The following is a 144179-nucleotide window of genomic DNA, read 5'->3' on the forward strand; positions in this document are numbered from 1 at the left end:
CATGAACTTTGACAGGTTCCTTTCTTTTGCCAAGTGCTAGGCTAGGTATCTTGGTTATTTTACTTTTACCTGTGATCCTAAACCTATGCACTTGGAACTGTCTGTGGGGTATCTGAAATTATCTGTGAGGTGAATCCTGGGCCATATGTAAAGGGTATTACATACCTTTTTTTTTTTTTTTTTTGACTCAAGTATCATTCCTTAAATCTATCCAAACTTGGACTTTGCAGTATTTAAAGAAAGACTTAAATATTGAAGAAAAAAGGAATTTCATTAAAATATGGTCATTTTTAAGGAACAAAAAAAATCATTTAGTGCAGTATTGACCACAAAGTGTCAATCTATCATAGGTTCCTGAACAAAATCATTTTAGACCAGAATTCATGATAAAGGCTGAAATAAAAAGATAAAAATAAAAACACTTAGCAGATTGTGAAGCTGGTAAAAGGATCCTGAGGTACCGGGATCCCCTCGTCCTTATGCATAGTATTGTTTCAGCCATTTCCCGTTTATGAGTTCTGCCAGGACTGTCCCATCTTCTTTGGTAAGGTAATAATACCCGCTCTCATGAGCTGCACTAATGATGTAGGGTCCTTCCCATTTTGGGGTGAACTTGGAAGGCCCTGGTAGGTTCCTCCTCACGTGTTCCGCCATCCTTAGTACTAATTGCCCTTCAGTGAACATTCTTGGGCATACTGCTTGTGCATATGCTCTAGTCATTCTTTGCTGGTATCTCTGGCTTCTTTTCTTGGCCAGCTCTCTTTCTTCTTCTACCCCTTCTAGATCTGCTAGCCTCCTTTCATTGTTTGTGTCCTCACTTTCTCCTTGATTTTCCTCCAGAACTACCCTTGGTGTAGGAATGACTAACTCCACGGGGCTGATGGCTTCTGTTCCATAGATTAGGGAGAATGGGGAGAATCCTGTGGTTGTCTTTACAGAGCTCCTACATGCCCAAAGTACATCTGCCAGATGATCACTCCATTTCCCTCCATACTCATGCTTCATTTTCTTAAGGATCTTCAACATTACCCTATTAGTAGCTTCTGCTTGGCCGTTTCCTTGTGGGTAGTATGGGGTAGATCTCCCATGCTTGACGTGGTATGTTTCAGTTAACCCCTTCATATCTTTGTTTATGAATGGGGTTCCGTTGTCACTGATCAGTCTTCTGGGGATCCCGAACCTTGTAATGATTTGGTTTCGAATGAAATTTGCTACGGCTGCTCCAGTGGCTTTTTTCAAAGGGATGGCCTCTACCCATTTTGTAAAGTACTCGGTGGCTGCCAGGATCCATATATAACCGTTGGATGGAGGGTTTATAGGCCCTATGAGATCAAGCCCCCAAGTGTGAAAAGGCCATGGTGTCGTCATATCCTATAGAACATTTGGGTGAGTGTGAATTGCATCTCCTAGGACTTGGCAAGCATGACATGTTTTGACCAGCTCCTCAGAGTCTCTTTTCATCGTTGGCCAGTAATATCCCAACAATAGTAATTGCTTATACAGCCTTCTCTTTTCCGGGTGACTTCCACAATCTCCAGAATGTACTTCCCTGACTACTTCTCTAGCTTCCTTTGGTCCTAGGCACCTTAGGGGATCTCCACGGTATCCCTTTTTGAATAAGATGTCGTTTTGCAGGAAATATCTGCCTGCTAACTTCTTGAGCTTGTAGGCCTGTTTTCTGTCGGTTGGCAAAGATCCCCTGAGTTAGGTATCCTATGAAAGGAACCCGCCAATCTTCTACAATAAATACCGCGTAGCTTTCTTCTTTATCAATTGCCAAATGACACTCCTCACATTTCTCCTGTATAATTGCTGCTTCCTTGTCCATATTTGGCCAGTAATACCCTATGCGTTGCATCCTTCTATATAGGCTGACCTTTTCTGCAACTCCACATGCCTGGACGTGTAATTCTTCTAGCTTCGACTTTCCTTCCTTCTAGGTGATACATCTGGACAATATTCCTCCTGGCATCCTTCTATACAATTCCCCTTCTATCTGAGTGTAATCCATTAGTTCTTTGATGTTCCCTCTAGGCCCTGCTTCTTTCATCTTTTCTTTGACTTCGTTCCTCCAATCCCACTATTTGGACTCTCCGGGGTACATCCCTTGGAGGATCCTTACAATAGAATGTTCCTACCTTCCTATTTTTATCAGCGTATCTCTCCCATTAAATGGTATTTGGGATCCTAGGGTGGCGAGCGCATCAGCAAACCTGTTTTCACTTCTTTGAGTGTACTCTATGCTAAAGGTCTGAAATTCCAGCTCCAGCCTTTGTGCCCAAGTTCTGTAGGCTGCTAAGTTTTGTTCCCGTAATTCGAAGTCACCTTTCACTTGGGAGACTACAAGATTAGAATCTTCCAACACTCTCATATGTTTCACTCCTATGCTGAGTGCTATAGTCAACCCGGTTAAGTATGCCTCATATTCAGCTGCATTATTAGAGTACGAGAAACCAAGCTTGAAAGACAAGGGTATGACATCCCCATTTTCACAACTTAGTACAATTCCTACCCCATTTGAAGCTGCTGTAGCTAACTCGTCAAACCTCATGGTCCATTTCTTCCCTGGGATCTCCATTACTGCTACCTCACCAGGGATTTCTTTGCTCAGCGAGCCTTCCTCCTTTCCTGGGAATTGAGCTAGCAAATCTGCTATGACCTGGCTTTTGACAGTCTTGGGAGTCCTTATGCCTATATCATATTGAGAGAGCAAAACTAGCCATTGTGCTATTCTTCCCGTGAGAAGGGGTTGGTGCAAGAGTGCTTTTATGGGGTGGGACTTGGTTACCAAAAGGATTTGGTGAGCTAAGAAGTACCTCTTTAGCCTTTGGGACACGTAAATGATCACTAGGCAGGCTTTCTCTATTCTGGGGTACCTGGTCTCGGTATCCTTGAGTGTCCTGCTTACATAATATACAGGCTGCTCATTTCCTTGGTTGTCTTCTTGTGCCAGCAGAGCTCCTATTGCCTGGGAGTTTGATGCTAAGTATAGCAGCAGAGGTCGCCCACGTACTGGTGCCTGGAGGGTGGGCAAATGATTCATGATGCCCTGAATTCTTTGAAAAGTTTCCTGCTGCTCCATCCCCCAGGTAAATTCATTCCCCTTTTTCAACAGCTTGGATAGACCTGCTGTAGCTGAGGCCAAACCAGGCACAAATCTCCTAATATAGGAGACCCTTCCCAAGAAGCTTTTGAGTTCCCTAACAGTAGTTGGTCTTCTCATTGTGGCGATAGCTGTGGCCTTGGCTGGATCCACACTTATGCCTTTGTGATGTACCAGAAACCCAAGGAACTTTCCAGCAGACACTCCAAAGGTGCATTTCATGGGGTTCATACATAACTTATACTTCCTGCATCTTTCAAAGACTTGCTCAAGTACTTGGAAATGTCCTGTTCTGGTCTTTGACTTGACCACAATGTCATCTACATAATCTTCCATTTCTTCGTGCATCATGTCATGGAAAATGGCTGTCATGGTCCGCTGATATGTAGCCCCCACATTTTTGGGGCCAAAGGGCATTACAGTGTAGTAAAAGTTCCCAATTGGAGTTCTGAATGCCATCTTCTCTGCGGATTTGGTTGTACCCACTATACCCATCCATAAATGAGAACATTGAGCTTCCTGCAGCTAAATCTACAAGGAGGTCAATATTGGGCAAGGGGAATTCATCTTTAGGACAAGCCTTATTCAAGTTGCGAAAGTCGACACAGCAACGGATCTGACCATTTTTCTTTTTCATAGGTACAATGTTGGAAAGCCATTTTGGGTGTTGGATGGGTTTGATAAAACCAGCTGTTAACAATTTCTTGACCTCTTGAACTATCTGAGCTTTGTTGAGGACTAAAAAGGATCATAGTGAAGGAAGCCTAAAAGAATGAGTCAAGCCCAAAAGGAAAAATCAAGCTAAGCCCAAAGTAGCAGATGTAGGAGACCCATGAAGGAATAAAAAAGGCCTAGGGGATCTTGAAGCCCAGACAAAGAAGCATTCAAAAAAAGAGAACCACGGCAAGGGATAAGAAGCAAGGATCCTCAAGAACCATCAAGAGGCGCGGATCATTTCAGGCACAAAGACAAAGGAAGACTAGGACAGCTAAAGAGAAAAAGATAGAAGAAGAAAAACAAGAAACAAAAGCAAAAGAACGCAAGCGTCAGTAGAACCCAGCAACCTCTCATGACACAGACAAAAAAAGCCTTGGGGAACTAGAACAGGGAAGCACAAAAAAAAGAATGATAACAAGCGGCTTTCAAGTTGGCAGAACAGGATTCCGCCCAGATGGGAAAGAAAAGGGAAAAGTGGAAAATGCCAGAAACGGGGATGCCGAGAAGGGCATACTTCAGCACATCCCAAAGAAGATGGCTAACCAAGAACTTTCAAAAGAATCAGAGATGAAAGAAGGAAAGAATGAGAAAAAACGGAAATGGGACTTACCGAGATGATGGGTACAGGACGTGCTCTGTTTGCAAAAGGGTAAAACAGGGGAACCAACGATTCCCCGGGAAGACCAAAAACTCCATTATAAAAGGAAGGGATGGGTTGCGAAGAAAGGGCAGTGAAAAAAAGAGAGAAACACAAAAAAGAAGAGATTTGCTAGAAAAACTATCAGTAAAATCTGTGGTGAAGAGAAAATACTAAGGGAAAAACAAACATTGCTTCCCGGTATCCTGTAAAAGCCACTATTACACATACTCGGATTCAAAGAGAATCAAACTTTACAAGTTTTGAAGGCTGAAATAGCCATTCAAGACTGTAATTTTTGAGCTTGACTGAACCTTGTATCACATCCTAGTGAGCTTTTCGTAATTAAACAGAAAATGTATTAATGAAATATGCTTCATATTTCCCAAAATCCTCTCAGCATTAATCTTTTTTTATCGCTTTGCTAATCCTGTTTCTTTCCTTCTGAATTTACCTTGTTGATTTTTTGGCATTCTTCGATACGAATATCCTTGCTTGTCATTTTTCATATTGTCAGGAGCATCCCCTGTATTCTACTTGATTCTTAAACAGCTCGTTAGCTGCGGTGAGTTAAGGCCCGGTTCACCAAACCTTTTATTTAGGCCCAGAATCCTTGGGCCTGAGTGTCACAAAAAGGGCACTCTCACATTTTGGCGACTCCACTAGGGACTGGGCAAAGAAGAAGGAAGAAACAATTCCTTCACAGAGTATGCCTCCAAGACAAAGAAACAGCAAAGGAACTAATGTGCCACCTACGGCCTCTGAGCCCGTAGGAGAAAACGAGGCAGCTTCCAGGCAAGGAGACGGGATACCCCTGGTAGAATAGGAGGTGGTGTCAGAACAAAGACACGCAAGGCAGGAACCAGACCTCATGGCCAGGATGACAGCAATGTTGAAGGATCTGGAGCAAGAAGTTCGTCTTCTCAAAGAGGGCAGGACATAGAAAATCAGAGACAATGTTCCCCCCTACTAGCCACCAAGATGGGACGCAGCCAGAAGGAGGGTCAGCAGTGGGAGGAAGAGCCAACCCTCAGTACTTAACACTGGCAGATGTCAATGCCCTCCTGGAGCAAGAAAGGGAAAAACTCTCAGGGATCCCCAAGAAATTCTCTCGGGATCCCCCGTTCCCTCCCGAACTTCTTGGCAAACCATACCCTAAGGGGTACGAACCCCCAAAGTTCCATCCTTTTGATGGAAGAAATGGAAGTGCCGTGGAACATGTGAGTAGGTTTGTCCACACTATGGGCCCCTATGCAAGAGACAGAGAATTATGTCTAAGGGAGTTCGCCAAGTCCTTAGTGGATAGGGCATACACTTGGTACACCACGCTGAGACCCGGGTCCATCAAAACCTGGGATGAGATGATGGAAAAATTCTGCGCCAAATATTACCCTAGTGAAGACAAGATCACTTTCCATAATCTGCAAATGGTGAGGCAGAGACCTGGAGAGGATCCCGTCCAATTCATTAAAAGATTTGAAGATGTGTCCCTAGACTGCTATGGGGACCATGAAGAAAAGGAGCTCGTGGAAACCTGTGTAGCCAACAAGCTTTTTGATTACAGACTCAACCTTGAAAATCTATGTATCACGCAGTTTGCTGACCTGCTACAGAGAACCAGAAGGACGACGCAAACCATGAGGACAAAAAGGCTGCCTGCGTCCCAAGCTATGACAGCATCAGTAGGAGAGAAAAGGAAGAGACCAGATGGGAAGGTGTTCGAGGAACCACTGGTGATCCCGTGTACAGCTGAGGAGTTAAGCCATGTCTTAGACAAATGGATCGGAGATGGGGTTGTTAGGCCATTCACTGTGTCCAGGCCACCAATTGAAGAAGAAAGGAAGAACCCTTTGTTTTGCAGAATCCATAATTATGTCAAGCACTCCACCAAGGATTGCTGGACCCTTCGCAGACTCTTCCACAAAAAGTTGAGGGAAGGAACCCTGGAACTCACTCAGAAGGAGCCAGAAGTGCAGAGGAACCCCTTGCCTAACCATAAAGGAAAATGGGTGGTAGCAGTAGTAATACATGGGAACCCGGCAGAAGCAGGAGAATCTGAAGGATCCTTCCACCCGAGCACAGTCAGGACCCTCCAGAAGAATCCTAAGTTCAGGTCACTATTCAATCAATTAGGATTCAGACCAAAAGCAAGAAGAGTGGCCACAAAGTCTCTCATGAGCATAGCAGCAGATTCAGGGATGGAATGTTTTACAGTAGAGTCACATGCTAGTCGAGCTTTCCTGGAGACAACCAATGCAATAACCTTCACTGATGAAGACATGGAGATTGAGCACCCAGACCACCGTAGACCCCTTTATCTAATGGCCACCATAAACGGCGTTCAAGTCAGAAGAGCACTGGTGGATACGGGGGCATCCCTTAATCTCATAGCCTTGAGTACCCTAGAAGCTGTGGACTTAGCTGACAAAAGGATCCTGGGGGCTCTCATGGAAATAACAGGATTTGAAGGATCGGTGGAATCAACAGAAAGATACGTGCAGCTAGCCTTAAGGGTAGGGCCAATAGTAGCCCTGACAAGGTTTCATGTGATTAATGCAGAAGTTTCTTATCATGTGTTGCTGGGACACCCGTGGCTTCATAAATATCGCCTTATTCCATCCACGTTCCATCAATGCATTAAAGGGAGACTGAATGGGACGCCCATAAGGATCCCTGCCAACCATAATCCTTTCAGCAAGGGAGAAGTGAACTTTGCAGAAACGATGGTTTATGATGAATTGGAGCCAGATGTTGAGAACCCCGCCCCGGGGACCCTAGGGGTACCTATCCTAGAAGAAGAAGAAGGAGGGAGGGGCACCCGTGACCTGAGGAACCTTCTAGAAAGAAAAAGACAAAAAGGGAGCCCAGCTCTTCAAGATCCCAAGAATGTGTGGTGGTGCGGGAACCCGGGGGAAGGCTAATCTATCGATTGTGAAGGTGCGCGGGACCCGAATGCATTTTGCAGGAAGGTCCCGGACCACCAAGCTGCATGATGGCCCAAGAAGAAGTTCCAGAAGAACCAGTTAAGGAGACCCAGATTCAGCCTGAGGAAGAATTAAAAGAAATAGATTTGGGAACAAAACCGGGATCCCGAAAGCCTGTCTTTATTAGCAGTCAATTGGCGGCGCAAGAAAGGGAACAACTGGTAACCTTGCTTCAAAAATACAGAGATGTGTTCGCATGGACCTATGATGAGATGCCTGGTTTAGACTCAGGGTTGGTAGTCCATTCTCTTAATGTGGACCCAGGGATGAGGCCAGTAGTTCAACCGGCTAGGGTCTTCCACACTGAGGTAGAAGCTCAAATAGTTCAAGAGGTTAAAAAACTGCTAACAGCTGGTTTTATCAAACCCATCCAACACCTGAAATGGCTTTCCAACATTGTACCTGTGAGGAAGAAAAACAGTCAGATCCGTTGCTATGTGGAGTTTCGCAACTTGAACAAGGCATGTCCTAAAGATGAATTCCCTTTGCCCAATATTGACCTCCTTGTAGATTTAGCTGCAGGAAGCTCAATGTTCTCATTTATGGATGGGTATAATGGGTACAACCAAATCTGCATGGCTGCCAAAGATGCAGAGAAGACGGCATTCAGAACTCCAATTGGGAACTTTTACTACATTGTAATGCCCTTTGGCCTAAAAAATGTGGGGGCTACGTATCAGCGGACCATGACAGCCATTTTCCATGACATGATGCACGAGGAGATGGAAGATTATGTAGATGACATTGTGGTCAAGTCAAAGGCCAGAACAGGACATTTCCAAGTACTTGAGCAAGTCTTTGAAAGATGCAGGAAGTACAAGTTACGTATAAACCCCATGAAGTGCGCCTTTGGAGTGTCTGCTGGAAAATTCCTTGGGTTTCTGGTACATCACAAAGGCATAAGTGTGGATCCAGCCAAGGCCACAGCTATCGCCACAATGAGAAGACCAACTACTGTTAGGGAACTCAAAAGCTTCCTGGGAAGGGTCTCCTATATTAGGAGATTTGTGCCTTGTTTGGCCTCAGCTACAGCAGGTCTATCCAAGCTGTTGAAAAAGGGGAATGAATTTACCTGGGGGACGGAGCAACAGGAAGCTTTTCAAAGAATTCAGGGCATCATGAATCATTTGCCCACCCTCCAGGCACCAGTACGTGGGCGACCTCTGCTACTATACTTAGCATCAAAGTCCCAGGCAATAGGAACTTTGCTGGCACAAGAAGATGACCAAGGGAATGAGCAGCCTGTATATTATGTAAGCAGAACACTTAAGGATACCGAGACCAGGTATCCCAGAATAGAGAAAGCCTGCCTAGTGATCATTTATGTGTCCCAAAGGCTAAAGAGATACTTCTCAGCTCACCAAATCCTTTTGGTAACCAAGTCCCATCCCATAAAAGCACTCCTGCACCAGCCCCTTCTTACGGGAAGGATAGCACAATGGCTAGTGTTGCTCTCTCAATATGATATAGGCATAAGAACTCCCAAGGCTATCAAAAGCCAGGCTATAGCAGATTTGCTAGCTCAATTCCCAAGAAAGGAGGAAGGCCCGCTGAGCGAAGAAATCCCAAGTGAGGTAGCAGTAATGGAGATCCCAGGGAAGAAATGGACCATGAGGTTTGACGGGTCGGCTACAGCAACTTCAAATGGGGTAGGAATTATACTAAGTTGTGAAAATGGGGATATCATACCCTTGTCTTTCAAGCTTGGTTTCTCGTGCTCTAATAATGCAGCTAAATATGAGGCATACTTAATTGGGTTGACTATAGCACTCAGCATAGGAGTGAAACATATGAGAGTGTTGGGAGATTCCAATCTTGTAGTCTCCTAAGTGAAAGGTGACTTCGCGTTACGGGAACAAAGCTTAGCAGCCTACAGGACTTGGGCACAAAGGCTGGAGATGGAATTTCAGACCTTTAGCATAGAGTACACTCAAAGAAGTGAAAACAGGTTTGCTGATGTGCTCGCCACCCTGGGATCCCAAATACCATTTAATGGGAGAGATACGCTGATAAAAATAGGAAGGCAGGAACATTCTATTGTAAGGATCCTCCAAGGGATGTACCCCGAAGAGTCCAAACAGTGGGATTGGAGGAACGAAGTCAAAGAAAAGATGAAAAAAGCAGGGCCTAGAGGGAACATCAAAGAACTAATGGATTACACTCAGATAGAAGGGGAATTGTATAGAAGGATGCCAGGAGGAATATTGTCCAGATGTATCACCTAGAAGGAAGGAAAGTCGAAGCTAGAAGAATTACACGCCCAGGCATGTGGAGTTGCAGAAAAGGTCAGCCTATATAGAAGGATGCAACGCATGGGGTATTACTGGCCAAATATGGACAAGGAAGCAGCAATTATACAGGAGAAATGTGAGGAGTGTCATTTGGCAATTGATAAAGAAGAAAGCTACGCGGTATTTATTGTAGAAGATTGGCGGGTTCCTTTCATAGGATACCTGACTCAGGGGATCTTGCCAACCGACAGAAAACTGGCCTACAAGCTCAAGAAGCTAGCAGGCAGATATTTCCTGCAAAATGACATCTTATTCAAAAAGGGATACCATGGAGATCCCCTAAGGTGCCTAGGACCAAAGGAAGCTAGAGAAGTAGTCAGGGAAGTACATTTTGGAGATTGTGGAAGTCACCCGGGGAAGAGAAGGCTGTACAAGCAATTACTGTTGTTGGGATATTACTGGCCAACAATGAAAAGAGACTCTGAGGAGCTGGTCAAAACATGTCATGCTTGCCAAGTCCTGGGAGATGCAATTCACACTCACCCAAATGTTCTACAGGATATGACGACACCATGGCCTTTTCACACTTGGGGGCTTGATCTCATAGGGCCTATAAACCCTCCATCCAACGTTTATTTATGGATCCTGGCAGCCACCGAGTACTTCACAAAATGGGTAGAGGCCATCCCTTTGAAAAAAGCCATTGGAGCAGCCGTAGCAAATTTCATTCGAAACCACATCATTACAAGGTTCGGGATCCCCAGAAAATTGATCAGTGACAACGGAACCCCATTCATAAACAAAGATATGAAGGGGTTAACTGAAGCATACCACATCAAGCATGGGAGATCTACCCCATACTACCCACAAGGAAACGGCCAAGCTGAAGCTACCAATAGGGTAATGTTAAAGATCCTTAAGAAAATGAAGCATGAGTATGGAGGGAAATGGAGTGACCATCTGACAGATGTGCTTTGGGCAAGTAGAAGCTCTGTAAAGACAGCCACAGAATTCTCCCCATTCTCCCTGGTCTATGGAACAGAAGCCATTAGCCCCGTGGAGTTAGTCATTCCTACACCAAGGGTAGTTTTGGAGGAAAATCAAGGAGAAAGTGAGGACACAAACAATGAAAGGAGGCTAGCAGATCTGGAAGGGGTAGAAGAAGAAAGAGAGCTGGCCAAGAAAAGAAGCCAGAGGTACCAGCAAAGAATGACCAGAGCATATGCACAAGCAATACGCCTAAGAATGTTCACTGAAGGGCAATTAGTACTAAGGATGGCGGAACACGTGAGGAGGAACCTGCCAGGGCCTTCCAAGTTCACCCCAAAATGGGAAGGACCCTACATCATTAGTGCAGCTCATGAGAGTGGGTATTATTACCTTACCAAAGAAGATGGGACAGTCCTGACAGAACCCATAAACGGGAAATGGCTGAAACAATACTATGCATAAGGACGAGGGGATCCCGGTATCTCAGGGTCCTTTTACCAGCTTCACCATCTGCTAAGTTTTTTTATTTTTATCTTTTTATTTCAGCCTTTATCATGAATTATGGTCTAAAATGATTTTGTTCAGGAACATATGATAGATTGACACTTTGTGGTCAAAATTGCACTAAATGATTTTTCTTTGTTCCTTAAAAATGACCATATTTTAATGAAGTTCCTTTTCTTCAATGTTTAAGTCTTTCTTTAAATACTGCAAAGACCAAATTTGGATAGATTTAAGGAAGGATACCTGAGTCAAAAAAAAAAAAAAAAGGTATGTAATACCCTTTTACATATGACCCAGGATTCACCCCACAGATAATTTCGGATACCCCACAGACAGTTCCAAGTGCATAGGTCTAGGATCACAGATAAAAGTAAAATATCCAAGATACCTAGCCTAGCACTTGGCAAAAGAGGAGAACCTGTCAAAGTTCATGAACTGGGACCGTATCTCAAAGAAAAAATATAGGAAAAGATACCAGTGTACCCAGTTCAGTACTTGCATAATAGATTACCGGGTACCTGGACCAAAACTTACAGTGAAGCCTGTGGAAACCATGGTCCAGGACTTAGGAAAGAAAAGAGAAAAGTCATAGAAAAGAAAAGGCAATATATCAAAGAGAAAGGCAGATTCACATACTAAGAAATGAGAAGCAGTTTTGAAAAAAAAAAAAAAGAAACAAAGAGGAAAGCAATGTTCAAAAAAAAAAAAAAACTTATACAACCCCAAATTGCTTAAGTAAATCTAAAGTAAGCTAAGGAATGAAGCCGGCCAACAGGGAGGCATCCGGAGAAATAACAGGCACAGTCGAAGTAGAAAGGATCCTCTGCTGCTTGACCTTCAAGTCTTGTAAAACCTTGTGAGCATGAGCCAAAGCTTCCTCAACAGTAGCTATCTCGGTGTCTATACTCTTGGATGATTGCCTCTGAAACAGCATATGAGCCAACAGACACAAGTGATCCAACAAAAACGACAAATTGAACTTGGCCTCCAGAAGGTCTTGGACCACCCCTCTCCACTCCAGAAGTTTTTCTTCAGACAAAGAATCTACAGAAGAATTCCTCAGGGAAACCAGCACAGCACATAGCAACTCCATCAAAATATTACCCAGAAAAACGCCTCCCCTGAAGCCACTGGTGAAATCCCAGTGACTCTTGAGCAGACTCTCTAACAGTGGCAGGCCTTCGACAGGAACAGAGAAGTGCAGGAAGCTGCCATAAGAAGACCCAAAAGCATGGAAATGGCTGGCAGGAAGACTGTTAAATTCCAAGAGATCAAAGCGAGCCAGGAAGGAGGAAAGCCTTGAATCAAGATCTGAGGCAGCCACTCTCGAGGCGTCCCCCATCGCTGTGTCACCATTTGCAGAGACTGGAGGACTTGCAGTCTTTCGCTCTGGCTGAAGATCAGCAATTCGAACGGGTCTCACAATTCCTTCAGGGATAACAGGCTCAGAATCTGTAAAGCCTGTATCAATATTCAGAAAAAAGAAAAGGAAGAACAGATTTAGTCTTAAAAAAAAAAAGGAGAGAGAAGGACAAACCAGTACCGGCTATCTGGGGCAAAGCCTCTTCTTCCTGATCCCCTGATTTCCCCGAAGATTCTGGGACAGAACATAAGGCAAGTTGGAGAAAGGATGAAGAACCAATGGCAAAATGGCTAAAGAAAGGAAGAGATGTAGGGGGCTTCGCCATTTTTTTTTTTAAAAAAAAAGAAAAGGGTGAAGGGAAGGAAAGAAAGGAAAAAGGAAACACAGTGGGAGCAACTCGCACTCACCTTCTGAACTTTCTGATTCTAAGGAAGAGGCAACACTGGGAGCAGACTTCTCACTAGTTTGACCTAAAAGGAGAAAGAAAAGAAGGAACTCAAAAAACTGGAAAAGAAAATAGAGATGTAACGCTATTTCAAAGAAACGTGGCTCACCTGTTTGTTTGGATAAAGGAGTGTCTCCCAAAGCGCCTTTATTTGACAGTGTTTGAGGAAACACAGTCCTAATGGGACTAGGAGTGCGCTCAAGATGGGGACTTTGAGATGTAGGGATCTTAGAGGCTTTGGGATCCTGAGAATCCTGGGAACCCTGCATTGGTTGCCCGGTTTCCTCAGCCAGACCATCAGTAGGGGGCTCCTTCCCCACAGTAGGAAAGGCAACAGAAAGAGCTGTGACAGTTTCCTCTCCCAGAGTCTTGCCGGTCATAGGAGGAGATACCTCCACCTAAAGAAAGAAGAAGAGGAAAAAGCAGTGCCAAGTGAAAAACAACGGGGTAATGCTAACAACACAGTGCCAGAACAAAAGGAAGAGAACATAAAAAAAAGGGGGGGCATACATACCACGTCGTCACTAGAAGACTGGCTTTTGCCCTTCTTGTAATCAGACTTGCGTTTGGACTGCAAAGGGAACCACCACTCGTCAGCAAAACAGAAATAAATGCAACAAGGTGAACAAGTGAAAAAGAGAGAAGAAGGAAAGAAGTCTTGTCCTTCTCTCTCTCTCTACAGATTCTCTGGAAGTCTTTTGCTTACTACGAGTACGCCCAGAGGGTCCTAAAGGAGGCTGGGATACAAAACTAGAGGATCTTAAAGAACCATGGACTGAAGCAGTCACAGGAACCTGGGAAAAAGAAGACTTTACTTTGGTCTTCTTCCAGGTCCTTGAAGCCAAAGGTTCCCTGACATCCTTGCCTTCCTGAGATGCCAAGTATGTTTGAGATTTCCCAGTTTTTCTTCTTTTCGTCTCAGAACCTATCTCCACACCCCCTGTACTTTCATCAACATCAACAGCTTTCATTTTCTTCGACCTGACATCCTTACCTTTACTCGGAGCAGTGGCAGCACCTATTGTCTCCACTGCACCTTTCTTGATGGGCACTCGAGAGGAAGTGCCAATGGCGAGACTATAACCCAGCCAAGTCTCAGGAAAATCCTGTGCATAAGTCACCCAACCTCCCCTAGAGGCATGCCACTCTGCAAACCCAGTCTTGCTGCTTGCAGCAGCAGAAACAATCCCAGCAGTAGGAAGGGATAAACGCCTATTGGATGTCGGAGCAGAAACAATACTAAGATTTGGGGTTTCCCGAACTGTACCGGAGCCAACATAGTCAACGAAATACTTCTGTACTCTTCTCCAATAACTGGTATAGCCACTAGAAGCAAAGACTCCTCTCTGGGAGTTAGGCACTGCAAATTGGGGGCTCCTCCGTGACCAATAAGAAAAGGCCTGCAGCCTCAGGAAAGGATCCAAAGAAGGAAGGGACGGCACCACGTCCTTAAAAACTGGAGGAATGTCCTGGTCAAAACCAAACTGTCGAAGCACCTGATGTGCTGAATAATGGGTATATTTTGGACCACTTGAAGAAGGCACAAGAAGCCAAGAGGGGATAATGCAGGCAAGATAAGCCAGACTGCCCTCATCACCACGGCGCAAGTCAAAGGTATTACCTGTGAAAGATAAAAAAGAAGACAAACAGAATCACACACAAAACCAGGGCCAAATTCACGAGGGGATCTCCAATGTAAGTTCCCTGCTTGGTCAAATAACTCCACAAGATTGAGGCCACCACCTTTCAAGCTAATCCAACGAAAGATGATGGGAAAGGCATCAGTAGAATTGCCATAAAGACCCTTCACTATGTCAGGGGATCCTTGGAATTTGTCCTTCATAAATTTCAAATTCCTGCACTTGGCCAAAGTAGCTGCAGAATGGTCCCACATGAAAATCTGAAGGATAGCACAGTGAAGAGATGAGGTAATCACATAACAAGAATCACCCTCGGTCTCATCTCCATGAAGCTGGTCCAATTGAGAGTAAACATGACCCAAAAACAGAGGGGCCAAAGGATATTGGGTACCTCGAGCCAACTTGATTGCTAACGGAAAAAAGGAAGACTTAACTCCGTACCCATGAAACTCACTAAATAAGAACTTGCTAAGCCAAAAAGCCAGAAAATCGGCCCACCTCACTTCCTTATCTTTCTCACGAGAGAGGGTCATCACCCATCTCCCCATTCTAGCCGGCTACCACCAGAAGAGGCAGCACGACTACCAAAATGACCAAACAATTTATCTTCTACCACGAGATCCTCACCAGAAAGGTTAATATCAAAGGGGCTCTTGTCACCAAATACCGGAAGGAGGAAGTTATTAACCACATCTTCCAAGGTCATTGTCAATTCACCAACAGAAAAGAAAAAAGTATGAAGGGAAGGGCATCAACGACGTACCAGATGCCTGAGCCCTTTGGCATCTCTGAAGCCCTCAAGGTTTCTGGAAATATCCACTGCCTTTAGGATACCGGCGCGCTCCAAGCGACCCACAAACTCAGCATCAGACAGTTCCTTGTCTACCCAGATAGGCCAGCCCTGAATTTTTCTCGGGACAAAATCAAAGAAGATAGGAACCGCCTCTCAAATCCCTTGTCTAATCTGAAGGTCAAAAATCTCTCTAGGGTCAGGAACCTGGGCAGAACCAGCGAAACCCGCTTGGCCAGAAAACATCCAAGCATGAGGAGATGGAGGAGCCTCACCATGAGATACATGAGGGAAAAATGAACTGAGAGAATACCAAGGATCTCGTAAAGGGAAGGCCGGACGTTCGGTAACCTCACGAGAATCACTCGGAGCAGAACCAGAAGAACCTTCACCCTCAGAAGGACTGGGGGTATGCTCTCTCCTCTTTCGGGAAGAAGAAGAAGCCATTGGAACAACACGTACAATGAGAAGAGAAGAGATTGAAAGTGCGAAAAGGGAGAAGACCGGAGTAACAGAGAAGAAGAGAAAAGGAAAGAGAAACCCAAAGAATGAAAGACTCAAAGAAGCAAAGTGATAAGATGAAACGGCTACAATAAAGGCGTAAATAGCAGTTGGGGAAGACAGTGTATGGAAAGACGCGCCAGTTGCCAAAAAAATTTAATTTGAAGAAGGGATTAATCAGCGGTTATTAATGAGAAGTAACGGGAAACGAGAAAAGTGGGTAGAGGAATTTTACCTCAAATACTCAACTGCCACGTCCCGTGCAAAGAGGAAACTGCAAAAAATAATAATTATAAGGGAACGCAACACGCAAAAAGGAGGTGACCAAAAGCAGCAGGCCGAGATCCCAAGTAAAAAGGAAGGGAACCCAGTAGAAGTTAAAAAAAAAAAAAAAAAAAAAAAGGGATCCTACGAAAATCTTAGAAAACCTAAATCACTCACGCGTGGGCTTCAGGCAACCCACGAGCTCGGGGGGCTAAATGTTGAGGTCTAAAAAAGGATCATAGTGAAGGAAGCCCAAAAGAATGAGTCAAGCCCAAAAGGAAAAATCAAGCTAAGCCCAAAGTAGCAGATGCAGGAGACCCATGAAGGAATAAAAAAGGCCCAGGGGATCTTGAAGCCCAGACAAAGAAGTATCCAAAAAAAGAGAACCACGGCAAGGGATAAGAAGCAAGGATCCTCAGGAACCATCAAGAGGCGCGGATCCTTTCAGGCATAAAGACAAAGGAAGACTAGGACAACTCGAAAGAAAAAGACAGAAGAAGAAAAACAAGAAACAAAAGCAAAAGAACGCAAGCACCAGTAGAACCCAGCGACCTCTCATGACACATTCAAAAAAAGCCTCGGGGAACCAGAACAGGAAAGCACAAAAAAAAAAATGATAACAAGCGGCTTTCAAGTTGGCAGAACAGGATTCCGCCCAGATGGGAAAGAAAAGGGAAAAGTGGAATGCCAGAAACGGGGATGCCGAGAAGGGCATACCTCAGCACATCCCAAAGAAGATGGCCAACCAAGAACTTTCAAAAGAATCAGAGCTGAAAGAAGGAAAGAATGAGAAAAAATGGAAATGGGACTTACCGAGATAATGGGTATAGGACGTGCTCTGTTTGCAAAAGGGTAAAACAGGGGAACCAACAGTTCCCCGGGAAGACCAAAAACTCCATTATAAAAGGAAGGGATGGGTTGCGAAGAAAGGGCAGTGAAAAAAAGAGAGAAACACAAAAAAGAAGAGATTTGCTAGAAAAAATATCAGTAAAATCTGTGGTGAAGAGAAAATACTAAGGGAAAAACAAACATTGCTTCCCGGTATCCTGTAAAAGCCATTATTGCACAAACTCAGATTCAAAAAGAATCAAACTTTGCAAGTTTTGAAGGCTGAAATAGCCATTCAAGACTGTAATTTTTGAGCTTGACTGAACCTTGTATCACGTCCTAGTGAGCTTTCTGTAATTAAACAAACAATGTATTAATGAAATATGCTTCATATTTCCCAGGATCCTCTCAGCATTAATCTTTTTTTATCGCTTTGCTAATCTTGTTTCTTTCCTTCTGAATTTACCTTGTTGATTTTTTGGCATTCTTCGATACGAATATCCTTGCTTGTCATTTTTTATATTGTCAGGAGCATCCCCTGTATTCCACTTGATTCTTAAACAGCTCGTTAGCTGCAGTGAGTCAAGGCCCGGTTCACCAAACCTTTTATTTAGGCCCGGGATCCTTGGGCCTGAGTGTCACAAAAAGGGCACTCTCACAAGCTTCTACCTCAGTGTGGAAGACCCTAGCTGGTTGAACTACTGGCCTCATCCCTGGGTCCACATTAAGAGAATGGACTACCAATCCTGGGTCTAAATCAGGCATCTCATCATAGGTCCATACGAACACATCTCTGTATTTTTAGAGCAAGGTTACCAGTTGTTCCCTTTCTTGCGCCACCAATTGACTGCTAATGAAGACAGGCTTTCGGGATCCCAGTTCTGTTCCCAAATCTATTTCCTTTAATTCTTCCTCAGGCTGAATCTGGGCCTCCTTAACTAGTTATTCTGGAATTTCTTCTTGGGCCATCATGCAGCTTGGCGGTCCGGGACCTTCCTGCATAATGTATTCAGGTCCCGCGCGCCTTCACAAACGGTAGATTAGCCTCCCTCCGGGTTCCCGCACCACCACACATTCTCGGGATCTTGAAGAGCTGGGCTCCCTTTTTTTGTCTTTTTCTTTCCAGAAGGTTGCTCAGGTCATAGGTGCCCCTCCCTCCTTCTTCTTCTTCTTCTAGGATGGATGCCCCTGGGGTCCCTGGGGCGGGGCTCTCAGCATCTGGCTCCAATTCATCATAGAACATCGTTTCTGCAAAGTTCACTTCTCCCTGGCTGAAAGGATAATGGTTGGCAGGGATCCTTATGGGCCTCCCATTCAGTCTCCCTTTAATGCATTGATGGAACGTGGATGGAATAAGGCGATGTTTATGAAGCCACGGGCGTCCCAGCAACACATGATAAGAAACTTCTGCATTAATCACATGAAACCTTGTCAGGACTACTATTGGCCCTACCCTTAAGGCTAGCTGTACGTATCCTTCTGTTGATTCCATCGATCCTCCAAATCCTGTTATTTCCATGGGAGCCCCCAGGATCCTTCTGTCAACAAAGCCCATAGCTTCCAGGGTACTCAAGGCTATGAGATTGAGCGATGCCCCCGTGTCCACCAGTGCTCTTCTGACTTGAACGCCGTTTATGGTGGCCATTAGATAAAGGGGTCTACGGTGGTCTGGGTGCTCAATCTCCATGTCTTCATCAGTGAAGGTTATTGCATTGGTTGTCTCCAAGAAAGCTCAACTAGCATGTGACTCTATTGTAAAGCATTCCATCCCTAAATTTGCTGCTATGCTCATGAGAGATTCTGTGGCCGCTCTTCTTGCTTCTGATTCGAATCCTAATTGATTGAATAATGACCTGAACTTGGGATTCTTCTGGAGGGTCCTGACCGTGCTCGGGTGGAAGGATCCTTCAGATTCTCCTGCTTCTACCGGGTTCCCATGTATTACTACTGCTACCACCCCTTTCCCTTTGTGGTTAGGTAAGTGGTTCCTCTGCACTTCTGGCTCCTTCTGAGTGAGTTCCAAGATTCCTTCCCTCAACTTTTTGTGGAAGAGTCTGCGAAGGGTCCAGCAATCCTTGGTGGAGTGCTTGACATAATTATGGATTCTGCAAAATAAAGGGTTCTTCCTTTCTTCTTCAGTTGGTGGCCTGGACACAGTGAATGGCCTAACAACACCATCTCCGATCCATTTATCTAAGACATGGCTTAACTCTTTAGCTGTACATGGGATCACCGGTGGTTCCTCGAACACCTTCCCATCTGGTCTCTTCCTTTTTTCTCCTACTGATGCTGTCATAGCTTGGGACACGGGCAGCCTTTTTGTCCTCATGATTTGTGCCGTCCTTCTGGTTCTCTGTAGCAGGTCAGCAAACTGCGTGATATATAGATTTTCAAGGTTGAGCCTGTAATCAAAAAGCATGTTGGCTACACAGGTTTCCACGAGCTCCTTTTCTTCGTGGTCCCCATAACAGTCTAGGGACACATCTTCAAATCTTTTAATGAACTGGACGGGATCCTCTCCAGGTCTCTGCCTCACCATTTGCAGGTTCTGGAAAGTGATCTTGTCTTCACCACGATAATATTTGGCACAGAATTTTTCCATCATCTCATCCCAGGTTTTGATGGACCCGGGTCTCAGCGTGGTGTACCAAGTGTATGCCCTATCCACTAAGGACTTGGCGAATTCCCTTAGACATAATTCTCTGTCTCCTGCATAGGGACCCATAGTGTGGATAAACCTACTCACATGTTCTACAGCACTTCCATTTCTTCCATCGAAAGGATGGAATTTTGGGGGTTCGTACCCCTTAGGGTATGGTTTGCCAAGAAGTTCTGGAGGGAACAGGAGATCCCGAGAGAATTGCTTGGGGATCCCTGAGAGTTTTTCCCTTTCTTGCTCCAGGAGGGCATTGACATCTGCCAGTGTTAAGTACTGAGGGTTGGCTCTTCCTCCCACTGCTGACCCTCCTTCTGGCTGCGTTCCATCTTGGTGACCAGTAGGGGGAACATTGTCTCTGATTTCCTGTGTCCTGCCTTCTTTGAGAATACGAACTTCTTGCTCCAGATCCTTCAACATTGCTGTCATCCTGGCCATGAGGTCTGGTTCCTGCCTTGTGTGTCTTTGTTCTGACACAACCTCCTGTTCTACCGGGGGTATCCCGCCTCCTTGCCTGGAAACTACCTCATTTTCTCCTACGGGCTCGGAGGCCGTAGGTGGCACATTAGTTCCTTTGCTGTTTCTTTGTCTTGGAGGCATACTCTGTGAAGGGATTGCTTCTTCCCTCTCCTTTGCCCAGTCCCCAGTGGAGTCGCCAAAATGTGAGAGTGCCTTTTTTTGTGACACTCAGGCCCAAGGATCCCGGGCCTAAATAAAAGGTTTGGTGAACCGGGCCTTGACTCACCGCCGCTAACAAGCTGTTTAAGAATCAAGTGATATACAGGGGATGCTCCTGACAAAAAAAAAAAATGACAAGCAAGGATATTCGTATTGAAAAATGCCAAAGAAAAAAAAAACAAGGTAAATTCAAAAGGAAAGAAGCAGGATTAGCAAAGTGATACAAAATTAACGCTAAGGGGATCCTGGGATTAATGAGGCATATTTCATTAATACATTGTCTGTTATGTTACAGAAAGCTCACTAGGACGTGATACAAGGTTCAATCTCAAAAATTACAGTCTTGAGTGGCTATTTCAGCCTTCAAAACTTGCAAAGTTTGATACTCTTTGAATCCGAGTATGTGCAATAGTGGCTTTTATAGGATACCGGGAAGCAATGTTCGTTTTCCCTTAGTATTTTTCTTTCTCTTCACCACAGATTTACTGATAGTTTTTTTATCTAGAAAATCTCTTCTTTTTTTCGCTGCCCTTTCTTCGCAACCCATCCCTTCCTTTTATAATGGAGTTTTGGTCTTCCCGGGGAACCGTTGGTTCCCCTGTTTTACCTTTTTGCAAACAGAGCACGTCCTGTACCTATCACTCGGTAAGTCCCATTTTCGTTTTTCTCATTCTTTCCTTCTTTCAACTCTGATTCTTTTGAAAGTTCCTGGTTGGCCATCTCTTTTGGGATGTGCTGAGGTATGCCCTTCTCGACATCCCTGTTTTTGGCAGTTTCCACTTTTTCCTTTTCTTTCCCATCTGGGCGGAATCCTGTTCTGCCAACTTGAAAGCCGCTTGTTATCATTCTTTTTTTTTTTGTGCTTCCCTGTTCTGGTTCCCCGAGGTTTTTTTCTGTCTGTGCCATGAGAGGTCGCTGGGTTCTACTGGCGCTTGTGTTCTTTTGCTTTTGTTTCTTATTTTCTTCTTCTGTCTTTTTCTTTCGAGCTGTCCTAGTCTTCCTTTGTCTTTGTGCCTGAAAGGATCCGCGCCTCTTGATGGTTCCTGAGGATCCTGACTTCTTATCCCTTGCCGTGGTTCTCTTTTTTTTGGATGCTTCTTCGTCTGGGCTTCAAGATCCCCTGGGCCTTTTTATTCCTTCATGGGTCTCCTACATCTGCTACTTTGGGCTTAGCTTGATTTTTCCTTTTGGGTCTGACTCATTCTTTTGGGCCTCCTTCGCTATGATCCTTTTTAGACCTTAACAGACTTTCAAACCAGCAGAGTGAGATTCTGCCCATTTGAGAAAAAAGATAAAGAAGAAGGACGGCCAAAAGCTGGACCGTGAAGAACGTGACCTCAGCATACTCCGAAATAGGTAGTCAGCCATGGACTTTCAAAAAAACAAAACTAAAAGGAAGGAAAGAATGAAGAACAGGGAAACTGAACCTTTTGGGCAATGGGCACAACACATACTCTGGTACCCAGGGGGCAAAATAGAGGAATCAATAATTCCCCTGAGACTCCAGAATAACACTTAAAAAGGGGGGAAGGATTACGAAGTGGGAGGAGGAATTTTTGGGAGGAGAGAATCATTGAGAAAGTTCTGCCGAGAAGAAAACTTAGAGAAAAAACTAGTAAAATTACTTCCCGGTATCCTAGAAAAAGCCACTATAGCACATACTCGGATTAAAAAAGAATCAAACTTTGCAAGTCTTAGAGGTTTGAATAACCATCTAAGATTGTAATTTTTGAGCTTGCTTGAATCTTGTATCACGTCTTAGTGAGTACACTGTAATCATAATAAAGAAAAATCCAATGAAATATTCTTTACTGATTTGAGGATCCCTAACCATTATTTTGCGTTTCTTATTGTTTTGTTTTCTGCATTACTTTACTATTTTGATTGTTGTTCAATACAAATATCTTTGTTTGTCAGTTTATATGTATTGTAGGAAGTATGCCTTGTGCACCACTTGATTCTTAAACATCCATTTAGCTACAGTGAATCAAAGCCCAGTCCACCAAACTGCAACTATTCGGCCCAGGATCCTTGGGCCTGAGTGCTAGAGAAAAAGCACCCTCACAGTTAGCAAGAAAGTTTGCTGGGGAAAATTTGTTGAGTTTTTTGTATTCTAAAATTTCAATTTCTTATTGGTTATTTCTGATTAGGATGTTTCTCAACTGTATAGAGGTGAGATGATGTGGAATATATTTATGAATTCAAGGATTTAAGATAGAAAAATCAAGAAGGTGATTTTGTGTAGCCATGAAAATGGAAGAAAATCTGGGATTTCTAATTTTATTTTCCAATTTAAAAATTGCGAAATTAAAATTATTTGTATTAAAATTGGAGAAATGCCAACGTGATTTTTTAAAATATTTATTAAGCATTATTTTTATTATTTTATTTGCCACGTCAATATTAAATGTGTTAGCTATTCATACCGTTAGTCATGTAAGTATTTTTCATTAATGAGTTAACGGTAGGGACTAAGTCAACTACAAGTTGAAAATAGTAGGGATTAAATTGATTGCTATTAAAATGTAGGGATTAAATTGACTGTGACTCCAAAATGTAAGGACTAAAATTGTGTTTTCGCCTTGATTTTATATGGTAAAATTCAAGCATCCTTGGCTTGGGATGTTGTGCCAAACTGCCCATACAGCGTTACATCAAATTATACAAGTTAATTTCTTTCTCTTCCTCCGCTGCTATCCTCCTACTCAAAACATAAATTAAAAGAAAAAAAACTTGAACTCCTAATTGTAAAGCTAGTATGTTTTTTTATTGTATCAAGAAATCTGGCACATGAAAATTGTGAGAGATGGGGTAAATGGGGTTTTAACTTATATTAGATAATGCTCAAGACTAAAGCATATTTAAAGCAGTACAAAAAGTCTTGTTCCTCTCTCCGCGCGCAGCAGCCCCCTTATTTATGAGGATGAGGAAGGTGCTAGAGGAAAAGTGAACATTGAGGTTTGAAAACTTGACTCATCATTTTGTTTGTTTGATTATTCTATGGTCTGTATTATTTGACTAATAATGAGAGTAATTTGACACGCAAACCTTATCTTTTGATCCTTTTCAATCTCTCTAATTGGCGTTATTTATAAAGTAGGAGTATCTCTTTAGTCTTTATCCTCGAAGTATTTTTTTTCCCCTTAGATTTACTGTAAATAAATAAATTAAAACATGTACATATATTATTTTAAGTTTTTTTTTTTTAAATATTTTCTTCCTAAAAAAGTTTTTTTTTGGGGAATATATATATATATATATATATAGAGAGAGAGAGAGAGAGAGAGAGAGAGAGAATTTCAATTTATAAAGTTCACTCCTGATAATTGGTCTGTATTATTTGACTAATAATGAGAGTAATTTGACACGCAAACCTTATCTTTTGATTCTTTTCAATCTCTTTAATTGGCGTTATTTATAAAGTAGGAGTATCTCTTTAGTCTTTATCCTCGAAGTATTTTTTTTTCCCCTTAGATTTACTGTAAATAAATATATTAAAACATGTACATATATTATTTTAAGTTTTTTTTTAAATAAATATATTTTCTTCCTAAAAAAGTTTTTTTTGGGGAATATATATATATATATATATAGAGAGAGAGAGAGAGAGAATTTCAATTTATAAAGTTCACTCCTGATAATAGCTAATTTTCATCAAATTAAAACACTAATCAATTTTGAGTATATATATATATATACATACACACACATTTGATGGAAACGTGTAATAATATTATATTACGGGTCCATTTGGATACAACTTATTTTAACTGAAACTGAAAACTGAAAACACTGTAGTAAAATAATTTTTAAATGTGTGAAAAATTTACTATTCACTTATTTTTTACCATAAATAATGCACCAAGTGCTGATTTTAAAAAAAAAAAATGAAAGAAACACAAAACGTGCGTTTGGGAAATGCACACTATGGGTCCTTTTGGATTGAACTTATTGTTGCTGAAATCGAAAACTGAAAACTGAAAACTGAAAATATTGTAGCAAAATAATTTTTAAATGTGTGAATAGTGTTATGGGACCTATGAATAGTGCATAAACAGTATATGAACAGTGCGTAAATAGTACATGGACAGTGTTTTTTCCCTGTACAGTAAAATCATGTGATTTTACTGTTCACACGTAGAGAAAAAAAAAAAAACTGAAAACGCAAAATGCGGACGCCACTTTCAACTGAAACCAAACGGGTACTACATAAATGTGGAAACATTTTTACACGGCCTATCTACCAATATGGAAACATGTACATGCGTCGGTAGACTTTTTTGCAAAATATATCCAAACCTAAAGAAAAAATAAATAAAAAAAGAAAAGAAAAAAGGGGAAGTAGTGAGCTTACATACAACGTGGCACTGATGGCGGCGGTTAATGTACGGTACCTTACAATAAAAGATTAATATTTTTTTATCGAAAAAAAGATTAATATTTAATAATGCCCTCACTGACCTCCCAATCATTTTTTTTCCAGTTTTGGAAACAAAAGCATAAGCTTACGGAAGATATTAATCCAAATAAAATTAAGTTAAATAATGTAAGGTTTTTATTTTGTATTTAAATTTTTTTTTAAAAATGATAGGATTGTGATATTAGGTTTGTGACAAATTAAATATTTTATTAGTATTCTTTTATTAAAAAAACGCTTTATTAGTATTCCATGATGAAAACTAACAGATTAAGAGAGTGGTGTGCACATGATTTAATGCAATATGATAATGTATTGTATTGTAGGATAACTTTAATAATTTGAGAGATGTTATGTCTACAATATTTTTACAATAAATTACAGGTGGTTAGTTGTTATTGGTTCAAATTTGAAACTAACACTAAAATTACTTTTTTGACCTAACAATAACAACCAGTAACAACCTGCAACTTAAGATTTGTTGTAAAAATATTATAGACATATCATTTCTTTAATAATTTTAAAGAGTTTTTCTATGGATATAACAAAATTATACAATATTTACAAAGTGAAGTGTCAAATTACCATAGGTCAAAATAATAATAAAATTATATTGATTGGGACTCATTACAACTCAAAACAAAAGTATCATAAGAATATTGTAAGATTTTTTTTTTTCCTTAGAATTTCTCAAATTTTTTTTTTGAGAACTAGAATTTCTCAATTTTGAAATGTTATTATTACTATGAGCCAATTACATGATTTGTTCGGCTTAAATGAAAAATGCTTACAGCAGTTTAGAACTTTGAGGATAAACCTATAGTCCAAGAGTTTTTATTTTTTATTTTTATTTTTTTTTATACTCTCTCTATAGTCCTAGAGTTAACTGTTCAAATAAAAAGTCCATTGATTAAATTGAAACCCACATAAAAATCTCAAAATTGTTATATATTTTTTTAGAATCCATCTCAAAATTGTTATATTGTTGCTAACAATGTTGCTAAAAATGAATTTATCAATTGAGCCAATTGGAAACTATCATAATATTTTATATTCTAATTTTGGATGATGGTATATAATACTAATATTTTAGCCAAATATTTCTAAATCATTAAATTTGATGATTTATTATTATTATTATTATTTATTTTGTTTGTTTAAAATAAAAAATTAAAAAAACTTGTTACTTGCACTTCAATGTGCTCTACAACAAATGAAAATATGAGTTGAAAACACAAAATCGTGTCTTCAATGCACGTTTTCAATTGTTTGCAGACCTATGTGCATGGACAAACAGGTATGTACAACATACATTGCCCGGACAAAAATATCAAATCAGGATTTATGGACTTAACTGAAGTGGGATGTGACATTTTTCGGAGAAGGAAATACTGCCTTATGTAGGGCCTCGACCCCCAATTGGAATTCACCGCTACATGTTGGCGTAGTTTTTGGACTTTGCAACACAACTCGATTTGGGTTTACCGTGCCACTGTGTGCTTCCAACTCTTAGAAAGAGCCAGCGAGCAATAGACGTTGAAAACTTGCACATGCATATATGTTTGGCGGAGAGTGAAGTGAAGTAACTCATACAGCAATGAAAAGTGTGTCAAACACTTGTCTTTATTAATGTTTTTCTTAATGAATTATGCTTTAGCTCTTTCTCTCTTGGTTTTGTGGTTTTGTTTTAAAGCTAAATTGAATCAAAGTAAAGCTAAATCAGACATACCCAAAAGCCAAAATGAAGAGAATAAAATACTCACACTATTCACAACTCCCCAGGCTGGGAAAATATTACAAAATTTATTGTCTAATGGGTGAGACAGGATTTATATGACAATTTTAATTCCACTTGGACATGAAAACAAAAAACTGAACGGTGAAAAGGGGACAATATTTTGACAATTTGTTGCAGTCACACGCTAATTTAATGCGATAATGTATTGTATAATTTTGTTTTTGTATGCTCAGAGCTTTGGACTGTCTCATACTATTAAGCTTTTACAAAACCAAAAAAGTCGGAGTGTACAAGCAAACTCACTTTTCAAAGCATACTTTTAAGTTGTACTAGTACCCTTCAGGAGCCAATACTTTGACAGTTTCCGACCATCATGCAGGGAAGAAACTTCTTCTTTGTCTTCATGATTATGGCGTTTAGTTGCTTCTGGTTGAAGAGATCCGCAGAGGCACAGGTACCCCAACAAGAAGGTACCAGCTAACTCTTCCATTCTTTATCTCTCTTGTTTTTTGGTGGGGTCTATAATACTTCCATTCTAACTGTGGAGGAAAATGAAAATTTTGTATCTTTGGAAGTTGGTCCAACTGGGTGTCACCATAACTGGCTGGACAAGTTGGGTTGAGCTTGTCATTTTCGTTTGAAGAAACCGAAATAATCTTCTTGGTGACCAAAAGGATAAATGGGTGTTTTTGCATTGAGATATATATGACTATAGAGTAATTCACTAGTGTTGATTTTCTGGTTGTCTGTGTTTAGAGTGTCTAAGTTCTATTCTCTGTGGTTTTGTCACGTCCTTATTGGTCTGAAAATCACATAATTATAAAAAATTGATTTTTCCCCCTTATGGAGTAATCTACTTTGAAAACCCAATTGTAGTGGTTTTTATAAGTCATATTGAGTTATTACTTTTCATATTTTCCTCCACAATGTTCTGTATGGAAGAAGTGATTTGGAGAATTGTAGGAATTAATTCATGAAATTTGGTTGATAAAAGTCTAAATTTGTTATCATTTGGGAGTTCTAATCAATCTCCATGCTCTAGTTTCTATTTGATTATGAGCTGACGTTTCCCTTCAAGCCTTCAAGGAAAAAGAAAAAGAAAAAGAAAAAGAAAAAGAGAAAGTTATAAACAAAATGGGAAATTAAACTTAAGTGTAGAATGGTAGAAATGTCCTTGATGTTCCTCTTATTTCTCTTCAAGTCTTGGGTATTTAGAACTACTGGACAAGGTTAAGCTAACTGTGTTTCCAATCTAAAATTAGGCAGTAAAAATTGTATTACTCAAGTGAGAAGATAAATATCTTCCTTGGTGCTTTTTAATGTAAATTTTAAAGTTCATGTAGCCAAAATAGGGAATTAATTTGAATTGCCATTGTTTTACATTAGTGCAGTTGTACAACACTGATTTGACATGTTATGTTTATTCGATTGTGGATGTTGTTTAGTTGATGCACTCAAAGAAATAACTAGTACGATGGGTGTGAAGGATTGGAGGTTTGATGCTAATTCTTGCCAAATTATTGGGGTAACACCAGAGCCACCTGAGAATGCTGAGAGCAGCATCAATTGTGATTGTCACTTTGAGAACAACAACACTGTCTGTAATGTCGTAAAGATGTATAGTTCCCTCATCTTATTACTAATTACTTATACTGCAATTCTTCTATCTTATGCATCATTCTATGTCTCCACACAATGGATACAAGTCTAAAAGTTACTCATCTATATATTGTTATTGTAAATAATTTTTATCATGAAAGTGAAAAAATTTGTTGTGGACCATACCTTGTAAATTTAGTCCAGTAAACATTATTTTTAAAAGCAATCTGTTTAAATCTCTTAGCATGTTATCATTGATTTACTTTTCATGATAATAGTTGCCAAGACTCAATATTTTATTTCTCATGTGTATAGAGTGCTAAAGGGTTATAGTCTTCCTGGCATGCTTCCACCTCAACTTGTCAAACTTCCTCAGCTCCGAGAAATGTAAGTTCGTTTTGAAATGCTTCAATTACATGTTTGATGGTAATATTTTGCAGCACCAATTTCTAGCACAATTCACAAGGTTTGAATAAAGACATTTTTTTCCAGTGCTTTTCAATTTACACCAATCTTCCTCTAATTGTAGTGATTTTGCGTACAACTATCTCAACGGAACAATACCACTGGAATGGGCTTCAACACAATTAACTTTTATGTGAGCTTTTGTAAAGTTATATTGATAAAATTTATATCTATTTGCTTTTATCTTAAATTAACCAGCAAGTGATGTGCAGCTCTGTTCTTGTGAATCGCTTATCAGGGGAAATTCCAAAGGAGTTGGGAAATATTACTACTCTCACATACCTGTAGGTTTTGAACTTTGGTTTAACTCAGTCATGTATATCTTGGACAATGGACATTTATGGTGATTGAAGTCTTTATGAATGGGTTACAGTTGTGAAATGAAGTAGAAAGGCTTCGGTTTTCTTGTTAAATTTATTGTCATGACCTCAAAACCTATGGAACTTTTCATCCTTTATCTGTTACATAATAGTTCTGATATCCCTGCACTCCATAGTGACCTCTTGGAGGGTTTAATCATGTTTTTTTCCATTAAGCTTTCTTAGTAATCTCAATATTTCGTTTTTTAATTTTGGTTTTTCCCCCTTTTCAAACAGGTGCCTTGAAGCAAACCAATTCTCTGGCATTGTTCGTCCTGAGCTTGGCGATTTGACCAACTTGCAGACTTTGTGAGACGCCTCATTTCTTCATTTTGGTGTTCTATAATTCTTAAATTTTCTCTTCACTTTTAACACTTTTCTGAAGGGTTTCGTTCATTGCTTCAATATTGTAATTGCAGGATGCTTTCCTCCAATAATTTGACAGGGAACTTGCCGATGGCCTTTGCTGGGCTGAGAAACCTAACAGATTTGTGAGAGTTTATTATATCCACCTCTTTTTATATATTTGCCTCTCTTTAAACCATAAATATCCACCTCTATTTATATTTGCCTTTAAAGCATAAATATCAACTTGTGCCTGATCAAAAATCATTTTATTGCTCAATACAGTAGGATAAATGATAACAAATTCAGAGGAATTATACCTGATTTCATACAGAATTGGAAACAACTGACAAGACTGTGAGATCTTTGTTCTTTTGAAAATATCTCAAGTTCTTTGAGTTTTAATGGTAGATAAGTCTAAATTTAGCGTATATTCTCATTCAAATTTAAATTCTTGAAGAGAAATGCACGCAAGTGGACTCGAGGGACCTATTCCACCAAATATATCTCTTCTGAATAATTTACTTCAGTTGTGAGTAAAAAGCCTTCTCATATCCATCTAGTAACTTGATATGATGTGAGTTTGTTTTTGTATAGTAATCAATGGTTTTGGCTTATGGTTTGCATCCTTTATACAGGAGGATTAGTGATATAGATGGGCCAAATCAGGACTTTCCTATGTTGAGAAACATGGCAGGCATAATAAGATTGTATGTTTGGTACTTACGTTGTCAAATGATATAAATGTTTGACTTGATGATGGTCAATTTGATATAATTCGTCAATTTGATATAATTCAATTATGTATTTTAGGGTTTTGAGAAATTGTAAGATTTCTGGGGAGATCCCTGCATACATCTGGACAATGAAACAACTGGAGATGTTGTAAGTAAAGCATCTCAAGTATTAGAGCATGGTGTTTCCTTAGTTAGCAGTGTTTGAGTTATCGTTATTATAAGTATATATGCCTTGATTTGGATGGTGTTCGAAGATACAAAGTAAACATGCTTTTGTTTTAGTGAACAAGAAAAATGGAGGCAATTTAAATGAACAGAAAAACATAACTTTTCTTTCACCTATAAGGTGAATTACTGTTAAGTATTTATTTCACTTATACAATGTAGACATCTAATCAATGTTTTGCATTTAATTGATGAATAAAGCTTGGGCAGATATCATTGTAGATATCCAATATTGGGATTTCAGAGTTCTGAATGTTTATAAGCATTTATAGATTCTAATGGTTGTCATTGTAGATATGCAAACGTTAATTGACACTTCAAGCTTTCAATTGGCACTTAGAAAAAAACATAGGAAAAGATTATACAACAAAGAAATTGACATGTGAACATTACAAAATGGTGTAAAAAACCTCAAATGAAAAGAAAGATTGTAAAGATTTTGAATAATAAGGTAGAAATAAGTTCTAACTCTAATGTTAAGAATGATAAGAAACAATCAGGCCTTTCAAACTATGAATATCACATACTCCTTAAGAAGCCATATCACAGAAACTGTAGATATTATTGGGAACATCATTTTATATGTTGGCAACTCATACACATACTTATCATAATTACCTAACACATGGACGTAAACTTATGTACACACCTGTTGATATTTGATATACATAAAATTTATCAACCAATATAATCTAGAAACATCAGAAACCTATAGGATATAAAAAAGTTATGACAAATTGATGAATTACTCATTTCTTTCCCTTTTAATTTAAATATATTCTCAAATTTCTTGCTGCTATCATTTTCAGTTGTTTTCTTATTACTATTGTCTAGTTTTCTTCTATTTTCAGGATGGCAATAGATTAATAGATGCATAACATATTGATAGAAGCAATGCTTGCTTTCAAGAGAATGATGCCTATTGCCTTGTTAATTAATGTAACCTTTTTTAATTACAAAAATGTACTACATTTTAACATACCCGGTTGGTAAATTTCCCAAGGATTGATAATGATTATTCTGTCACTTTGTGATTATGATAGGGATGTCAGTTTTAACAAACTGGTTGGGGAACTTCCACCTAGTATAAAGTTAGAGCGCCTGAGATTCCTGTAAGTATATTGAAATATGGGCGTATTTGCTTACATATTAAAACGTAAGCATTTCATTTTCAAAGTCTGGAGGACTCAGATTTACATAGCCACAAAAGTGAAAACAAATGCTTACACAGATGCATGCACGTGGTTCACAATTCTTATGATTAAACTTGCTTTCTGGTACAGAACCATTTCTTAGTATGCTAGCAAATGTAGGCTTAGATTTTCTGATTGGATTTGTTCAATTGCTTTCGCATTCTAGTATTGGTATATCATACTAAACTTCTGATGTTGTTTTTGTTAGCTTTTTAACTGGCAACTTGCTAAGTGGAAATGTGGGAGACTCGGTCTTGAAGGAAGGAAGTAATATGTATGTTTCCTATCTAGGATGCTTTTAATTTAGTTTCATCTTTTTGATATATTTGCTTTCTACCTTTCATTTGGTGTGATCCCCTTGTAATGTAATTTTTTTTTCTCCTTGTTAAATATTAACAATGAAATACAGGTAGTTAATAATTTGAGGCCAATGCACTAACCATTCTAAGGATGGAGTTTGTAAATCCCCTAATTTTTTATATTCATTTGAAATATTCTATGTAGACCTTGTGTGTTCTAAATGCTCTGATACCACTTAAAAAAATCTGTTTTAGACCCCAAACACTTAAGCAGCAGCTTGATTGAATAATTTATGATCTATTTCAATGGATAATACAAACAAGTATTTCAACCTTAGTTATAGATACCAAATCAAAAGCAATGAAGATATAAAGCAGTAAAAGGAACACAGATTTTGTAAAGAAGTGGAAATTCAATGAAGAACCTCATCAAAGGAAAAACCACTGTAGGGGTCCAATCCCATAGAAACTCACTATAAGAAATAGTTACAACTGTTTACTTACAAAACCTTTGCACTACTAGATTCTCTATTGTAACCTTGGGATGAAATCCCCTCCCATTGAATCTTCCATTTCCCTCCAATTTTCATTTAGATGTAAGACACAACATTTAAAATTCAAATAAATGCCATGTGTCTCACATCCGACTAAAAGTGGGAGGGAATTGGAGGGTTCAATGGGAGGGGTTCCTTTCCCAAGCTAAGTTACAAATACCTATCTTGCCTTCCCACTGCAATGCCCCCAAAACCTTTAGATTCCTGTAAAAGACATTTGCTCTCAGCATAGTATAATATTGATATGGTAGCCTCTCTCCACTCAATTTGTACAACAGGGGTTGGTTTTATATAGGGAATCATTAGGTTAAGTCATGTGGCCTTCACAGTCAGTGTACAGTTTGAGTCAATTTTTCTTGAGTGAGTGTCAAGTGAAATCTCTTGGAAAGCATATTTGTGTCAACTTCAAAAGGCCATATTTTACTCATTTCAAATCCAAATTAGGTCAAATTTTTGAAGCTTCGGGCGTCTACTTTCCAATGAAACAAGTTTCACTATGAAATTCATCATGATACAAGTTATATAGGCAAAAGAGCATCAACTCATCGTCTATGAGGAGATCAAAGCTTTATCTTCTCTTAGCAGCTTCTAATCCAGACTCAACCCTAGCACAATCTTATTGATACAGTGAAATTTGATATGTTTTGGCACTAGAATTTGGCAACACTCAACAATCTAAAACCTAACAGCATTTGTTTTACGTTATTAAGCTCATAATGTTCTATCTTCTCTTTGTTCTATCATGAGACATTAGGAATTTTAATAAAATGATGTTCCTTTTACAAAAAATCTCAGTTGCAATAAGATTTCCAAATATTCTTTTAGAGTTAATATTAATAATTAAATCATGTTGACTTGAGAATCGCTACATGCACTAGGCTACTTTTCACATCTTAGTCTCAAGGCAAGACACACAAATTTAATATTAAAGCAGTTCAGTAGGGCCTTAATTGTCCATCCTACCTTAAGACAGGACTGTTACAACTTCATAGTCAACAGTTATGGGGCTTTTCAGCATGTACTCAGAACTTAGCTTTCAGGAAAATTTAGGAAAATCTCACTTCCAATTTCTTATACAATGTCAAATTATATAAGGAGACAGAAAGGACAAATTATATAAGGACTTCAGAAACGAGTAATTCAGCTTCACCATACTCATTCAGAAACGGTATCAGATATTCTTTTTGATTGGTGGAATTGATTGGGGAAACACTCATCAAGTATTTGGAATTTAGTTCCGTTGTGCTTAATGTGGTGTATATGGAAGGAGCGTAACTGGCGGACTTTTGAGGACATAGAAAGATTGGGTGACTAGCTGCTTGCTTTTTTTAGTGGGTCTTTGTTTGACTGGTCTTTAGCTTGGGGACCACATCTTGTGATTCCCTACCCTTGTTCATTAGTTCTCTTTCTGTTTGTAATTTATTTCTTTTTCTTGAATTTTTTTGGACTGCTTTGTGCTCTTTGCATAAGGTAGCCTATTATATATACATCTTTCTCACTTATCAAAAAAAAAAAAAAAAAAAAACTCATTCTTGACCCTCAAAACACTGGTCATTCTGTTCTCTCCGAAGACACCGCATTAGGCATAATCGAACAGCTTGCCAACTCCCCCCTTATTCCTTCGACAAACCTCCTGCCCCTTCCAACATGCCAGCATATCTTGAACTAAATTCGGCATTGCCCAATAGACTCCAAATATACAGAAAATCATACACCACAATTCCTTAGCCATTTCACAATGTAAAAATAAGTGATTAGCATTCTCCCCATACTTCTTGCACATGAAGCGCCACTCCATTATAACAATGCCCCTCTTCCTTGTGTTATTGGCTGCTAAAATCTTCCCCAAAGCCACACACCACGAAAAGAAAGCCACCCTTGGTGTGGGATCCTGGCTTTCGGTATACTTCTCCTAGGAAAATTTAAGCCAACCCTCCTCAAAAGTCTATAATAGCTCTTCACCTGGAAACCTTGGTTCTTCGAAGTAAGCCACACCAACTTATCTAACTCCTCATACCTGATATTTGCTTGGGAAAGATCCTCCAATAGCTGTGCCGCAGATTCCATTTCCCAATCCTGAACTGCACAAATGAACGCCAATGTCCAAGTGATCTGTCCAGACCTGATCTCTGCACAATCTGTCACTGTACCCTTACTATCTCTTGCTATTAAACACAAGTTGGAATACCTATCCTTGAGTGGAGTCATGCCAAAACCAAACTTTAGTGCTGCCTCCAATATCATATCTAATGAACTGTGTGAAGTTGTCCCAGCTGCCTCTAATATACTTCCACAATCCCACTCCATATGACCCGCTCACCTCACCCGAACACCAAGGTCTTGAAGGGATGGGAATTGTCAAGTATATGACACCATCTTACACAGATTGAGAAAAATCAAATTTAGATTTTGTATTAGTGAATGCAGAGTCTAGAATTCTGTGTGTGCAATAAGAACGTATAATACACATATAGTGCTCAATAGTTTACAAGTAATATCAACTATCTTTGGCAGCCATTAACAGAAAAATTTTGGTACCAGATACTATCAACCAACCCAAATGCAATTCACGTGTACTCTACTAGTGATTTTGTTGACTTAGTAGCTATTTACTTGGCCTTTGTCTCAACACTTCATTTTTTTTCTTTTCCTTTTAATTCCTGCTCTTCATAAATGCACAATGGTAGATTTGGTTAGTGCTAAGATTAATTTCAAGTTTGACTTTGGATGTGAAGGTTTCTCTGCAACATTATCTCTTTTGAATTATCGAACATTGTTGCTTCAAATACTTCCTTTTGTTATCCAATTTTTTGCTTCTTTTTGTTTTGTTTTGTTTTTTGTTTTTTTTTTTTTTTTGGGTGGGGGTGGGGAGGGATTGATGTCCTGAAAATTTTCTCCTTTTCTGTTTCGAAATCAATAAAATAGTATTAATGTTATATCCTGATAAGACATGCCTCTTGGGTTCAAATATTTATGAGATACTAAATGCTATTACTAAAATTCAAATAATCCTTTTTTTTTTTTTTTTTTTTTTCAGTTTGGTTTGGTTTATTTATTTATTATTTAAAGAATTGACGTTGTCTTTTCCAATGCATTGCTGCAGTGATCTTTCATACAATAACTTCACATGGCAAGGCCCTGAGCAACCAGCTTGTCACGAAAACATGTAAGGCTACTTGTATGATAATCGTTTACTTATATTTTTAGGTTTGATATGGTTTAAGACTGAGATCTTTCACCTCATATTTTTTTTGTTAGGAATTTAAACCTTAACTTGTTTCGAAGCTCTTTAATTGATGATGATGTGTAAGATGCCCTTTCCCACACTTTTTCATTGATTTATCTTCTTGTTTCTTTAGTTCTGTTATAATTTCTCAAGTTTACCAATGAGAAAGAAGGTTAATGTAAAGTGTAGATTTCATTTACTGAATGTTGTCCATTTTCCTACTAATTTATTCTTTTGTACTCATTCAGTAGTAGAAGGCAAGATCCTCATTGCTCGAAGAATTTCAACTGTCCACGATGTAAGGATAGGTTTCTGGAGTTCCATAATCATTGATTACTATGAAAATAATGTTAATTTTTCCAATTCAATTTTTGAATTTGTTCATAAGAGAATATATGTATCAATCATTTCAGCCCAAATGAAAATTGTTTAAGGAATTCTACATATATTAAGTCCTTTCATTCAAACCAAAGAAAAACAAAAGAGATTAATGATTTGAGTAATTGAGCTTGAACTTTTGCTTCTTCAGTTTTGAAATCAACAGGAGAATATAATGAATCTTTAAAGCCTAAAAATTTTTAACTCCACAAGGTCTTCTAGATTACTTTTAACTCTAGATGCCTTTTGTGAGTTTTGAAACATGGGGAGATTAGACCATTTTCTACTTTTCAGAGTTAGCTTGGGTTATGGAACTGTTTTCAGAATGGATTGGATGTCTGTGCATGGCGTCTTTACTTTAAGCTGTAGGATGAAAAGATTTCACAGGATGCATGGTGTGGGAAGATGCCTTTTCAGCTCTTGTTTTCTAATTTATTTCCATCATTCAGTATAACTGAATAAGTGAAAAAATGGCTAATTATAGGGGCTAGATAGGATTGATCTTACATTCAAATCTGAGGTTAGTAAAATTGGAATCAGAATCAGTTGAGGTTTCAGTCCTTATGCTTCTTGATGTTCAAGGCTGCAGTTTTGATGAAGATAGATGTTAGAAGCTGAGCCAAAAGTCATCTGATTGAGTTAAATTTGGCTATAAGTTATTGTTTGTTTTGGGAATGCAGTTCTTATTTGCGTTGTTATGGTGGACAATTTGTTAAAAAAGAGGCAATTTAATATAAGCTGATGTCATTTGTAAAGAAAGGGAGGACAGTATCATTTGTTTTGTATTGTCACTAACAATGGTTCTTTTTCTGTCCTCCTTTCTCTATCTGGGTTTATTGGGTAATGCCTGCATTAGTGATAAAGATTTTGGCAGCTCGGAGATGAGGATTTAGAAGTACGAGTCAAATGGCATGGTTTGTAATTCCTCGTTGTTTGTTGTGGTGAATTTGGAATGAGAGGAAAAATATGGTATTCAAGGCAGTAACTCCAAAAGTACAATCTATCTTCTTTTGCTGATTATGGCACTTTCCTTGGATATAATTGAAACATCGAACTAGTGGTCAATTTGTATAATTTTTTCCTTTCACTCTTTGCTTATCTGGTGTTTCTCTTGTATACCTTTCGTTCGATAGGGCTACACCCTTTCTATCTAGCATTTCTCTTAATCAGATTTGTAATGCCCAAAAAAATGAAATCGTAAAACTTGACAATATGACTAGAATAGCGTGATTCATTTTCTAAAACCTTATTCTTGGAGAGAGGAGAGAAGACCTTGAAATGAAAGTGAATCTATAGTTTTTATGATAGCTTGCTTTGAAGTACTTATGAATTGCTAGAATCACTGAAAAATATAGCAAATGACTGGCAAGTGTGCGCGCGTGTGTGTGCATGCATGTGCACCCTTGGATTGATATCTCAGTTCTCACTATACCAATGTGAAATCAATTTAGCATTCTGAAAAAAAGAAAAAAGAAAAGAAGCTGTATAAAATGATGACCTCCATATTGTTGCATTATAGTTTACATGTAAGCTTGCTTTCTCATTTTTCTCTACATATCATGGCAGATTTGAATTGTATGCATGTCAATTCTGGTGGAAAGGATGCAACCATCAAGGAGAATAAAACAAATTTTGTATATGAAGGAGATGGTGATGTTGAAGGTGGTGCTGCAGAATACTTTATTAATGGCAACAGTTATTGGGGATTTAGTAGCACTGGAGACTTCATGGATGATTTTGATTTCCAAAATACACGTTACACTGTGTCTCCGCCATTATCAAATATCTCTGAATTGTATACAACAGCACGTAGATCTCCTATATCACTTACGTATTTCCATTATTGCTTAGAAAATGGGAACTACACTGTGAGTCTCCATTTTGCAGAAATACAGTTCACAAATGACAAGACATATAACAGTCTTGGGAAGCGTATATTTGATATCTACATTCAGGTAATTGGTCACAATGATGAAAATATGTATCCTTGATGTTGCAGATTAAGGTTTAATCAGACCACTTTGTTGCAGGAAAAATTAGTGTGGAAGGATTTCAATATTGAAGATGATGCTAGTATTGCTCAGAAGCCAGTAATAAAACACGTATCTAACATTAGTGTGGTAAACAATGTCTTAGAGATCCGATTCTATTGGGCTGGTAAAGGAACGACAAGAATCCCTAGTAGTGGAGTTTATGGTCCCCTTATATCAGCTGTTTCTGTGGTTTCCGGTGAGTTATTTAAGTGAATATCTCTCCTTTGTCATTTTAGAGATGCCGTGTTTCTGAGGGCCCTTCTTAGGACACCACTACTTGATGGTCCTCAAATCAATTCCCATGATTTCCAACAAAAATGTAATCATAGGAATCTTTTGGTGAAAAATTAAATTGCAATGCAGTTATTGCTCTGACACACTTGTGGAATCAGGATAATTATCTCCAGTTCAAAAGTATTATAGAATATGTTACTTGTGAGATTAGGATGGTGCAGCACCATAATTCCTTTTTAAAAAAAATTTGTTCTATGTGAGGCCCTTGCTTTCAACTGCAGAAGTAGCTGATAATTAGTTATTAGCCCTTATTGGTCGATTTCAAGTAGATATGTTATGCTTTGCATGGAAATGAATGCCTAGGGGTTAGTGGTTTGATATGCCATGTACTGTAGAATATCTCTTCTCTACCTCAGGTAGAATGAACCTTTTAGTTTCAATTTTTTGATAAATCAAGAATTTTATAGATTGTCTTCGGTGGGAATTTTAGTTTTGATTTTATGACTAATGCTTCAGTTTAAAAAACCACCCCATGCGCATTTTCTGTCTAATTAACAAATAATATATTTTCTTTTTCTTGATGTTTTTGTCTACTTTATTCAATGAACATATGGGTGGCCAAGTTTCTGGGTCTTGTTCACTTTTAATCGGTTGCTTGTGAGGGTGATTTTTTTGTGTGCAGATTCCAAATTTTGTTCAAATGGTGGAACCAAGCGAAATGTTTATATCATTGCTGGTGTTTCAGTTGGAGCATTATTCTTGTTACTCTTTATAGTGGGAATCCTTTGGTGGAAAGGCTGTTTGTGGAGGAAGAAGGGGAGAAAAGAAGGTGCAGGCTTTAGTAGATGTCTGATTCTAAAATTTATTTAATTGCCTCTACTTAGTCAACTTTAACAAGTAATTATGCAAAAAGAGTAGGCTGTCTTGACTCTTGAACTTTTGCAGTTTCAGTTGCTAGAGAATTTTGTGCAAGTGTGCATAATCAATTTTTGATACATAATATTATAAGTTGTTTGCTTAATAACAACATCTGGACTATACTTAGCTTCTAGAATAGTTTCAGTATGCAGTGAAATATCTACAACATTTTTCTCAAGGTATAGTTTTATGTTGTTTAATTACACAGAATTGGTTTAATATAATGGAAGTTGTTAGAATTATGGTCAAGTAATTAAATTTACCATTTCCTAACGGTTTATGCTTTTGGGGCAATCGATAATTTATCATGATATTTGAGTAGAAAATCTTGAGTTCAATCCCTGTTCCCATTCTTCCTCCCATTTAAAATGTTAAAAATTCCATGTATTGGACCACACTTAGTAAGGGGCAGTTTGGGACTACACATGAGAGGGATTGTTAGAATTATGATTAAGTGATTAAATTCACAATTTCCTAATAGATTAAACTTTTGGAAAAATTGGTAATTTATCAGGAGTATATGAGTTAAATAGATTTTTTTTTCTTCAATGAAATTGGTTGTTCAAAATTGTTAGGGTGGATTTCATTTTTACTGAATTCGAATTCACAAGTTCTGGTTCAAGCGGTTGAATTATTGCTCTTTAATGATAAGCTTCTGCGTAGTTACAATGAAAATTTTTAATTTTAATGTATCCGAGCATATCATCGTTCCTTAAGTGTAACTCAAGAAAGTAATTACAAAGAAAACTAACAATTCCTATCATACTGCTTCATATGTGCCTCCTTGAACAGATATTAAAGGACTAGAGTTGCAGACAGGAACTTTTACCTTAAAACAAATAAAAGCTGCCACTAATGACTTTGATTCTGCCAACAAAATTGGAGAAGGTGGTTTTGGTCCTGTATACAAGGTATTACTCTGACATGGTTGATCCCACTTGAGTATGGATTTTCCTGCTTATCTGACAAGGTTGGGTGCAGGGTCAATTACCTGATGGTACTGTCATAGCAGTTAAACAGCTCTCATCTAAATCAAAGCAAGGAAATCGTGAATTTCTAAATGAAATAGGCATGATTTCTTGTGTGCAACACCCAAATCTGGTGAAGCTTCATGGATGCTGTATTGAAGGGGAGCAATTGTTGTTGGTCTATGAGTACATGGAAAATAATAACCTTGCCCGTGCATTATTTGGTGAGTATTATGTAATCTTGGTTAGCACTGAGCTATTATGAAATTTTTTCATGATTAGAATTTAATTATATTGAGCAAGAATTAAGTCAGGTGAGCTTATCTGGCTTTCAGATTATCCTTGGATTTTATTTTTTTTAATGATTTTCTGGTTGGGCAGCTCTATAGGATTTGAATTTGAATTTTCTGGTTATTGGTTTCTTCTTATATTTATGCCTTTTCAATGAATTTCATTACTTACGAAAAAGAAAAAGAAAAAAAAAAGATTTGAGATGACTTTATCAATATTTTGTTCTTACTGTAGGTCCAGAAATCAGTCAGCTTAAACTGGACTGGCCTACAAGGCTTAAGATATGTATTGGGATAGCAAGAGGCTTAGCTTTTCTCCATGAAGAATCAAGAATCAAGATTGTTCACAGAGACATCAAAGCTACTAATGTGTTGCTGGATGGTGACTTAAACCCTAAAATATCTGACTTTGGATTGGCTAAACTTGATGAAGAGGAGAAGACCCACATTAGCACCAGGGTAGCTGGAACCATGTCAGTTCCCATCTTATTAATAACTTCTAGTTATTTATGTTAAGATTTTAATAATTAAATTTGATGTTTAGAAAATTTTTATAAACTTTGGAGTTGAATCACAAGACATTGAGATTTTGATTTGCAGAGGATATATGGCACCAGAATATGCATTATGGGGTTATTTGACCTACAAAGCAGATGTTTATAGTTTTGGAGTTGTGGCCTTAGAAGTTCTCAGTGGAAAGAGCAACAATAATTATATACCAAGTGACAATTGTGTTTGCCTTTTAGATCAGGTACTCTCTAACTTCATATCCCTATTTTATTCATAACATGTTATTAATGCATCAATTATTGCTTACTGATTGTGAAACTACTACCAAGTGGCAACAATTGCATGATAGTAATTGGATAATTTATATTACAGGCCTGCCATTTGCAACAAACTGGAAACTTGATGAAGCTAATTGATGAGAGCTTGGGGTCAGAGGTCAATGCAAAAGAAGCAGAAATTTTGGTTAAAGTAGCTCTTCTGTGCACAAATGCATCCGCATCACTTAGGCCTACCATGTCTGAAGTCGTAAGTATGCTTGAAGGGCGAATGACTGTTCCAGACATGATTCCTGAACCAAGTACCTATAGTGATGATCTAAGGTTTAAGGCTATGAGAGACCTTCATCGACAAAGGGAAAATCATAGTTTGAGCAAAAGCCAAACCCAAAATTCAACAACAATCCATACATTCTCCACTCCCACTGTATCTACCCAAGATTTTTATGAAATCAATCCAGAATCTAGTACTGGTTAGAGTGATGAGCATTCCGATTAGTTCCTCATTGAGCATAGTGTTTATTCTTTAACTCTATACCTGACTTCTTGTGGCTATTACTAAAGCTTCATCTATACACATGGACATGATTTGGCATGATAAATCATCCGGAAAAAGTTTAAAGTAGGGATGCACTAATATAATGTAATTATTTCTGTATAAATGTTTTTTAGGATAGAGAGGGAATATGTAGGGATTTATTTATTTTCATTCTTTCTTGTGTTCTATTTATAATTTATTTGTGGTAAAAATAGTAAAAATTGAATTTGCTGTGTTACATTATTTTCTACACCATGAAAATTTTAAAGTGGGGGTCTTTTTTCAATCATGGTACTACAACTTGAGAAAATTTATGTCTCCATTACCTCTTTAAACATTTTTTTTTTAAATCAAACCAGTTGAATTTGAATATTACTTGGGAAATTCTTATCAGAATCAAGTCATGCTAATCAAATTTGTCTTGAGATCAAATCTTTGAGTTCATGTGGGTATGGACCGTATGGTATTGTCTCAATTAAGAGAACTTATTAAAAATAAATGATTCAAACACAAGTAGCTAAAATAAAAACTAGTTCGAATGTAAATGAGCAAACTACTTGCATTAAATCAAGTGTTAGATACAAACGATTCTGTGCCTGAAGTCTAAAGAAATCAAACTAAATCTAAATGCTAAAAGGAGATTAAAAATGAACCATAAGGGAATCAATATAAATATATATATATAATTTTTTCTAATGTTGATACAAACTTTTTAAACCCCAATTTTTTTATTATTCTTTTTTTTTTTTAATTTGATATTTAGAGTTACCAATACCATAAATTATGTAACTTAAAATTGATGTGAACTAACTCACTTTTTGGATAAATCAACCTAACAATAAACAAAGACTAAATTAGGTCTGATCTTCTATAAACAAGTTCAAATAATGTTTTTTTTTTTTTTTTTTTTAATTTTGGCTCATAAAACAGATTCATGTTGATATTGACAATTCAAATGAATGTATGGAAGCATTACTCTTGCTTAAATGATAAAAATGATTTTTAAAGGTGCTTGAACACAATGTTTGTAACTATAGCATTATAATTAAGTGATTTTATATTTGTAAATTGATAATTCATATGTTATACATGTAATAACATAATATGAATTTATAATCTCAAGAATGACTTTGCTACTAATTATTCCAGCACAACTTAAAATAGAGGAAAATGTTAAAAGAAAAAGTAGTATTAAAATTTAAAATACCAATACAAAATATGAGATATTGAGACAATCATATAAATTGATTTTTTTTTGGCACTAAATGATAATATCTTTGAGAGGAAAACTACAAAAAAAAAAAAAAAAAAAAAACCAACCCTTTTAATTTATTAAAACATAAAAATAGAGGTTCTTTTAAATGGTTCTTTTAGCAATTGGTATTTTGAAAGCACAAAGAAAAAGGGGTGAAAAAAAGAACACTGATTTTTTATTTATCAAAAACTATTTGAAAATCAGTATTTATTTTAAGAAAGAAAAATCAGTAGTTTTTTTTTTTTTTTTTTTTTGAAAATCAGAATTTCATTTAAGACGTCATTTTGGTTATATCAAATAAACTCGCACGTCCATCAAAAAAAAAAAAAAAAACTCGCACGTGCAAAAGTACCAAGACGCAACGGCTAGTAATTAACTAATTATAAAACGGCTAGTCGTTTCAATTTCTCTCTCTCACTTTCCTTTCTTCACTTTTTTTCTCTGAAAAAATTCTCACTTTTTCTCACACTTTCCCAGATAACCCAACCCGTCTTGAAAACCAGAAAATTTTCCCTCAAGAAAGTGGTTTTCCTTTCCACAAAAACAGACAGATTAAATTCAAGAAACGGACGGGTTCAAAGATTTTCCCCAAAAAATTGATCCTTTCTCTCTTCAAACGGGTTTTTAATTTTGAAATGCTTAATTTATTATTATTTTTATTTCTGTTTTTGGAGACTACTGACGGTGATGAAGAAGAAAAGGGTTTGAAGATTTTCTCTGGTGAGGGGGTTTTCCATGCCGCCGCTGGCCGATGATGCCTATGTCAGAGAGGAAGACTAATGGGTTTTTTTTTTTTTTGTGCTTTCATATGGTTTTGACTAATGGTGTTTTTTGTGCTTTCATATGGTTTAGACTAATGGGGGTTTTTTTTTTGTGCTTTCATATGGTTTAGACTAATGGGTTTTTTTATGCTTTCATATGGTCTAATGGGATTTTTTATGCTTTCATATGGTTTAGACTAATGGGGTTTTTTTTTTTTTTGGATTCTGATTTGTTTGCATGTACCTGTTGATTTGGTTCTTGTTTGTAATGAAAAAAAAAATTATTTTTGGATTTTCTTTGGTCTCTTGCTTTTTGCAATTTCCTGGTTCTTGAATTTTATTGATTTTTTAACTAGACTTTTAAATTTAGCATAATTTTGAACGCCTTTCTTGGTTTTTTATTCTAATTGGTGTGGAATATACTTTCAAATGTATGTGGGTCTTGGGTTTTGTTGGGGTTTACACGGAGAGTGGCTTTTGGGGCTTTGTCTTTGTGTTTCCATCTTGATATTAGGCATGTTTCTTCATTGTGGGGTTTTAGAGTCTTACCATTATTGACAACATAAACATGATCTTCAGCTTCAATATTTTACTAGATTTTCTGTGATATATTCTGATGGATTCCTCAGATTTTTCAGTTAAATTTTGTAGGTGATTTTGTTGTTGGTAGTTAATGTTTAGTTGTTCATTACAATAATCAACTTTATTTTTATTTTTAATTTTTTCTCTGATCTCTTACTCTCTTACATATTTATTCCCATTCTGTGCAAAAATAAAGAGAGATGCTTGTTGTTTACCGTTTTGGTGGTTTCTTCAACTGATACCGAGATGCTGTTTTCTGTTGTAGGGTTTTATTTTTTATTATTTATTTATTTATTTATTTTAATTCAACGGTTAAATAATTCATAAACAAAAGTTGATTTGTATATTGTTGTGTTTGGAACTTGAAGCTCACAAAAGGGTCTAGTGGTATGAATCCTTAAAAAAATGGAAAACAAATGTAACAAAGTGATCAGCAAGTGCAGGGAAAAAAATATAAATATATAGAGAAAGAGTGAGGTGGGTACGCCTGGGCTCCTTGGGCTTTGCTGCCGACCAAGGAAACAGCCACTTATTTGGCTATCTTGGCATTGAAGATAACCTTTTGTTTACAAACCCCATCTTGTGTTTGCCTTTATCTCTTTCTCTCTCTTACTCAGACTCACTTCTTTCTTTTGCCTCGGTTGTTGTCAAAGATTCTTCACTCTCATAGTCATACTCATACCTCCACAAGCATATATCCTCACCCCTCTTTGAGATCCATCTTTGGAGACCAGGAAACTTGCTTGGGTTGGGTTGCATTCACAAATCTGGTCCTCACACCCTGGGAGTATTCCTTTCTATTTCTGGGACTTTTTCTCAATTGGGGTTGTTTTTATTTTTGTTCACTTATTAGGACATGTGGTGGTGACTAATGAGGTATCTGATTTAGGCATTTAGTACTACAGTTCAGTGTTGAAGAAGGTTAGTTTTGAAGGTATAAGAGGGGCTGAAGCTAGTTGATCTTCTTTTGCTTTCAAAGATTGAAGTTTATGAAACTTGGATCAAAGCCAGATTCCTTTCAGACTGATGGGAACAATGTTAGGTGAGAGATTTTTTGGTGCTATATTACTTTTCTTTTGAAACATGAATTAGGAATTGCTGATGCTGCTATCTTATGTTTGATGCATTTCAGTCTGTCTTGCATAAGCCTGTTATAGATGATTTTTGGCTCTTTCAATTGTCTCTCTCTTCATTAAAATTTCTCTCTATGATCTCTTTTGTATTAGATTTACCATTATTCTTTGGTAGATTTTCCGCTTAGCGCGTACTGTTGCAGTTTGATGGAAAAGTTTGAATTTTGAGTTCTATTCTCTGATACTATGTAGACAGTAGATATACTCTGCCCAGGTAAATAGTTGTTTGAGGTTTATTTCCTGCTCCCATTGGGGACTGCTAACAACTTCGTCGCCTATTGAAATTAGGGCTTATTTAAATGTTGTTGGGTTTGAAAGATCCTGTTAGTTTATTGTCATTCTTTTTGACCTTTCCCATTTTTATGGCCAACATTTGTACTCATTTCCTTTACTTTTGATATTGACGTTGAATTTTGATGATATATTTCTTCTTGGCATTTAGGTTTGAAGAATGGTGCTCTATTTTCTCAGTTCTAACTACATTAGGACAATAGAAAATTCACTGCTGCTTCTTGCACCATCTCAGTATTGGGTCTGTTTTGGAATGTTTCCTCTGGTGAAATGGATTCCTTGTATTAGTTTAATGCTTCAAAGAATTTACATGGAAATGCGAAAAAGTTTGAATGAATTGTTATGCCTTGCTTATTAGTGAACTTTCCCATGTAGGTAACATATAAAGATAGTGTTGGAAGGCCTGTTGATGAGTTCAGATATTGTTCATCATTTAGGAATGCCTTTGTTCATGCTTAAAGTTTTTTGTATGTGTCTTTATAGTTATCAGTTCATTACGTGGAGCATAACCATGTGCAGGTATGTGGCAAGTGAGCTGGCAACGGACATCATTCTTATTGTAGGGGATGTAAAATTTTATCTTCATAAGGTACGATATTCTTTGGCTGAGTAATTTAGTATGTAATGAAGATAATTCTTTTCAATGTTTTTGTTTTTATTTTTTTAAACCTGTTGATGAGTTCAGATATTGTTCATCATTTAGGAATGCCTTTGTTCATGCTTAAAGTTTTTTGTATGTGTCTTTATAGTTATCAGTTCATTACGTGGAGCATAACCATGTGCAGGTATGTGGCAAGTGAGCTGGCAACGGACATCATTCTTATTGTAGGGGATGTAAAATTTTATCTTCATAAGGTATGATATTCTTTGGCTGAGTAATTTAGTATGTAATGAAGATAATTCTTTTCAATGTTTTTGTTTTTATTTTTTTAAATTTTAAGTTCTTGCTCTAACACCTGTATCACTGTCCTTGAATTGTGGAATTTTTTAATTCATAGAAGGGACAGTAGCTACTTATGCAGCATGAGTAATCTACTTGCATTGGCTGATCCTTATACAAGAATCTGCTACGATTGTTTCTATTTTTAAATTTTTGATCCACTACTTCCTTCTCTGGGAAAAGTACAAGCTTAGTTACTTATATATAAAAGCTTCTAAACTAATTCCAACATACAGAGTGACAATGATCTAAGCTAACTCTGAGTTCTCACATGCTTGTGAAGCAAGGCTTAAATTTTAAGTGTGATAAATGGGTTTGTTTAATGAAAATTCTATATAGCTTATCTATTACTGGATAAAGATTATTAAAATAGTATTAGAATCCACTTAGTTGATAATTGCCTGATAATTTAATTATAGTAATCAAATTGGGCTAAAAAGGAATTATAGGCATGGTTATCAAGGCATGGAATTAAAAGGTTTGTTAAGAGGCATTGGTGGGATTAACTTTAGCTTATAATTTTAGAACTTAGCCACTTTGGTCTCTAATTTACAAATTCAATGATAAAACTGAGCAGACTAGGGCAAACATGGCTCAATCAATTCAATTGTACTCATAATAATCCAAGGCCTGTGTTGATGTTTCCAACGTTGACTGGTCCTATACCTATAACCGAAAGAAGCTTCCAGAGGAAAATGGGAATGATCCAAACTGGAATGGCGTTAGAAACTGTCTGGTGCCTAAGGACTGGTGGGTTGAGGATTTGTGTGAAATTGAAATTATCTTTATAAGCGTGTTCTAATGATTATTAAAGCAAAAAGGATAGTTTCAAATGATGTGATTGGAGCAGCATTAAATTTGTGATAATTTGGGAGTTCTAGTTTCTATTTGATTATGAGCCGATGTGTCCCTTCAAGTCTTAGGTTTTTAGAACTGATGGACAAGGTTAAGCTCATTGCTTTTCCAATCTAAAGTTAGCCAGCAAAAATGACATTACTCAAGTGAGAAGATAAATATTTTCCTTGCTTGGTGCTTTTTGATGTAAATTTCTAAGTTCATGTAGCCAAAATAGGGAGCATTGAATATGAATTGCCATTGTTTTACATTAAGTGCAGTTGTACAACACTGATTTGACATGTTATGTTTATTTGATTGTGGATGTTGTTTAGTTGAGACACTCAAAGAAATAACTAGTATGATAGGTGTGAAGTATTGGAGGTTTAACACTAGTTCTTGCCAAATTGAAATGGTTGGGATAACACCAGAGACACCAGGGAATGCTGAGGGAAGCATCATTTGTGATTATAAGAATAATAACACTTTTTGTCATGTCGTAATGATGTATAGTTCCCTCATCTTATTACTAATTACTATTACTGCAATTCTTCTATCTGATGCGTGAGTCTATGTCTCCACATGATGGATAAAAGTCTTAAACTTACTCATCTATATATTGTTATTGCTAATAATTTTATCATGAAAGTGAAAAAATTTGTTGTGGACATTGTAAATGTAGTCCAGTAAACATTATTTTTAAAAGAAATCTATTTACATCTCTTAGCATTTTATCATTGATTTGCTTTTCATGATAGTAGTTGCCAATACTCAGTATTTTATTTCTCATGTGTATAGAGTGCTAAAGGGTTATAGTCTTCCTGGCATGCTTCCACCTCAACTTGTCAAACTTTCTCATCTCTAAGAAATGTAAGATTGTTTTTTTTTTTTGATAAGTAAGAATATTATATATACGAAAGGCTACTCTATGCAAGAAGAACATAGAGCACACCCAGAAAATACTAGAAGGAAAAACAAAGAAAAAACAAAAAACAAAACCAATCCACAGATTAATTACAAAGAGAAAGAGAGCTAATGAAAGAAAGGAGAGAATCACTAGTCGTGAGTTCCCAAGCCCGAGACTAATAAAAAAGAAGCCCACTAAAAGAAGCAAGTAACTGATCACCGGAACTATCCAAATCCTCAAAAGTCCGCCGATTCCGTTCCTTCCAAATACACCAAAAGATGCACAACGGAACTAAATTACATATCTGAGACGAGTGCTTCCCCAACCAATTCCACCAGCCAAAAAGCAAGTCTGGGATCGATCTAGGTACAACCCAAGACAAGCCAAAAGTTATAAAGACAAATCTCCATAACTGATAAGCCATCTCACAATGCAGAAGTAAGTAGTCTACTGTCTCTCCACAATGTCGACACATAATACACCAGTCCACAAAAACCAATCTCCTCAATCTCAGATTATCACCCGTTAGGATCTTATTCTAGGCTACACACCAAACAAAAAAGGAAACTCACCTAGGGGCCTTTACTTTCCAAGGAAAGACAATTGAAGGAGAATTCCTTAATTTGTTATAATAAGACCGGATATCAAAATCCCCATTAAGCTTCAACTTCCATCTCATTCGATCTCCCACATCCATTGCAGGAGTATTAGCTCCCAATATACGAAGAAAATGCAGCCCTTCATCCATCTCCCAGTCATTAAATTCTCGAATAAAACGAACATCCCAAATTCTTCTATCCTCCGCCCCCTGTCTTGACAAAGAAGCTTCAACAGATACCTCTTTATCAATGGCAATACCATACAACCTTGGGAAAGCCAAGTGAAAAGGTTGATCCCCACACCACCCATCCTACCAAAACCTCACTCTATTCCCCAACCCAACAACAAACTGACAATTTTTGCTAAAATCCTCCCATCCCATACAAATACCTCTTCACAAACCACACCTATGAACTCCCCTACCCAGTATTGAGGTCCAACCCCCCCATTCTTCCCCATATTTTGAAGCTACCACCCTCCTCCATAACCGATCCTCTTCCTTCCCAAACCGCCACAACCATTTCCCCTATAAGGCCTTATTGAAAGTAGTAAGTTTCCTTATCCCCAAACCACCATTGGCTATAGGCGCACAACCGTTATCCCATCTTACCAGATGAGTTTTGCTATCACCCCATAGAAAATCCCTTTGCAATTTTTCAATTCTATTAGCCACATGAGTAGGAATTGTGAATAGTGATAGAAAATAGGTAGGAAGACTAGATAGTGTACTCTTGAGCAACATCAAACGACCCCCCTTAGACAAATACAGCTTCTTCCACCCGGCTAATCTCCGCTCAAATTTTTCCAAAATAGGATTCCAAATTGAAGGGGAATTATGAGAAGCCCCCAACAGCATGCCAAGATAAGACATAGGCAACTTTCCAACTTTGTAGCCCAAAATTTCAGCTAGGGCATGCACATCATCAACCTCTCCTATTGGAACCATTTCACTCTTATGCACATTAACCTTCAAACTTGTTGCCGCCTGAAAACTAAGTAACAACAACCAAATATGAAGGATTTGCTCCACATCCGCATCACAAAATAGAATAGTATCGTCTGCAAACAGTAGATGAGTAACACATTCCCCACCACCCCTCCTACCCTCAACTTTAAAACCACTGATCAAGCCAACTCCCTCCACTCTTCTCAACATTCTACTAAACACCTCCATCATAATCAAAAACAACATAGGAGATAGCGGATCCCCTTGTCTTAAACCTCTTGAACTACCAAAGAAATCGGCTGGGGACCCATTAATCAAAACAGAAAACTGAACTGTGGTTATGCAAGTACGGATCCACTTACACCACTTCACTCCAAAGCCCATTCTATGCAACAAATTCAACAAAGCCTCCCAACTCACATGATCGTAAGCTTTCTCAATATCAAGTTTACCAATGACTCTAGGAACCCTAATCTTCCCTCAGCTATCCACACACTCATTTGCAATAAGAATCGAGTTAAGAATTTGTCTCCCACCCACAAAGCTATTTTGAGTCTCAGAAATCAACTGATCTAAAACCACTCTCAAACAATTTGCCAAAACCTTAGACAAGATTTTATACACACTCCCCACCAAGCTAATAGGTCAGAAATCTCTAATATTAGAGGCGTTATTCTTTTTAGGAATTAATGCAATGAAGGTAGCATTAAGAGATTTTTCAAACTTACAATGTTGAAAAAACTCTTCAAAGACCGCTAAGACGTCTTTCTCCACTACTCTCCAACAATGATGATAAAATGCCATAGTAAACCCATCTGGACCTGGAGCTTTGTCCCCTTCCAAGTCATGAACAACTTGAAGTATCTCCTCCCTCTCAAACTTCCTTTCAAGCCAAACCCTCTCCACATCTCCAATACGATCAAATTCCAAACCCTCCACAGAAGGTCTCCACCCCTCAGTCTCCTTGTACAAAGTTTTATAAAATTGTACTACCTGATTAGTCATCTCGGATTCCTCCTCAAAAACCACCCCATCCACCTCCAAAGTCCTTAGGTGATTAAACCTTCTATGAGAATTAGCCATTTTGTGAAAAAACTTGGTGTTATTATCCCCTTCCTTGATACATAACATCCTAGATTTTTGTCTCCAGGAAATTTCTTCCAAGGAAAGAAGATGCTCCACCTGGGCCCTCAAATCTACCATATGAACTTTCTCACCATTAGTGAGACCAAAGTCCCCTTCCTTGGCGTCTAAATTTTTCAACTCCTCCAATAATTGTTTCTTTTGACGCTCTACTTTACCAAACTCTCTGCGATTCCATTGCACAATATCCTCTTTCAGAACCTTCAATTTTTTTGCAAGCATGAAACTAGGTGTACCTACAAAAGAATGCCGATTCCACTAGAACTGAACTCTATCCACAAATCCCTCCGTCTTCAACCACATATTTTCAAATCTGATCGGACTTTTCCCCTTTGCCATCCCCCCTGCCTCCAAAAGAATTGGACTGTGATTTGAAATAGGACGTGGTAAAATCCTTTGAAGAACATTTAGGAAATGGTCCTCCTAATCTGGAGTGACCAAAGCTCTATCAATCTTGGACATTGCTGGTTGATCAATACCACTTGACCATGTATATCTACCTCCGTCCAAAGGAAAGTCAACCAAGTTAAGATCCTCAATAAATTTAGAGAATTTTTCCATAGCCAAGGTCAAACGAACCTCACCCCTACACTCACTAGGATAGCGAACAATATTAAAATCCCCAAAGCAGCACCATGGTAACCTCCAATACTGCTGAATACCCACAAACTCATCCCACATGTGACCCCTCTCAATATTCTCATTTGGGCCATAAACCCCTGAGCATGCCCATGTAAAACTATCCCCCACCCCTTGCCACTTTACCGAATCTAAGAAAGTGCCAATCATAACCTCCACCTTCTCCAAGACCCTTTTATCCCACATAAGCAAGATACCACCAGCAGTCCGATCAGCCTCCAAAACAGCCCAATCCACATATGGACAGCTCCACAAACTACAAACCAACTGTCTATTCATGCTAACAATTTTCGTCTCTTGTAAACAAACAACATCGCACTTCCACTCCCGCAACAAATTCTTCACCACAAGTCGTTTTTGAGGATCATTTAAACCTCTTACATTCCACGAAATCATTTTTATCTTCATAAATACTACACTATCCCCAACTACTGACACCAACACAAGACCACCCTTTATCTCTTGTCATAATTCACCGAACATATCAAGTTTTGTAACTCTCTATGTCCCTTGTTTTTGGACTTAGCTACTTTTTTACTACCCGTTTCTCTCCTGTGTAACATTGGTTGTTGCCATCGCAGTTTCTAGCTTCTGTAAGAGAGCAATGCACAACTTCTCATGTCGAGTCGTTGACAACCCAACCAATTTACTAAACCTAGGAATTCTGTGCTTCACCCAACTAGAAATATCTAACGTATTCTCAATACTCAATACCTCAGTGGCCTTCTCCAACTCTGCTAAATTTGTTGACACACCCAGATCAATTATATGCAGAGGTAAAAAATCAGACACTTCTATTTCTCCACCCACAGAAAAATCCACTGCATCCTCCACAAGCATGACCTCCCTAAGAAGACTTAAAAGTTCCTTACTAGAAAAAGAATTAACCTCCTGACCCGATACTCCAAAACCATTGACCCAGCTCGCAAAAAGTCCAGAAAAAGATCGGGAAGAGAAGGTACAACCAATCTCGGCACCTGATGGGGGGCATCTATCCCCTGCATTTCACTAGTACAATCAATCTTGCCACCTTCATCTCCACCCTGAACACCCACCTCCTTAGTCCCAACTCTCGAAGGACTCGAAGTGTAATCAGAAACCACATGACCTATTAAAGCCCTGTCACCCCCTGTTTCTGCCTTACCCAATGTGACTGAAGGTTCATCGGCGCAAAACCCATCAAAAATAATACACTCAGCCTCCACTGAGGTCATCGCAAGGAAACCCAAATTCTCGGATAGAGGAAGAGACCTCGTAGCCTTCCTCGTGGTGTGAATTAGAGCTGTAACGGCCCTATCCAGTGTCGTCGGTGAGTCCGTTGTGCGAAACCCACTGGAAAAAGTACACTGGGTCTTCACTGGTGACTCCGCGGGATGACCCATCGCCTCGCTTTGGCCAGTTGAACTCCTTGCCATCTCCGAGGCTTGGAATCGCATTGAGCCGACCATCTCCAGCAGCGCCGGTGGCTCCTTGGTGTGAAGACCACCAGCACAAGTGGTGTCGATCTCCCTCGTAGGCTCATCACGGTGATCCAACAGCCCAACTCGATCAACCGAATCTTCGTAAGGTGTTGCCGAAGCTTGTGCTTCGTGTTTTGAAATGCTTGGGTTAGTTGGGTCACTTAATAAAGAGCTTACATTGATTTCCATCCTGAATGGGCCAATGGGCTTTGGATTAGAGAGAACTTGAAGGCCCCCTTGAGTGTTGCAGTTTTGTTTTGAGCCCACCACAACCTTATTGTGGACCTGTGACCCACTAGAGGGATCCTTCACTATCTCCATCTGACTCCTTATGGCCCAAGTGGATTTCCTCAATCCCCTTTTCTCAGACTTCCATGCACCACACCTCAATAGGTCAGATCCCAACACAGGATATTTTTGACCCCATGACCCACGAGAGGGACCCGCCACCTGCTCCCTCTGATTTCTTGTGACCCAATTAGAACTCCTCAGTCTACCTTTATTAGGATACCAGACAACACTCCTTTTTCCTTCCCCATTCACTTCAACGGTCAAGCCTCCTTCTTTCCAATAAGGATTCCTCAATTCACGCTCATTGCCATAAACAGCTTCATTCAACTTTGATTTGAATTTCAAAGGAAAGGTCCTTCTATATCCTACCGAATTTGTCTCTCCCAATTCAAATTCCACATCAGTGCTCCAAGAGCCCATATCTCTTCCCCCTAAGTTCATCGGACCTGGTATGTTCACCGAGACCTGATGTCCACGCACTGCATCGGCGAAAGATTTAAGAGGAAGAACCCTTGAGTTATCCTTGTGAAGCTGAGCTACAAATTTCAAATGACCAGAACCTCCATTCACATAATTAACAGGTTCCAACATCTTCCTTAATTCCAACCCAAACACCCTCCATCCATTCTTTGTCCGACCTTCTAGAAGAATAACGGACCTCCTAGACCCGCCAACTTTAAATTCAGACAATAGAAGGAACAAGCCAAAAGAGTTGGAGCACCGTTGGAGGGTATTGGCTACATCACCTTCCCTGAACGTATAAAAATACTTCGGACTAACTCCTACGACAATCTGTTCTAAACTTCTCATTAGCCATTGTGCCGCGTTCTTTCCCATGAAGATCGACTTCATAAAGTACCTACTTCGCTCAAAAATCCTTAACGAAAAATACTGTCCCCCTTCCTCTACCACCAGTTGGAAAAGTTTGGATTCAATAAAAAAATTGCAAGAACCACCCATAATGGCTCTTAATCTCCCTCTCCCTTCACTCTCACTCTCACTCTCACCAAAGAAGAAATCTAACTAGAACTCAAACCTCTAACATCACTTTGAAGGATTTTCATGGAATCTAATTCATGTAATGCTGAAAAGACTAAGGTACTATACAGCTCAAGATTTCATATCCTTAATGCTAGAGAACACATGAAAATAAATAAAATCACAAACTTGTACTTGTAAGATTGTTTTCAAATGCTTCAATTACATGTTTGATTGTAATATTTTGCTGCACTAATTTGTAGCAAAATTCACAAGGTTTGAATAGACGTTTTTTTCCAGTGTTTTTCAATTTATGCCTGTCTTCCTCTAATTGTAGTGATTTTGCATACAACTATCTCAATGGAACAATACCACTGGAATAGTCAAGCATTGGTCAAAGCATTTAATCTTAAGTCTCCAACAAGGTATATGCGTCAAGCATTGACTTAAGTCTCGAAAGTTGGATATATCAATTCACTATTACTTTAGGCGGAGATTTCATTGGTCAATAGTCATTACTCCCAACTTGTATGGACAATTAAACTAAATCATTTGTTTTCCTAAAAAGAAAAAAAAGAAAAGAAACAGTATTATTCAAATAATTGGAAGATCATAAGTGACAAAATGAAGAATGTATGGTAGCACATACTCCATCAAAACTAGGAAAAATGATGGATGCCTAGTTCAATAACAAACTGAGTAGCCTTTCACGCTGCCAAAGTCTCTAGCACCTCCACTGATGAAGGTAAATCAATTTTCTCAAATAAGGCTGCTATCACTTTGCCACTCCCATTTCGAACTCTCACTCCAATTTCTACTTCATTAGTATCCTCAAACACAGCCACACAACATTCTCAAGGACTATACGCTTTTGAAAATTTTCTTTAATTGGTAGAGCCTCAGAACATGCTCACCATAAGAAGGTTTTAACCTTGTTTGGCACTCTAAGCTTCCAAATACGAGAACTAAAGGCTTTTCACTCCGAATTTCTGAACTTGAGACTCTTGTCCCTATGATCCTCCTCGCAGAGAAGCTAATACCCAGTCTTGACTGAATAAGTGTCATTTTTGCTTCATGGCCAAATCACACAATCTGTCTGACTAGTAGCACAAATCAGGATAGCTTTTATCCATTGAGCTTCAAAGGGAAGGAAGTGTAGATCAATCAAAGAGTCGTTCCACCATCCTGATTTAGGATCAATCAAATAGGATATAGTAGAATCAACAAGAATATTAGTTCGACATGACAAAATTTTTTATGGGGTATCACCAGGCAACCAATTATCGCCATAAATCCAAATACTCCTACCATCCTCGATTCTCCAAAGCATCCTAATTAGCAGCACCAAATTAGTATATGTATAAATATAAATTAGCGGCAACCATGAAATGGTACATCACTATGAATTGGTACCTAAACATTCGTTTCCCATACAAAACCAAAAAAATTTCCGTTGAAATATTAACTCTCTTGATTGTCACTCCACATGATCTACACAATTTTTCCCTTAGAATTAGAGGTAGATTAGTATGAATAAATGTGTCCCTTAAAATTTTGAGAAAAGACAATTGTACTGCTTTGTTAACTATAATATAATGGTACAAAACAAAATAACTAGCATTATAGACGTTCATACATCTCACCACCAAAGCAAATCAAAAAGTGTTCTAAGCCACATTTTCAAAAAAAGAAAAAAAAAAAGGCAGAAACACCATTTTGGTTCCTACATTTTGAGGTCACAGTCAATTTAATCCCTACATTTTGGTAACAGTCAATTTAGTCCCTGCTATTTTCAACTTGTAATCAATTTGGTCACTACTGTTAACTCACTAACGGGAAATGTTTACGTGGCTGACGGTGTGAACAGTTAGCACATTTGATACTGACGTGGCAGATAAAATAATAAAAATAAGAGAAATGATATGTCTACAATATTTTTACAACAAATCCTAAGTGGCAGGTTGTTACTGGTTGTTATTGTTAGGTTAAAAAAGTAATCTTAGTGTTAGTTTCAAATTTGAACCAATAACAACTAACCATCTGTGATTTGTTGTAAAAATATTGTAGACGTAGCATCTTTCTAAAAATAATGTTTAATACATCTTTTAAAATGCCAACCAATTTTAATAAAATAAAAATAATTTCAATTTAAAAAATGAAAAATAAAATCTTAGATTTTCTTTGTATCTTCGTGCACGTTCTTGACAACCAAACACAAAAATACAAATATCATATTACTAAATCAACCCAAAGACTCAGTTCATTCGAGACAGCACATCATTCATAAACCTTTTAACGTAGTTTATCCCTCACAATTCAATTACAAATGTAAACAACCAAAACTACAGCCAATAGACCCACTTTGTTGTCATTAAACCAATTTTGAAACTCAAAAAAACCCCTACACTCTAATATCACCAAACAAACTTTGAGACTAAAAAGGCCCACACGCCAGTTAGAGCCATTTTCTGTAATGACTATGATAGGAATAGTTTTCTAGGTTACCAGATAATCAATGAGAAAGCATGGATGGTGATATTTTTCATTGTAAGCAGTTTTCCTCAAGAAAATGTATCTTTCGGTAAGAAAAACCAAGTGTGCAACGGCACCATTTGCGGAATTACCGAACTGAAAAAACATAGTGGCTAAGATAAATCCCATGATTATCACCATGCCCAATCGATGAGAAAGGCTTCGTCATTGGATACGAATTCGTTATCTAGGTTTGCATCGGACCACCACCAACCACACCGTGTGTTAGGAGCTTTACAAGTTGCTGATGATGGCATGAGAAATTGGAGTGCTTGGACAATATCAGGCCAGTCACATGGCTTAATGTTTTCTCAAGACACCAATGGCTCCTCATGCCTATCTAGTGAAGCTCCTAATTGCTCTTTGAGGGGGACAAGCTCGGTCTCCCTACTGGATTTAGATTGATGAGCATGATGAAGGGTAGCATGTGAAGGCACCTTACTCCACATAATGCCTCAAGGCCATGGCAGAGGAGGGCCATGGTGGGCAGAGATGGATTTTTTATGATAGGCAGCACCAAGTGGTGCTGACCCTACGTGTTAGTGCATGGCATGATGGCTTGGTTAGTGGTTGCTTTGTATGTGGGCTTGGTGGCTTGTGTACAAGGCTGTGCTGGGCTGCTATGATGATGATATGCTATGCAAGACATTGGGCTGGTTGGTGCTAGCTAAATGCATGGACTTGTATGAGTGGGCTGATGGCAGTTACTTGGTGTGTTGCAGATGGACATGTTATGTGGGCTGTGATGCTGATGAGAAGGGCTTGGGCAGAGGGCTAAGGCTTCTAAAACGTGGTGGAACTATTATGTGTGGGCTGCTGGAACATGGGCAGAAGCCCCATGATAATGTGCTGAGTAATGGGCTGACATGTGCAGAGTGTGCAGTAGCAGTTATCGGCAATTACCAAACAGTTTCTGGCTTTGTGGATGTTCAAACCTGCTGTGTAAGGGCTGGAAATGTGGAAAGTAGGCCAAGGCAGCATTAATTGAAGGTGTTCTAAGTCAGACCACATGTGGCAGCAAGTCCTGGACAAGGGGTAGTTACTTAGCAATAACTGCTATGACAGTTAATTCTGTATATTTATCCTAGGTTGTTGGGGCTGTCAACAGCAGAGTGTATTATTGTGCTTAGAGAATTCCGTGTGTATTCTCCAGGCTTTCTTTATACTTGATATTGAGTAATAAAGGTTGAGATTGGTAACCTGTAAATACTGTGTGTGCTAGGTGTGTGTGCATTCCCTTGAAAAATCTGTTCTAAGTGTTCCTGCAGTGTATGAGTGTGGAGTGTTGGCTGAGACTAAGTCAGTGGGCTTAGTGCCATCACAGACAGAAAATTTAAGAGAAAAAATTAATCCTGTGACACCGTGACACCAACCGAAGCTCCACGCGTGCTCCAACCCAGGACGATTTGATTGCTCCTGCCTTGTGTCGCTGTCACCATTCCTGCCTTGAGCCGTCACCAGCCATCAAATCCCAGCGTCGAATGGAGATCTCATTGCTTTCCTTTGTAATGAATTTTCTTCTATGTGTTAAGGTTTGGAAAATGGGGTTTTGAGGTTGATTTTAGATTCGTGGGTTTGGTGTTTTGATTTGGTTTTTTGAGGTTTCAAGGGGAAATTTGGCCACCAAATTATCTGGGTTTTGTGTAAACAAATTTAGTAGGATTTGTCCCTATCAAAGCCACTGGATTTGTCTCCATCTGGGTTTGTTCTTGTTCTTTTTCTTTTTTGGTTTTTGTTTGGTTACCAAGAAAGTTTGCTAGGGAAAATTTGTTGAGTTTTTTTGTATTCTAAAATTTCAATTTCTTCTTGGTTATTTCTGATTAGGATGTTTCTCAATTGTATAGAGGTGAGATGATGTGGAATATATTTATGAATTCAAGGATTTAAGATAGAAAAATCAAGAAGGTGATTTTGTGTAGCTATGAAAATGGAAGAAAATCTGGGATTCCTAATTTTGTTTTCCAATTTTAAAATTGCGAAATTAAAATTAAAATTAAAATTATTTGTATTAAAATTGAAGAAATGCCAACGTGGTATTTTAAAATATTTATTAAACATTATTTTTATTATTTTATTTGTCACGTCAATATTAAATGTGTTAACCGTTCACACCGTTAGTCATGTAAGTATTTTCCATTAATGAGTTAACGGTAGGAACTAAGTTGACTACAAGTTGAAAATAGTAGGGACTAAATTGATTGCTGCTAAAATGTAGGGACTAAATTGATTGTGACTCCAAAATGTAAGGACTAAAATGGTGTTTTCGCCTTGATTTTATATGGTAAAATTCAAGCTTCCTTGGCTTGGGATGTCGTGCCGAACTTCCCATAAAGATTTACATCAAATTATACAAGTTAATTTCTTTCTCTTCCTCCGCTCCTATCCTCCTACTCCAAACATAAATTAAAAGAAAAAAAACTTGAACTCCTAATTGTAAAGCTAGTATGTTTTTTTATTGTATCAAGAAATCTGGCACATGAAAATTGTGAGAGATGGGGTAAATGGGGTTTTAACTTATATTAGATAATGCTCAAGACTAAAGCATTTTTAAAGCAGTACAAAAAGTCTTGTTCCTCTCTCCGCGCGCAGCAGCCCCCTTATTTATGAGGATGAGGAAAAGTGAACATTGAGGTTTGAAAACTTGACTAATCATTTTGTTTGTTTGATTATTCTGTGGTCTGTATTATTTGACTAATAATGAGAGTAATTTGACACGCAAACCTTTTATCTTTTCAATCTCTCTAATTGGCGTTATTTATAAAGTAGGTGTATCTCTTTAGTCTTTACCCTCGAAGGTTTTTTTTTTTTTTACTGTAAATAAATAAATTAAAACATGTACATATATTATTTTAAGTTTTTTTTAAATAAATATATTTTCTTCCTAAAAAAAAGTTTTTTTTTGGGAATATATATATATATATATAGAGAGAGAATTTCAACTTATAAAGTTTACTCTTGATAATAGCTATTTTTCATCAGATTAAAACACTAATCAATTTTGAGTTTATATATATATATATATATATATATATATATATACATACACATTTGATGGAAACGTGTAATAATATTATATTACGTGTCCGTTTGGATACAACTTATTTAAGCTGAAATTGAAAATTGAAAACTAAAAACAATGTAGTAAAATAATTTTTAAATGTGTAAAAAATTTACTATTCACTTATTTTTTACCATAAATAATGCACCAAGCGTTGATTTAAAAAAAAAAAAATTGAAAGAAACACAAAACATGCATTTGGGAAACGCACACTACGGGTCCGTTTGAATTAAACTTATTGTTACTGAAAACTGAAAACATTGTAGTAAAATAATTTTTAAATGTGTAAATAGTGTTGTGGGACCCGTGAATAATGTATGAACAGTATATAAACAGTGCGTGAATAATACATAAACAGTATTTTTTTTGTCCTCTACCCAATAAAATCATGTGATTTTACTGTTTACACGAAAGAAAAAAAAAAAAATTGAAAACGCAAAATGCGGCCGCCACTTTCAGTTGAAACCAAACGGTACTACATAAATGTGGAAACATTTTTACACGGCCTATCTACCAATATGGAAACATGTACATGCGTCGGTAGACTTTTTTGCAAAATATATCCAAACCCAAAGAAAAAATAAATAAATAAAGAAAAGAAAAATGGGGAAGTAGTGAGTTTACATACAACGTGGCACTGATGGCGGCGGTTAATGTACGCTACCTTACAAAAAAAAGATTAATATTTTTTTATTGAAAAAAAGATTAATATTTAATAATGCCCTCACTGACCTCCCAATCATTTTTTTCCAGTTTTGGAAACAAAAGCATAAGCTTGCGGAAGATATTAATCCAAATAAAATTAAGTTAAATAATGTAAGGTTTTTATTTTGTCTTTAAATTTTTTTTTTTTTAAATGATAGGATTGTGATATTAGGTTTGTGACAAATTAAATATTTTATTAGTATTCTTTTATTAAAAAAACGCTTTATTACTTATTAGTATTCCATGATGAAAACTAACAGATTAAGAGCGCGTTTGGATTCGGCTGAAAGTTCCCTGCGTTTGCGTTTTGTCTGTTTTTTTTTTTTTTTTTTTTTTCACGCGTTTTGGAGCGTTTTGGGTGTTGCGGCTACTGTTCATGCACTGTTCAATGAACAGTAGCCGCAAACTTTGACTTTTCAAATTTTTTTGGACCAATCACAGCACATCGTGTACTGTTCACGGACCCACAAATTTCACTTTTCAGTAACTTTTTCATTAAAAATGGGTCCCACGATACTATTCACACATTTAAAAATTATTTTGCTACAGTGTTTTTCAGTTTTCAGTTTTCAGCTGTATCCAAACGGACCCTAAGAAAGTGGTGTGCACATGATTCAATGCAATATGATAATGTATTGTATTGTAGCATAACCTTGATAATTTGAGAGATGCTACGTCTATAATATTTTTACAACAAATCACAGGTGGTTAGTTGTTATTGGTTCAAATTTGAAACTAATACTAAGATTACTTTTTTGCCCTAACAATAACAACCAGTAACAACTTGCCACTTAAGATTTGTTGTAAAAATGTTGTAGATGTATCATTTCTCTAATAATTTTAAAGAGTTTTTCTATGGATATAACAAAATTATACAATATATTTACAAAGTGAGGTGTCAAATTACCATAGGTCAAAATAATAATAAAATTATATTGATTGAGACTCATTACAACTCAAAACAAAAGTATTATAAGAATATTGTAAGATTTTATTTTTTTTCCTTAGAATTTCTCAAATTTTTTTTTTGAGAACTAGAATTTCTCAATTTTGAAATGTTATTATTACTATGAGCCAATTAAATGATTTGTTCGGCTTAAATGAAAAATGCTTACATCAGTTTAGAACTTTGAGCATAAACCTATAGTCCAAGAGTTTTTTATTTCTATTTTTATTTTTTTATACTCTCTCTATAGTCCTAGAGTTAACTGTTCAAATAAAAAGTCCATTGATTAAATTGAAACCCACATAAAAATCTCAAAATTGTTATATTTTTTTTGAGAATCCATCTCAAAATTGTTATATTGTTGCTTACAATGGTGCTAAAGATGAATTTATCAATTGAGCCAATTGAAACCTATCATAATATTTTATCTTCTAATTTTGAATGATGGTATATAATACTAATATTTTAGCCAAATATTTCTAAATCATTAAATTTGATGATTTATTATTATTATTTATTTTTTTTGTTTAAAATAAAAAAAACTTGTTACTTGCACTTCAATGTGCTCTACAACAAATGAAAATATGAGTTGAAAACACGAAATCGTGTCTTCAATGCACGTTTTCAATTGTTTGCAGACCTATGTGTATGGACAAACAGGTATGTACAACATACATTGCCCGGACAAAAATATCAAATCAGGATTTATGGACTTAACTGAAGTGGGATGTGACATTTTTCGGAGAAGGAAATACTGCCTTATGTAGGGCCTCGACCCCCAATTGGAATTCACCGCTACATGTTGGCGTTGTTTATGGACTTTGCAACACAACTCGATTTGGTTTACCGATTGCCACTGTGTGCTTCAACTCTTAGAAAGAGCCAGCGAGCAATAGACGTTGAACACTTGCACATGCATGTATGTTTGGCGGAGAGTGAAGTAACTCATACGGCAATGAAAAGTGTGTCAAACACTTGTCTTTATTAATGTTTTTCTTAATGAATTATGCTTTAGCTCTCTCTCTTGGTTTTGTGGTTTTGTTTTAAAGCTAAATTGAATCAAAGTAAAGCTAAATCAGACATACCCAAAAGCCAAAATGAAGAGAATAAAATACTCACACTATTCACAACTCGCCAGGCTGTGAAAATATTACAAAATTTATTGTCTAATGGGTGAGACAGGATTTATATGACAATTTTAATCCCACTTGGACATGAGAACAAAAAACTGAACGGTGAAAAGGGAACAATATTTTGACAATTTGTTGCAGTCACACACGCTAATTTAATGCAATATGATAATGTATTGTATAATTTTGTTTTTGTATGCTCAGAGCTTTGGACTGTCTTAAGCTTTTACAAAACCAAAAAAGTCAGTGTGCACAAGCAAACTCACTTTTCAAAGCATACTTTTAAGTTGTACTAGTACCCTTCAGGAGCCAATAGTTTTGACAGTTTCCGACCATCATGCAGGGAAGAAACTTCTTCTTTGTCTTCATGATTATGGCGTTTAGTTGCTTCTGGTTGAAGAGATCCGCAGAGGCACAGGTACCCCAACAAGAAGGTACCAGCTAACTCTTCCATTCTTTATCTCTCTTGTTTTTTGGTGGGGCCTATAATACTTCCATTCTAACTGTTGAGGAAAATGAAAATTTTGAATCTTGGGAAGTTGGTCCAACTGGGTGTCACCATAACTGGTTGGACTAGTTGGGTTTAGCTTGTCATTTTCGTTTGAAGAAACCGAAATAATCTTCTTGGTGACCAAAAGGATAAATGGGTGTTTTTGCATTGAGATATATGACTATAGAGTAATTCACTAGTGTTGATTTTCTGGTTGTCTGTGTTTAGAGTGTCTAAGTTCCATTCTCTGTGGTTTTGTCTCGTCCTTACTGGTTTGAAAATCACATAATTATGAAAAAATTGATTTTTCCCTCTTATGAAGTAATCTACTTTGAAAACCCAATTGTAGTGGTTTTTATAAGTCATATTGAGTTATTACTTTTCATATTTTCCTCCACAATGTTCTGTATGGAAGAAGTGATTTGGAGAATTGTAGGAATTAATTCATGAAATTTGGTTGATAGAAGTCTAAATTTGTTATCATTTGGGAGTTCTAATCAATCTCCATGCTCTAGTTTCTATTTGATTATGAGCTGATGTGTCCCTTCAAGGAAAAAGAAAAAGAAAAAGAAAAAGAGAAAGTTATAAACAAAATGGGAAATTGAACTTATGTGTAGAATGGTAGAAATGTCCTTGATGTTCCTCATATTTCTCTTCAAGTCTTGGGTATTTAGAACTACTGGACAAGGTTAAGCTAACTGTGTTTCCAATCTAAAATTAGGCAGCAAAAATTGTATTACTCAAGTGAGAAGATAAATATCTTCCTTGGTGCTTTTTAATGTAAATTTTAAAGTTCATGTAGCCAAAATAGGGAATTAATTTGAATTGCCATTGTTTTACATTAGTGCAGTTGTACAACACTGATTTGACATGTTATGTTTATTTGATTGTGGATGTTGTTTAGTTGATGCACTCAAAGAAATAACTAGTACGATGGGTGTGAAGGATTGGAGGTTTGATGCTAATTCTTGCCAAATTATTGGGGTAACACCAGAGCCAACAGAGAATGCTGAGAGCAGCATCAATTGTGATTGTCACTTCGAGAACAACAACACTGTCTGTAATGTCGTAAAGATGTATAGTTCCCTCATCTTATTACTAATTACTTTTATTGCAATTCTTCTATCTTATGCATCATTCTATGTCTCCACACGACGGATAAAAGTCTAAAACTTACTCATCTATATATTGTTATTGTAAATACTTTTTATCATGAAAGTGAAAAAATTTGTTGTGGACCATGCATTGTAAATTTATTCCAGTAAACATTATTTTTAAAAGCAATCTGTTTAAATCTCTGAGCATGTTATCATTGATTTACTTTTCATGATAATAATTGCCAAGACTCAATATTTTATTTCTCATGTCAATAGAGTGCTAAAGGGTTATAGTCTTCCTGGCATGCTTCCACCTCAACTTGTCAAACTTCCTCACCTCCGAGAAATGTAAGATCGTTTTGAAATGCTTCAATTACATGTTTGATGGTAATATTTTGCAGCACCAATTCCTACAGTGTTTTTCAATTTACACTAGTCTTCCTCTAATTGTAGTGATTTTGCATACAACTATCTCAATGGAACAATACCACTGGAATGGGCTTCAACACAATTAACTTTTATGTGAGCTTTTGTAAAATTATATTGATAAAATTTATATCTATTTGCTTTTATCTTAAATTAACCAGCAAGTGATGTGCAGCTCTGTTCCTGTGAATCGCTTATCAGGGGAAATTCCAAAGGAGTTGAGAAATATTACTACTCTCACATACCTGTACGTTTTGAACTTTGGTTTAACTCAATCATGTATATCTTGGACAATGGATATTTATGGTGATTGAAGTCTTTATGAGTGGGATACAGTTGTGAAATGAAGTAGAAAGGCTTCGGTTTTCTTGTTAAATGTATTGTCATGACCTCAAAACCTGTGGAACTTTTTATCCTTTATCAGTTACATAATAGTTTTGATATACCTGAACTCCATAGTGACCTTGTGGAGGGTTTAATCATGTTTTTTTTTTTGCTATTAAGCTTTCTTAGTAATCTCAATATTTTCTTTTTTAATTTTTCTTTTTTCCCCCTTTTCAAACAGGTGCCTTGAAGCAAACCAATTCTCTGGCATTGTTCCTCCTGAGCTTGGGGATTTGACCAACTTGCAGACTTTGTGAGATGCCTCATTTCTTCATTTTGGTGTTCTATAATTCTTAAATTTTCTCTTCACTTTTAACACTTTTCTGAAGGATTTCATTCATTGCTTCAATGTTGTAATTGCAGAATTCTCTCCTCCAATAATTTGACAGGGAACTTGCCGATGGCTTTTGCTGGGCTGAGAAACCTAGTAGATTTGTGAGAGTTTATTATATCTACCTTTTATATATTTGCCTCTCTTTAAAGCATAAATATCCACCTCTATTTATATTTTCCTTTAAAGCATAAATATCAACTTATGCCTGATCAAAAATCATTTTATTGCCCAATGCAGTAGGATAAATGATAACAAATTCAGAGGAATTATACCTGATTTCGTACAGAATTGGAAACAACTGACAAGATTGTGAGATCTTTGTTCTTTTGAAAAATATCTCAAGTTCTTTGAGTTTTAATGGTAGATAAGTCTAAATTTAGTGTATATTCTCATTCAAATTTAAATTCTTGAAGAGAAATGCACGCAAGTGGACTCGAGGGACCTATTCCGCCAAATATATCTCTTCTGAATAATTTACTTGAGTTGTGAGTAAAAAGCCTTCTCATATCCACCCGGTAGCTTGATATGATGTGAGTTTGTTTTTGTATATTAATCAATGGTTTTGGCTTATGGTTTGCATCCTTTATACAGGAGGATTAGTGATATAGATGGGCCAAATCAGGATTTTCCTATGTTGAGAAACATGACAGGCATAGTAAGATTGTATGTTTGGTACTTACATTTTCAAATGGTATAAATGTTTGACTTGATGATGGTCAATTTGATATAATTCGTCAATTTGATATAATTCAGTTATATATTTTAGGGTTTTGAGAAACTGTAAGATTTCTGGGGAGATCCCTGCATACATCTGGACAATGAAACAACTGGAGATGTTGTAAGTAAAGCATCTCAAGTATTGGAGCATGGTGTTTCCTTAGTTAGCAATGTTTGAGTTATTGTATAAGTATATATGCCTTTGATTTGGATGGTGTTTGAAGATACAAAGTAAACATGCTTTTGTTTCAATGAACAAGAAAAATGGAGGCCATTTAAGTGAACAGAAATACATAACTTTTCTTTCACCTATAAGGTGGATTATTGTTAAGTATTTATTTCACTTATACAATGTAGACATTTTATCGATGTTTTGCATTTAATCAATGAATAAAGCATGGGCAGATATCATTGTAGATATCCAATATTGGGATTTCAGAGTTCTGAATGTTTATAAGCATTTATAGATTCTAACGGTTGTCATTGTAGATATGCAAAAGTTTATTGACACTTCAAGCTTTCAATTGGCACTTAGAAAAAAAACATAGTAAAAGATTAAACAACGAAGAAAAGTAACATGTGAACATTACAAATGGTGTAAAAAACCTCAAATGAAAAGAAAGATTGTAAAGATTTTGAATAATAAGGTAGAAATAAGTTCTAACTCTAATTTTAAGAACGATAAGAAACAATCAGGCCTTTCAAACTATGAATATCACATACTCCCAAAGAAACCATATCACAGAAACTGCAGATATTATTGGGATCATTTTATATGTAGGCAACTCATAAACATACTTATCATAATTATCTAACACATGGACATGCACTTACGTACACACCTGTAGATATTTGATATACATAAAATTGATCAACCAATATAATCTAGAAACATCAGAAACCTATAGGATATGAACAAGTTATGAAAAATTGATGAATTACTCATTTCTTTCCCTTTAAATTTAAATATATTCTCAAATTTCTTCCTGCTATCATTTTCAGTTGTTTTCTTATTACTATTGTCTAGTTTTCTTCTATTTTCAGGGTGGCAATAGATTAATAGATGCATAATATATTGATAGAAGCAATGCTTGCTTTCAAGAGAATGATGCCTAATGCCTAGTTAATTAATGTAACCTTTTTTAATTACAAAAATGTACTACATTTTAACATACCTGGTTGGTAAATTTCTCAAGGATTGATAATGATTATTCTGTCACTTTATGATTATGATAGGGATGTCAGTTTTAACAAATTGGTTGGGGAACTTCCACCTAGTATAAAGTTAGAGCGCCTGAAATTCCTGTAAGTATATTGAAATATGGGCGTATTTGCTTACATATTAAAACTAGTAAGCATTTCATTTTCAAAGTTTGGAGGACTCAGATTTACATAGCCACAAAAGTGAAAACACATGCTTACACAGATGCATGCATGTGGTTCACAATTTCTTATGATTAAACTTGCTTTCTGCTACAGAACCATTTCTTAGTATGCTACCAAATGCAGGCTTAGATTTTCTGATTGGATTTGTTCAATTGCGTTCGCATTCTAGTATTGGTATATCATACTAAACTTCTGATGTTGTTTTTGTTAGCTTTTTAACTGGCAACTTGCTAAGTGGAAATGTGCAAGACTCAGTCTTGAAGGAAGGAAGTAATATGTATGTTTCCTATCTAGGATGCTTTTAATTTAGTTTCATCTTTTTGATATATTTGCTTTCTACCTTTCACCTGGTGTGATCCCCTTGTAATGTAATTTTTTTTTTCTCCTTGTTAAATATTAGCAATGAAATACAGGGAGTTAACAATTTGAGGCCAATGCACTAACTATTCTAAGCATGGAGTTTGTAAATCCCCTAATTTTTTATATTCATTTGAAATATTCTATGTAGACCTTGTGTGTTCTAAATGCTCTGATACTACTTAAAAAAAATCTGTTTTAGACCCCAAACACTTTAGCAGTGGCTTGATTGAATAAGTTATGATTTAATTTCAATGGATAGCACAAACAACAAGTATTTCAACCATAGTTATAGATACCAAATCAAAAGCAATAAAAATAAAAAGCAGTAAAAAGAACACAGATTTTGTAAAGAAGTGGAAATCCAATGAAGAACCTTGTCAGAGGAAAAACCACTGTAGAGGTCCAATCCCATAGAAACTCACTGTAAGAAATAGTTACAACTGTTTACTTACAAAACCTTTGCACTACTAGATTCTCTATTGTAACCTTGGGATGAAATCCCCTCCCATTGAATCTTCCATTTCCCTCCAATTTTCATTTAGATGTAAGACACACAACATTTAAAATTCAAATAAATGCCACATGTCTCACATTCGACTAAAAGTGGGAGGGAATTGGAGGGTTCAATGGGAGGGGTTCCTTTCCCAAGCTAAGTTACAAATACCTATCTTGCCTTCCCACTACAATGCCCCCAAAACCTTTAGATTCCTGTAAAAGACATTTGCTCTCAGCATAGCATAATATTGATATGGTAGCCTCTCTCCTCTCAATTTGTACAACAGGGGTTGGTTTTATATAGGGAATCATTAGGTTAAGTCATGTGGCCTTCACTGTCAGTGTACAGTTTGCATCAATTTTTCTTGAGTGAGTGTCAAGTGAAATCTCTTGGAAAGCTCATTTGTGTCAACTTCAAAAGGCCATATTTTACTCATTTCAAATCCAAATTAGGTCAAATTTATCTTCATTTTGAAGCTTCGGGCGTTTACTTTCCAATGAAACAAGTTTCACTATGAAATTCATTATGATACAAGTTATATAGGCAAAAGAGCATCAACTCATCATCTTTGAGGAGATCAAAGCTTTATCTTCTCTTAGCAGCTTCTAATCCAGACTCAACCCTAGCACAATTTTATTGATACAGTGAAATTTGACATGTTTTGGCACTAGAATTTGGCAACACTCAACAATCTAAAACCTAACAGCATTTGTTTTACATTATTTAGCTCATACTGCTCTATCTTCTCTTTGTTCTATCGTGAGACATTAGGAGTTTTAATAAAATGATGTTCCTTTTACAAAAAATCTCAGTTGCAATAAGATTTCCAAATATTCTTTTAGAGTTAATGTTAATAATTAAATCATGTTGACTTGAGAATCACTACATGCACTAGGCTACTTTTCACATCTTAGTCTCAAGGCAAGGCACAAATTTAATATTAAAGCAGTTCAGCAGGGCCTTAATTGCCCATCCTGCCTTAAGACAGGACTGTCACAACTTCATAGTCAACAGTTATGGGGCTTTTCAGCATGTGCTCAGAACTTAGCTTTCAGGAAAATTTAGGAAAATCTCACTTCCAATTTCTTATACGATGTCAAATTATATAAGAGACAGAAAGGACAAATTATATAAGGACTTCAGAAACGAGAATTCAGCTTCACCATACTCATTCAGAAACAGTATCAGATATTCTTTTTGATTGGTGGAATTGATTGGGGAAACACTCATCAAGTATTTGGAATTTAGTTCCGTTGTGCTTAATGTGGTGTATATGGAAGGAGCGTAATTGGCGGACTTTTGAGGACATAGAAAGATTGGGTGACTAGCTGCTTGCTTTTTTTAGTGGGTCTTTGTTTGACTGGTCCTGATCTTGGGGACCGCATCTTGTGATTCCCTACCCTTGTTCATTAGTTCTCTTTCTGTTTGTAATTTATTTCTTTTTCTTGTATTTTTTTTGGATTGCTTTGTGCTCTTTTGCATAAGGTAGCTTATTATATATACATCTTTCTTACTTATGAAAAAAAAAAAAAAAAAACTCATTCTTGACCCTCAAAACACTGGTCATTCTGTTCTCTCCAAAGACACCGCATTAGGCATAATGGAACAGCTTGCCAACTCCCCCCTTATTCCTCTGACAAACCCCCTGCCCCTTCCCACACGCCAACATATCTTGAACTAAATTCGGCATTGCCCAATAGACTCCAAATATACAGAAAATCATACTCCACAATTCCTTAGCCATTTCACAATGTAAAAATAAGTGATTAGCATTCTCCCCATACTTCTTGCACATGAAGCGCCACTCCATTATAACAATGCCCCTCTTCCTTATGTTATTGGCTGCTAAAATCTTCCCCAAAGCCACACACCACTAAAAGAAAGCCACCCTTGGTGTGGGATCCTGGCTTTCCATATGCTTCTCCTAGGAAAATTTAAGCCATCCCTCCTCAAAAGTCTATAATAGCTCTTCACCTTGAGTGGAGTCATGCCAAAACCAAACTTTAGTGCTGTCTCCAATATCATATCTAATGAACTGTGTGAAGTTGTCCCAACTGCCTCTAATATACTTCCACAATCCCACTCCATATGACCCGCTCACCTCACCCGAATGCCAAGGTCTTGAAGGGATGGGAATTGTCAAGTATATGACACCATCTTACACAGATTGAGAAAAATCAAATTTACATTTTGAATTAGTGAATGCAGAGTCTAGGGTTCTGTGTGTGCAATAAGAACGTATAATACACATATAGTGCTCAATAGTTTACAAGTAATATCAACTATCTCTGGCAGCCATTAACAGAAAATTTTGGTACCAAATACTATCAACCAACCCAAATGCAATTCACGTGTACTCTAGCAGTGATTTTGTTGACATAATAACTATTTACTTGTCCTTTTTCTAACACTTCATTTTTTTTTTCTTTTCCTTTTAATTCCTGCTCTTTATAAATGCACAGTGGTAGATTTGGTTAGTGCTAAGATTAATTTCAAGTTTGACTTTGGATGTGAAGGTTTCTCTGCAACATTATCTCTTTTGAATTATCAAACATTGTTGCTTCAAATACTTCGTTTTGTTAGTCAATTTTTTGCTTTTTTTTTTTAGGTGGGGGTGGGGAGGGATTGATGCCCTGAAAATTTTCTCCTTTTCTGTTTTGAAATCAATAAAATAGTATTAATGTTATATCCTGAGAAGACATGCCTCTTGGGTTCAAATATTTATGAGATACAAAATGCTATTACTCAAATTCAAATAATTCCTTTCTTTTTTTTCTTTTTTTTCAGTTTGGTTTGGTTTATTTATTATTTAAAAAATTGACGTTATCTTTTCCAATGCATTGCTGCAGTGATCTTTCATACAATAACTTCACATGGCAAGGCCCTGAGCAACTAGCTTGTCACGAAAATATGTCAGGCTACTTGTATAATAATTGTTTACATATATTTTTAGGTTTGATATGGTTTAAGACTGAGATCTTTCACCTCATATTTTTTTTGTTAGGAATTTAAACCTTAACTTGTTTCGAAGCTCTTTAATTGATGATGATGTGTAAGATGCCCTTTCCCACACTTTTTCATTGATTTATCTTCTTGTTTCTTTAGTTCTGTTATAATTTTTCAAGTTTACCAATGAGAAAGAAGGTTAATGTAAGGTGTAGATTTCATATACTGAATGGTGTCCATTTTCCTACTAATTTATTCTTTTGTACTCATTCAGTAGTAGAAGGCAAGATCCTCATTGCTCGAAGAATTTCAACTGTCCACGATGTAAGGATCGGTTTCTGGAGTTCCATAATCATTGATTACTATGAAAATAATGTTAATTTTTCCAAATCAATTTTTGAATTTGTTCATAAGAGAATATATGTATCAATCATTTCAGCCCATTAAATGAAAATTGTTTAAGGAATTCTACATAGATTAAGTCCTTTCATTCAAACCAAAGAAAAACAAAAGAGATTAATGATTTGAGTAATTGAGCTTGAACTTTTGCTTCTTTAGTTTTGAAATCAACAGGTGAATATAATGAATCTTTAAAGCCTAAAAAATTTCAACTCCACAAGGTCTTCTAGATTACTGTTAACTCTAGATGCCTTTTGTGAGTTTTGAACCATGGGGGAGATTAGACCATTTTCTACTTTTCAGTTAGCTTGGTGTTGGTTTTGGAACTGTTTTCAGAATGGATTGGATGTCTGTGCATGGCGTCTTTACTTTAAGCTGTAGGATGAAAAGATTTCACAGGATGCTTGGTGTGGGAAGATGCCTTTTCAGCTCTTGTTTTCTGATTTATTTCCGTCATTCAGTACAACTGTATAAGTGAAAAAATGGCTAATTATATGGGCTAGATAGGATTGATCTTACATACAAATCTGAGGTTAGTAAAATTGGAATCAGAATCAGTTGAGGTTTCAGTCCTTATGCTTCATGATGTTCAAGGCTGCAGTTTTGATGAAGATAGATGTTAGAAGCTAAGCCAAAAGTCATCTGATTGAGTTAAATTTGGCTATAAGTTATTGTTTGTTTTGGGAATGTAGTTCTTATTTGCGTTGTTATGGTGGACAATTTGTTAAAAAAGAGGCAATTTAATATCAGCTGGTGTCATTTGTAAAGAAAGGGAGGACAGAATCATTTGTTTTGTATTGTCACTAACAATGGTTCTTTTTCTTTCCTCCTTTCTCTATTTGGGTTTATTGGGTAATGCCTGCATTAGTGATAAAGATTTTGGCAGCTTGGAGATGAGGATTTAGAAGTACAAGTCAAATGGCATGGTTTGTAATTCTTCGTTGTTTGTTGTGGTGAATTTGGAATGAGAGGAACAATATGGTATTCAAGGCAGTAACTCCAAAAGTACTAGCTATCTTCTTTTGCTGATTATGGCACTTTCTGTGGATATAATTGAAACATCGAACTAGTGGTCAATTTGTATAATTTTTTCCTTTCACTCTTTGCTTTTCCGGTGTTTCTCTTGTATACCTTTCGTTCTATATGGCTACACCCTTTCTATCTAGCATTTCTCTTAATCAGATTTGTAATGCCCAAAAAATGAAATTGTAAAAACTTGACAATATGACTAGAATAGCGTGATTCATTTTCTAAAACCTTATTCTTGGAGAGAGGAGAGAAGACCTTGAAATGAAAGTGAATCTATAGTTTTTTTGATAGCTTGCTTTGAAGTACTGTGCATGGATGTGCACCATTGGATTGATTTCTCAGTTCTCACTATACCAATGTGAAATCAATTTAGCATTCTGAAAAAAAAGAAAAGAAGCTGTATAAAATGATGACCTCCATATTGTTGCATTATAGTTTACATGTAAGCTTGCTTTCTCATTTTTCTCTACATATCATGGCAGATTCGAATTGTTTGCATGTTAATTCTGGTGGAAAGGATGCAACCATCAAGGAGAATAAAACAAATTTTGTTTATGAAGGAGATGGTGATGTTGAAGGTGGTGCTGCAAAATACTTTATTAAGGACAACAGTTATTGGGGATTTAGTAGCACTGGAGACTTCATGGATGATTTTGATTCCCAAAATACACGTTACACTGTGTCTCCGTCATTATCAAATATCTCTGAATTGTATACAACAGCACGTAGATCTCCTATATCACTTACTTATTTCCATTATTGCTTAGAAAATGGGAACTACACTGTAAGTCTCCATTTTGCAGAAATACAGTTTACAAATGACAAGACATATAACAGTCTTGGGAAGCGTATATTTGATATCTACATTCAGGTAATTGGTCACAATGATGAAAATATGTATCCTTGATGTTGCAGATTAAGGTTTAATCAGACCACTTTGTTGCAGGAAAAATTAGTGTGGAAGGATTTCAATATTGAAGATGATGCTAGTATTGCTCAGAAGCCAGTAATAAAACATGTATCTAACATTAGTGTGGTAAACAATGTCTTAGAGATCCGATTCTATTGGGCTGGTAAAGGAACGACGAGAATCCCTAATAGTGGAGTTTATGGTCCCCTTATATCAGCTGTTTCTGTGATTTCCGGTGAGTTATTTAAGTGAATGTCTCTCCTTTGTCATTTTAGAGATGCCGTGTTTCTGAGGGCCCTTCTTAGGACACCACTACTTGATGGTCCTCAAATCAATTCCCATGATTTCCAACAAAATGTAATCATAGGAATCTTTGGGTGAAAAATTAAATTGCAATGCATTTATTGCTCTGACACACTTGTGGAATCAGGATAATTATCTCCAGTTCAAAAGTATTATAGAATATGTTACTTGTGAGATTAAGACAGTGCAGCACTATAATTCCTTTTCAAAAAAAAAATTGTTCTATGTGAGGCCCTTGCTTTCAACTGCAGAAGTAGCTGATAATTAGTTATTAGCCCTTATTGGTCGATTTCAGTTAGATATGTTATGCTTTACATGGAAATGATTGCCTAGGGGTTAGTGGTTTGATATGCCATGTACTGTAGTATATCTCTTCTCTACCTCAGGTAGAGTGAACCTTTTAGTTTCAATTTTGTGATAAATCAAGAATTTTATAGATTGTCTTTGGTGGGAATTTTAGTTTGGATTTTATGACTAACGCTTCAGTTTAAAAAACCACCCCATGCGCATTTTCTGTCTAATTAACAAATAATATATTTTCTTTTTCTTGATGTTTGTGTCTACTTTATTCAATGAACATATGGGTGGCCAAGTTTTTGGGTCTTGTTCAATTTTAATTGGTTGCTTGTGATGGTGATTTTTTTGTGTGCAGATTCCAAATTTTGTTCAAATGGTGGAACCAAGCAAAATGTTTATATCATTGCTGGTGTTGCAGTTGGAGCATTATTCTTGTTACTCTTTATAGTGGGAATCCTTTGGTGGAAAGGCTGTTTGTGGAGGAAGAAGGGGAGAAAAGAAGGTGCAGGCTTTAGTAGATGTCTGATTCTAAAATTTATTTAATTGCCTCTACTTAGTCAACTTTAACAAGTAATTATGCCAAAAGAGTAGGCTGTCTTGACTCTTGAACTTTTGCAGTTTCAGTTGCTAGAGAATTTTGTGCAAGTGTGCATAATCAATTTTTGATACATAATATTATAAGTTGTTTGCTTAATAGCAACATCTGGACTATACTTAGCTTCTAGAATAGTTTCAGTATGCAATGAAATATCTACAACATTTTTCTCAAGGTATAGTTTTGTGCTGTTTAATTACACAAAATTGGTTTAATATAATGGAAGTTGTTAGAATTATGGTCAAGTAATTAAATTCACCATTTCCTAACAGTTTAAGTTTTTGGGGCAATCGATAATTTATCATAGTATTAGAGTAGAAAATCCTGAGTTCAATCCCTGTTCCCATTCTTCCTCCCATTTAAAATGTTAAAAATCCCATGTATTGGACCACACTTAGTAAGGGGCAGTTTGGGACTACACATGAGAGGGATTGTTAAAATTATGGTTGAGTGATTAAATTCACAATTTCCTAATAGATTAAACTTTTGGAAAAATTGGTAATTTATCATGAGTATATGAGTTAAATAGATTTTTTTTTCTTCTATGAAATTGGTTGTTCAAAATTGTTAGGGTGGATTTCATTTTTACTGAATTCGAATTCACAAGTTCCGGTTCAAGTGGTTGAATTATTGCTCCTTAATGATAAGCTTCTGTGTAGTTACAATGAAAATTTTCAATTTTAATGTATCTGAGCATATCATCTTTCCTTAAGTGTAACTCAAGAAAGTAATTACAAAGAAAACTAACAATTCCTTATCATACTGCTTCATACGTGCCTCCTTGAACAGATGTTAAAGGACTAGATTTGCAGACAGGAACTTTTACCTTAAAACAAATAAAAGCTGCCACTAATGACTTCGATTCTGCCAACAAAATTGGAGAAGGTGGTTTTGGTCCTGTATACAAGGTATTACTCTGACATGGTTAATCCCATTTGAGTACTGATTTTCCTGCTTATCTGACAAGGTTGGGTGCAGGGTCAATTACCTGATGGTACTGTCATAGCAGTTAAGCAGCTCTCATCTAAATCAAAGCAAGGAAATCGTGAATTTCTAAATGAAATAGGCATGATTTCTTGTGTGCAACACCCAAATCTGGTGAAGCTTCATGGATGCTGTATTGAAGGAGAGCAATTATTGTTGGTCTATGAGTACATGGAAAATAATAACCTTGCCCGTGCATTATTTGGTGAGTATTATGTAATCTTGGTTAGCACTGAGCTATTATGAAATTTTTTCATGATTAGAATTTAATTATATTGAGCAAGAATTAAGTCAGGTGAGCTTATCTGGCTTTCAGATTATCCTTGGATTTTATTTTTTTCATGATTTTCTGGTTGGGCAGCTCTATGGGATTTGAATTTGAATTTTCTGGTTATTGGTTTCTTCTTATATTTATGCCTTTTCAATGAATTTCATTACATACGAAAAAGAAAAAGAAACAGAAAAAGAAAAGATCTGAGATGACTTATCAATATTTTGTTCTTACTGTAGGTCCAGAAATCAATCAGCTTAAACTGGACTGGCCTACAAGGCTTAAGATATGTATTGGGATAGCAAGAGGCTTAGCTTTTCTCCATGAAGAATCAAGAATCAAGATTGTTCACAGAGACATCAAAGCTACTAATGTGTTGCTGGATGGTGACTTAAACCCTAAAATATCTGACTTTGGATTGGCTAAACTTGATGAAGAGGAGAAGACCCACATTAGCACCAGGGTAGCTGGAACCATGTCAGTTCCCATCTTATTAATAACTTCTAGTTATTTATGTTATGATTTTAATAATTAAATTTGATGTTTAGAAAATTTTTATAAATTTTGGAGTTGAATCACAAGACATTGAGATTTTGATTTGCAGAGGATATATGGCACCAGAATATGCATTATGGGGTTATCTGACCTACAAGGCAGATGTATATAGTTTTGGAGTTGTGGCCTTGGAAGTTCTCAGTGGAAAGAGCAACAATAATTATATGCCAAGTGACAATTGTGTTTGCCTTTTAGATCAGGTACTTTCTAACTTCATATCCCAATTTTATTCATAACACGTCATTAATGCATCAATTATTGCTTACTAATTGTGAAGCTACTACCAAGTAGCAACATTTCCATGATAGTAATTGGATAATTTATATTACAGGCCTGCCATTTGCAACAAACTGGAAACTTGATGAAGCTAATTGATGAGAGCTTGGGGTCAGAGGTCAATGTAAAAGAAGCAGAAATTTTGGTTAAAGTAGCTCTTCTGTGCACAAATGCATCCGCATCACTTAGGCCTACCATGTCTGAAGTCGTAAGTATGCTTGAAGGGCGAATGGCTGTTCCAGACATGATTCCTGAAGCAAGTACCTATAGTGATGATCTAAGGTTTAAGGCTATGAGAGACCTTCATCGACAAAGGGAAAATCATAGTTTGAGCAAAAGCCAAACCCAAAATTCAACAGCAATCCATACATTCTCCTCTCCCACTGTATCTACCCAAGATTTTTATGAAATCAATCCAGAATCTAGTACTGTTTAGAGTGATGAGCATTCCGATTAGTTCCTCATTGAGCAAAAGCCAAACTCTATACCTGACTTCTTGTGGCTATTACTAAAGCTTCATCTATACACATGGACATGATTTGGCATGATAAATCATCCGGGAAAAGTTTAAAGTAGGGATGCACTAATATAATGTAATTATTTCTGTATAAATGTTTTTTTAGGATAGAGAGGGAATATGTAGGGATTTATTTATTTTCATTCTTTCTTGTGTTCTATTTATAATTTATTTATGGTAAAAATAGTAAAAATTGAATTTGCTGTGTTACATTATTTTCTCCACTATGAAAATTTTAAAGTGGGGGTCTTTTTTCAATCATGGTACTAAAACTTGAGAAAATTTATGTCTCCATTACCTCTTTAAACAATTTTTTAAAATCAAACTAGTTGAATTTGAATATTACTTGGGAAATTCTTATCAGAATCAAGTCATGCTAATCAAATTTGTCTTGAGATCAAATCTTTGAGTTCATGTGGGTATGGACTGTATGGTATTGGCTCAATTAAGAGAACTAATTAAAAATAAATGATTCAAACACAAGTAGCTAAAATAAAAACTAGTTCGAATGTAAATGAGCAAACTACTTGCATTAAATCAAGTGTTAGATACAAACAATTCTGTGCCTGAAGTCTAAAGAAATCAAACTAAATCTAAATGCTAAAAGGAGATTAAAAATGAACCATAAGGGAATCAATATATATATATATATATATATATGTATATAATTTTTTCTAATGTTGATACAAACTTTTTAAACCCCAATTTTTTTATTATTCTAATTTTTTTTTTAATTTGATATTTAGAGTTACCAATACCATAAATTATGTAACTTAAAACTGACGTGAACTTGCTCACTTTTTGGATAAATCAACCTAACAATAAACAAAGACTAAATTAGGTCTGATCTTCTATAAACAAGTTCAAATAATGTTTTTTCTAATTTTGGCTCATAAAACAGATTCATGTTGATATTGACAATTCAAATGAATGTATGGAAGCCTTCCTCTTGCTTAAATGATAAAAATGATTTTTAAAGGTGCTTGAACACAATGTTTGTAACTATAACATTATAATTAAGTGATTTTATATTTGTAAATTGATAATTCATATGTTATACATGTAATAAAATAATATGAATTTATAATCTTAAGAATGACTTTGCTACTAATTATTCCAGCACGACTTAAAATAGAGGAAAATGTAAAAAGAAAAAGTAGTATTAAAAATTAAAATACGAATACAAAATATGAGATATTGAGACAATCATATAAATTGATTTTTTTTTTTTGGCACTAAATGATAATATCTTTGAGAGGAAAACGACACACAAAAAAAAACCAACCCTTTTAATTTATTAAAACATAAAAATAGAGGTTCTTTTAAATGGTTCTTTCAGCAATTGGTATTTTGAAAGCACAAAGAAAAAGGGGTGAAAAAAAGAACACTGATTTTTTATTTATCAAAAACTATTTGAAAATCAGTATTTATTTTAAGAAAGAAAAATCAGTAGTTTTTTTTTTTGAAAATCAGAATTTCATTTAAGACGTCATTTTGGTTATATCAAATAAACTCGCACGTGCAAAAGTGCCAAGACGCAACGGCTAGTAATTATAAAACGGCTAGTCGTTTCAATTTCTCTCTCTCACTTTCCTTTCTTCACTTTTTTTTCTCTGAAAAAATTCTCACTTTTTTCTCACACTTTCCCAGATAACCCAACCCGTCTTGAAAACCAGAAAATTTTCCCTCAAGAAAGTGGTTTTCCTTTAAGAAAGTGGTTTTCCTTTCCACAAAAACAGACAGATTAAATTCAAGAAACGGACGGGTTCAAAGATTTTCCCCAAAAAATTGATCCTTTCTCTCTTCAAACGGGTTTTTAATTTTGAAATGCTTAATTTATTATTATTTTTATTTCTGTTTTTGGAGACTACTGACGGTGATGAAGAAGAAAAGGGTTTGAAGATTTTCTCTGGTGAGGGGGTTTTCCATGCCGCCGCTGGCCGATGATGCCTATGTCAGAGAGGAAGACTAATGGGTTTTTTTTTTTTTTGTGCTTTCATATGGTTTTGACTAATGGTGTTTTTTGTGCTTTCATATGGTTTAGACTAATGGGGGTTTTTTTTTTGTGCTTTCATATGGTTTAGACTAATGGGTTTTTTTATGCTTTCATATGGTCTAATGGGATTTTTTATGCTTTCATATGGTTTAGACTAATGGGGTTTTTTTTTTTTTTGGATTCTGATTTGTTTGCATGTACCTGTTGATTTGGTTCTTGTTTGTAATGAAAAAAAAAATTATTTTTGGATTTTCTTTGGTCTCTTGCTTTTTGCAATTTCCTGGTTCTTGAATTTTATTGATTTTTATTGACTAGACTTTTAAATTTAGCATAATTTTGAACGCCTTTCTTGGTTTTTTATTCTAATTGGTGTGGAATATACTTTCAAATGTATGTGGGTCTTGGGTTTTGTTGGAGTTTACACGGAGAGTGGCTTTTGGGGCTTTGTCTTTGTGTTTCCATCTTGATATTAGGCATGTTTCTTCATTGTGGGGTTTTAGAGTCTTACCATTATTGACAACATAAACATGATTTTCAGCTTCAATATTTTACTAGATTTTCTGTGTATATATATTCTGATGGATTCCTCAGATTTTTCAGTTAAATTTTGTAGCTGATTTTGTTGTTGGTAGTTAATGTTTAGTTGTTCATTACAATAATCAACTTTATTTTTATTTTTAATTTTTTCTCTGATCTTTCACTCTCCTTACATATTTATTCGGTTATTCCCATTCTGTGCAAAAATAAAGAGAGATGCTTGTTGTCTACCGTTTTGGTGGTTTCTTCAACTGATACCGAGATGCTATTTTCTGTTGTAGGTTTTTTTTTTTTTCAAACTTCAACGGTTAAATAATTCATAAACAAAAGTTGATTTGTATATTGTTGTGTTTGGAACTTGAAGCTCACAAAAGGGTCTAGTGGTATGAATCCTTAAAAAATGGAAAACAAATGTAACAAAGTGATCAGCAAGTTCAGGGAAAAAAAATATAAATATATAGAGAAAGAGTGAGGTGGAGTCAGATTTGTGCTTGTGGGTGTTACTGATTTGAAAAATATTTTAGTGTTAATAGCCTGTTGGTTATGTCTCCTTGGCTAACTAGGTGCGCCCGGGCTCCTTGGGCTTCGCCGCCAACCAAGGAAACAGCCACTTATTTGGCTCTCTTGGCATTGAAGATAACCTTTATCTCTTTCTCTTTCTTACTCAGACTCACTTCTTTTTTTTGCCTCGGTTGTTGTCAAAGATTCTTCACTCTCAGTCATACTCATACCTCCACAAGCATATATCCTCACCCCTCTTTGAGATCCATCTTTGGAGACCAGGAAACTTACTTGGGTTGGGTTGCATTCGCAAATCCTGTCCCCACACCCCTTGGAGTATTCCTTTCTATTTCTGGGACTTTTTCTTGATTGGGGGTTGTTTTTATTTTTGTTCACTTACTGGGAGGTGTGGTGGTGACTATGAGGTATCTGATTTAGGCATTTAGTACTACAGTTGAGTGTTGAAGAAGGTTAGTTTTGAAGGTATAAGAGGGGCTGAAGCTAGTTGATCTTCTTTTGCTTTCAAAGATGAAGTTTATGAAACTTGGATCAAAGCCAGATTCCTTTCAGACTGATGGGAACAATGTCAGGTGAGAGATTTTTTGGTGCCATGTTACTTTTCTTTTGAAACGTGAATTAGGAATTGCTGATGCTGCTATCTTATGTTTGATGCATTTCAGTTTGTCTTGCATAAGCTTGTTATAGATGATTTTTGGCCCTTTCAATTGTCTCTCTCTTCATTAAAATTTCTCTTTATGATCTCTTTTGTATTAGATTTACCATTATTCTTTCGTAGATTTTCCATTTAGCGCGTACTGTTGCAGTTCGATGGAAAAGTTTGAATTTTGAGTTATATTCTCTGATACTATGTAGACAGTAGATATACTCTGCCCAGGTAAATAGTTGTTTGAGGTTTATTTCCTGCTCCCATTGGGGACTGCTAACAACTTCGTAGCCTATTGAAATTAGGGCTTATTTAAATGTTGTTGGGTTTGAAAGTTCCTGTTAGTTTATTGTCATTCTTTTTGACCTTTCCCATTTTTTGGCCCACATTTGTACTCATTTCCTGTACTTTTGATATTGACGTTGAATTTTGATGATATATTTCTTCTTGGCATTTTGAGGTTTGAAGAATGGTGCTCTATTTTCTTAGTTCTAACTTCTAACTACATTAGGACAATAGAAAATTCACTGTTTTTTTAAATTTCTAAATTTCTATAGTTGTGCTAAATTTTCTTCAGAAGATCATGACTTCACAGTTTGGATTGTTTGCTGCAGGTATTGTAGTATTGTTTTTCCAGTACCTCCTCAGTTGACATTATTGACAATTGAATGTGATGGGATGTTCTTATTAATCGAGTGAATAATTAGCTTTTGAGTAGTAATTCAGCAAAAAAAAAAAAAAAAAATTTGAGTAACAATTCACCAAATCTATATATATATATTTTATATATTTATTTATTTATTTGGAACTTTGGGTTTATCTATCTACCAAAAAGTTCAGGAGTATGGATCTGATCCTCAAATTAATTATTAGCAAATTTGTATCACATACACATATATTAGGAACAGCAATCCAACTTGAGTTAAGATAGTATGATTGAAGTTTTTCCCTTCTCATAAATGTTGTGGGGAAATTGTGACCCTTGTGATTGTAAACCCTCATATTCTTTTAATTGACAACAGATGGTAACTATGAGGTTCAAGTAGGTACTTTAATTTAGCTTTCATAAAGATAACTTGAACTTGGTGTATTTGAAACTACTTTGGTCTAGCAATATTGCTTTTTGGCAAGTATTTGTAGTTTTACTCCGAATTCCAACAACTTTACGACTAAGGTCTTGCATTATCTCAGTATTGGTTCTGTTTTGGAATGTTTCCTCTGGTGAAGTGGATTCCTTGTATTAGTTTAATGCTTCAGAGAATTTACATGGAAATGCGAAAAAGTTTGAATGAATAGTTATGCCTTGCTTATTAGTGAACTTTCCCATGTAGGTAACATATAAAGATAGTGTTGGAAGGCCTGTTGATGAGTTCAGATATTGTTCATCCTTTAGGAATGCCTTTGCTCATGCTTAAAGTTTTTTTGTATGTGTCTTTATAGTTATCAGTTCATTACGAGGAACATAACTATGTGCAGGTATGTGGCAAGTGAGCTGGCAATGGACATCATTCTTATTGTAGGGGATGTAAAATTTTATCTTCATAAGTTACAATATTCTTTGGCTGAGTAATTTAGTATGTACTGAAGATAATTCTTTTCAATGTTTTTGTTTTTATTTTTTTAAATTTTAATTTCTTGCTCCAACACCTGTATCACTGTCCTTGAATTGTGGAATTTTTGATTCATAGAAGGGACACTAGCTACTTATGCAGCATGAGTAATCTATTTGCACTGGCTGATCCTTATACAAGAATCTGCTATGATTGTTTCTATTTTTAAATTTTCGATCCACTTCCCTTTCCTTCTCTGGAAAAAGTACAAGCTTAGTTAGTTATATATAAAAGCCTCTAAACTAATTCCAACATACGGAGTGACAATGATCTATGCTAACTCAAGAGTTCTCACATGCTTGTGGAGCAAGGCTTAAATTTTAAGTGTGATAAATTGGTTTGTTTAATGAAAATTCTATATATCTAACCTATTACTGGATAAAGATTATTAAAATAGTATTAGAATCCACTTAGTTGATAATTGCCTGATAATTTAATTATAGTAATCAAATTGGGCTAAAAAGGAATTATAGGCATGGTTATCAAGGGATGGAATCAAAAGGTTTGTTAAGAGGCATTAGTGGGATTACCTTTAGCTTATAATTTTAGAACTTAGCCACTTTGGTCTCTAATTTACAATTCAATTGCACTCATAATAATCCAAGGCCTGTGTTGATGTTTCCAAGGTTGACTGGTCCTATACCTATAACCGAAAGAAGCTTCCAAAGGAAAATGGGAATGATCCAAACTGGAATGGCATTAGAAACTGTCTGGTGCCTGAGGACTGGTGGGTTGAGGATTTGTGTGAACTTGAAATTGATCATTATAAGCGTGTTCTAATGATTATTAGAGCAAAAAGGATAGTTTCTAATGATGTGATTAGAGCAGCCTTAAATTTGTTATAATTTGGGAGTTCTAGTTTCTATTTGATTATGAGCCGATGTGTCCCTTCAAGAACAAAGAAAAAGAGAAAGTTAGAGACAAAATGGGTAATTAAAGTGTAGAATGGTATGTTCCTATTATTTCACTTCAAGTCTTAGGTATTTAGAACTGATGGACAAGGTTAAGCTCACTGCATTTCCAATCTAAAGTTAGCCTGCAAAAATGGCATTACTCAAGTGAGAAGATAAATATTTTCCTTGCTTGGTGCTTTTTAATGTAAATTTCTAAGTTCATGTAGCCAAAATAGGGAGTATTGAATTGGCATTGTTTTACATCAAGTGCAATTGTACAACACTGATTTGACATGTTATGTTTATTTGATTGTGGATGTTGTTTAGTTGAGGCACTCAAAGAAATAACTAGTATGATAGGTGTGAAGTATTGGAGGTTTAACGCTAGTTCTTGCCAAATTGAAATGGTTGGGGTAACACCAGAGACACCTGGGAATGCTGAGAGCAGCATCATTTGTGAATGTAAGAATAATAACACTTTCTGTCATATCGTAATGATGTATAGTTCCCTCATCTTATTACTAATTACTATTACTGCAATTCTTCTATCTGATGCGTGAGTCTGTCTCCACATGATGGATAAAAGTCTAAAAGTTACTCATCTATATATTGTTATTGCTAATAATTTTATCACACCATACATTGTAAATGTATTCCAGTAAACATTATTTTTAAAAGCAATTTGTTTACATCTCTTAGCATGTTATCATTGATTTGCTTTTCATGATACTCAATATTTTATTTCTCATTTGTATAGAGTGCTAAATGTAAGATTGTTTTCAAATGCTTCAATTACATGTTTGATGGTAATATTTTGCTGCACTAATTTCTAGCAAAATTCACAAGGTTTGAATAGACATTTTTTTCCAGTGCTTTTCAATTTATGCCTGGCTTCCTCTAATTGTAGTGATTTTGCGTACAACTATCTCAACGGAACAATACCATTGGAATAGGCTTCAACACAATTAACCTCAATGTGATCTTTTGTAAAATTATATTGATAAAGTTTATATTTATTTGCTCTTATCTTAAATTAACCAGCAAGTAATGCGCAGCTCTGTTTTCGTGAATCGCTTCTCAGGGAAAATTCCAAAGGATTTGGGAAATACTACTACTCTCACATACATGTACGTTTTGAACTTTGGTTTTACTCAATCATGTATATCTTGTACAATGGACATTTATGGTGATTGAAGTCTTTGTGAGTGGGATGCAGTTGTGAAATGAAGTAGAAAGGCTTTGGTTTCCCTGTTAAATGTATTGTCATGACCTCAAAACCTGTGGAACTTTTCATCCTTTATCTGTTACATAATAGATTTGATATCCCTGCACTCCATAGTGACCTCATGGAGGGATTAATTATGTTTTTTCTAGCAAGCTTTTTTAGTAATCTCAATATTTCATTTTTTTTATCTTGTTTTTTTCTCCCTTTTCTAACAGGAGCCTTGAAGCAAACCAATTCTCTGGCTTTGTTCCTCCTAAGCTTGGGGATTTGACCAACTTGCAGACTTTGTGAGACGCCTCATTTCTTCATATTTGTGTTCTTTAATTCTTAAATTTTCTCTTCACTTTTAACACTTTTCTGAAGGATTTCTGTGGTTCATTGCTTCAATGTTGTAATTGCAGGGTGCTCTCCTCCAATAATTTGACAGGGAACTTGCCTATGGGTCTTGCTAGGCTGAGAAACCTAACAGATTTGTGAGAATTTATTATATCTACCTCTTTTTATATATTTGCCTTTCTTTTAAGCTTAAATACCTACCTCTATATACATGTTTGCCTTTCCCTTAAAGCATAAATATCAACTTTTCCTGATCAAAAATCATTTTATTGCACAATGCAGTAGGATAAATGATAACAACTTCAGAGGAATTATACCTGATTTCATACAGAATTGGAAACAATTGACAAGATTGTGAGATCCTTGTTCTTTTCGAAAAATATCTCAAGTGCTTTGAGTTCTTAATGGTATATAAATCTAAATTCAAAGTATATTCTCATTCAAATTTAAATTCTTGAAGAGAAATGCATGCGAGTGGACTTGAGGGACCCATCCCACCAAATATATCTCTTCTGAATAATTTACTTGAGTTGTGAGTAAAAAACCTTCCCATATCCATCCAGAAGTATGATAGGATGTGAGTTTGATTTTGTATATTAATCAATGGTTTTGGCTTATGGTTTGCATCCTTACAATAGGATTAGTGATGTCAAGGGGCCAAATCAGGATTTTCCTATGTTGAGAAACATGACTGGCATAGGAAGATTGTATGTTTAGTACTTACATTGTCAAATTATATAATTTTTTTGACTTGATGATGGTTGATTTGATATTCGGTTATGCATTTTAGGGTTTTGAAAAACTATAAGATTTCTGGGGAGATACTTGCATACATCTGGCAGTGAAAAATCTGGAGATGTTGTAAGTAAAGCATGTCAAGTATTGGAGCATGGTTTTTCCTTAGTTTGCAATGTTTAAGTTATCATCATTATAAACATGCAAAGTAAACATGCTTTTGCTTCAATGAACAAGAAAAATGGAGGCCTTTAAAATGAAGATACAAAGTAAGGGTGGATTACTATTAAGTATTATTTTCACTTATAAAATGTAGACATTGGGCAGATTTTTTTGCATTTATTTGATGAATGAAGGTTGGGAAGATGTCAGTGTAGATAATTTAATATAAAGATTCAGTGTTCTGAATGTTTATGAGCATTTATAGATTCTAATAGTTGTCATTGTAAATATGCAAATGTTAATTGACGCATGCAGCTTTCAATTGGTACTTAGAGAATACACGGCAAAAAGACATAGCAAAAGTTTATACAACGAAGAAAAGTAACATGTGAGCATTACAAAATAATGTAAAAAACCTCAAATAAGAAGAAAGATTGTAATGATTTTGAATAATGAGGTAGAAATAAGTTCTAACTCAAACATTATTGGGAATATCATGATTAGCTAATATATGGACACACACTTATGTAAACCCCTCTAGATATTTGTATGTATAAAATTGATCAACCATTAGAATCTAGAAACATCAGATACCTAATACATGAACAAGTGGCATTAGTTGTTTTCTTATTACTATTGTCTTGTTTTCTTCTATTTTTCGGAAACAGGTTAGTAGATGCATAACATTTTGATAGAATCAGTGCTTGTTTCAAGAGAAAATTAACTACTAGTAGTGTTAACTGAATGATGCCTAATGCCTTGTTAACTACTTTTTCCTTTTTTAAATTACAAATGTTCTACTTTTTGATATACTGACTTGGAAAATTGCCCAAGGATTGATAATGGTTATTTGGTCGGGGAACTTCCACCTAGTATAAACTTAGAGCCCCTGAGATTCCTGTAAGTATATTGAAATATGGGCGTATTTACTTACATATTAAAACTAGTAAGCATTTCATTTTCAAAGTCTGGAGGACTCAGATTTATATAAACACAAGCACCTGAAAAGTGAAATACATGCGTACACAAATGCATGCATGTTGTTCACGATTTCTTATGATTAAACTTGCCTTCTGGTACAGAACCATTTCTCGGTATCCTGCCAAATGCAGGCTTAGATTTTCATATTGGATTTGTTCAATTGTTTTCGCATTCTAGTATTGGTATATCATACTAATCTTCCGATGTTGCTTTTGTTAGCTTTTTAAATGGCAACTTGCTAAGTGGAAATGTGTGAGACTCGGTCTTGAAAGAAGGAAGTAATATGTATCTTTCTTATCCAGGATGCTTTTAAAAATATTGTGAGAAAATAGAAGTAGCAATCAAGTGGCAATTGTGATGAAACAATTGGATTGATCTGATGAGGCAATTGAGGCTACCAAATCTTTTGTCATCTCTGCCCTTATGATTCTCAAGAATCTCTTGGCACTGTGTTAGTTGAACTCTGCAAGGTAAAACTAAAACCAGTTTTATCCAATAAATAGTTTCTTATATTTTACTTGTCATTCTTTGTCATTTGCTGTTTAGCTAGTTACATATGTTTCATCACCTTAGAAAGGTTAGTTGGGTGAAATGCTTGTATCGCCTTAGAAAGGTTAGTTGGGTGAAATACTAGATCTTGTTCCTGTAGAGATGGGAAAATAATGATATTGTCACATATGAAAGGCGCTTCTTCCATCCTTTTGAGTATGCTCTCCAGGCTCCCATGTGGTATAAGCCAGAGCACGTCTAATTATATAAAAAGCTGAACTTTGCCAACACTGGTTCATTCCATATTGTTGTGTGAGTTCTAATTATAATAAAATAAGGCTGAATATCATATTGCCTGGTTCTATTCACATATGAAAGGCGCTTCTTCCGTCTTTTTGAGTATGCTCTCCAGCCCCCTCTGTGGTATAAGCTAGAGCACGTAGCTGCAAACAAGCCTGAGGTACCTTTTGGGGTTTTTGAACAGAAGCAATATGATGGACCTCAGTCTTCTGTTATTCCTAGAAACCATGGTTTGTATAAATTCTAAGTCTGAGCCTTTCATGATTTACTTTTGTTCCTCCACAAAATAGAAAAGTTTTTGAAACTGATTCTGTTGTTTTCATTTATGAATTTATTACTGCATTTATTAGATAACATGAACTAGTATCAATTTTTTAGACCCTGGTTTTGCTCATTGAGAAGCCCTTAAACTTTGTAACCGTCTAAATTGTCATTATGGTGAAATAGTATTCTCTTTTTGATCACAGATTGGTTTGATGGTCCTAATACCTTTATAAGGTTTATATGTCATAAAAGCTGGTTGGGTGGGAAGAAGAGCTATTTTGCTTTGCAACTGCCTAAAAGGTGGGGTGGGTATTTGATCTTGATCTAGCACTCCTTGGTAATATTGATGTATACCAATCTTTTCAGAATTAGTAAAGAACAAGGTATTTCTTCTTTTCCTTTTTTTCTATTTTAATACTTATCTGAAAATATCACAAGTGGATGAGATTGGTTTTGCACCAGCAATCTTAGGAGATGGGATGTTTGCTACATCAGAGTTGTTTCCATGGTCCCCTTGTTTTTTTTTTTGTTATGGAAACTGAACTTTCATTCAAGAAGAAAAAATATACAACCAGATCAGAACACACAAGTAAAACCAGAGTAGAACAACAGGACAAAACAAAGGCACCAAAATAGACCAAAAACCAGGTTAAGCTAGCTAGCTGTAAGCATCTGTGTGAAGAAGGCCAGCTACAAACTCTGGAGCTGTACCAAACCAGCTCTTCAATTCTCCAGACCTCTTGGCATATTGTGCAAGTTCATGGGCTACCTTGTTGCCATTCCTGCTTATGTGCCTAGTCACTGCCATTCAAAATTTTGACATTTCTTGGATAATACCAGCAATAATGTGGCCAGCCACTCCCCTGCAATCTTTGGCTTGTACTGCTTGAATAATCTGCAAAGAGTCTCCTTCCAACATAATATTTTCCAGGCCCAACATATGGGCAGGACAATGCCTTGTTCCATGGCAATGGCTTTAGTTTCCTTAATTGCAAATTTACCAGGTAAGGGCAAGCTAATGGATGCAACCACTTGATTTTCCCAATCCCTAATCACAACACCCACATCAGAATGACGATCCATAGCAGGGATAGCTCCATCCACATTTATGAGGAACACACCTTCCGGGGGAGGCTTCCATGCTCTAACCTCATTTTTTTTGTAGCCAATAGGTTGTTTGCATTCTTAATATCTTCAATCATATGAATTGTTGTCCCCTATACCTGATCCGCTGTTGTTTTACTGGCTTCATACACTAATTGATTTCTGTAATACCATATCCCCCAGGCCACTCCAAACAACTTTTCCAAATCACTTTGAGCCCCTTCACTTATTATGGCTAAAGCCAGGTCTGATATATTACAGCTGCATCCCAAAATTCTTGTTGGACCAGACAGCTTTGACAAGATCACACTTTAGGATGGCATGCTCCACTGTTTCCACTTCTTTTCTGCAGATGGGGTAGATGGCATCTGTTTGAACTCCTCTATTATTTAAATTCATCATAGTGGGAATCGCATTCATACATATTTGCCAAGCAAAAATGCGAACTTTTTCTGGGATATTTAAGTGCCACATCTTCTTCCAAAGAGGGGTTCGCATGTCTCCCACTGAAGATTCTCCTTGTGAATTTATTTCACCACTTGCTTGGCTACAAAGTCAGCACTCTTCATTGAGAAAATTCCTTTTTTATTACCCACCCAAATGATGGGGTCTTCTAGTAAGTGGTGACTGATGGGGATGTTGAGAATCGTTTCCACCTCAAAAGGGAGGAAGATATTGTCCAACCTATCTTTTCTCTATGTTCTTGTGTCTATGTCTATGGGTGCTGATACCATTGGGCAATCCCTAAAATCTTTTTGCGGGGATATGACCTTGTAGGTTGTAGGAGTTGGCATCCACTTATTGGCCCACTCTCCATCTAGTGCCTTGCTTAAGAACCTCCAAACTTTTGTAGATACTCCTCCATGCATAGGATGGGTTGCTCCCCAAATCGGCACTAAGGACATCACAATTTTGGAAATATTTTGCTTTGTACAACTAGGCCATCAAGAAGGACGGCTCTTCATGCATTCGCCACTCTTATTTAGAAAGCATAGCAAGATTGAAAGCTTGAAGATCCCTAAATCCCATACCTCCTTCCTTTTTTCTTTGCACATCTTTGACCAGCCCACCCAAGCAATTTTTGATTCTTGCTGCCTTTGCCCCCACCAAAAGTTTTGCATCATTCCTTCAATGTCATCACATAGGCCCTTTGGGAGTAGGAAACATCCCATTGTATATGTTGGTACTGCCTGAGCCACGGTCTTTATCAAAATTTCTCTACCTCCAATGGATAACAACTTTTCCTTCCACCTTATCAGCTTCTTCCCTGCCCCTCCCTCCCCTTTACTTCATTGAAAGCTTGTTTCTTTGACCTGCCAATCATTGAAGGGAGACCCAGATATTTTTTGGGTTGAGCATCTTGCATTTGGCTGAGGCTTTCTTTCATTTCAGCTCTTTTCTCTTCTTCTATATTTCAGCTAGAAAACACAGAGGATTTGTCTATGTTAATTTTTTGGCCTGATGCTTCTTCGTACTTTTGAAGTATATCTAGTAGTTCCATGATTTCTTGCACAGTTGCTTTGCAATATAAAATGCTATCATCAGCGAAGAGGAGATGGATGATAGTAGGCAGTTTTTGCATATGGAAATTCTAGAGTCTTTTGTGCCTAGCTGCTTCCAAAATTAATACCGTGAAGTCTTCTGAAACTAGGAGAAATAAGTATGGGGATATTGGGTCTCCTTGGTGTAAACCCCTTGTAGGGGTTATATAGCCATGGGCAACACCATTAATAAGCACAAAATAAGTTACAGTAGTAATGCATGCAATTCATAATAAGATTTATCCATTTTTCATTTAAACCCATTCTCTCCATGACTTTCTTTAGGAAACTCCATTCTACTCAGTCATAGGCCTTGCTCATATCAAGCTTTATGGCCATATAACACTCTTTTCCTTCTTTCTTTTTTTAAGTAGTGCATGATTTTAAAAGCAAACAGTACATTATTTGTTATAAGACGGCCTGGAACAAAAGTACGTTAGTTTTCTGAAATAATGGTAGAGAGGATTGTAAGACACATTGCACAGACTTATAGGCCGGAATTCACTCATTTGGATGGGCAATTTGTTTTTGGAATGAGGTAAATATTAGCTTGGTTTAGGGCTGCTACTGATGCATTTGAGTTTAGAACATTTAGCACAATATTGATTACATCATCTCTAATGACATCCCAATATTTTTGGTAAAAGATAGCAAATATACCGTCAGGGCTCGGGGCTCTTTTTGGATGCATATTTCGGACAGCTTGAATAATTTCCTCCTTTTGAAATTCCTTCGTGAGTTGCTTATTCATCTCTTGAGTGACTTTTCCTGGAACTAGATCAGCTACTTCCTCCATTCTGGTTGGAGAAGAGGTAGAGAATAGCTCTTTGAAATATTCTGATGCTATGCTTGCAATGCCTCCCATACCATGTCTTTGAAATATTCAGCTACTTCCCCTCCCATGTCTTTGGTTGCACCGAGTGAAATATGGCCCTTCATACCCCTTGTCTTGGAAACCACAGATATTTATAGCCTCCCTAAAACCCTCCATTTGTTGCTGGGATCTTTCTAGACCTCTTGCTTTCTCTGTTGCCATTAAAATTTTATTGAAATCTCCCAAACATACCCACGACATTTGGTATTGGGAATTGAGATATCGAAGCAAATTCCATGATCCTCTCCTCAAGCTTGTTCTTGGGTTTCCATAGAACCCTGTCATCCTCCACTTGAATACTGAGATAGGATCCATAACAATTGCATCTATATGTGATTGAGAAGGTTTTAATTTCAACATCCACGTCCTTAATCCACAATAGAGCCATTCCCCCACTTCTACCTTCACTAGGGATGATTAAGCCATTAGGAAAACCAATTTTTTCTTTTACCTTCACTGTTCTTCTTGTTCCTACTTTCCTCTCCATTAAAAAGACTAATTTGGGATTACTTTGTTGCACCAATCATGCAACGCTCGAACTGTCCGGGGGTTCCCAATTCCCCGGCTGTTCCAGCTTAAGGTATTCGTGGCTCTCGGTGGTGCTGCCTTGCAGCTACCGCTGTTTGAATAAGACAGAGACTCACCTTCTCATATCCTTTTTTGTCTGCCTTCATCTTCTGTTATCTCATCTTCCAATAGCCTATGCTTCGTTCCCACTGTGCTTTCAATAATCTCCATCACTGCTTCAGTGTTTTTTAATTTTCCTCTTGCAAATTTCTTCCATTTACCCTTCTTTGTTTGGGCTTTTTCACCTTCTATGTTAGTGTACATTTCTTCGTTAGGCCCATTTTGTGTTTTCATTGGGCTTGTCACCTTCTGCTGCTCTTTGTTTTTCTCAGCCCCTTTGCCGGTTTGTGGGCCCCATTCATCACTACCAACTAACTCCACATTGTCTTCAAACACATATGATTCCATTCCTCCTTTCTCAACTCTTCTATCGTGGGTACCCACCCTTTCTGGCCTGGCAGATTTTTCTTTGCTTTTTTGAATTTGAATTTGAGTTGCTTCTTCCAAAAAGCTTCCATCTCCATCAACTGACACACCAGGTAAGGTTACATCAGGTTTTTTTTTTTTTTTTTTTTTTTTTTCCAAGGAAGTTTTCCACCACCTGGTTTTGCCTCACAGAATCTTGCCTCTGACTTTCCTTTTCCTCAGGTGCTGTACTTTGCCTTGTTTCCCCTGAATCTTGAGGATTAGTGGGCGTCACTGCTGCTTTTGCTGGACCAATTTTTAAGCTTCCCATTTTGTTTCCCCCTTGAGCTCTTAGCCATTCTCCATATTGCTGGGGTTCATTAGTAGGATTTCCCATGGATTGGCAATGTCGCCCATTGTGCCCCATTATCCCACATGAAAAACAGAAAACAGGGAGCCTTTCATATCGGAAATAAACTCAAGAGATCTCTCCTTCTGGACTAGCTTTCACCCCACAACGCCTTGCCTCAGTGATTTGTCCAAAGGAATATCTACATGAATCCTCATAAATTTTTCTTGGTCCAAAGACCATGATCTTGAATCTGCCATCAAAAAGTTCCCCATACTATTTCCAATATCTCTTCTGGGTTTTTTCCGACATCATACCTAAAGGATGACCCCATACCTGTAGCCAGAAGGGAGAATGGTTGAAGTTGATATTATTTGCTGCCATCCCCTTGTTATTGTCTCAATCTTGTTGGGTTGAGTCTGATGCCTATAATCAAATTTTTAGAGATGGGCATGTTACATTGTGTCTGTTACACATGTTGACAAGCACTATATGGAGTGCATATTGAACTTTTGTCATTGTGTCAAGACATGCCTACTGTCACATGTTTGACAAACACATTAACAGATAACTATAGTTGAGGGAAAGTAGTGAAACACTTAATCTTGCAATGTGGGTCTAAATATACTTGCTTTGAGATGTCTATATTATTGGTCATTCCCCCCCCCTTGGGGCCAAAACTTATTAAAAATGAAGGATTACCACCTTTTACCCATGTAGGTTTATATTTTTGAGATGGCAGCTTGTGTCGGACTACTCACCTTTACACTTTTGAAATTAGTGTTAATATGTTAACTGTCATTTAGAAATTTATAAAAGTGTGGACTTACAAAGCCAACTAACACTTACATTACTTTCTTGTGGTTATGAATTTGGATTTGATTTTCATATCTTTCAATGGAAATATTATTAATCAAAATAATCCCCTCCACCAAAGGAGTAAAATACTTTGCTTATAAGATTACTAAACCCAAATTTTAGTTGAAGTAGGAAATTCTAATACTAAATAACTTGGGAATTATCCATTATTGAATTACAAAAATACCATTGACTTTAAATAAAATACTAATAAACCCAATTAACCACTGGGATGGGAGGATTTTAGCGAGAATATTCGCTTTGAGGTAGGGGTGGGGGATAGAGTGAAGCTTTGGACAGATCTATGGTGTGGGGATTCTCCATTTCAATTGACTTTTCCGAATGTGTATGGGATGGTCTCCGATAAAGGGGCATCGGTGGCTTCTTCAAGAACGGTTGGGGATAGATGAGCGGAGAAGCTAGGATGTTCATTTTACTCGGAGACCAAATAATTGGGAAATGGGTGGTGTGGATGATTTTCTCCGTACCTTGGGCTCAAATCTACCTCCCACTGAGAACGGAGGTCGTATGCGATGGAAGTTGACAAAAAATGGGGACTTTGATATTTGATCGTTCTACAATAAGTTAAGAAGCCCCTTGCCCATTATTTTTTCTTGGAAAGGTGTTTGGAAGGTTAAGGCTTCTCGGCGTGGTTCCTTCTTTGTATGGACTGTTGTATGGGATAGGATCCTTACAGGTGATAATTTGAGGGGTAGAAGGTTGGATTTTGTTGATTGGTGTATCACGTGCCGCAATAATGGGGAGACGGTGGATCATTTGTTACTACATTGTGGAAAGACTTATCGGTTGTGGACTTTGGTGTTTAGATTCTTTGGGTTCTCTTGCGTCTTGCCAAGATCGGTTGCAAATACTTTTTTTGGTTGGTGGAATTGGCTTGGAAAGCATTTTTCTAGCATTTGGAATTTAGCTCCATTATGCTTGATGTGGTGTCTTTGGAGGGAGCAAAATAGGAGGACGTTTGAGGACATGGATAGTTCGGATGACCAACTATTGGCCTCCTTTAGTGGCACTTTGTTTGACTGGTCTAGGGCGTGGGGACTCACCTCTAGTGATTCTCTCCCTATGTTCCTTAGCTCCCTCCTATGTACTTAGTATCTTTCCTTTTCTTTATCTTTACACTCTTTCTTTTCCCTTTGTATTTTCCTCTCTGCCTTACGTTTTTCTGCATAAGGTAGTGTTTTTGAATACAATCTTTATTACCTATCAAAAAAAATTAACCACTGGGGCCTCAAATAAAATACAATTGACAAATGAAAATACAAGACTAGTAAAAGCTCAAGGAATCCTAAAATTCTAAGAACCCCTCTATTGAGAAAGGTGGCAAAGAGGACAAATTATATAAGGACTTCAGAAATGAGCACTTTAGCTTCGCCATACTCATTCTTGACCCTCAAAACACTGGTCATTCTGTTCTCTCCAAAGACACCACGTTAGGTTCAATGGAACAGCTTGCCAACTCCCTCCTTATTTCTCAATCCAACACCTCCCCCCCCCCCCCTCTCTCTCTCTCTCTCTCTCTCTCTCTCTCTCCTTCCAACACACCAACATATCCTGAACCAAATTCAGCATCACCCAATTGACTCCAAATATACAGAAAATCTTATACCATAATTCCTTCTCCATTTCACAATGTAAAAAAAAGTGATTAGCGTTCTCCCCATACTTCTTGCACATGAAGCACCACGCCATTATAACAATGCCCCTCATCCTTAAATTAGTGGCAGTCACAATCTTCCCCAAAGCCACACACCATGAAAAGAAAGCCACCCTTGGTGGGATCCTGGCTTTCCGTATACTTCTCCTCAAAACTCTATCTTGGCTCTTTACCTGGAAACCTTGGTTCTACTAAGGAATCCACACCAACTTATCTAACTTCCCATGCCTGATATTTGCTTGGGAAAGATCCTCCAATAGCTGTGCCACAGATTCCATTTCCCAATCCTGAACTGCGTGAATGACTCCCAATGTCCAAGAGATCTGTCCAGACCTGATCTCTGCATAATATGCCACTGTATCTCTTGCTATTAAACACAAGTTGGGATACCTCTCCTTGCGCAGAGCTTCCCCCTGCCATAAATTATGCTAAAACCAAACTTTAGTGCCACCTCTGATATCGTATCTAATGAACTGTGTGAAGTTGTCCCAACTGCCTTGAATATACTTCCACAATCCCACTCCATACAACCCCCTCACCCAACCTGAACACCAAGATCTTAAAGGGTTGGGAATTCTCAAGTGTATGATACCATCTTACACAGATTAAAAAAATTCAAATGTATATTTTGTGTCAGTGAATGCAGAGTCTTAGTGTTCTTTGTGTGCAATAAGAAGGTATAATACACATATATAGTGCTCAATAGTTTACAAGTAATATCAACTATCTCTGGCAGCTATTAACAGAAAGTTCTAGCACCAGATACCATTGACCAGCCCAAATGCAATTCAGACTTGTGTACTCAAGCAGTGCTTTTGTTGACATATTATTTACATGTACTTTGTCTTAATGCTTCTTTTTTTTCTTTCGTTTTTTTCTTTTTCCTTTTAATTCCAGTTCTTCATAAATGCAGAATGGTAGATTTGGTTAGTGCAAAGATTAATTTCAAGTTTGGCTTCGGATGTGAAGGTTTCTTTGCAACATTATCTCTTTTGAATTATCAAACATTGTTACTTCAAATACTTCCTTTTGTTATCCAATTTTTTGCTTCCTTTTCTTTTTTCTTTTTTGGGTGGGGGTGGGGGGAGAGGGATTGATGTCCTGAAATGTTGTCTTTTTTCTGTTTCAAAATCAATAAAATAGTATTAATGTTATATCCTGACAAGACATGCCTCTTGGGTTTAAATACTTCTGAGATACTAAATGCTAGTATTACTCAGATTCAAATAGTGACTCTCCATTAGGATAGATGTCTGCTCCCCCCCCACCCCCCTCCCCCACCCCTTCCCCACCCTCTCCACCCCCTTCCTCCACCTCACTCTCTCCCTCTCCCTCTCCCTCAACCAACACCTTCTTTCTTTCCTTTTTTGCCACCCTCACATTTTCCTTCTCATTCCCCCATATGCTTTCCTCCACAGTTTGGGTTTTTTCCTTATCCTTACCACCCTCCTCCACCACTATCTTTGCCTTCCCCTTCCCCACCACCACAGGGGTCTAACCAGTATTTGCCTAAACAGCCTACCCTTATGCCTGCACCTTTAACCATACCTAGTTCTCCCTCCATTGAAACCCCTCTAAACATCCTTCCTAAACCTCAATCCTTTGTCCTTGGGAGCAGCAAGAAGTCGTTCCATATCGATGCAAAATCTTTTTCTTTTTCTTTTGATGGGGGGCGGTCTGATTCATATGCTATTCTTGAGACTCGACAGAATGTTAAGAGCTCTATTTGAGTTGGCCGTAGGGGCATGGAGTGGATACTGAATTGCCTTAGGGAAAATGGGAAGTTATTAGAGTTCTGTGGGAGATCTAACAAAGCTGGCCTGTTTGTAGTTATTGCAGTATACTTTGGAGGTTCTAGGAGAGGCTGTATCATGATACCAACAAGCTCCAATCGTGTAGGCTGGTCTTTATTTCAGAGAGAGCTAAAGCATTTTTTCTCTTGTGCAAAACCAATTTCTATGGCTGAAGTATCCTCCATAAAAGGTGGTGGAGGAGGTCAGTCTGCTGGTGGTGGCCGGAGTGGGAAACTTTTATTTGTTTCTGGTAATCAGCAAAAGTTTAGAAATTTTGAAAATTTTGGAACTATATCGGGGCAAAACGTGATGCATGGAGACTACAGAAAATGGTTTAGTCAAAAATGGCAAAGTTTCAGTAAGAAATGGCAAACCCACGCGGGCTTTCAATTTTAAGTTGACTCCAGCTATGTTGGATTTGAGTGTGCAAGCCTGAGGGTGGGAGACGGTTTGTGACCTGTCTGGTTGCTAAGGAGTTCAGAGGGCCCAAGGCTGTTGGGGGTGGGCTTGAAATTACAGCTCTTTCTGGTGGGCTTGTTAAAGCCCAACCCGAGGCTACAGCACCCTCACTTAGTGAGGGTACTTTGGTCAAACCCAAGTCTTCTAAAGGAGTCTCTGTGGGTCGTCAGTCTTTGAGGGATGTTGGTGAGAGCTCGAGAGGACCTTCGAAGGGTGATGCCGGTTGGCCGGTGACAGATGTGGTGCCGGTCTCGGAGATGCCTAAGGCTTCGATGAGAGTTGAATCGGCGTTACCTAGCCCCGATCAAGCTCCGGTGATGCTCGCAGCTCCGGCGTTACCCAGCTCTAGCGTTACCCAGCCCCTAGCACCCTCTTCGCACCCCGATATGGAAGGCGATTTCGCCGCTTTTGCTCTCCCACTACCTGCTGGGGTCACCGGAGAGACGGAGTCTCCGATTCTGTTTAATGGGTCACGTCGGCATCAGTGGGAGAATCGAAATCGTTTTTTCCCTTTGTCTGAGCTGGGAAACGAGATGGGTTCTGATCAGATTATCAAGTCTAAGGCTTTGGGGGGATTTGATTTCGCCAAAAAGTCTTGTAAAGCTCATGTGTCAATAGCTAGCAGACCGGTACGGGTAAGTCACTTAAAATGGACCCAGGCCTATTTTAATTTAAAAATTTTGGTTGATTGGCTGGGTGAGGGTAAGCGGGCTGTTTATTGGGGTAATACACAGCCCAACGTTAGTAGGCATTCTCAAGCCCAAGCCCACCACACGTCCTCAAGTGAGAATGGAAAGGGCCAATACATGATTGTTCTTCCAGACAATATCACGCGATCCTTTGGGTGGGATGCAGGGGAAGGGTCGGGGACTCATGAGGAAGAGGAAGGAGTGATCCCAAGCTCCGGTGAGGGATCGGGCTGCCCTCCTGTCGCTACCATGAATCCCAAGGTGGGTTTAGACTTTTCCTTTCATGTAACTGAGGTGGGTGGTGGCCTGTCTGAGTCTTCAGATAAGGGTGAGGCAGATTCTGTAGACATTACTCCTTTGGCTTTGTGGGACCCATATTATGTTAGTGATCTCGCCCCTTTGGAAGATGATTCTGATGTGTCTTCTATGGAGGAGGAATTGGAGCCTTCAGAATGGGTAAGAACGATGATAAAAGGCTTTGGTACTTTTGTGGGATTCCCCATTGCTTGCTGCGAGAGACAGTGTATTGATTTCTTCTAGAAACTTGAGAGGGTTTAGCAGCAAGCGACTGTTGCTGCTACTCGCCGGACAAGCAACTCTATCCAAAAAGGTATGAGGGAATTAAGGAATTTGTTTTCTTCTATTAACTGCGATGGGCATTCTAGTAGAGGTACTAGAGGCAGTTTGACATCCTCTAGTTTGGGTTCGTTTGTTGGTCAATGATTTTGAAACTGCTATCTTGGAATGTGAGGGGTCTGAACGATCCTCATAAGAGAGTAGTTATAAGAACCTCTTAAGGGAGTGGAAGTGTGATATTGTTTGTCTTCAAGAATCTAAACTGGACAACACCAGCTCTATCTTGGTAAAAAACCTTTGGGGTAGCCCTTTTGTAGATTGGGGGGCCTTAGATGCCTTGCATACAGCAGGGGGTATAATTTTGATGTGGGATAGCAGGGTTTTTGTGAAAATTGATCTGGTGGTTGGTAGTTTTTCAGTTTCAGTTTTATTAAAGGGAGTGTCAAATGGATTTGAATGGATTTGTTCAGGGGTGTACGGACCGACTAACGATAGCCTTAGGGATGCCTTGTGGGCAGAACTGGACAATGTGAGGTCACGATGGGATGGGGCTTGGTGCTTATTTGGTGATTTCAATGTTATCAGATACCCAGCTGAGAGACTTGGCTGTAATTCTTTTAGTTCAGCTATGTTTAAATTTTCAGATTTTATTGCAAAACATTTGCTAGTGGATTTGCCTTTGGTGGGAGGTGAGTATACTTGGTTTCGAGATTCAGATAATCCGTCAATGTCCAGAATTGATAGAGTTTTGATGTCAGCTGATTGGGAGGAGCATTTCTTGGATGTGTCCCAAAGGACTCTCCCTAGGGTGGTGTCGGATCACTATCCTTTACTAGTGGAGGTGGGTGGAGTTTCAAGGGGGAAAAACCCTTTTAGATTTGAAAATATGTGGCTAAAGGTGGAGGGTTTTGTGGATAAGGTGCAGCTTTGGTGGAACAGTTATCACTTTGCGGGGCCGTCTAGTTATGTTCTAGCTTGTAAGTTGAAAGCTCTGAAAGGGGATTTGAAGCATTGGAACAAGCATGTGTTTGGAGATGTAGCTTTAAAAAAAAAGAGTCTTCTAACTAAACTCTTAGACGTTGACAAGAGAGAAGAGATGCAGGTGATGACTCCAGAGGACAGGGCTAGAAGGTTGGCGGTTAAATCGGATATAGATTACTTGGCCTCTTCGGAAGAGATTTCTTGGAGGCAGAAGTCCAAGGCCCTTTTTATTAAAGAAGGTGATAACAACACGCGGTTCTTTTATAGAATTGCCAATTCTCATAGGCGTACCAATCAAATCAGGGAAGTGGAGGTGGATGGCTTTCGATATGAGGATGAATCAGAGGTTATGGATCAGGTAGTGGATTTCTATAAAATTGGAGACCCATGCATCTTTAGAAAGAGAGCATGCAAATATGGTAGGAAAAAGCTCCTTCAAAGGAATAGGCCCACACCAAGGATCATGCCAGAAACAAACACGGCAGCCCTCCCCCACATTAAACTGAATTTGATTGAAAAACTTCTCTGAGCCTTTCTTAATACTCCTCCACATCCCACACCCTTGAGAACTTCTTACCCCTCTAGTGCACCAGCCTCCTCTCCCCTCACCATATTTGGCTGCTATAACCTGACGCCATAATCTGTTACTTTCATTCCCAAAACGCCACAACCACTTCCCGAGTAAGGCCTTGTTAAACAACCCAATCCTCCGGATTCCCAAACCACCACTCTCAATAGGCAAACAGACCTTATCCCAGGCAACTAAAGGGTATTTAAAAACATCCTCCGAGGCCCCCCAAAGGAAATTCCTCTGAATTCTTTCTATCCTAGTTGCCACAGCTTGAGGGATAGTAAACAAAGATAAAAAATAGGTGGGAAGGCTTGAGAGAGTACTTTTTAATTAATTAAGCCTGGCACCTTTGACAAATAAAGTCTTTTCCAGCCAGATAGCCGTTTCTCCATCTTTTCTATAATAGGATTCCATATCAACGCATCCTTATAATGGGCCCCAAGTGGCATGCCCAGATATCTCATAGGCAGTGTGCCCACCTTGCAACAAAGGGTACGGGCCAAAGCATTCAGATTCCCAACATCCCCAACAGGAACAATCTCACTCTTACCTACATTAACTTTCAAGCCTGTAATAGCTTCAAAGAAGATCAACACCATCCGAATGTATAATAACTGGTCCCTAGAAGCATCACAGAACAAAATAGTATCGTCAGCAAAAAGAAGATGAGAGATATGCACACCCCCTTGTCTATGAGACCCCGCTTGAAAACCACAAAGAAAGCCACCATTTTCTGTTCTCTTTGGGCTTGCATTTGGGGGTGTACGAATTGTATTTCTTTATCTGAGTTTTTAGACTCTTGTTCCTTTAGTTCTTGATTATTTTTGTATCTGTTTCTTGTTCAGAGTGTTCACTATCGTGAGCATGATGTTCATTTTTTCAATATAAAGTCTTATTACCTATCAAAAAAAAATTACTCAGATTCAAACTATCCTTTTGTTTTCATTTTAATAAAAAAAAATTAAAGAATTGACGTTATTTTTTTCCAATGCATTGCTGCAGTGATCTTTCATACAATACTTCGCATGGCAAAGCCCTGAACAACCAGCTTGTCACGAAAACATGTAAGACTACTTGTATAATAATTTTTTAAATATACTTTTCGGTTTGATATGGTTTTAGTCTGATAGATCTTTCACCTTATATTTTCTTGTTAGGAATTTATAGCTTAACTTGTTTCAAGGCTCTTTAATTGAAGATTATGTGTAAGATGCCCTTCCCTCCTTTTTAATTGATTTATTTTCTCGTTTCTTTAGTTCTGTTATAAGTTTTCTAGTTTACCAATGAGAAAGAAGGTTTATGTAAGGTGTAAATTTTCATATACTGAATGGTGTCCATTTTCCTACTAATTTATTCTTTTGTACTCATTCAGCAGCAGAAGGCAAGAACCTCATTGCTCGAAGAATTTCAACTGTCCGCGATGTAAGGATAGGTTTCTGTAGCTCAATCTTCATTAATCTATGAAAATAATGTTAATTTGTCCAAATCCATTTTTGAATTTCTTCTTATGAGAATATATATATATATATATATATCAATTATTTCAGCCCGTTAAATGAAAATTACTTACAGAATTTCACATATGTAAGGCCTTTCGTGCAAAGCAAAGAAAAATAAAAGAGAGTAATGATTTGAGTAATTGAGTTTGAACTTTTGCTTCTTCAGTTTTGACATCTAAAAGAGAATATAATGAATCTTTAAAACCCTCATTACTTTTAACTCCACACCCCTTTTGTGAGTTTTGAACCATGGGGAGGTTAGACCATTTTTTACTTATCAGAGTTAACATGGTGTCAGTTTGGAACTGCTTTCAAAATGGATTGGATGTCTGCGCATGGCGTCTTTGCTTTAAGCTGTAGGATGAAAAGATTTCACAGGATGCTTGGTGTGGGCAGACGCCTTTTCATCTCTTGTTTTCTGATTTATTTCCATCATTTAGAATAAGTGCAAAAATGGCAAACTATAGGGGCCAGATGGGATTGATATTACATACAAAACAGAAGTTTTTCTAACTTACTAAAGATTGGAATCAGAATCAGTTGAGGTTTCAGTCCATATGCTTCATGATGTTCAAGGCTGCAGTTTTGATTATGACAGATGTTAGAAGCTGGGCCAAAAGTCATCAGATTGAGTTAAATCTGGCTGTAAGTTATTGTTTGTTTTGGGAGTGCAGTTCTTATTTGTATTGTTATGGTGGACAATTTGTTTAAAAAGAGGCAATTTAATATCAGCTGGTGTCATTTGTAAGGAGATTAAGGACAGTATCATTTCTTTTGTATTGTTGTCTGTCCTCCTTTCTCTATCTGGATTAAGTGTGTAATGCCTGCATTAGTAATAAAGATTTTGGCAGCTTGAAGATGAGAATTTAGAAGTAGGAGTCAAATGGCATGGTTAGTAGTTCATCTTTGTTTGTTGTGGGGAATTTGGAAGGAGAGGAACAATATGGTATTCATGGCAGTGACTCCAAAAGTACAATCTATCTTCCTTTCTTGATTATGGCGCTTTCCTTGGGTATAATTGAAACATCGAACTAGTGCTTAATTTTTTCCTTTCACTCTTTGCTTTTCTGGTGTTTCTCTTGTATACCTTTCGTGCTATAGGGCTACACCCTTTCTACCTAGCATTTCTCTTAATCAGATTTGTAATGCCTAAAAAAATGAAATTTTAAACTGTACAATATGACTAGAATAGTGTGATTCATTTTCTAAAACCTTGTTCTTGGAGAAAGGAGAAAGGAGAGAATTCCTTGAAATGAAAATGAATCTATAGTTGTTATGATAGCTTGCTTTGAAGTTGTCATGAATAGCTAGGATCACTGTAAAATATAGCAGAAGTTTGTAAAGTGTGCCCATGTGTGTGTGCATGCGTGTGTGCCCATGTATTGATATCTCAGTTCTCATTATACCGATGTGAAATCAATATAGCATCCTGGAAAAAAGAAAAGAAAAGAAGAAGCTGTATTAAATGATGACCTCCGAATTGTTGCATTATAGTTGATATGTAAGCTTGCTTTCTCATATATTGTTTTTCTATATGTATCATGGCAGATTTGAATTGTTTGCGTGTTAATTCTGGTGGAAAGGAAGCAACCGTCAAGGTGAAAAAAAAAATGATGTATATCTTAAAGGAGATGGAGAAGTTGAAGGTGGTGCTGCAAAATACTTTATTAACAGCAACATTTATTGGGGGTTTAGTAGCATTGGAGACTTCATGGATGATTACAACTACCAAAATACACGTTACATTGTACCTCCATCATTATCAAATATCTCTGAATTGTATACAACAGCACATAGATCTATATCACTTATTTCCATTATTGCTTAGAAAATGGGAACTACACTGTAAGTCTCCACTTTGCAGAGATACAGTTTACAAATGAGAAGACATATAACAGTCTTGGGAAGCGTATATTTGATATCTACATTCAGGTAATTAGTCACAATGATGAATATATATATATATCCTTGATGTTGCAGTTTAAGGTTTAAGCAGTCCACTTTGTTGAAGGAAAAATTAGTGTAGAAGGATTTCAGTATTGAAGATGATGCTGGTATTGCTCTGAAGCCAATAATAAAACGCGCATCAAACATTAGTGTGGCAAACAATGTCTTAGTGATCAGATTCTATTGGGCTGGTAAAGGAACAATGAGAATTCCTGATAGAGGAGTTTATGGTCCCCTTATAACAGCTGTTTCTGTGGTTTCTGGTGAGTTATTTATGCGATTGTCTCTTTTTTGTCATTTTAAAGATGCTGTGTCTCTGAGGGCCCCTCTAAGGTCACTACTAGTTGATGAGTCCTCAAATCAAGTCCCATGATTTCCAACAGAAATGTAATCTTTTGGTGGAAAAACTAAATTGCAATGTTATTGCTCTGACAGTCCTGTGAAACCGGGATAATTATCTCCAGTTAAAAAGTATTATAGAATATGTTACTTTTGAAATTAGGAGAGTGCAACACTGTGATTCCTTTTTTATTTTTTATTTTATAATTGTTCTATGTGAGTCCCTTGCTTTCAACTGCAGAAGTAGCTGATAATTAATAAGTAGCCCATTGGTTGATTTCAGTTAGATATGTTATGCTTTACTTGGAAATGACTGTCTAGGGGTTAGTAATTTGATGTGCCACGTACTGTTGTATATCTCTCCTCTACCTCAGTTAGAGTGAACCATTTAGTTTGAATTTTGTGATAAATCAAGAATTTTATAGATTGTCTCAGGTGGGAGGTTTGGTTTGGATTTTAAGATGACTGCTTCAGTTAAAAAACCACCCCATGTACTTTTTCTGCCTAATTCTTTTCTCTGCCTAATTAACAAAAAAATATTATTCTTTTTGTTAATGTTTGTGTCTACCTTATTCAATGAACATGTGGGTGGCCAAGTTTTTGAGTCTTGTTTACTTTTAATCAATTGCTTGTAAGGATGATTTTTGTATGTGCAGATTCCAAATTTTGTTCAAATGGTGGAACCAAGCGAAATGTTTATATCATTGCTGGTGTTGCAGTTGGAGCTTTATTCTTTTTACTCTTTATAGTGGGAATCCTTTGTTGGAAAGGCTGTTTGTGGAGAAAGAAGGGGACAAAAGAGTAGGCTGTTTGGAAAGGCTGATTCTCAAATTAATTTAATTGCCTCTACCTAGTCAACTTTGACAGTAATTATGCAAAAAGAGTAGGCTGTCTTGACTCTTGAACTTCTGCAATTGTGTGTCACAGATATTCAGTTGCTAGGGAATTGTCTGATTCTCAAATTAATCTAATTGCCTCTACTTAGTCAACTTTGACAGAAATTATGCAAAAAGAATAGGCTGTCTTGACTCTTGAACTTTTGCAATTGTGTTACAGATATTCAATTGCTAGGGAATTGTGTGCAAATAGGCATAGTCTAATTTTGATACATATTATTATAAGTTTGCTAAATAGCAACAGCAGGACTATACTTGGCTTCTAGAATAGTTTCAGTATGTAGTGAAATATCTAAAATATTTTTCTCAAGGCATAGTTTTGTGTTGTTTAATTACACTCGTATCCGCTTTTGGCATGATAGGTGGATTGGTGACAATACTTTAAAAGATCTCTATCCTGAGCTCTATGTGTGTTCAGCGGTCAAGGATGTTTGTATCTCTGAGGTTTTGTGGATTCTAGAAGGGGGTACTATTAGAGTGTGGAATTTAAGGTTTTATAGAGCTTTTGAAGATTGGGAGTTGGCTGCATCTTTTTCTCTACTTCAGCTTATCCAAACTCGTATTCCTTGGGGTGATAGGAGAGATGCTCTTTACTGGCGACTTGAAGGTGATGGTAAGTTTGACACTCGGTCTTACTACCATGCGATTCGGGGTGTTTCGAATTCTTTGTTTCCTTGGAAGGGTGTTTGGAAATCAAAGATTCCTAAGCACGTGGCATTCTTTTTGTGGACAGTTGCACATGGTCGGATCCTCACTTTGGATAATCTAATAATTAAGGGTCGCCCTTTGGCTAATAGGTGTTGTATGTGTTGTTGTGATGGGGGGTCGGTTAACCACCTTCTTCTTCATTGTCCTGTTACCCATTTCCTATGGACTTTTATGCTACAAGCCTTTGGTATTCATTGGGTTATGCCAGGATCGGTGGCGGGTTTTTTATCTTGTTGGCATCAGTGGCTTGGGAAGCATTATTCGGACATTTGGAACTTGGTTCTAGGGTGCTTAATGTGGATTGTGTGGTTGGAACAAAATCTTCGATCCTTTGAGGACAAAGAGAAGATGTTGGATGAGTTAAAGGTTTTATGCCATCGTAGTCTTTTGGAGTGGTCTCGTTGTTGGGGTTTTACGGATTGTTGTTCTCTTTTTGAGTTTTTGTCCTCCCTTAGCTTAGTTTCCTGACTACCCTTTGTTTGTTGTGCTGTTTTATTTTTTTATTTTTATTTCTTGTTGTTCATCATCATGAACTTCTTGTTTTTTCATTTTTCTCTCTTTTATAATAGCTTTCTGATTACCTATCAAAAAAAAATTACACAGAAGTGGTTTACTATGATAGAGGTTGTTAGAGTGGTTTACTATGATAGAGGTTGTTAGAATTATGTTCAAGTGAATAAATTCACAATTTTCTAAAAGTTTAAGCTTTTGGGATAATTTATAATTTTTCATAATATTAAAGCAGGAAGTCGAGTTCAATTCCCACTCTTCTTCCCATTTAAAATGTTAAAAATCTCATGTGTAGGACCCCACTTATTGAGGGGCATTTGGGTTCTATATGAGAGGAATTGTTAGAATTATGGTTAAGTGATTAAATTCATCATTTCCAAATAAATGAAGCTTTTGGAACAATCTATAATTTATCAAAAATATGAGTTAATTAGAAAATAAAAAAATTCTTCAAAATTTTGTTGTGTTAAATTGTTAGGTTGGATTTTTCTTTTACTGAATTGAATTCTCAAGTTCTGATTCAAGTAATGATAAGTTTCTGCGCAGTTACACTTAAAATTTACAATCTTAATATACGCAAACATATAATTTTCATATGAGCATATCATCTTTGCTTAGTGTAACTCAAGAAAGTAGATACAAAGAAAACTGACAATTCCTTATCATACTGCTTCGTATGTGCCTCCTTGAACAGATATTAAAGAACTAAATTGCAGACAGGAACTTTTACCTTAAATCAAATAAAAGCTGCCACTAATGATTTTGATTCTGCCAACAAAATTGGAGAAGATGGTTTTGGTCCTGTCTACAAGGTATTACTCTTACATGGCCGATCCCATTTGAGTATGGATTTTCCTGCTTATCTGATAAGGTTGGGTGCAGGGTCAATTACCTGATGGTACTGTCATAGCAGTTAAGCAGCTCTCACCTAAATCAAAGCAAGGAAATCGTGAATTTTTAAATGAAATAGGCATGGTTTCTCGTTTGCAACACCCAAATCTGGTGAAGCTTTATGGATGTTGTATTGAAAGGGAGCAATTATTGTTGGTCTATGAGTACATGGAAAATAATAACCTAGCCCATGCATTATTTGGTGAGTATTATGTAATCTTGCATAGCACTGAGCTATTATGAAAAATTATAAGAGATGAAATTCTGTTTATGATTTGAATTTAATTATATGAAGCAAAAATTTAAGTCAGGTGAGCTTATCTGGCTTCCAGACCATCCTTGGATTCCTTTCTTGATTTTTTGGTTGGTCAGCTCCATTGGATTCGAATTTGAGTTTTCTGGTTATTGGTTTCTTCTTATATTTATGCCTTAGCTTTTCTCCATGAAGAATCAAGACTCAATATTGTTCAGAGACATCAAAGCTACTAATGTGTTGCTGGATGGAGACTTCAACCCTAAAATATCCGACTTTGGATTGGCTAAAGTTGAATAAGAGGAGAAGACCCACGTTAGCACCATTGTCAGTTCCCATCTTATTAATGAACTTCTAGTTATATATGTTATAATTTTAATAATTACCATGGATGTTGGGCACCAGAATATGTTTTATGGGGTTATCTGACCTACAAAGTAGATGTTTATAGTTTTGGAGTTGTGGCATTAGAAGTTCTCAGTGGAAAGAGCTTATATGCCAAGTGACATTTGTGTTTGCCTTTTAGATCTGGTACTTTCTAACTTCATATCCCTGTTTGATTCATTACACATATATCGTTAATGCTTCAATTATTACTTACTAATTGTGTAGCTACTAGCAATATTTGCATGATAGTAATAGGATAATTTATATATTTCAGTCTTGCCATTTGCAACAAACGGGGAACTTGATGAAGCTAATTGATGAGAGCTTGGGGTCTGAGGTCAACATATAAAAAAAGCTGAAATTTTGGTTAAAGTGGCTCTTCTGTGCACAAATGCATCCCCATCATGAAGGCCTATCATGTATCATGTTTGAAGTCGTAAGTATGCTTGAAGGGCGAATGATTGTTCCAGACATGATTCCTGAACCAAGTTCCTATAGTGATGATCTAAGGTTTAAGGCTATGAGAGACCTTCATCGACAAAGGGAAATCAGAATTTATTTGAGTAGAAACCATTCCCAAAATTCAACAAAAGTCCATACATTCTCCTCTCCCACTATATCTATCCAAGATTATTTTGAAATCAATCTAGAATCTATTCCTGTTTAGAGTGATGAGCATTGCGATTAGTTCCTCATTGAGCATATATATTGTTTATTCTTAAACAATGTCCCTGACTCCCTGTGGCTATTACTGAAGCTTCAACTATACAGTATACACATGGATATGATTTGGTATAAACTTTTTTTTTTGGGGGGGGTGGAATTGTAATAAATGTAATATTCTGAGTTACATTATTTACTCCACCAATGAAAATTTTAAAGTGAGGGTATTCATTTTCCAATCATGGTACTACATCCTGACAAAATTAATGTCTCTATTACCCTTTTAAGCAACTTTTTATCTCAAATCAGTAGAATCTGAATATATATTACTTGGAAAATTCTCAAAATTTTTTGAGTTCGAGTGGGTATGGTATTGTCTCAATTAAGAGAACTTTCGCAAAATAAATTATTCAAACACAAGTAGCTAAAATAAAAACTAATTGGAGTGTAAATGAACAACCAACTTGCATTAATTCAAGAGTTAGATACGAGCAATTCTGAACTTGGAAGTCTGAGAAATCAAACTAATTCTAAATTAATGCTAAAAGTTTATTAAAAATGAACTATAAGGGAATATATATATATATATATATATATATAAAGTGTAAGTTTCGTCAAAATTTTCTAATGTGCACACACTTTTAAAAGCCCGCATTTTTTTTTTTTTTTTTTGTTATTCTAATTTTTTTAATTTGATATTTAGAGTTACCAATAATGCTAAATTATGCAACTTAAAACTAACTAAAACTTGCTCACTTTTTGAATAGATGAACCTAACACTAAATAAATTCATATTAATTTAGGTTTGATCGATCTTCTATAAACAAGTTCTAATCATGTCTGTAAGGACACGATTCTCAAACGGCCCAACAACGACGTTGGGCTCGCACGTGAAGGATCCCTCACAATAAGATTTGTAGAGAGTGGGCTTGAAAGGCTAGCGTTTGGTCACAGGGCGTTGGTCCAAACCGGACTTTAGGGAAACTCGGATAAGAAAAGGCTTCAGCCTGGATATCCAAGCCCCACAGCTTTGTAACTTAAGGGATTGGACTCCTCGGATCATGTCCGAGGAGCACTAATGTCTTTCTCCAGTTACCTGGCGGTGGGTTTTCCGTGGTGGTGTACATATATTGTCCAGGCATTCTCATCCCTGGAGTTTTTCCCAGGAAGTGAGATGGGGATCCTTTTCTGATTAGTTTATCTTCTCTTTTATACTAGCCTACGTTCGTTGTCCCTCGTCCACGTGTAGGGTCAACTTTTCCAGGACTGATATTTGTCCCGTCAGTCTAATCCCGGAATTGTTGGGGATGGTTAATAAAGCCTAAGAATCAGGTTCTGTCGGGTGTAAAGTCTTATCAGTGAAGGGTATTAAGGACAACTTCCCTGAGATATTTTCTGATCCTTAAAGTTTGCTCGTATACCACTTTCATCAATGAGACTTTGGGTCTGCCGAGGACTAAGCTGTCCTCGGCTGTATCTCCAGGCCATTTTATGCTTCTTATTTTGAGCTTGGGCCATGGTCTTCTTCGGCTTGGGCCTGTGGACTCCCCATGAGCAAGGCAGGCCGGGCCTATAAATTATTGGGCCCCACAATAGCCCCTCAAAACCCTGCTGTCCAATATCTTGGTTGGAAAGGTGGGTTTTGGTAATTCCGAGCCTTTATTATGGCTCATTTATTTCAGCCCGTGACCGACGCTGGCGGCTCTTCACCTCCCCAGGGAATGTGCCGGTCTACAAGACGTTTCCCTCAATTTGCGCACGACGCATTTATGCCGTTTGGTTATCCGAAGCATGCCCTTAATATCTTTCTTTTACGAGACCTCCCAAATTAAACGGTTTTGATGGCGTGGGGGAATGAAACGGCGTATTCATGTTTGCAGATCTCCTTGGAGATCTGCACACATTAAGTACTCTCCTCTTCGTCCCCTATATAAAGAGAGAAGACAAAAGCCGATCTTCTCATACTTGAGTCCCTCAGATTCCTCCCAGAGTCCACTTCTTCTCTCTGGTTATACCTTATCCGATAATACGTTCAGCACAGTTGTCAGCCATGAATAAACCATCCCATTCCCAAAAACACCATGTCTTAATAAAGCTCGAGATGGCTCGGTCAGGGCAAGGATGGCGGAAACTCAAGATTTGTCTCCCCTTCCTTTTAGCCGAAATCCGAAGCAGGGACTCGTCACATCTCAATTTCGGTGTGACTGAGTCAAAGCCATCCATTATCACCACCACCCGCTCTCTCATGAGCATATCTAACATGGCGTCAGTGTGTTAAGAGTCAGGACTGGGGCAGGGGCTAAGCGTCCCCGCTTCTTCCTCTCTTCTTTCACTGGCGCCTCTTTTTGCCTCTCTTTCCTCCTTCTCACCTTTTCCCTCTTCTTCTCCTCCTTCCTACTCATGTCCTCCATCTTCTTTATTCATCTCCTCCATCTTCCTCATTCATCTCCTCCATCCTCTTCTTCCTTTGCGCTCCTTGATGACAAGAGCTTGCTGAAGTGCTTCCATGTGTTCCAATTCTTCTTCCTTCTCCTTCATTTTTTCTAAAGAAGGTTCTTCTCCTGATATGAGCAGTACTGAGGCAGAGATTTGAAAGACTTTGAAGGCGAGTTTAAAAGACATCTGACTGTTTACTTATCTGTATTGCGGATGCTATTGTTGCTTTGGCAATTCATTTTTGTATAGGCTTGTTTAAGCCCTTCTTTGTACGTTGTAATAATTTTTCATATTAATAAAAGTTATTGTTTTTCTACTTCGCATGTTCTGTTTATATGTTTTAATAAATTTGTGAGCACTGCTCGGCACAATAGTATAGCATTTGAATCAATGACAACTAAGGCCAAAATACTTGCTAATAAAAAGATGCCACCATAACTTTAATAAAATTATTCGACATGGCAATGCCGACCAGTGAGGAACGAGACTCACCTTAAAATTAGCCGAGATAAGGACTGAGTGTTTGATACGGTGTAAGAAGTAACCATCCGAGGACATGTCGCCCGCAAAATGATCAGTTTCCTTAGGCTAACGAACATTGGGTCGTTTCGCCATCTTCTTAACACATTGGCCTTAACCTTTTACAGTATTTTGAGCTGAGAACCTTCCCTATCTGAGTAGTTGGTTTCCCCAAAAGGCTTGAGTCCGAGGACTTTGCAACGCCTGGGTTCTGTCTAAAACTTGTGTTTTTTCTTTTGCGTACTTGGTTTCCCCATAGGCTTGAGTCCGAGGACCATGCAAGTCCTAGGTTCTGTCCAAAACTAATGTTTTTCTTTTCTTTTGCGTACTTGGTTTCCCCATAGGCTTGAGTCCGAGAACCATGCAAATCCTAAGTTCTGTCCAAAACTTATGTTTTTCTTTTCTTTTGCGTACTTGGTTTCCCCATAGGCTTGAGTCCGAGGACCATGCGAGTCCTAGGTTCTGTCCAAAAACTTATGTTTTTTCTTTTGTGTACTTGGTTTCCCCATAGGCTTGAGTCCGAGGACCATGCAAGTTCTAGGTTCTGTCCAAAACTTTTTGAGTTCAGATTCTCCCTTTCTTCAGATATTTCACGAAGCGCCGAGCAGGGGTTGTCCTCGGCAACGGCTATTTCTTGGCGTGGGCCACAGTCCCTGGGCCCTCATGCAGAGCGGGCCTGGGCCGCGAAGTCACCAAGCCCACGAATTAAGAGGTATCTCTACAGCCTTTGGCCACGCGGTACTCTCTGACGTCCCAATGTTCGAGGTGCGCCTTTACGAGGCTTCTTTAATCTTGTGGTTGCAATTGACGTTGGAAGTTGAGCCAGAGTCATTTTGTCTGTAGCGTTCCTTGGGACGCTGCGAGAATTAAATGCCACCACCTTACCTTTTAAATAAATAGGAGAGAAAGGTGTTTTACCTTCGCACAAGTCCTTCAGTTTCCTCCCTTAGTATATCATGTCTGAGGCGAGGGTTGAGGAAAAAGAACTCTTTCCGCCACGGAGGCGCCATGTCCTCCTGAGACTCAAAGTAGTGAGGTACGGGCACAAGAAGCATAAATTCAAGAAAATACTCCGCTTCGACAGAGGGGAAAGGGTGTTTCTCCCCCTTTTAGTCAAAATCCGAAGCAGGTTCTGTTCATGCCAGAATTTTGGCGTGTCAGAAGAAAGATTCTCCGCCATCAATGCCTCTGCCTTGTGGCAGGCAAATATTTAGAGAAAGCCCCTCAACTTCCGGCTCCCTGCACCTTTCCTTCAGCGGTGTAAGGCTCAAGTTGGGTTTCTTTTGCTGCCTGAGTTATGGGCGCATAAAAGCATTGAGGAAGAACTAGGTCTTGGAGCAGTAGCCAACCTCTCCTCTGATCCACTTCCTCGACTTTATTTTATTCTCTTGTATCTTTCCTTTCAATTACACAGTGAGCTTTCACATAAGCTGATTCCAGCTTTTCATTGTACGCTGTACTATTTCTTTGTTTTAGTAAAAATGAAAATTTATTTATTTGTTTTGGATATTGTTCTTTTGGCAGTACCACTTGGTGAATGGGTGTGCCTCATGTGTGTGTTTCTCCTCAGTAATATTTAGAGCAAAAGCCCTTGAAACACAATCCAACTAATTCTAATTTACCGACACTACCAGGCATAATAATAACAATTCATAATAAGTTAAACTTAGGAAACTAACCTAGATAACGGTTGAGCGTTCTGTAATAAGTGCGAAAATATTGTCCGAGAACGATAATCTCGAAATAATCCATTCGAGCAGCTGACTGAGAAGTAGGGAACTCTGATTGTGCTTCTAGCGACTTACATTTTTGCGTGTACTTGGTTTCCCCATAGGCTTGAGTCCGAGGACCATGCAAGGCCTTGGTTCTGTTCAAAACTTTTTTGAGTACTTGGTTTCCCCATAGGCTTGAGTCCGAGGACCATGCAAGGCCTTGGTTCTGTCCAAAACTTTTTGAGTACTTGGTTTCCCCATAGGCTTGAGTCCGAGGACCATGCAAGGCCTTGGTTCTGTCCAAAACTTTTTGAGTACTTGGTTTCCCCATAGGCTTGAGTCCGAGGACCATGCAAGGCCTTGGTTCTGTCCAAAACTTTTTCGAGTACTTGGTTTCCCCATAGGCTTGAGTCCGAGGACCATGCAAGGCCTTGGTTCTGTCCAAAACTTTTTCGAGTATTTGATTTCCCCATAGGCTTGAGTCCGAGGACCATGCAAGGCCTTGGTTCTGTCCAAAACTTTTTCGAGTACTTGGTTTCCCCATAGGCTTGAGTCCGAGGACCATGCAAGGCCTTGGTTCTGTCCAAAACTTTTTGAGTACTTGGTTTCCCCATAGGCTTGAGTCCGAGGACCATGCAAGGCCTTGGTTCTGTCCAAAACTTTTTGAGTACTTGGTTTCCCCATAGGCTTGAGTCCGAGGACCATGCAAGGCCTTGGTTTTGTCCAAAACTTTTTCGAGTACTTGGTTTCCCCATAGGCTTGAGTCCGATGACCATGCAGGGCCTTGGTTCTGTCCAAAACTTTTTCGAGTATTTGGTTTCCCCATAGGCTTGAGTCCGAGGACCATGCACGGCCTTGGTTCTGTCCAAAACTTTTTGAGTACTTGGTTTCCCCATAGGCTTGAGTCCGAGGACCATGCAAGGCCTTGGTTCTGTCCAAAACTTTTTCGAGTACTTGGTTTCCCCATAGGCTTGAGTCCGAGGACCATGCAAGGCCTTGGTTCTGTCCAAAACTTTTTCGAGTATTTGATTTCCCCATAGGCTTGAGTCCGAGGACCATGCAAGGCCTTGGTTCTGTCCAAAACTTTTTCGAGTACTTGGTTTCCCCATAGGCTTGAGTCCGAGGACCATGCAAGGCCTTGGTTCTGTCCAAAACTTTTTGAGTACTTGGTTTCCCCATAGGCTTGAGTCCGAGGACCATGCAAGGCCTTGGTTCTGTCCAAAACTTTTTGAGTACTTGGTTTCCCCATAGGCTTGAGTCCGAGGACCATGCAAGGCCTTGGTTTTGTCCAAAACTTTTTGAGTACTTGGTTTCCCCATAGGCTTGAGTTCGATGACCATGCAGGGCCTTGGTTCTGTCCAAAACTTTTTCGAGTATTTGGTTTCCCCATAGGCTTGAGTCCGAGGACCATGCAGGGCCTTGGTTCTGTCCAAAACTTTTTCGAGTATTTGGTTTCCCCATAGGCTTGAGTCCGAGGACCATGCACGGCCTTGGTTCTGTCCAAAACTTTTTCGAGTACTTGGTTTCCCCATAGGCTTGAGTCCAAGGACCATGCAAGGCCTTGGTTCTGTCCAAAACTTTTTCGAGTACTTGGTTTCCCCATAGGCTTGAGTCCGAGGACCATGCAAGGCCTTGGTTCTGTCCAAAACTTTTTCGAGTACTTGGTTTCCCCATAGGCTTGAGTCCGAGGACCATGCAAGGCCTTGGTTCTGTCCAAAACTTTTTCGAGTACTTATTTGCTTTTTTCGCAGGTCAGCCCCTTGGCCATGACTGGGAGAGCTGACTTGAGGTCGGAAGCCCCTAGAGCTGCCCGTGCCGTTGGCACTACAGGATGTAAGCCCTGGCACCAGTTTATATTGGAGCGACAACTGCAGGTCACCGGAGATGGAGAAAAACTCGCGAATCCCTGCTTGCTAGAGAGTTGACTCATGCGCCACCCATGCCAACGCGCAAGCCTCCCCACAGACGGCGCCAATTGTAAGGACACGATTCTCAAACGGCCCAACAACGACGTTGGGCTCGCACGTGAAGGATCCTTCACAATAAGATTTGTAGAGAGTGGGCTTGAAAGGCTAGCGTTTGGTCACAGGGCGTTGGTCCAAACTGGACTTTAGGGAAACTCGGATAAGAAAAGGCTTCAGCCTGGATATCCAAGCCCCACAGCTTTGTAACTTGAGGGATTGGACTCCTCGGATCATGTCCGAGGAGCACTAATGTCTTTCTCCGGTTACACGACGGTGGGTTTTCCGTGGTGGTGTACATATATTGTCCGGGCATTCTCATCCTTGGAGTTTTTCCCAGGAAGTGAGATGGGGATCCTTTTCTAATTAGTTCATCTTCTCTTTTATACTAGCCTACGTTCGTTGTCCCTCGTCCACGTGTAGGGTCAACTTTTCCAGGACTGATATTTGTCCTGTCAGTCTAATCCCGGAATTGTTGGGATGGTTAATAAAGCCTAAGAATCAGGTTCTGTCAGGTGTAAAGTCTTATCAGTGAAGGGTATTAAGGACAACTTCCCTGAGATATTTTCTGATCCTTAAAGTTTGCTCGTATACCACTTTCATCAATGAGACTTTGGGTTTGCCGAGGACTAAGCTGTCCTCGGTTGTATCTCTGGGCCATTTTGTGCTTCTTATTTTGAGCTTGGGTCATGGCCTTCTTCGGCTTGGGCCTGTGGACTCCCCATGAGTAAGGCGGGCCGGGCCCATAAATTATTGGGCCCCACAATGTCCATCATGTCTTTTCTTAAGTTGGCTCATAAACTTTTGAAAGTTTTTTATTTTATTTTTTTTTATATCATTGTTTTAATATAAATTTTTTAATTTGCTTGCTAGAGTAAAAAATAACTATTTGTGATCTAACTATTATGAAAACTAATTAAATATGATCCTGGTAATATAGATCCATATTGATATTGACAATTCAAATGAATATGTGGATTTCTCAAAAAAAAAAAAAAAAAAATGTGGAAACCGGCCCTTGCATCAAATGAACATATTAATCCACCTAATATACAATCTCAAATATTTGGACACCTGTACATTTGAGTGTAGAAGACATGTGAGATACAAATGTTTCTATGAAGGATAAATAGCACAGTGGAGATAAGCAACATAATTCATCCAATGTTTTGGTACACCTACAACAAACATGATATAAATAAACACATAGACAATTTTTTAAAAAAAAAAAGAAAAAAGAAAAAAACTTATTTTACTTATTTTACTCAAATGTTGTATATATTTTATTTCACCAATAGTTTGGAATCAGTGTCCAATTGATTATGCTGGACATAAGCTGTTGATTTAAGGCCTTATATATCTCTTACTCGTTGTGGCTTTTTCCCTAAAACCCATTTTTGGTTTATTCAGATCAACCTATTTAGGTCTTATCTCTTACTCGTTATAGCTTTTGTATTAATCTTCTTGTTGTTGTTTTTGCATCATGTGATTAATTCAGCATTGGTTGAATTACTCTATAGTCTATATATGTTATAAACTGTTTGTTAATCTCACATCATTAGTATACTCACTTTCGAATTGAGATCTGATACAATAGCAATCGTGGTTTTCAAACCTGGACTGTTTAATGAACTATTAAAGGTAGAGATTTAAGATTTTAAAGATTGAATCAAGGTTGAATTGAGGTCGAACTGTGATGACGTCATAATTAATTTAATAGTTATTTAAATATAAATAATTTTATTTTAAAATTAATATAAATATAAAAATTAACTAAAATAGTTCAATTAAATGTATTTTTCATATAAGTCCCTAAATTATTTAACATGTTACTGTCTAAATAAAATGTCATCATCGCTTTGACAAGAACCAAACAATAAATGAACTTAGATATTTTCAACAAAAATTGAAGTATAATAATAATAATAAAAAAAAAAAAAGTTCTTTGTTCCATGTTGAGAGTCATGGCAGTTATAGTACAAAAGTTTAAATTAAAGTTGATCTGTGCAATCAAAACACATGAGCGGGTGGCTCAGCAGGCCAGATGTAGGCACTGGGCATTGTACACGGCATACTTAACTTTTAATTTTTTACTCTCCCTCTCAAAAAGGGATAAAATCCACAAAATTACTAACTAGCAATATGTATTACACGCACACACTTTTTTATTACACAACAAATGTATAAAAAATCCATAAAATTACTAACAAGTATAATGAATAATGTACCACATCCATACTATCTCGTTTACCCAAAAAAGGAAAGAAAAAAAGAAACATCCATACTATCCAAGGCCTTGCATGGTCCTCGGACCCAAGCCTCTGGGGAAACCAACTACTTAAAAAGAAGCATCCAAGTTTTGGACAGAACCAAGGCCTTGCATGGTCCTCGGACCCAAGCCTCTGGGGAAACCAACTACTTAAAAAGAAGCATCCAAGTTTTGGACAGAACCAAGGCCTTGTATGGTCCTCGGACCCAAGCCTCTGGGGAAACCAACTACTTAAAAAGAAGCATACAAGTTTTGGACAGAACCAAGGCCTTGCATGGTCCTCGGACCCAAGCCTCTGGGGAAACCAACTACTTAAAAAGAAGCATACAAGTTTTGGACAGAACCAAGGCCTTGTATGGTCCTCAGACCCAAGCCTCTGGGGAAACCAACTACTTAAAAAGAAGCATCCAAGTTTTGGACAGAACCAAGGCCTTGCATGGTCCTCGGACCCAAGCCTTTGGGGAAACCAACTACTTAAAAGGAAAAGCTGTGTTACCTGGATTCTCTAGTTTGCCCTCGGATCCTCAACACTAGAGGGACCAGTATAGAATGGAGTAACATGTTTCCAAAAGCATAACTGAAGTCATGCAGTGCTCGGTCGCTCCCTCGGATGAGTTATTTTGAATTTGTCGTCCTCCTACAATATTCTCGTGCTTACTATGGAACGTTCAATTGTTATCTCGGTTAGTTTCCTAAGTTTAACTTACTATGAGTTATTATTATCCTGCCTGATAGTGTCGATAGATTAGAATTCGTTGGATCGTGTTTCAAGAGTTCTTGCTCTAAATACTGCCGAGGAGAAATACACACATGGAGCACACCAACTCACAAAGTAGTTTTATCGAAGAAACAGCATTCAGAACAAGTAAAAAAAAAAAAAAATCGCCATTTTTTACTAAAGCAATGAGATAGTACAGTGTACAACGAAAAGCTAGAGTCAGTTTGTGCCAAAGATCATTACATAACCGAAAAGAAAGGAAGATACAAGAGAATAAAATGAAGTTGAGGGAGTAGGTCGGAGGAGAGGTTGGCTACAGCTCCAAGACCTTGATCTTCCTCAATGCTTTCACATGCCCACAACTCAAACAGCAAAAGAGACCCAACTTGAACCTGACACCGTTGAAGGAAAGGTGAAGGGAGTTGGAGGTGGTGGGCCTTTCTCTAAATATATGATAAACAAATTATTATAATTCATGCGATGAAACCATGACTCTATGTGTCAATATGTATTGAATTTGCATATATCACTTTAAAAAAATATATATGATTGTTAGGTGGTTTATAAATCATTGAAATTCACATTTATCTTAATATATATTGATAAGCCATTTATCTTATATTTTTGCCAACTAATTAATCCGCAATCTTCCGTAAAAAAAAATAAAAATAAAAATAAAAATTAAGCCACAATCGATGGAGTTATTGTGGGTTTTTTTTTTTTTTTTTCATTGCAATAAATATAATCATTATTCATTTGTGGGAAAATCCTAATTGAAATTTTCATTTTGTAATGGCCACCCATCTGTGTGAGTGGATGGTGCCCTTTAACTCAAGAGTAAGGAGGCAAGCTAAAAGTTGACTCTACAGTGGACAAACCTTGACTAATCACATCCATTTTAGCCAATTACAATATACTTTTAACTAGTTTAATGCCCAAACTCAGTTACAAGCGGCAAATATAATCATTGAATAAAAGAGAAACATTACACAGAAAAAGGAAGAAATAAAAGGAGGCTTTCTCCCTCACCAGTCAACACACATAAAGGAGAGGACCCAACAGAGAAAGCAAAGCTAAAGAAAGAATCTTGCGGTATCTCACCAGTCAACCTCAATTAATTTCACTCTTTTCCACACGTCAGTGGTCTCCTTTCCACAACACGGTTACTACTTTTCTCGCTACACATAAGGGTCAATTTGAATTGAACTTATTGTTACTGAAACTGAAAACAGAAAATATTGTAACAAAATAATTTTTAAATGTGTGAATACTGTCGTGAGACCCATTTTTAATATTTTTTTAAATAAAATGGCTGTAGATCCCATGAACAGTATTGCTACAGTATATGAACAGTACTACTACTATTGCTACAGTGAAAATTGTTCCCTGCCTTTCAGCAAAACGCATGAAATGAAAGAAAAAAAAAGGAACGCAGATGCAAACAAACACAGATGCAACTTTCAACGCAATCCAAACAGCACAAAGAAAACAAATGAAAAATAAAATTTTGGTTTTCTCTGCCATATCATTGGTGGTCTCCTTTCCACAACACGGTTATTACTTTTCTCGCTACACATAAGAAAACAAATGAAAAATAGAATTCTGGTTTTCTCTGCAATTAATGAGCACAGGTTTTCTATGCCATATCATTGGTGGTCTCCTTTCCACAACACGGTTACTACTTTTCTCGCTACACATAAGAAAACAAATGAAAAATAGAATTCTGGTTTTCTTTGCAATTAATGAGCATAGGTTTTCTCTGCCATATCATTGGTGGTCCCTTTCTACATCACAGTTATTACTTTTTGGATTTGGATCTTCAAAATTTCTTAGGGTACTCTATCGATAGATTTTCTTAAATCTTAACTACTCTTTAATAATTTAATGATTTAGATTTTGCCATATCAGCATTCCACTAATAATATTCTTAAGATAATAAAATAATGTTGAAAACAAAACAATTAAAATTATTATTAGTGAAATGCTGACATAGTAGAATATAGACCATTAAATCATTAAAGAATTATTAAGATTTAAGGAAATCTATTTGATAGAGTACCCTAGAAAATCTAGAGAATCTGAATCCCTACTTTTCTCGCTACACATAAGAAAACGAATGAAAAATAGAATTCTAGTTTTCTCTGCAATTAATGAGCACAGGTTTTCTCTGCCATATCATTGCTGACTTCGCCAAGACTTTATATAGATTTAGAGGCAGTTTGTTACTGTTGTTTAAATAATAATTTTTAGTATTTAAATAATAATAACACTTCTAGCATGTATTTTTATAACACTCAAACATATATTTTCATAATATTAAAAACTGAACAACAATGCACTACCAAACAGACCCTAGTTTCAACTTTCAAGGATGATAAGAGGGCTGAATCAACATGAATGTTTAAAAAATAATTCAAACATTCATATAACTGTAATCCACATGTAGGTTTGTCGGCAACGTACACATATGCATGATTTATTTATCTTGCCAATTTTCTCTTTGTTTTATTCATTGAATTTTTTTCATTCAATTTAATTATTATTACTTATAAAGTTATAAGTGCAAATAAGAGATTCATCCTTAGAAATTAGAGGGTTTCAGTACAGGGGGTGGCGCTACAGTCCGACTTCAAAAAAAAAAATATATATATATTTTTGTTAGTTTAATATTTTAATTTATTCTTAAAAATATTTTTCCACACCTTAACTTAAATCAATTTAATTACCCAAATGTAGGGTAAATTTTATATTTTATCCGAACTTAAGGTACGGAGAGAATTAATGCTCGGCGTCTTGTACAAGTTAATTTCATAATTTCAGCCCAAAAAAAAAAAAAAAATTCATAATTTCAGCTGGCATGCAAAAGTAGTACATGAATGATTTGAAAGCTACGTCTTTGTCATCATCAGTGGTCGGAAAGAAATATCTTAGTTGATATAGTACACTGAAACTTATAAATAATATCGAAAGTATAGAAGATTCATGAATAATGACAAAAATAAATTACTAAATAATAAAATAAATTAGAAAAAAAAAACTTATCCGAACACAACCTAATTATAAATTGCAACTCAACTTAATTTACAAAACCAAGTCCCTATAGTACTCATTAGTCTCTTTCTGTCAAGAAAAGCTGCCCCTTCATCCTCTTCATACAAGTCCTGCAAACGTACAATACAAACCTCAAGGAACACCAATTAAGTCTTTGAAGTAGAAGATGCCAAGGCAAGCTCAAAATTCAAGAATCAGTTTGACACTCATTAATCTCGTTCTTCTTTTATGCATCGTAGTCAAAGCACAAGCAGGGCATCTTGCTGATGATGAAGGTAAGAAGACTCTTCTTCTTTCATTTTCTCGTTTCTATAGCATTACTATCTATAAAATTATCTCCCTAATTAACCATTCTTTTAATTATTATAATAAATTTAACATTTTTGAGTCTTAATAAAATATATTGAGAAACAATTGAAAACTAAAGTAAAGACACATGAATAATTTGATACAATGCATAAATCATTTGCGAATTTTCTTAGTTAATAAGATTTTTAATATATATATATATTTATTTTGTTTTCTAAGTAAAACAAGATTTTTATTTTTATTTTGGAAGGGGACACTGACTACATATATGAGAAATGTGGCAACAAGATTCCATTAATTACATGTCCATGAATTAACTTATTACTTGTAAAAAAAATAAGATTATAAAAAGGGTCAAAAAATCGAGAACCTTTTTTTTTCTATTAAAAATGGTTTGAATTTTTTTCTTTTTGAATGGCTAATTAGGGAGATAATGTTATCCTTGAGAACCTACAATTAAGTTGTAACACTCTTAGTAGGTTTTAATTAGCTCAATTAGTAAAGTCTAAGAGATTTGGGATTCAATCTCCACCTACACTAAAAACCGATTGATGTCTTGGTCTAATAATATATATTTTCCTTGCATGTGGACATTTGAGAACGTGTCCTATTCTCAAATGTTTCAAATTTCATCCACAACATTATTATTGATCTACATGGGTTTCAAGATGTTATATGGACAGAAAATAGAATATATATTCACACACACACTACACACAACTTAACATAAAATATTAAAATAAAAAAATGTAGAAATTAAAATATTACAACTTTTTTTTTGGAGAGATTTCAACTCATGACATCCATTTTTTATGATGGTTTTTTATTATCAGATCAAGACTCCAATTAGTTTTTATTATAGGCGAGGATTGAAATCCAGATTTCTTATTCAATTATTAAAGATTTTACTAATTAAGCTTCATACATTTGTGATATATTCACTTGGCTTATTGTAGTGCAAAAAACACAAGAAAAGAAAAGAAAAAAACTCCCTAATAGACATTTATCACACTCCAATCTCCAACCATAATGCCAAAGATATTTTTTTCTAATGATTAGTACTATATAATCTTAATTAGATAGACAGTAAATTTACATTTATTTTAAAAAGTATAGGTTGATGGTCTGACTCATAGTTAGTATTATAAGAGGCAAAATATATATACATGATACAAGATATGGATATCTTTCATTTAATTGAAGATTTTTAAATGGAAATGAAAAAAAAAAAGATTTATATGTGAATTACAAACTTAAACAATTAAAAGAACTATCTATGTTAAGTTATTTATTTATATTCCATTTTTTTTTAGAAACATTTATATTCTAACTTAGTAGCTTGTTTATATAATCTCAATATAATTTGATAAGATATAATCAAACATTTAGTAATAAAGTATTTCGTTAAGAATTTTGTAGTTCAATTAGTTGACATCTCTTAATATTTAAAAAAATATATACATTCAGGAGTTTAAATCCTCACTCTCCAACCATCGAGTTATCAAAATAATAATAATATCACTAAAATGTACTTATGTGTAATATATGATATAATATGCGTATCTTAGTATTTTACTAACTTTTTTCAACCTTTTGATTCCACTGAAAGTTATACGAAGAAAAAGACAAGCGAAAAATTATAGCATTTTCAAAGTATTGGTCCTATTGGAATTTTAAATTTGCATTGAGACTTACATTTTGGGAGCAGAGCGTGCAAAATCAAGTAATGGATCTTCAAAAAATGAAAATTTGAATGGTTGGAAGCAACTTACAATCTATTGATATGCAAGAACAAAATGATATTGGCGACTTTGCCTATCTATTCTATTATGCCTGGCTTGTGGGGGAGGGGGGTTTATTTAGAGAAGTGACCTGTTCACAATATTTTTACAACAAATCCTAGGTAGTAAGATGTTATTAGTTCTAATTTGAATCCACCACATAAATTATTATTTTTGTCCACTAATAACAACCTATCACTTAAGATTTGTTATAAAATTGTTGTGGAAATATTTTGGACATAACATTTTTAATTTATTTATCAACTTTATAACCTCAAATTTGTCTTAACAATTATTTTCAAGAATTTTTTTTGAAATTTAATACTAAAAATAAAAATAAATATAGAAGAGTCAGGTTTGATACTTTAGTAATGAAAAATTTCGAAATTTGATTGTGAGAAACTATTCTCGAATTTTTTTTTCAAAATAACATTAATTTTCAAACAATTTTGTTAGTTAGCACGTTTTCAAAATAATTTAGGAAACTAACATCTCAAGTGTATCAGACTCGATTTTGGGAGTGCTAAGTCAAGTTCATGGAACTTGATTTTAGGATCATGGCATAAAAATCGAGTTTGTAGAACTCAATTTCATTTAAATTGAAATCGAGCCTTACAGACTCGATTTCTCATCCATGCCTTTTTCTGTTACACTCCATTACAGACTCGTATCTCACTCACAACCAAAAACCCATGAAGTCAAACCCAAACCACGAAGATAGAAAAAACAAACTAAAGAGATCAAACGTAGGCGGCAACAACGAAGGCTCTAGGAGGTGGTGGTGATTGAACCCAGGTGGCGGCAACGAAGTTTGTTGATGTTTCTCTCTGGATCTTTGGGTGGGTTTCTTGATTCTTGTTGTTGATGTTTCTCTCTCTGGGTCTTTGGGTTTCTTGATTCTTGAAAGAGATGGAGAGAGTTGTTGCCTCGTTAGAGTGAGCGAGAGACAGAGAAAGATAGGCAAAGGGAAGAAATGATGAAGTGATCTAAGTGAGGGAGAAATGGAGTGTGTTGCTAACGGGAAAAGGCATGACTGAGAAATCGAGTCTGTAAGGCTCGATTTCAATTTAAATGAAACTGAGTTCAATGAACTCGATTTTTGCACTCCAAAATCAAGTTTGTTGTACTCGAGATGTTAGTTTCCTAAATAGTTTTGAATCCATACTAACTAATAAAATTGCTTGAAAATTGATGCTATTTTGAAAAAAAATTCAACTATTCTCTATCCCTCATTTGTGTTTGTTTCTAAAAGAAAATGAAAGAAGTGTCGTTAATGTGGCTGGTTTAGATAACTGGGCTGGCTATACCAATAGGCCCAATTAAAAAGCCCAATGCAGAATACATATCATATATACCAAGTCCAAAGCGCCAGATTATCCCAAAAAAAAAAAAAAAAAAAATTTGTGGCGCTTGAGCGGTATAAGGACGGCGGTGATCGGCTGCGAACGACAGCACCGTGAACCCCCTCAATTACAATTGCACTATTTTTGTTTGACTAAAATTTTAGAGATTCTACACTGCTAGTTTAACTCTATGCAGTTAGAGCCCTTGGTGAAATTGCTGATCAATTGGGAAAGAGAGGCTGGAATTTCAAAGTGGACCCATGCACTAGTAATGACCAAAGCTGGACAACAGCACAAGTCAATTCAAATCAGCCATTCTACTACAACAATACTCTCATCTGCGATTGCAACCTTACTAACGATGGTGTATGCCACGTTGTTCAAATGTACGTGCTACTACTTTTTTTTTTTGCAAAATAGAAAAAAAATGGCACCCGAAGTAATGGGTACCACATGTACTACGAGACTTTGGTAAGACTATCATCATGGATACAATACATTTGTTGCACGTGGTGTTACTAAGCTTACTCTTATTGATTGATTGATTTATCTGTTTGTTTAAAATCCAAACTAAGGAAAGAGTGCGCAGTGCATTTACACTTGAAGCACTGCTACAGGCATTAGTTAAAAAAAAAAAAAAAACAATTTTCCTAACTAAAGTTCAGCTTTTTAATCCTTAAAGCAATAGGGGACAAGAAAGATGACCAAATGGGGGTCAAGGCTTGATTATTATGTACTTATGTGGCACATTACTCGACATTGTGGTTGTCTCTAATACCAAATAATACAAACTAATGGGTAGAATTTATTTCTGAAAACCGGTACTAGGATCATAACACTCCTACATTGTTGTAACTTCAAAAAAGATGTATGTATGTAACCTCATGCCAAGATACAGGTTCTGGTTATAGTATGCATTGGCATTGTGAAGGTGCTCAAGAGAGCTAGACATTTGTAGTATTCTAATCTATGCACTTTCACCTTGCTCCAAGTTCGTTCAAATGTGAATCAAATGTTTCACATTTGGTTGGATTCTGATTTACTTTTGAGCTAGCAAATGTTTTCTTTAGGCATAAATACTTGAAATTGACTCGTGTTCTAGTGGATTTAAGTTTGAAGGTTGGTGTTGCAGGTCTGAAAATTCAGATTGTATTTAATTTTTCTCCTGTAAAAATCCTTGTTATACAGATTTCTTAGAGTGCAGGGTCTCGCTGGTATACTTCCACCAGCTCTTGCAAAACTACACCACCTGAAGATTATGTAAGGAGAGTAACTATTATTTGTTTTACTTCGTACCTGAAAATTGGATTAAGTTTCTTTGAACAATTTCCTCTTGATTGTAGTGATCTCAATGCTAACTACCTCAGTGGTAATATACCAGAAGAATGGGCTTCTATGCAGTTGGAATATCTGTAAGTGACTTCGGAGTTCAAGTCCAAATCAGCCAATAAGTGCTCATTCTTACTGATTTAAATGAATTCACTGCAGGTCCATCTCCACGAACAACTTATCAGGACCAATTCCAACCTACTTGGGAAACATTACCACTCTTAAAATAATGTATGCTCTTTTCGTATCTTTCTCTCTCTCAATCATTTAGACAGTAAAATTATGTCATTTTCATTTGCTCTAGCTATAATATTTAAGATTATATTCAGGAGCATAGAGAGCAATCAGTTTTCTGGAATTGTCCCCCCTGAGCTTGGAAATTTGGTTAACTTGGAGTACCTGTTAGTGTTTCTTTCTTTTCTTTTATTTAATTTTTCAAATCACATTTGATTGGTCATCTCTAAATTCTCACTGATTTTCTTAATCACTTAACAATTGAAATGGTCTGAAGTTTCCTTTTGGTGACTGCAGCATTCTTAGTGCTAACAATCTCACAGGAGAGTTGCCAGACACTCTCACTAATCTAAACAAATTAACAGAATTGTAAGTTGGTGGTATTGATTCCATAGGTGTTCTAACAGTAATTTTGGTATTTTCATTGAAAGCTAATCTTTGGGGTTTGTATTTTGTTCAATCTTGTTTCCATTTTGGGCCATGTGCAGTAGAATTAGTAGTAACAACTTCACTGGAAGGATACCTGACATTTTTCGAACTTGGAAACAACTTCAGAAATTGTACGGGCTTTTCTTCTACATTGTTTTCTAAATCTCTTTTTTAAGTAAAGGTTTCAGGTGTGATCTCAATTTGTTTGAGCTATTTTGTTAACAGGGAGATCCAAGCTAGTGGTCTTGAGGGGCCCATTCCTCCTAGCATTTCTGCCTTGAGTAATTTAAATGAGCTGTGAGTTCTGCCTTCTAAGTTAACAGTTCTTGAGTTGCTTAACCTCTAAGATACATTCATGTGATTTTAAATTTATAGTATTTATATCTAAAGAGCCTGACAGTTATTGATGATGCAACTCTATTCAGACGAATTAGTGATTTATTTGGAGAAGGTTCAAAATTTCCGTCCTTGCATGGCATGACAAACATGAGCAGATTGTATGTCATTATTTTGTTGTAGACAGTATTAATTAGAATAATACACTGTTCAGATCAGTTTTCCTTACATGAATTCTGTATAAATTTCAGGTTGTTGAGGAGTTGTAATATCTATGGACCAATCCCTCCTAATATTTCAGATTTGAAACAACTTCAGATTTTGTACTTCTCCTGTCCTTTATCTTTTTCCCTTTTTATTTTTCATCTTTTACTAAAAAATGTTTGAAGTGCATAGTGCAGATCCCTATAATTGGATAGAACCCTTATTAGAGCATGATATTAAGTTGAGTTGAAAAAAATGAAAGATTAGGGTGAAGAGAAAACAAAGAGGAAGAAAAAAAATATATATATAGAGAGAGAGAGAGAGAGAGAGTGGAAAGGATTAGGGTTTAATCAATCAGTCCATAGAATTAATCAGGGGCTAACAATCAAACTTTGTGGTCATCGAAGTTTGGTGACCGTGCCTGCGCCTGTCAGTGTTGATGTCATCAAACGGATGCTGAAGTCAGAACATCGCTATCATTTGATGATGATCTATAAATGATGCATTAGCTACCTTAAGATACCTATGAATGATGCCAACTTTGGTCACTTGTCTGTTTGTGTGGCATTTTCTTCACTAGATAAAGAAAAGTAATGGAAAAAATTCTAATTAAAGTTGTTAATAAAACCTGTTACAAGGTGCATCTAAAATGTTTAATGAACATATTTGGAATATCTCTAATTGGTTGTTAAAATACTTTATCTTTTTTCAAAATTATTTTTATTCATGCTTTTTTTTACTTGTGCACATTTGGTGTTCAGCAGAACAGTCATTTTGTAAACCTTCTTCTCTGCTATGATGACATCTACATTGTTACCTTCTTGCAGAGATCTCAGCTTCAACAAATTGGAGGGAACTGTTCCAGATCTAGGTGGTCTAGCAAGGTTGGAATACATGTAAGCTTCACAACCAAACCCTTAATTAGGTTCAATTATAGAGTAAATTCAAACTCACAATTAATAAGGAGCTAAAACATTAACAAATTACAGATTCGTAACACAGCTTGGCTTTTTGGCCGATGTCCATGGGTTAATGTGCAAGGTCAATTATTAGCATTTATCTCTATCACAACCCCTAATCACCAAATAAACCTAAAACTAGAATCCTCTCCATCTGCTATATCCTTTTATGTAAACCTAAAAGGACCCTTATATAACCAGGACGTTACAACAGAAAGTAGAGTATTATGTAATAGTTAGTTCTGGCTGCTTCCTGCTATAGTAGTGGATAGCTTGACTTTTTGGTAGTCTAGGCTGTTAAGCCTATTGTGTTCACATTGTACAATTCTTCCAGCTATAAATTCTTATTTTGATTCATCCAAATATATATATATATATATATATATATCTTTATGCTTTAGGTGCTTAACTAATGATATTGTCTTGTTTGCTAAATAGGTTTTTGACAAGCAACTTGCTCATTGGGAATATTCCAGATTGGATCAAGAGTAGTACCAAGTATGGGTTTCCCTCCTTAATTCTTCATGAATTTTGCATAGTGTGGAGAACAAAGTTTTTAAAATTGTTTTGACATGATGTTATATACATTACTCTGGACGCTGATTTTGAGCTGGCCAGAGAAGCACGGAGGAAAGAGCTTGAATTGACGCTGGATTAAATTTGACAAACCAATTGTGTTGATTTAGGAATAATGCAATATGGAAGATAGCTTAGCATGCTGATTCAGACTGCATGTTTCATGCATTCAATCAACATGCATTCAATCATACCACTAGCGAAGAAAGACTTGAACGATGGCATTGAATGACAGTAAATTAAATTCTAAAAAGGCCATGTTTTCAATGTTGTTGTTTCCAGAACGTTGAAATGATTTCTTTTTTTAACAATTCTTTGTCCTTAATAAATTGTTTCTAGTATAAAAAAATTTATCAAAATGCTCTTGAAAATTACCTTTTTACTTGTTCAAATTTATGTTGAGCTTTAATAATTATGTTTTACTTACAGAAATATAGACATTTCTTACAATAATTTTTCAAAGAGTTCTGCTCCTGCATCACTTTGCCCAGATACACTGTAAGTATCTGCCTTCTTGAGCATAATACACATGCTATCTTTATAACCTTTCCAGTTTTCCAAAACTAAGTGTTTTTTTTTTTTTTTTTTCTCTAATGCATCAGAAATTTGTTCAAAAGCTTTTCTGGTAGAGACAACTTGTAAGCTTCAAACTTATGAAATTTTAAGGAAAAATATATATATTTTTTCCTTTATCACTTTGATTTTGGATAACTGACACAATTTATCTATTGCACAAATTAAGAGAACTTCATGAGTGCTTGGATGAATCTCCATGTTCACAAGGTAATTATTTTATATATATATATATATATATTCAAATCAAATTATGAGGTATATGCTCCAGTTATCTTGTTGGGGCCTCCTCTTTTGGTACTTTATTTCTAAAATGAGAAAAAGAACTTGGTTAGATAATTCATCTTGCACAAGACAGCTACAAAAATGAATTCACAAGACAATGACAATTTTATTTTTGTTTATTGTGTTTGCCTGTATTTGATTGTCATTAATGTGGTGCTGCTTCTATGTAGATTTGTATTCATTGCATATAAATTGTGGTGGGAAAGAAACCACCGTTGGACGCATAAAATATGAAGGGGATGAAGACCCAGCTGGTCCAGCGAAATATTTTTATGTGAAACCTAATTGGGGATTCAGTAACACTGGTCATTTTTGGGATATTGACAATACCCAAAATGACTATTTAGCAAATAATGTATCCATACTTACAATGGGAAATTCCCAACTATACACAAGTGCACGACTATCTCCTCTTTCAATCACATATTATGCCCGCTGCCTGGCGAATGGAAATTATACCGTGAAACTTCACTTTGCAGAGATAGTATTCAGAAGCACTATATCTTCTTACAGTCTTGGGAGGCGGATATTTGATGTGTATATCCAGGTAATCCGTCACATTTATTTTTCTCTATAGTTTATAGTAGAGGATTTGATTGATAATTTGCTGCAGGAAAAACTGGCATTGAAAGATTTTAATATTGAAAATGAAGCACAAGGGCTTGATAAAGCAGTCATTAAGAATTTTACAGCTGTTGTTACAAATCAAGTTCTGATGATTCGGTTTCATTGGGCTGGGAAAGGGACAACAGCTGCCCCAAAGAGAGGGATCTATGGTCCGCTTGTGTCAGCCATCTCTGTGGAATCTGGTAAATGTATCAGGGTTTGATAATCTTATTGTTGTCCAGCTTCTTTCATGCTTGGATTTGATTGACATACAATGTAATCATAGCAATTTGGTGGAAGCAGAGCCACATAATTATCTACAGTTAAAATTTGAAAAGAAAGACTAAAAACAAGCTTATAGTGCATTTAGACGGAAGACATCCAAACATTTTATCATCTTCTTTTTATCACCATTCCCCACTAGTTTGTCTTTGAGCCATATATTGCAATCTTGCCTTTTTATTTTCTTTATTGTGCTACATATATTTCAGAATGCAGAATTTTAATCACTGTTCTTAGCTATGTTTCTTTTTCTGTAGATCATAGTCCCCCTGTTGATGGCAAGATTGTGGTTGGAGCTGTAGTTTCGGTGCTACTCCTCATTTTTATGATTTTAGGCATTCTTTGGTGGAAGGTCTGTATGGGAGGGAGGATATCAATGGAAAAAGGTAGTCAATTGTGAAATTTTGATATATAAATTATAAAGGACAGTATTCATTTTCTCCAACTATGGTGGGAAGTTGGAACAATGTGAAGAAAAATTTTCCAAGGGCTTATAAATTGTTGCAGTTCAATATTTAATTTAATTTTTCTATCTACTTCCATAGATGAATCAGCATTCCAAAGTACACCATGCAAAGCAACTGAATGATTGCTGGATTATGAGCATATGACTTATCTTGGGATGATGCATGATGATTGGAGTGATTTAGTTCTAATAATGGTGATAATTGAGCTTATGTAACCATGCAAAAAACTCATATCGTTGCTATTTTGTAAAATCTGCATAAAATGGATGACTTATGCTAACTGTAGTTGTGTGAATGTCTAATTATCTGCAAAATATCTTGGCTATTTATTTATTTTTTCACTCCTAATAAACTTTTTGTGCAAAAGTATGAAAAGAAACAAAAGACAAGATGTTGTGACAACTTGGGTTTGAGTTCCATTTCATATATTTGAACACCCTCTCTCTCTCTCTCTCTTAAAGCTTCTGTGTGATCAACTGCATAGTGCCTTCTATAAAGGCTTTTGCTTGTCTTCTCATTCTTTAAGAAGATACCTAACTACTCAAGAGGCATGCATCTATTTGGTTAAAAATTTGTCTTGTTATATTGTAAGATGCAGCCTGACGTCTATCCTGATGCCTTTGACAGAGTTAAGAGGATTAGATTTGCAAACTGGTTTTTTTACATATAAACAAATAAAAGCTGCCACTAATAACTTCAATGCTGCAAATAAGATCGGGGAAGGTGGTTTTGGATCAGTTTACAAGGTATCTAACAGCTATTTATCTATTATAGAATGTGTGTGTGTGTGTGTGTTTCATCTTTTGCCTTTTATTTTTCTCCTGATCCTTGAGATTTGTAGACATATATTATGAAATACATACCTGAAAATATATATTTCTCAATTCCTAATGCAGGGTATACTATTAGATGGTACTACAATTGCAGTTAAGCAACTTTCTTCAAAATCAAAGCAAGGAAGTCGTGAATTTGTGACTGAAATAGGCATGGTATCTGGTTTACAACATCCGAATCTTGTTAGATTGTTTGGATGTTGTATTGAAAGAGAACAATTATTGTTGGTGTATGAGTATATGGAAAACAATAGCCTTGCACATGCCTTGTTTGGTAAGCTAATGTTTTATACCTACAATGCATTTTATGTTCATAATAGAAGAATGAGGAGAAAATGCTTTTGATGAATTTTATTGATTGGATTCTGAACATTAGTTTTAGGTCTTGCAGGTGGCCGATTAAAATTGGACTGGCCTGCAAGGCAGAAAATATGTGTTGGCATAGCAAGAGGTCTGGCTTTCTTACATGAGGAATCTACATTGAAAATTGTTCATAGAGACATCAAATCTACGAATATATTACTTGATGGTGACCTTAACCCTAAGATCTCTGACTTTGGTTTGGCCAAGCTTTATGAAGAGGAGAATACCCACATCAGCACTAGAATTGCTGGAACCATGTGAGCTGCCTTCCTTTCTTTTGCTCCCTATTTACTATCTTTTGAGTTTTTTTTTTCCTATTCTTTTCTGTTTCATCATCTCTGTAGATCTTGACTATGAGTTCATGTGAATAGATATTGATCTTATGGTCTCTAGTGCTGTGTTGCTGCACAGAATATGGTAGTAATTATTTCAATGAAGTCTTTGCACATAGACAAGTTTGTAAAGTACTATGAGATAAGTATTGGCCAAAGTACATTTGACACTTTAATTTGTATTTATTTGGTATCTACATGTGATACATAACCATGCTCATAGAAACTCTTTGCAGCATGGTTTCACATTGATCAAATAGGGTTCAGGCTTTTTTATCTATAAGACAAAGTGACACCCTTTAATTTATAGTGTTGAATATTTTTTTTTACCACATTACTCATGCAATATAAATTCATGTCAAGTTCCTTGTAGAAGGAAAAACCATTTTACAACATTCCCCCTTTTTTTTTTTTTTTTTTACATGCTGGCCCAGTTACAACATTCCTTGAGTAAGCTCAAATCTTAACAAAGTACGTTTTTTTTTGGGGAATCTTTCCAATTATCAAAGAACAACTTGTATCAACATAATAAATGACTGGGAAAAGTCTTGATTTTTTTTTTTTTTTTTTAATTTAAAAATTAGACTATTTATTATATACTCTTTTCTGGAAATCATTTTCCAAAATGGGGAGTAAGGCTCCCTATCAACCATCTCTCTCAAACCTCACAAGAGTGGGAACCTTGTGCACCAGATACAACCTTTCTATTGCATACACAGATATAAGATCTTTGCTATTTGCTCAATTGCATGGCTCCTGGTCCATGTAACTCAAGCACTTTGATCTAATTTACCAAGTTTAGAAAATAAAATTTTTCTATTTTAATTTACTTGTTATTGTCGCTTTTACTGTCTTGTCATAATTTGTAGTACGATGAAGTTAAACTCAATTATGGTGGCTTTGTTAATTGCATGATTGCATGCATAACCATAAATTGGATAAATTGGTGCTTGGAAACTTGACAGATTTTGCACTTGTTGATTTAGAAGTTCATAGGATCATATTAGTGAACCAATTATCAAAGCTTAACTTAACATATGTTTTGCAGAGGCTATATGGCACCAGAATATGCATTATGGGGGTTTTTAACCTATAAAGCAGATGTTTACAGTTTTGGAGTTGTTGCATTGGAAATTATTTCTGGGAAGAACAATATGAAATATAGACCTAACGAGAACTGTGTGTGTCTTCTAGATTGGGTATGTTACATCCTTCTCATGTTCTTTTGAAACTTGTGGCTAAAGCACATTATAGAACCTAGGTAAAGTTTGCTTCTTTTGGAACTTCTCCATTTGACTAGGTCAACCTACTTTATGTCATTCTAGGCTCAAGCCTCATGAAAACATATTTCAGTTGAAAATTGTTTGACTATGGGAGGCAAGAGATTGGCCAAATAAGTAGTATATTTTTGCTTGCATGTTCAATGTTCAAGTTGCATAACTAGTGTGTCTTCATTGAAATTAAAGTGATATGCGGATGATATCTTAATGTCTTGTTAAAATGATTTTCATCACTGGAAAAGAATTGAATTTGGTAAATATGTGAAAAGGATGAAACTACAGAAAATGTTGTTAACGAATTGCTTTATCAATATTTCAAATTTTTTTTTTAAAGCTATTCTGTTATTATTATTATTTTTTTTTTCATCATTTAAATTGGTAGCCTACTGAGGGGCATTAAATTTTTTTTTTCTTCTTTTTGGTTCTCATTCACTTCCAAAACTCTTATTTTTTTCACTTCAGGCCATGGTCTTACAACAAAAAGGGAATTTGATGGAGTTGGTGGATCCAGAATTGGGGTCTGAGTTCAGTAAAGAAGAGGCAATTATAATGATTAAAGTAGCTTTATTATGCATTAATCCATCAGCGGCACTTAGGCCCACCATGACTGCCGTAGTGAGCATGCTTGAAGGACGAACAGTTGTTCCAGAATTGACCATGGAAGCAAGTATTTATGCTAATGATGTGAGGTTTGAATCCTTTAGAGGCCAATGTCAGACCCTACGAGCAAGCTCAAGTGAAAGTCAGAGCCTCCTTCAGTCATCAAATGCAATATGGATTGGCTCTTCTTCTACATCTGCCCATGATCTCTATTCGATTAATCTCGACTCTCAGTAATATGAGAATGCTACTTATCTCCAGCTATGGTTAATGATAAAATTTAAAAGAACGAGCAGTGTGATTTTAATTTCATCATGACAACTCTGCATGGGATTTGGTTGAATATGAGATATGGCTATGCCAAGGGCGCATTATGTTATTTAGAAGCCCATAGACGGTGTAGTCTACAGCTGTTCATGAAAAAAAAAGAAAAAAAAAGAAAAAAAAAAGAAAAAGAAAAGTCTAGAGCTTCTAAAAAGTCTCCCTATTTTGTTACTTCCTTCCCTTTAATGAGTTACTAGATTTATGTTTCAAATATCTCCTGATTTTGTGTAGTAAAGAAATGGATAATGTGTCTGGGTCATATTGTTCAGATACGTGATATCTTTCATAGTTTCATTTCCTTGGATCATAAGAATGAGAATAGCCAGTTGGGCCTTGGGAAATTGTTGATCTGCCTACTTGGAATTAAAACCAAATAAAAGACTGAAAAGGAACCCAATTTGTGTTTACAAATATTCGTTTTGTATCTGTTACATTTCTTAGGTTCTTCCATTAACACTTACTTAAGGTGATATACAAATCTTATCACCAAAAATTTAAGAAGAGAGTTTGCAATATCATGAAAAATTGCAGTGTACATAGATATGCATAAAGTGGCTTATGAATTTTGTCAAGCAATAACGTGCACTCTTTTCTTCCTAAATCATTCTTGCTGTAAGTGTTGTGGATGGTTTAATTTAATTCACAACATTGTTAGTTTTGAATTTTTCTTTTCTTGGGAACAAATACTGAAGATTTGTGTAAATATCTCAAAAAACTTCAAAACTGTGAATTGATACCTCAACTTGATAATTTCATACTATCCCTTTTTTTTTTTTTTTTTTTAATTGTTCCATTAATGTATAATCATTTTGTCAGGATGACCTAGTGTTAGTTAATTATTCTTTTCTAACTATTAAGTTTTGCTATAGAATTACTATTCAAGACTACATATTCTTAATATAATGTAATTCTCTATACGAAATTAATATTTTTTTGTTAATACTTAAGTATTAACCCGTCAAAATTAATATTGGTTTGATTAGTAATAAATAAATGTATTTAATTAATATTTAAATATAACAGACTCTACTAAAATTTATCAATTTAAATATAACAGACTCTACCAAAAATTGATGACTCCTAGTGGTTCATGGGGTTCTACAGAGCTCCTAAAGTTGCTAACCGGGAAGATTCTTGATTGTTGTTATGTCACTTAAGCACTCAACTCAATATGTCTTGGGTATGTATTGGTGATTTGAATGAGATCACTCGTTTGGGTGAAAAATCAGGTGGTCCGATCTGACCGAAGAGACAAATGAAGAGCTTCAGGGAGTGCTTGGATTTTTATGCTTTGAAAGATTTGAGTTTTTCGAGGTTGCCATTCACCTGGTGCAACAAATGTTTTGATGGTTCTGTGATGTGGGTGAGGCTTGACCAAGCCCTTGCCTCTACAGACTAGATGCTAAAATTCCTCTCGGTCTGACTTCATCACTTGTCAGGTTATTCCTCTGATCACAAACCAATCTGGTTATGTTCTGATAATGTGCATTGTCGTTACTATAGATCACAGAGACCTTTTAAGTTTGAGGCAATGTGGCTGAAAGACAAATGATGTGAAGAGGTGGTTCATTCTGCTTGGGATATGGGATCTACTAGTGACCCCGATGGAAAGTGTGTTGTTGAAAGCTGGTCACTGTCAGGACCAGTTGGCTACATGGAGTAAAAAAGTTTTTGCGAGTATCCGTTAGAATTTAGCTGAAAAGAGGAAGCAATTGGAGAAGGCAGAAGCCCGGTCTATGGCTTCAGGTGGTAATGATAGACTTAAGGTCTTAAATGATGAAATTCAGAAGCTTATGGATATGGAAGAATGTATGTGGAACCAACAATCTAAAACCGATTGGCTTCATTATGGTGATCAAAATACTAAGGGGTTGTTTGGATTTGCTGATTCCATAACTCATAACTCTGTTTTCATCACCTATAACTCAAAATATGTGGGTCCCATGAAAAAAAACTCTGTTTGGATTTGTTTTCAAGTTTTGTTTCTATCACTCAATTCTCTGATTTTTTAGTGATGAGTTATGGAAATTGAAAACACATTTTAGGTGTTTTCAAGTTATGAAAACAGAGTTATGATGACATTTTAGTAATTAAACACACACTGAGGGTCCCACAGTCAGAGTCCAACAGCAACTTTTGACCTTTTTATTTATTTATTTTTTAAATTTTTTTCATTGGATTCGGTGAGTTTGGGTTCTTCTTTTTTTTTTTTTTTTTTCTTTTTCCTTTCACACTAGGTGATCTTCTTCTTCTTCTTCTTCTTCTTCTTTTCTTTTCCCTTTCACACTGGGTCTGGTCTGGTCTTCTTCATCTTCTTCTTCTTCTCTTTCTTCTTCTTCTTCTTCTTTCACTGGGTTTGGTGAGTTTGGGTTTCTGGGTTTTTTTTTTTCTCTCTCATTGGGTTCGGTGAGTTTGGGTTCTTCTTCTTCTTCTTCTTCTTTTCTTTTTCCTTTCACACTTGATCTTCTTCTTCTTCTTCTTTTTTTCTTTTCCCTTTCACGCTGGATCTGATCTGGTCTTCTTCATCTTTTTTTTTTTTTTCCTTCTTTTTTCACTAGGTTCGGTGAGTTTGGGTTTTTGGGTCTTTTTTTTTCTTTTTTCACTGGGTTTGGTGAGTTTGGGTATTGGGGGTTGAAGGAAAAAGAAGAAGAAAAAAGTAAAAGCTGCACCAAGTTATAGTTATGGGGCCCACAAAAAGTTGAAAATTTTGAGTGATGTGAACTGAAAACAGTGTCCAAACGGGTGGGGTTGGGAAAATTGGGATATTTTAAGTGATGAGTGATGAGTGATGAAAAAAAAAAAAAAAAAAAACCAAACAGGCCCTAAGTATTTCCACTATCGAGCTATTGAGAGGAGTAAAAAAAAATTTATTTTAGACATAGAGAATGATTTCGGTGAGTGGATTGAGGATGAATCCCAAGTTGGGGACTTACTACTTAGCTACTATTCAAGCCTCTTCTCTTCTACCAACCTCATGTAGCTGGAGCCTGTCTTATTTGGGGTGGAAGCTAAGGTGGCAGATGCTATGAACAACAAATTATTGAGACCTTTCGAAGCTAGTGAAGTGCAAGTAGCTCTCAAACAGATGGATTCAAACATGGCACTTGGTCCTATGGGCTTCCCCCCTCTATTTTACAAACAGTATTGGAATAAAGTGGGCGTTGAGTTCTTAAAAGTTGTTTTAGTTGTTCTAAACTCAGGTAAAATCCCGGAAAATCTCAACCATACTTTCTTCACTTTAATTCCCAAAACTCATAGTTTGAGAAAGGTAGTTGATTTCAGACCTATTAGTTTGAGTAATGTGTTGTATAAGCTTATTGTGTTTGCAAACCATTTAAAACCTTTGCTTCCCTATTTCATTTCTGAGACTCAAGGTGCATCTCTGTCTGAGAGGATTATTACTAACAATATATTAATTGCTCATAAGACTTTGTATTACTTGAAATAAAAAAGAATAGGTAAGTTAGGGTATATGGCTTTAAAGCTCAAAATGAGCAAGGCGTATGATTGAGTTGAGTGGGTGTTTCTGGAGAAAATAATGCTAAAAATGAGCTTCAGTTCAAGATGGGTTGATCTTGTTTTAGCATGCATAAGATCTGTAATGTACTCAATTTTATTAAATGGCAGCCTTATGGTCTCATCTCCCCCTAGTGGGGGCTTCGCTAAGGTAACCCCCTCTCTCATACCTGTTTTTATTGATTAATGAAGATCTGCATGCTTTATTCAAGAAGGTTGATGAAAATGGGAATATCAGGGGAGTCTCTCTATGTGTTGCTAGCCCTTGTGTTTCACATCTATTATTTGTAGATGATAGTCTACTATTTTGTAGATCCACTATAGCTGATTGTGTCCAAATTCAATCCCTACTACATATGTATGAACAAGCTTCAGGGCAGAGCAAAAACAAAGGTAAAACCTTTTTTTTTTCAGCTCCAATACTCCTCACAAGCTTCGGAATGCTATCTCAGTCTTTTTAGGCGTTCCAACCATTCAAAGATATGAACAATACTTGGGTCTTCCATCCCTAGTTGGCCATAAGAAAAGGAAATCTTGTAGTCTCATCAAGGAAAGAATTTGGAAAAAGCTAAAAGGGTGGAAGGAAAAGTTGTTGTCTCAAGCCGAGCGAGAGATTCTCATAAAGGCAGTCATTCAAGTAATTCCTACCTATTCCATGTCATTTTTTAAGCTTCCAAACGAACTTATCAAAGATATCGAATCTCTAATTAGAATAATTTTGGTGGGGTTATAGAGGTGAGCAGTGGAAAATTTATTAGGCGAGTTGGGAAAAAATGTATTGTCCTAAAAATGAAGGGGGTCTGGGTTTTCAAGATTTGAGTACTTTCAATTATTCTCTTTAGGCAAAACAAGTTTGGAGGCTACAACATTATGAGAATACTCTTTTTCATAAAGTTTTCTGAATGCTTGAAAATTTTTTGAAAACACAAGAGCTATTTAGACCCCCCAAATTAAAGTTACGGCTTGATTGATTTTACTCTAACTTAATACTAAATGTGGAATAGAGTAAATGCGAACGGTTAAACAAACAAGCTACTCTAACCCATATTCATAATAACACAACACTAAAATGAAAGGTAAAAGAGTAGGGAAGAAAGATGCAAACATAAGATAACACGCCGATGTGTTATCGAAGAGGAAACCGAAGAACTCGGCGAAAAACATCTCCGCCCCTCTCCAAGCGGTAATCGATCCAGTAGACAATCAGTTGGGATACATGGTTTAGCAAAAGACCCTCCAAGCCTAATCTATCCGCTGTACCTAAGCCCTCCAAACTCCTACTCCAACAAGGCTTCTCAGAACCGTGTCTTGTCTAGCTCTCCGGATCCCGCAACAAGCTCCATCCTTGGGATCTTCCGATGCTTCCGATGCTTCCCAGCAACACCAAAAACACTCTCTACACTTTGAAAAGTTGTGGGTTGTGTTTGGGTACAAATCTCCTCTCAAGGTATGACAATGGGAGAGGAAATGAGAAGAGGCTACAATGATTTCTCATTAAGGATGAGTAGCTCTCTCTCTAAAAGATGGGTGTGTGTATTGTAGAAAACCTATCTAGGGTTTTTCTCTCTGAATGGCCTCCTTTACATTTATGGATAATGAGGGTATATATAGCATGGGTGAAGGGTAAGCAAGTCACACTTAAAAAACCTCCAGGTAGAATGTTTCGCGACTATCTCGCGGGAGGGCCTTACTTGCGAGACACTCACGAAAACGACAGCCTGGCACGACTCTTCAACTTCTAGACATGTGCTCCTCACGTAACTCTTTCGCGGGTTAGCTTCTCGCGGGTTTCTCGTGAAATCCACTGATTCTTCATTTAAGCTTGAGTTTTCACCAACTTAATACTAAACCCAATACAATAAAATCCCACAAAATACAAGGAACAAAATTAAAGCAATTACAATACTTTTTTTCATGGAATAAAATCAACATAAAACATAGTTGTAAATCACAACTTTACATTTTCAAAGCAAAATTCTTTCTGGATTTCTCAATCATGGAATGTGTTAGTACGAATAAGGGGTCTTATGCCTGGAAGAGCATTCTTCAAGCTTGCCATGTTATTGATGTGGGATCAATTTGGAGAATAGGTGATGGGAAATCTATCTAAATCAAAGAGGATAAATGGATTCCAGAAATACCTGCTGCCAGAATTGTTCCCCACCTGCTGCTAGTTTTAGTGCACTCCTCGATGAAGAGACATGTTCTTGGAAAGCTGACTTAATAAGACAAGAATTTTTACCACATGAAGTAAATCTGATACTGGGAATCCCTCTAAGTGGTCAGGTAATTTCAAATAAGTTTGTGAGGCTGCCATTGTCTAATGGTAATTATACAACCCGCAGTGCCTATTATTTGTTATCAATGGTGAATAGAAGCTTGCAACCCAACTGTTCGACCCAAGATAACAATCATTCTTTGTGGAATGGTATTTGGAACCTTCGCGTGCCTCACAAAGTGAAGCACATGCTTTTGCGAGCCTCCCACAATGCGATCCCAACTCTTTGTAATTTGTGGAGATGAAATGTTGTCTCTTCGACTATTTGTCTAGGATGTAAAGCTGGTTATGAAGACACAATTCATGCTCTATGGTCTTATTGCTCTCTCTTTGTTGTTTGGAAGGATGATGCTATGTTGATGAAGCTACTACGGTATGAGTTCCACCATTTTGCTGATCTGCTAGGAATGGTATTTAATATGAACGATTGTATTGATAAAGATTTATTAGCCATGAGTTTTTTTTTTTTTTTTGGGAGTAATAGGAACTCGGCCAGATTTGGTGGTCATTAGGTAGACCTGCCTCGAATTCGAAAAGCAACCAGCTCTTTTCTTCAAGATTTCCTCTCAGCCTAAACTCTTTAGTATCGAATTCCTACGGCAACATCTAGAGCAATTTGATGGATTCCTCCAATTCATCCTCTTGCCAAAATTAACTTTGATGGGGGCAATTTTTAATGAATTGGGTGCTGCAGGTTAAGGCGTTGTGCTTTGTGATGCTACAGGAAAAATCATTGCTGCACTCTCCCAACGAGTCCCTCTCCCATCTTCAGTTGCTATGGTTGAAGCCTTGGCCTATCGAAGAGCTATGGAATTTGCCAAAGAGATTGCGGCCCAGGATTGTATTATTGAGGGTGATGCTGAGGTAGTTCTCAAAGCAATTTGGAATGAGGATTTTAGTCACCTCGAGTATGGTCATGTGATTGATGATATTCTTGTCTTAACTAAAGATTTTCATTTCAGTTCTTTCTGTCATGTTAAACGATTAGGTAATATCGTTGCCCACTATTTAGCTAGACGTTCTAAGTCTGGTGTTAAGCTGCAGGTCTGGTTTGATACCACACTTGATGACATTGCTCCTCTGGTTTCTCATGATGTGTTGTAATTGTTTGGTTTTTTTGTTTCTATTAATAAAGTTTTGGCCCCCAGGGCAGTTGTCTAAAAAAAAAAACAAAAAGATATGCCTAATGATCTATAAAAAGCACAAAAATAATTTTCTCCCAAACCATTATACATCTTCTAATGAGCAATTCCTCATGTATACCATGAAATGCACCTCTCCAGTGACAGACCCACGTTAGGGCAAAGGGGGGCCATTGCCGCCCCCCCCCCCCCAATATTTTGAAAAAAATATAGCACTGTACCAGAAATAAATATAATACGTGTCTCAGAAATCTTCAGTGCTTTCTTTTTCTTTTTTTTTTTTTTTTCCTTTTTGGGTTTTTTCTAATTTTGAATAATTGCTTGAAATTTGTGAAGAATTAGGGTTTTAGTGTTGTGATTTTTTTTCAATGGAGAAAACTGAGGGAAAGGAGTGAATTCCCATATTGCTAGTAGTCATGTGAAAATGGAGATTTAACCGCTAGTGCTGTTGCAAATATTTGAAAATTAAAAACAGACAATATACTCATTGAAAAATATTCACTGGGATATGATTATGCATAATTTTCAATAGATGTTAGTTTTGATTTTCATAAACTTTTTTGTATTTATACTTTGCCCCCCTAACTTTGAATCTTGGTTCCGTCCCTGCACCTCTCTCTCTCTCTCTTCAATTTAGATAACTATGTTTGGAAATACTACTCAAGATGCACCAATACTATCATTTGCAATACCATAAATTTATGTTGAATTATATATATGCGAAATGAATAAGTAGTTTTTGTGGTATGCATGCTAGAAATAATTTTTTAAATACTTTTGGAAACATACATAATTTGCATAGGAATTGATTTAGACGAGAATGATAAAGTTGTGTTTATTACATCTTCAATAGAATATTAATAGCCATTTTATTACATGTATACCACATATTTGAAAAAATAATTGGTAGATGAAATTTTCATTTATTTTAAAAATCATATTATATGGTGTATTTTCAGGAGGAAGAAAGATGAGGAGGGAGGTGTGGTGATGATAGAATAAACACCAAAATATGACATCAATTTTTCAAGTCACATGACATAAATTGAAACATGTGTATAGTTGTTTGAATTGAAGAAAAATCAATGTGTCTTTTGGAAAATGATTTTGTAGCAACTGATTGGCCTAATTATCTTAACATACATTTAGTGGCCAAACTATCAATGTTATTTCTTTGGAACTCAAAAGTTGAAAATGTTTTGTATGTGCCTTTAGGTATGTAAATTATATTTTAAAATACTTCCAAAATTAGTGAAATTGAACCAAATGTGCTTTGTAGACTTTTTTTTTTTTTTTTTTTTTTTTTTTTTTTTTTTTTTTTTTTACATTTGGGTCAAGAAAGTGTTATGTGTCATATTTTAAGTATTTAATACTTAAAACATGATTGCTTTTTCAATAATGGTTGAGATTTGAAAATGTTTTTTCCAATTTAAAATAACTTTATATTGTAGGTAGGTTTAATAACTTTAAACCAAATATCTAATCCAATACTGTGCTTCGCACGGGTCAATTACTAGTTTTTCACTATTAACCAAATCCCAAGCAAAGTTGTCACATATTGGAATTCAAATCACGGTGCTCATTCTTTTAAATTTTATCATTAACCATTGCTAGAGGGAAGTAGCATTCTCCTTATGTTACTGAGAGTCTAGATTAATCGAATAGAGATTATTCTTTCAAAGTAAGTGGCCTTTTCTTTTTTGGCCAAAAGAAGAAAGTTTGAGACTTTAAGGCTGAAGTTATAGCTGTAACAGCTGGATGATGTCATCCGAATGACATCATTTGCTTGGAGGAAAGTATTTGGCATTAAATTCATGATTTGACTAAAGATGGTGAGATAAGCTTTATGAGATTTTTTTGATACCACAGCTGGAGCTACTGTTGGAATTGTTTCAGCTTTTGCAGAAGCTGTTTCTGCTTCTGCTGGAGCTGTCTGCAGCTTTCGCTAGAGATGTTTCTGCAAAACAGCTTCTGTTGGGGATGTTTGCAGCTTTTGCAAAACAACTTCTGTTGGGGCTGTTTGCAGCTTCTGCTGGAGCTACTATTGGTATTTTTTGGCTAAGTTTCCTCTCCTGGAAAAAATATATGCTTTGGTCCATATATAATTTTGGTAAGTAATAGACTAGTTGGTTGATATTTGATGAAGTTTTAGAGATGTAATCATGGTCTTTTTGTATCTTAACCAAATCTTGGAGAGTAAGGAGAGCATTTTAATGCTAGATATGAGATATTAATATATATTTAGCCATGTGCTTGGAATTGATTTAGATGATAATAATATCATTGATATGAAATACTTATATTATATGATGAACATTAATTTTTATGTAAAGAGCATGGGGAGTTTTATCATTTTAAGTGTTATGTGA

At 36.7% G+C, this 144179-nt stretch overlaps 4 protein-coding genes and 1 pseudogene across 29 annotated transcripts; all 5 read left to right on the forward strand.

The window, feature by feature from the left end:
* Window positions 1–26722: 26722 nt before the first annotated feature.
* Window positions 26723–77745, forward strand: LOC126728939 (probable LRR receptor-like serine/threonine-protein kinase RFK1). 9 transcript variants are annotated; one of them, XR_007656423.1, is made up of 25 exons: window positions 26723–26956; window positions 27932–28103; window positions 28401–28472; window positions 28615–28683; window positions 28763–28834; window positions 29147–29218; window positions 29329–29400; window positions 29540–29611; window positions 29715–29786; window positions 29893–29964; window positions 30068–30139; window positions 31260–31328; window positions 31618–31683; window positions 35366–35428; window positions 35521–35568; window positions 35737–35786; window positions 37433–37821; window positions 37897–38095; window positions 38816–38962; window positions 39844–39962; window positions 40033–40243; window positions 40545–40782; window positions 40910–41060; window positions 41192–41632; window positions 77507–77745. XR_007656423.1 is itself a non-coding variant. In XM_050434691.1 (25 exons), exons 1-25 carry the CDS (start codon window positions 26860–26862, stop codon window positions 41570–41572), a joined length of 2967 nt encoding a protein of 988 aa, XP_050290648.1. In that variant the 5' UTR covers window positions 26723–26859; the 3' UTR covers window positions 41573–41870. The 9 variants fall into 9 exon arrangements, 8 of the variants coding, with proteins under 8 accessions (XP_050290648.1, XP_050290642.1, XP_050290646.1 ...); XM_050434691.1 differs by lacking the exon at window positions 77507–77745 and having other exon boundaries at window positions 37433–37675; window positions 37754–37821; window positions 41192–41870; XM_050434690.1 differs by lacking the exons at window positions 26723–26956; window positions 27932–28103; window positions 28401–28472; ... (19 more) ...; window positions 40910–41060; window positions 41192–41632 and adding exons at window positions 62964–63197; window positions 64158–64329; window positions 64627–64698; ... (19 more) ...; window positions 76427–76664; window positions 76792–76942 and having other exon boundaries at window positions 77074–77745.
* Window positions 43317–85809, forward strand: LOC126728944 (probable leucine-rich repeat receptor-like serine/threonine-protein kinase At3g14840). 6 transcript variants are annotated; one of them, XM_050434709.1, is made up of 8 exons: window positions 43317–45272; window positions 46174–46243; window positions 46440–46509; window positions 84079–84198; window positions 84818–84863; window positions 85177–85248; window positions 85363–85434; window positions 85580–85809. In XM_050434709.1, the coding sequence occupies exons 4-8, from the start codon at window positions 84090–84092 to the stop codon at window positions 85653–85655; spliced, it is 375 nt and encodes a 124-aa protein (XP_050290666.1). In that variant the 5' UTR covers window positions 43317–45272; window positions 46174–46243; window positions 46440–46509; window positions 84079–84089; the 3' UTR covers window positions 85656–85809. The 6 variants fall into 6 exon arrangements, with proteins under 6 accessions (XP_050290666.1, XP_050290668.1, XP_050290669.1 ...); XM_050434711.1 differs by lacking the exon at window positions 46440–46509; XM_050434712.1 differs by lacking the exon at window positions 46440–46509 and having other exon boundaries at window positions 84097–84198.
* Window positions 85810–96947: 11138 nt separating this feature from the next.
* Window positions 96948–104081, forward strand: LOC126728943 (uncharacterized). Of its 10 annotated transcripts, none has more exons than XM_050434700.1 (6): window positions 97381–100457; window positions 101673–101734; window positions 101828–101875; window positions 102043–102092; window positions 102468–102814; window positions 103718–104081. In XM_050434700.1, the coding sequence occupies exons 1-2, from the start codon at window positions 99483–99485 to the stop codon at window positions 101673–101675; spliced, it is 978 nt and encodes a 325-aa protein (XP_050290657.1). In that variant the 5' UTR covers window positions 97381–99482; the 3' UTR covers window positions 101676–101734; window positions 101828–101875; window positions 102043–102092; window positions 102468–102814; window positions 103718–104081. The 10 variants fall into 10 exon arrangements, with proteins under 10 accessions (XP_050290663.1, XP_050290664.1, XP_050290657.1 ...); XM_050434704.1 differs by having other exon boundaries at window positions 102704–102814; XM_050434706.1 differs by having other exon boundaries at window positions 96948–99152; window positions 102468–104081.
* Window positions 103740–108238, forward strand: LOC126728364 (probable LRR receptor-like serine/threonine-protein kinase RFK1; annotated as a pseudogene).
* Window positions 108239–121481: 13243 nt separating this feature from the next.
* On the forward strand, window positions 121482–134862 carry LOC126728941 (probable LRR receptor-like serine/threonine-protein kinase At1g07650). Of its 4 annotated transcripts, none has more exons than XM_050434693.1 (24): window positions 121482–121704; window positions 125059–125248; window positions 126051–126122; window positions 126206–126274; window positions 126351–126422; window positions 126521–126592; window positions 126723–126794; window positions 126914–126985; window positions 127080–127151; window positions 127280–127351; window positions 127442–127513; window positions 128222–128290; window positions 128792–128851; window positions 129359–129427; window positions 129532–129567; window positions 129672–129712; window positions 129958–130334; window positions 130401–130596; window positions 130933–131061; window positions 131770–131888; window positions 132039–132249; window positions 132352–132595; window positions 133719–133869; window positions 134413–134862. In XM_050434693.1, exons 1-24 carry the CDS (start codon window positions 121596–121598, stop codon window positions 134785–134787), a joined length of 3021 nt encoding a protein of 1006 aa, XP_050290650.1. In that variant the 5' UTR covers window positions 121482–121595; the 3' UTR covers window positions 134788–134862. The 4 variants fall into 4 exon arrangements, with proteins under 4 accessions (XP_050290650.1, XP_050290651.1, XP_050290652.1 ...); XM_050434694.1 differs by having other exon boundaries at window positions 132358–132595; XM_050434695.1 differs by having other exon boundaries at window positions 132367–132595.
* Window positions 134863–144179: the final 9317 nt, after the last annotated feature.

This window comes from Quercus robur, chromosome 5 (genome assembly GCF_932294415.1).
Source record: "Quercus robur chromosome 5, dhQueRobu3.1, whole genome shotgun sequence".
In the NCBI taxonomy this organism is placed as follows: Eukaryota; Viridiplantae; Streptophyta; class Magnoliopsida; order Fagales; family Fagaceae; genus Quercus; species Quercus robur.

Excerpts from the sequence above, each read along its gene's own strand:
- LOC126728939 (XM_050434685.1), top strand. The coding sequence starts at position 26,860 with ATGCAGGGAAGAAACTTCTTCTTTGTCTTCATGATTATGGCGTTTAGT. Across the intron at positions 31,684-35,365 it reads TTGAAGGAAGGAAGTAATAT|TGATCTTTCATACAATAACT; the intron begins GTATGTTTCCTA and ends GCATTGCTGCAG. Across the intron at positions 40,783-40,909 it reads ACCAGGGTAGCTGGAACCAT|AGGATATATGGCACCAGAAT; the intron begins GTCAGTTCCCAT and ends TTTGATTTGCAG.
- LOC126728944 (XM_050434708.1), top strand. The coding sequence starts at position 84,030 with ATGTTATGTTTATTTGATTGTGGATGTTGTTTAGTTGAGGCACTCAAA. Across the intron at positions 84,199-84,817 it reads GAGCAGCATCATTTGTGAAT|GGAAAATTCCAAAGGATTTG; the intron begins GTAAGAATAATA and ends ATCGCTTCTCAG. Across the intron at positions 84,864-85,176 it reads ACTACTACTCTCACATACAT|GAGCCTTGAAGCAAACCAAT; the intron begins GTACGTTTTGAA and ends CTTTTCTAACAG.
- LOC126728943 (XM_050434697.1), top strand. The coding sequence starts at position 99,483 with ATGTGGGATAGCAGGGTTTTTGTGAAAATTGATCTGGTGGTTGGTAGT.
- LOC126728941 (XM_050434693.1), top strand. The coding sequence starts at position 121,596 with ATGCCAAGGCAAGCTCAAAATTCAAGAATCAGTTTGACACTCATTAAT. Across the intron at positions 131,889-132,038 it reads GTTTTGGATCAGTTTACAAG|GGTATACTATTAGATGGTAC; the intron begins GTATCTAACAGC and ends TTCCTAATGCAG. Across the intron at positions 132,250-132,351 it reads CCTTGCACATGCCTTGTTTG|TTTTAGGTCTTGCAGGTGGC; the intron begins GTAAGCTAATGT and ends TCTGAACATTAG.